We start from the raw sequence: 144,179 nt of genomic DNA, 5'->3' as shown, positions 1-144,179 counted from the left end.
AAGTTAACCGGCGGAAAAAGATTTTTTTGAAAAATCCCTAAGCCCCGGGGTCACAATTTCAGAAAAAATCTGACTTACGGGAATTCAGTCAAAAATGGTGCTGAACAGTTGCAAATGCTCCCCTGAAATGTTTGGTGGTCGAAACAGAAGGCTTTTTTATCACAGGACAAGAAATCAGCCATCAACAACTTAACCGGCGGAAAAAGATTTTTTTGAAAAATCCCTTAGCCCCGGGGTCACAATTTCAGCAAAAATCTGACTTTTGGCAATTCACTCAAAAATGGTGCCAAACGCTTGCAAATGATCCCCTGAAAGGTTTGGCTGTCGAAACAGAAGGCTTTTTATCACAGGAGAAGAAAACACCCCTCAACAAGTTAACCGGCGGAAAAAGATTTTTTTGAAAAATCCCTAAGCGCCGGGGTCACAATTTCAGAAAAAATCTGACTTTTGGCAACTCACTCAAAAATGGTGCCAAACGCTTGCAAATGATCCCCTGAAAGCTTTGTCGATGGAAACAGAAGGCTTTTTATGACATTACAAGAAAACACCCCTCAACAAGTAAACAGGCGGAAAAAGATTTTTTTGAAAAATCACTAAGCCCTGGTGTTACAATTTCAGAAAAAAATCTGACTTTTGGAAATTCACTCAAAAATGGTGCCAAACGCTTGCAATTGCTGCCCTGAAATGTTTGGCGGTCGAAACAGAAGGCTTTTTTATCACAGGACAAGAAATCAGCCCTCAGCAACTTAACCGGTGGAAAAAGATTTTTTTCGAAAAATCCCTAAGCCCCGGGGTCACAATTTCAGAAAAAAATTGACTTTTGGCAATTCACTCAAAAATGGTGCCAAACGCTTGCAAATGATCCCCTGAAAGGTTTGGCTGTCGAAACAGAAGGCTTTTTATCACATTGCAAGAAAACACCCATCAGAAAGTTTACCGGCGGAAAAAAGATTTTTTTTGAAAAATCCCTAAGCGCCGGAGTCACAATTTCGGCAAAAATCTGACTTTTGGCAATTCACTCAAAAATGGTGCCAAACGCTTGCAAATACTCCCCTGAAAGCTTTGGTGATGGAAACAGAAGGCTTTTTATCACAGGACAAGAAATCAGCCCTCAGAAAGTTAACTGGCGGAAAAAGATTTTTTTGAAAAAATCCCTAAGCCCCGGGGTCACAATTTCAGCAAAAATTTGACTTTTGGCAATTCACTCAAAAATGGTGCCACACGCTTGCAAATGATCCCCTGAAAGGTTTCGATGTCGAAACAGAAGGCTTTTTATCACAGGACAAGAAATCAGCCCTCAGCAACTTAACCGGCAGAAAAAGATTTTTTTGAAAAATCGCTTAGCCCCGGGGTCACAATGTCAGAAAAGATCTGACTTTTGGCAATTCACTCAAAAATGGTGCCAACCGGTTGCAAATGATCCCCTGAAAGCATTGGTGATGGAAACAGAAGGCTTTTTATCACAGGACAAGAAATCAGCCCTCAGCAACTTAACCGGCGGAAAAAGATTTTTTTCGAAAAATCCCTAAGCCCCGGGGTCACAATTTCAGCAAAAATCTGACTTTTGGCAATTCACTCAAAAATGGTGCCAAACGTTTGGTGATGGAAACAGAAGGCTTTTTATCACAGGACAAGAAATCAGCCCTCAGCAACTTAACCTGCGGAAAAAGATTTTTTGAAAAAATCCCTAAGCCCCGGGGTCACAATTTCAGCAAAAATCTGACTTTTGGCAATTCACTCAAAAATGGTGCCAAACGATTGCAAATGATCCCCTTAAAGGTTTGGCTGTCGAAATAGAAGGCTTTTTATCACAGGACGGGAAATCAGCCCTCAGAAAGTTAACCGGCGGAAAAAGATTTTTTTGAAAAATCCCTAAGCCCCGGGGTCACAATTTCAGAAAAAATCTGACTTACGGGAATTCAGTCAAAAATGGTGCTGAACAGTTGCAAATGCTCCCCTGAAATGTTTGGTGGTCGAAACAGAAGGCTTTTTTATCACAGGACAAGAAATCAGCCATCAACAACTTAACCGGCGGAAAAAGATTTTTTTGAAAAATCCCTTAGCCCCGGGGTCACAATTTCAGCAAAAATCTGACTTTTGGCAATTCACTCAAAAATGGTGCCAAACGCTTGCAAATGATCCCCTGAAAGGTTTGGCTGTCGAAACAGAAGGCTTTTTATCACAGGAGAAGAAAACACCCCTCAACAAGTTAACCGGCGGAAAAAGATTTTTTTGAAAAATCCCTAAGCGCCGGGGTCACAATTTCAGAAAAGATCTGACTTTTGGCAATTCACTCAAAAGTGGTGCCAAACGCTTGCAAATGATCCCCTGAAAGCTTTGTCGATGGAAACAGAAGGCTTTTTATGACATTACAAGAAAACACCCCTCAACAAGTAAACAGGCGGAAAAAGATTTTTTTGAAAAATCACTAAGCCCTGGTGTTACAATTTCAGAAAAAAATCTGACTTTTGGAAATTCACTCAAAAATGGTGCCAAACGCTTGCAATTGCTGCCCTGAAATGTTTGGCGGTCGAAACAGAAGGCTTTTTTATCACAGGACAAGAAATCAGCCCTCAGCAACTTAACCGGAGGAAAAAGATTTTTTTCGAAAAATCCCTAAGCCCCGGGGTCACAATTTCAGAAAAAAATTGACTTTTGGCAATTCACTCAAAAATGGTGCCAAACGCTTGCAAATGATCCCCTGAAAGGTTTGGCTGTCGAAACAGAAGGCTTTTTATCACATTGCAAGAAAACACCCATCAGAAAGTTTACCGGCGGAAAAAAGATTTTTTTGAAAAATCCCTAAGCGCCGGAGTCACAATTTCGGCAAAAATCTGACTTTTGGCAAATCACTCAAAAATGGTGCCAAATGCTTGCAAATGCTCCCCAGAAAGGTTTGGCTGTCGAAACAGAAGGCTTTTTATCACAGGAGAAGAAATAAGCCCTCAGAAAGTTAACCGGCGGAAAAAGATTTTTTTGAAAAATCCCGAAGCCCCGGGGTCACAATTTCAGCAAAAATCTGACTTTTGGCAATTCACTCAAAAGTGGTGCCAAACGCTTGCAAATGCTCCCCTGAAATGTTTGGCGGTCGAAACAGAAGGCTTTTTTATCACAGGACAAGAAATCAGCCCTAAGCAACTTAACCGGCGGAAAAAGATTTTTTTAAAAAAATCCCTAAGCCCCGGGGTCACAATTTCAGCAAAAATTTGACTTTTGGCAATTCACTCAAAAATGGTGCCAAATGCTTGCAAATGATCCCCTGAAAGGTTTGGCTGTCGAAACAGAAGGCTTTTTATCACAGGAGAAGAAATCAGCCCTCAGAAAGTTAACCGGCGGAAAAAGATTTTTTTGAAAAATCCCTAAGCCCCGGGGTCACAATTTCAGCAAAAATCTGACTTTTGGCAATTCACTCAAAAATGGTGCCAAACGCTTGCAAATGATCCCCTGAAAGGTTTGGCTGTCGAAACAGAAGGCTTTTTATCACAGGAGAAGAAATCAGCCCTCCGAAAGTTAACCGGCGGAAAAAGATTTTTTTGAAAAATCCCTAAGCCCCGGGGTCACAATTTCAGAAAAAATCTGACTTTTGGCAATTCACTCAAAAATGGTGCCAAACGCTTGCAAATGATCCCCTGAAAGGTTTGGCTGTCGAAACAGAAGGCTTTTTATCACAGGAGAAGAAATCAGCCCTCCGAAAGTTAACTGGCGGAAAAAGATTTTTTTGAAAAATCCCTAATCCCCGGGGTCACAATTTCAGCAAAAATTTGACTTTTGGCAATTCATTCGAAAATTGTGCCAAACGTTTGCAAATGTTCCCCTGAAAGCTTTGGTGATGGAAACAGAAGGCTTTTTATCACAGGACAAGAAATCAGCCCTCAGAAAGTTAACAAGCAGAAAAATATTTTTTTGAAAAAATCCCTAAGCCCCGGGGTCACAATTTCAGCAAAAATCTGACTTTTGGCAATTCACTCAAAAATGGTGCCAAACGATTGCAAATGATCCCCTTAAAGGTTTGGCTGTTGAAACAGAAGGCTTTTTATCACAGGAGAAGAAATCAGCCCTCCGAAAGTTAACTGGCGGAAAAAGATTTTTTTGAAAAATCCCTAATCCCCGGGGTCACAATTTCAGCAAAAATTTGACTTTTGGCAATTCATTCGAAAATTGTGCCAAACGTTTGCAAATGTTCCCCTGAAAGCTTTGGTGATGGAAACAGAAGGCTTTTTATCACAGGACAAGAAATCAGCCCTCAGAAAGTTAACAAGCAGAAAAATATTTTTTTGAAAAAATCCCTAAGCCCCGGGGTCACAATTTCAGCAAAAATCTGACTTTTGGCAATTCACTCAAAAATGGTGCCAAACGATTGCAAATGATCCCCTTAAAGGTTTGGCTGTTGAAACAGAAGGCTTTTTATCACAGGACAGGAAATCAGCCCTCAGAAAGTTAACAGGCGGAAAAAGATTTTTATGAAAAATCGCTAAGCCCCGGGGTCACAATTTCAGCAAAAATCTGACTTTTGGCAATTCACTCAAAAATGGTGCAAAACGCTTGCAAATGCTCCCGTGAAACCTTTGGTGATGGAAACAGAAGGCTTTTTATCACAGGACAAGAAATCAGCCCTCAGCAACTTAACCAGCAGAGAAAGATTTTTTTGAAAAAATCCCTAAGCCCCGGGGTCACAATTTCAGCAAAAATCTGACTTTTGGCAATTCACTCAAAAATGGTGCCAAACGTTTGGTGATGGAAACAGAAGGCTTTTTATCACAGGACAAGAAATCAGCCCTCAGCAACTTAACCTGCGGAAAAAGATTTTTTGAAAAAATCCCTAAGCCCCGGGGTCACAATTTCAGCAAAAATCTGACTTTTGGCAATTCACTCAAAAATGGTGCCAAACGATTGCAAATGATCCCCTTAAAGGTTTGGCTGTCGAAATAGAAGGCTTTTTATCACAGGACGGGAAATCAGCCCTCAGAAAGTTAACCGGCGGAAAAAGATTTTTTTGAAAAATCCCTAAGCCCCGGGGTCACAATTTCAGAAAAAATCTGACTTACGGGAATTCAGTCAAAAATGGTGCTGAACAGTTGCAAATGCTCCCCTGAAATGTTTGGTGGTCGAAACAGAAGGCTTTTTTATCACAGGACAAGAAATCAGCCATCAACAACTTAACCGGCGGAAAAAGATTTTTTTGAAAAATCCCTTAGCCCCGGGGTCACAATTTCAGCAAAAATCTGACTTTTGGCAATTCACTCAAAAATGGTGCCAAACGCTTGCAAATGATCCCCTGAAAGGTTTGGCTGTCGAAACAGAAGGCTTTTTATCACAGGAGAAGAAAACACCCCTCAACAAGTTAACCGGCGGAAAAAGATTTTTTTGAAAAATCCCTAAGCGCCGGGGTCACAATTTCAGAAAAAATCTGACTTTTGGCAACTCACTCAAAAATGGTGCCAAACGCTTGCAAATGATCCCCTGAAAGCTTTGTCGATGGAAACAGAAGGCTTTTTATGACATTACAAGAAAACACCCCTCAACAAGTAAACAGGCGGAAAAAGATTTTTTTGAAAAATCACTAAGCCCTGGTGTTACAATTTCAGAAAAAAATCTGACTTTTGGAAATTCACTCAAAAATGGTGCCAAACGCTTGCAATTGCTGCCCTGAAATGTTTGGCGGTCGAAACAGAAGGATTTTTTATCACAGGACAAGAAATCAGCCCTCAGCAACTTAACCGGTGGAAAAAGATTTTTTTCGAAAAATCCCTAAGCCCCGGGGTCACAATTTCAGAAAAAAATTGACTTTTGGCAATTCACTCAAAAATGGTGCCAAACGCTTGCAAATGATCCCCTGAAAGGTTTGGCTGTCGAAACAGAAGGCTTTTTATCACATTGCAAGAAAACACCCATCAGAAAGTTTACCGGCGGAAAAAAGATTTTTTTTGAAAAATCCCTAAGCGCCGGAGTCACAATTTCGGCAAAAATCTGACTTTTGGCAATTCACTCAAAAATGGTGCCAAACGCTTGCAAATACTCCCCTGAAAGCTTTGGTGATGGAAACAGAAGGCTTTTTATCACAGGACAAGAAATCAGCCCTCAGAAAGTTAACTGGCGGAAAAAGATTTTTTTGAAAAAATCCCTAAGCCCCGGGGTCACAATTTCAGCAAAAATTTGACTTTTGGCAATTCACTCAAAAATGGTGCCACACGCTTGCAAATGATCCCCTGAAAGGTTTCGATGTCGAAACAGAAGGCTTTTTATCACAGGACAAGAAATCAGCCCTCAGCAACTTAACCGGCAGAAAAAGATTTTTTTGAAAAATCGCTTAGCCCCGGGGTCACAATGTCAGAAAAGATCTGACTTTTGGCAATTCACTCAAAAATGGTGCCAACCGGTTGCAAATGATCCCCTGAAAGCATTGGTGATGGAAACAGAAGGCTTTTTATCACAGGACAAGAAATCAGCCCTCAGCAACTTAACCGGCGGAAAAAGATTTTTTTCGAAAAATCCCTAAGCCCCGGGGTCACAATTTCAGCAAAAATCTGACTTTTGGCAATTCACTCAAAAATGGTGCCAAACGTTTGGTGATGGAAACAGAAGGCTTTTTATCACAGGACAAGAAATCAGCCCTCAGCAACTTAACCTGCGGAAAAAGATTTTTTGAAAAAATCCCTAAGCCCCGGGGTCACAATTTCAGCAAAAATCTGACTTTTGGCAATTCACTCAAAAATGGTGCCAAACGATTGCAAATGATCCCCTTAAAGGTTTGGCTGTCGAAATAGAAGGCTTTTTATCACAGGACGGGAAATCAGCCCTCAGAAAGTTAACCGGCGGAAAAAGATTTTTTTGGTGCTGAACAGTTGCAAATGCTCCCCTGAAATGTTTGGTGGTCGAAACAGAAGGCTTTTTTATCACAGGACAAGAAATCAGCCATCAACAACTTAACCGGCGGAAAAAGATTTTTTTGAAAAATCCCTTAGCCCCGGGGTCACAATTTCAGCAAAAATCTGACTTTTGGCAATTCACTCAAAAATGGTGCCAAACGCTTGCAAATGATCCCCTGAAAGGTTTGGCTGTCGAAACAGAAGGCTTTTTATCACAGGAGAAGAAAACACCCCTCAACAAGTTAACCGGCGGAAAAAGATTTTTTTGAAAAATCCCTAAGCGCCGGGGTCACAATTTCAGAAAAAATCTGACTTTTGGCAACTCACTCAAAAATGGTGCCAAACGCTTGCAAATGATCCCCTGAAAGCTTTGTCGATGGAAACAGAAGGCTTTTTATGACATTACAAGAAAACACCCCTCAACAAGTAAACAGGCGGAAAAAGATTTTTTTGAAAAATCACTAAGCCCTGGTGTTACAATTTCAGAAAAAAATCTGACTTTTGGAAATTCACTCAAAAATGGTGCCAAACGCTTGCAATTGCTGCCCTGAAATGTTTGGCGGTCGAAACAGAAGGCTTTTTTATCACAGGACAAGAAATCAGCCCTCAGCAACTTAACCGGTGGAAAAAGATTTTTTTCGAAAAATCCCTAAGCCCCGGGGTCACAATTTCAGAAAAAAATTGACTTTTGGCAATTCACTCAAAAATGGTGCCAAACGCTTGCAAATGATCCCCTGAAAGGTTTGGCTGTCGAAACAGAAGGCTTTTTATCACATTGCAAGAAAACACCCATCAGAAAGTTTACCGGCGGAAAAAAGATTTTTTTTGAAAAATCCCTAAGCGCCGGAGTCACAATTTCGGCAAAAATCTGACTTTTGGCAATTCACTCAAAAATGGTGCCAAACGCTTGCAAATACTCCCCTGAAAGCTTTGGTGATGGAAACAGAAGGCTTTTTATCACAGGACAAGAAATCAGCCCTCAGAAAGTTAACTGGCGGAAAAAGATTTTTTTGAAAAAATCCCTAAGCCCCGGGGTCACAATTTCAGCAAAAATTTGACTTTTGGCAATTCACTCAAAAATGGTGCCACACGCTTGCAAATGATCCCCTGAAAGGTTTCGATGTCGAAACAGAAGGCTTTTTATCACAGGACAAGAAATCAGCCCTCAGCAACTTAACCGGCAGAAAAAGATTTTTTTGAAAAATCGCTTAGCCCCGGGGTCACAATGTCAGAAAAGATCTGACTTTTGGCAATTCACTCAAAAATGGTGCCAACCGGTTGCAAATGATCCCCTGAAAGCATTGGTGATGGAAACAGAAGGCTTTTTATCACAGGACAAGAAATCAGCCCTCAGCAACTTAACCGGCGGAAAAAGATTTTTTTCGAAAAATCCCTAAGCCCCGGGGTCACAATTTCAGCAAAAATCTGACTTTTGGCAATTCACTCAAAAATGGTGCCAAACGTTTGGTGATGGAAACAGAAGGCTTTTTATCACAGGACAAGAAATCAGCCCTCAGCAACTTAACCTGCGGAAAAAGATTTTTTGAAAAAATCCCTAAGCCCCGGGGTCACAATTTCAGCAAAAATCTGACTTTTGGCAATTCACTCAAAAATGGTGCCAAACGATTGCAAATGATCCCCTTAAAGGTTTGGCTGTCGAAATAGAAGGCTTTTTATCACAGGACGGGAAATCAGCCCTCAGAAAGTTAACCGGCGGAAAAAGATTTTTTTGAAAAATCCCTAAGCCCCGGGGTCACAATTTCAGAAAAAATCTGACTTACGGGAATTCAGTCAAAAATGGTGCTGAACAGTTGCAAATGCTCCCCTGAAATGTTTGGTGGTCGAAACAGAAGGCTTTTTTATCACAGGACAAGAAATCAGCCATCAACAACTTAACCGGCGGAAAAAGATTTTTTTGAAAAATCCCTTAGCCCCGGGGTCACAATTTCAGCAAAAATCTGACTTTTGGCAATTCACTCAAAAATGGTGCCAAACGCTTGCAAATGATCCCCTGAAAGGTTTGGCTGTCGAAACAGAAGGCTTTTTATCACAGGAGAAGAAAACACCCCTCAACAAGTTAACCGGCGGAAAAAGATTTTTTTGAAAAATCCCTAAGCGCCGGGGTCACAATTTCAGAAAAGATCTGACTTTTGGCAATTCACTCAAAAGTGGTGCCAAACGCTTGCAAATGATCCCCTGAAAGCTTTGTCGATGGAAACAGAAGGCTTTTTATGACATTACAAGAAAACACCCCTCAACAAGTAAACAGGCGGAAAAAGATTTTTTTGAAAAATCACTAAGCCCTGGTGTTACAATTTCAGAAAAAAATCTGACTTTTGGAAATTCACTCAAAAATGGTGCCAAACGCTTGCAATTGCTGCCCTGAAATGTTTGGCGGTCGAAACAGAAGGCTTTTTTATCACAGGACAAGAAATCAGCCCTCAGCAACTTAACCGGAGGAAAAAGATTTTTTTCGAAAAATCCCTAAGCCCCGGGGTCACAATTTCAGAAAAAAATTGACTTTTGGCAATTCACTCAAAAATGGTGCCAAACGCTTGCAAATGATCCCCTGAAAGGTTTGGCTGTCGAAACAGAAGGCTTTTTATCACATTGCAAGAAAACACCCATCAGAAAGTTTACCGGCGGAAAAAAGATTTTTTTGAAAAATCCCTAAGCGCCGGAGTCACAATTTCGGCAAAAATCTGACTTTTGGCAAATCACTCAAAAATGGTGCCAAATGCTTGCAAATGCTCCCCAGAAAGGTTTGGCTGTCGAAACAGAAGGCTTTTTATCACAGGAGAAGAAATAAGCCCTCAGAAAGTTAACCGGCGGAAAAAGATTTTTTTGAAAAATCCCGAAGCCCCGGGGTCACAATTTCAGCAAAAATCTGACTTTTGGCAATTCACTCAAAAGTGGTGCCAAACGCTTGCAAATGCTCCCCTGAAATGTTTGGCGGTCGAAACAGAAGGCTTTTTTATCACAGGACAAGAAATCAGCCCTAAGCAACTTAACCGGCGGAAAAAGATTTTTTTAAAAAAATCCCTAAGCCCCGGGGTCACAATTTCAGCAAAAATTTGACTTTTGGCAATTCACTCAAAAATGGTGCCAAATGCTTGCAAATGATCCCCTGAAAGGTTTGGCTGTCGAAACAGAAGGCTTTTTATCACAGGAGAAGAAATCAGCCCTCAGAAAGTTAACCGGCGGAAAAAGATTTTTTTGAAAAATCCCTAAGCCCCGGGGTCACAATTTCAGCAAAAATCTGACTTTTGGCAATTCACTCAAAAATGGTGCCAAACGCTTGCAAATGATCCCCTGAAAGGTTTGGCTGTCGAAACAGAAGGCTTTTTATCACAGGAGAAGAAATCAGCCATCAGAAAGTTAACCGGCGGAAAAATATTTTTTTGAAAAATCCCTAAGCCCCGGGGTCACAATTTCAGCAAAAATCTGACTTTTGGCAATTCACTCAAAAATGGTGCCAAACGCTTGCAAATGATCCCCTGAAAGCTTTGGTGATGGAAACAGAAGGCTTTTTATCACAGGACAAGAAATCAGCCCTCAGAAAGTTAACTAGCGGAAAAAGATTTTTTTGAAAAAATCCCTAATCCCCGGGGTCACAATTTCAGCAAAAATCTGACTTTTGGCAATTCACTCAAAAATGGTGCCAAATGCTTGCAAATGCTCCCCAGAAAGGTTTTGATGTCGAAACAGACGGCTTTTTATCACCGGACAAGAAATCAGCCCTCAGCAACTTAATCGGCGGAAAAAGATTTTTTTGAAAAATCCCTAAGCCCTGGGGTCACAATTTCAGAAAAAATCTGACTTTTGGCAATTCACTCAAAAATGGTGCCAAACGCTTGCAAATGATCCCCTGAAAGCTTTGGCGATGGAAACAGAAGGCTTTTTATGACATTACAAGAAAACACCCCTCAGCAACTTATCCGGCGGAAAAAGTTTTTTTGAAAAAATCCCTAATCCCCGGGGTCACAATTTCAGCAAAAATCTGACTTTTGGCAATTCACTCAAAAATGGTGCCAAACGTTTGCAAATGCTCCCCTGAAAGCTTTGGTGATGGAAACAGAAGGCTTTTTATCACAGGACAAGAAATCAGCCCTCAGAAAGTTAACTAGCAGAAAAATATTTTTTTGAAAAAATCCCTAAGCCCCGGGGTCACAATTTCAGCAAAAATCTGACTTTTGGCAATTCACTCAAAAATGGTGCCAAACGTTTGCAAATGCTCCCCTGAAAGCTTTGGTGATGGAAACAGAAGGCTTTTTATCACAGGACAAGAAATCAGCCCTCAGAAAGTTAACTAGCGGAAAAAGATTTTTTTGAAAAAATCCCTAATCCCCGGGGTCACAATTTCAGCAAAAATCTGACTTTTGGAAATTCACTCAAAAATGGTGCCAAACGCTTGCAAATGCTGCCCTGAAATGTTTGGCCGTCGAAACAGAAGGCTTTTTTATCACAGGACAAGAAATCAGCCCTCAGCAACTTAACCGGCGGAAAAAGATTTTTTTGAAAAATCGCTTAGCCCCGGGTTCACAATGTCAGAAAAGATCTGACTTTTGGCAATTCACTCAAAAATGGTGCCAACCGGTTGCAAATGATCCCCTGAAAGCTTTGGTAATGGAAACAGAAGGCTTTTTATCACAGGACAAGAAATCAGCCCTCAGCAACTTAACCGGCGGAAAAAGATTTTTTTGAAAAATCCCTAAGCCCCGGGGTCACAATTTCAGCAAAAATCTGACTTTTGGCAATTCACTCAAAAATGGTGCCAAATGCTTGCAAATGCTCCCCAGAAAGGTTTTGATGTCGAAACAGAAGGCTTTTTATCACCGGACAAGAAATCAGCCCTCAGCAACTTAACCGGCGGAAAAAGATTTTTTTGAAAAATCCCTAAGCCCTGGGGTCACAATTTCAGAAAAAATCTGACTTTTGGCAATTCACTCAAAAATGGTGCCAAACGCTTGCAAATGATCCCCTGAAAGCTTTGGCGATGGAAACAGAAAACTTTTTATGACATTACAAGAAAACACCCCTCAACAAGTTAACCGGCGGAAAAAGATTTTTTTGAAAAATCCCTAAGCGCCAGAGTCACAATTTCAGCAAAAATCTGACTTTTGGCAATTCACTCAAATATGGTGCCAAACGCTTGCAAATGCTCCCCAGAAAGGTTTCGATGTCGAAACAGAAGGCTTTTTATCACCGGACAAGAAATCAGCCCTCAGCAACTTAACCGGCGGAAAAAGATTTTTTTGAAAAATCCCTAAGCGCCGGAGTCACAATTTCAGCAAAAATCTGACTTTGGGCAATTCACTCAAATATGGTGCCAAACGCTTGCAAATGCTCCCCAGAAAGGTTTTGATGTCGAAACAGAAGGCTTTTTATCACAGGACAAGAAATCAGCCCTCAGAAAGTTAACCGGTGGAAAAAGATTTTTTTGAAAATTCCCTAAGCCCTGGGGTCACAATTTCAGCAAAATCTGACTTACGGGAATTCAGTCAAAAATGGTGCTGAACAGTTGCAAATGCTTCCCTGAAATGTTTGGCGGTCGAAACAGAAGGCTTTATATCACAGGACAAGAAATCAGCCATAAACAACTTAACCGGCGGAAAAAGATTTTTTTGAAAAATCGCTTAGCCCCGGGTTCACAATGTCAGAAAAGATCTGACTTTTGGCAATTCACTCAAAAATGGTGTCAACCGGTTGCAAATGCTCCCCAGAAAGGTTTGGCTGTCGAAACAGAAGGCTTTTTATCACCGGACAAGAAATCAGCCCTCAGCAACTTAACCGGCGGAAAAAGATTTTTTTGAAAAATCCCTAAGCCTGGGGTCACAATTTCAGAAAAAATCTGACTTTTGGCAATTCACTCAAAAATGGTGCCAAACGCTTGCGAATGATCCCCTGAAAGCTTTGGCGATGGAAACAGAAGGCTTTTTATGACATTACAAGAAAACACCCCTCAACAAGTTAACCGGCGGAAAAAGATTTTTTTGAAAAATCCCTAAGCGCCGGAGTCACAATTTCAGCAAAAATCTGACTTTTGGCAATTCACTCAAATATGGTGCCAAACGCTTGCAAATGCTCCCCAGAAAGGTTTCGATGTCGAAACAGAAGGCTTTTTATCACCGGACAAGAAATCAGCCCTCAGCAACTTAACCGGCGGAAAAAGATTTTTTTGAAAAATCCCTAAGCCCCGGGGTCACAATTTCAGAAAAAATCTGACTTTTAGCAATTCACTCAAAAATGGTGCCAAACGCTTGCAAATGATCCCCTGAAAGGTTTGGCTGTCGATACAGAAGGCTTTTTATCACAGGACAAGAAATCAGCCCTCAGAAAGTTAACCGGCGGAAAAAGATTTTTTTGAAAATTCCCTAAGCCCTGGGGTCACAATTTCAGCAAAATCTGACTTTCGGGAATTCAGTGAAATATGGTGCCGAACAGTTGCAAATGATCCCCTGAAATGTTTGGCGGTCGAAACAGAAGGCTTTATATCACAGGAGAAGAAATCAGCCATCAACAACTTAACCGGCGGAAAAAGATTTTTTTGAAAATTCCCTAAGCCCCGGGGTCACAATTTCAGCAAAAATCTGACTTTTGGCAATTCACTCAAAAATGGTGCCAAACGGAATGAACTGTCAACTAACTGGGACATCCCGTTTTTTGGGGGGGCGGCGTGCTCTCACACGGGGATGTGACAGGATAACAGGTGGGCGCCGTGTCCCCACTAATATAAATCCTCGCTACTCCCTTGGGATGATCTACTTGAGATTCCTGCATTGCAGGGGTTTTCGACTGGTTTCCAAAACTTGGGTGTCTGGCTGTTGTTGCACTACAACTCCCATTGTACTTAGCAGGACCAGTGGGATGATGGGAGTTGTAGTCCAAAAAACCACTTTTAGGAAACCCTGGACTAGATGAGGGTCCCTTCTGACTCTACACATTCAGGATGCAATCAGGGCTGGATTTAGGTCTCAGTGGCATAGCGTGGGGGGTGCAGGGGGGACGGCAGCACCGGGCGCAACATCTGGGGGTTAAGTTTAGGGGGCGCAAATCCACGGGTTAGGGGTGCAAATTACTTGCCTTGCCCCGGGTGCTGACAACCCACGCTATGCCACTGTTAGGTTTTATGGGGCCCTGAGCTCCTGAAGGCAATGGGGGCCTTTATATGTCCGGCTGTCCTTTGTCAACAACAAAGGTTGCTGTTTTTTGTGTTGAATATATGCTATACAGTGGTACCTCTAGATGCAAACGGGATCCGTTCTGGAGCCCTGTTTGCATCTAGAAGCATGCACGTGTTGCTTTTCGCCGCTTCTGCGCATGCGTGTGACGTCATTTTGAGCGTCTGCGCATGCGGCGAAACAAGGAAGCAACGCGCTCCATTACTTCCGGGTTGCCGTGGAGCGCAACTCGAACACACTCATCCCGAAGAACATTCAACCCGAGATATGACTGTATGGTAATTTATGGACCTAATAGGTATCTAAAGCCATTTGCACATAACAAAATATGTATTTTAGCAAAGTAATTGTTGAACTGAAATACAATTCAGAAGAAGTATATTAATAGTGAAATAATTATTAAGCTCTAACCTAAAATGATTTTTTATTCATAACAAACTTAATGCAAACACAAAAGCTCCTTTGGAAACACAGTTTACAAAAACTAATAATCTAGTCTCTAGAAACTTGCTATAACCTGAAATTATAATTGCAGGTTTAATTTTATTTGTTTTTTATATTACATTTTGAAAATGTACATCCAGTTTTTTTCTCCTTTAAATTTTTTGGCCCTAAGCTATAGCTTGTTTAGCTTCTACGTAAATCCGCCACTGCATGCAATTGGGAAGCAACTTCCGAGGGTTGCGCGCGGGCCGTTTGGGGCGCTCCAACCACGGGGCTTGGAGGAGGAGCGCGGGGAGGAGCGCCACCGCGCGCCCTGGGCGCACGCGCTGCGCGGTGACCAAGATGGTGCCCTGCGCCTTCCCTGCGCTCCTGCTTGCCGCTTCGGCCGCGCGCAGCTTGCGCGCCCCTCTCCGCCCGGGCCCGCGGCGGCTGCTGCTGCTTTTCCGCGGCTGCGGCGGCGCCTCGCGCGCCCTCTGCGCGCCCGGAGGTAGCGGCGGCGGCGGCCCCGGAGAGCCCTCCGCGTCCTGGGCCTGGTACGAAGCTTTGTCGACCTCGGCGCCCGTGGCGTGGATGGAGTCGAGCCTGGTGGCGCTGCAGGCCGCGTCCGGGCTGCCCTGGTGGGCCGCCGTGGTCGCCGCCAGCGCCCTCCTGCGCACCGGCGTCACCCTCCCGCTCGCCGCCCTGCAGAGCCGCGTCCTCGCCAAGGTGGGCTCTGCGCAGGGGCGCACGGAGAGGGGGGTTCCTGAGCATCTGCAGAGGGCTGCCGCGCGCGCGCGCGCGTGGAGCAAGGGGGCGCACGGAGAGGGTGGAACGTATGTAAACTGGGAGGGAAAAAATATATAATGTACGGCATGACTTTCCATGGCGGGTGTCGGTGTGGTCCGCGCGAAATTTAAATATCAGATGACACAAATCCGACAAAATAATTCGAGTCCGGTAAAGGTTTTAAAAAGTTTAAGCCTGTCCATATACACATGATACTTCAAAAGTTATTTTAATGCGTATTTGTGTAAGGACCAGATTAATATTTTTTTTTGTCCAATTTGGAAATGTTAGGTTAGGTTATAATTAGTTTAAGGGTTTTCTTAAAAGTGCATATATATAAAAAGCTGCCGCCTTGCAAATGAGCCCGTATAATTTAATATGTTTTTGAGGAGGGAACAGTTTTATCTAGATGCAGAATGAAGTGTGGGAGATGCTTTTCTTTGTCAAATGAATCACTGCTCTTGGCTGCAGAGCTCCTTGCGCTGATTGTCTCATGGCCTGGAATTGGGGTTATTTTTTGGTCCCTTCCAAGTCTACAATTCTGTGATTTTATGTCTCATCGTCCAGACCATTTAGCATAGCCCTTCAGCTATTGCTCATACAGATATTTCACTACCTATAGAGCCTTTAAGCACTTATGTGGCAACTTTATAACTTGTACTTCTGCATGAGGATACTACTGTTTCTAGCAAAATACTGAGCTGTACTCAGTGGTAGGGTGCATGATTAATTTTTTTCCACGCACAAGGCCCCAGATTTAATCCCTGGTATGGCTGGGAAAGAGGGACGCTGGTGGTGCTGTGGTCTAAACCACAGAGCCTAGGACTTGCCGATCAGAAGGTCGGCGGTTCGAATCCCTACAACGGGGTGAGCTCCTGTTGCTTGGTCCCTGCTCCTGCCAACCTAGCAGTTCGAAAGCACGTCAAAGTGCAAGTAGATAAATAGGTACCGCTCTGGCGGGAAGGTAAACAGCGTTTCCGTGCGCTGCTCTGGTTCACCAGAAGCGGCTTAGTCATGCTGGCTACATGACCCGGAAGCTGTACGTCGGCTCCCTCGGCCAGTAAAGCGAGATGAGCACCGCAACCCCAGAGTCGGCCACGACTAGACCTAATGGTCAGGGTTCCCTTTACCTTTACCTATGGCTGGGAAAGAGCCCCACCTGAAACCCCAGAGAGCTATTCCCGGGCAGCATAGACAATCGTGTCCGACTCTTTGTGACCCCATGGACCAGAGCACGCCAGGCCCTCCTGTCTTCCACTGCCTCCCGCAGTTTGGTCAGAGTCATGTTTGTAGCTTCGAGAACACTATCCAACCATCTTGTCCTCTGTCATCCCCTTCTCCTTGTGCCCTCCATCTTTCCCAACATCAGGGTCTTTTCCAGGGAGTCTTCTCTTCTCATGAAGTGGCCAAAGTCTTGGAGCCTCAGCTTCAGGATCTGTCCTTCCAGTGAGCACTCAGGGCCGATTTCCTTAAGAATGGAGAGGTTTGATCTTCTTGCAGTCCATGGGATAGACAATACTCAGATAGATAGAGCCATGGTATGACTTGTGTTTATATTACCCACGTTTCTATAGTGATGCTAGTGAGCCTGGGTCTACATTTTGGCAGGTAAGCAAGAGTAAACCACTAATGCTAAGGCAGAGCACTTCAAGGGACAGCGGTGGGTGGGGGGGAGAGAAGCACTTAACTGATTTATAACTAAGTCGTCTGTGTCTTTCCAGCTAGCTTGAAAACCTGAAGCCTGAAATCCACAGCCTAGCCAAACACCTTCGCTATGAAGTTTCCGTTTGTGCAAAACAACGGAGTTGGTCTGAAAAGGAAGCCAGGTAAGAGCATTTTGAGCAGTATCTCAGCTCATCCAGCTAGAATAATATTCTGTGGCATTAAACATTTCTCTTGCTCGTGGCCACTGCAAGCCACCTAGCAGTATACAGTAGCACCTTGGTTCTCAAACTTAATCTGTTCCTGAAGTCCGTTCCAAAACCAAAGCGTTCCAAAACCAAGGCAGGCTTGCCCATAGAAAGTAATGCAAAACGGATTAATCCGTTCCAGACTTTTAAAAACAACCCCTAAAACAGCAATTTAACATGGATTTTACTATCTAATGAGACCATTGCTCCATAAAATGAAAGCAATAATCAACGTGCTGTACTATAAAATAAATAAGACAGTATTGTAGATGATAAAAATTAAAATGTATTTTTTTTTTCTTACCTGCACTGATGATATTGTTTGGATGGGGGGATTTTAGCCATTTCCGCAGTCATACAATCAATCAATCAATCAGTAGCGGAACTGTCACAAAAAGAAATTAACCAAAAAAAGCCTCCAAAACTAAAACGCCAAATAAATAGCGAAAACAAAAGCGCCAAACTTAATCCTTTCCAGAAGTCCGTTTGACTTCCTGAAATGTTCGAAAACCAACGCGCAGCTTCTGACTGGTGCAGGTGCCCCGGAAACAATAGCCAACAGACGCATTGGACGTTTGGCTTCTGAGAAATGTTCGAAAACCGGAACAATTACTTACTTTTCGGCGTTTGGAAACCAAGGCGTTTGAGAACCAAGGCACCACTGTACTTGTAAGATTCCCATGTAAATAGTGCTTCTGTGGGGAACATCTACCAAGCTTGCCTGTTGAGTGCACGCCGCTTTATTTAAGCGAGTCGTGGGCAACGTACGCCTCCCAGGAATGACGCCTCAATGCCCCCCACATACGTTGTGCCAGGAGGGTTTTGGGTATCGAATGGCAGGACAGTCTGAAGCCCACATACCCAGCATGTTCGCACTCCTGTCTCAGCAACGTTTACACTGGCTAGGTCATGTCCACAGAACGGAAGATAGCAGGACCCCCAAGGACGTGCTCTGTGGGGAGCTGGCTTCAGGCACCAGGCCCCCTCGCAGACTCTGTAACTCTGCATTACAAAAATGTTCGCAAACGTGATATGAAGATTGCCGTGTGGGTGTTGGGATACTGCCGGGAAGATGGACACATCAGGCAGGTCCCCAGCTGGTTCCAGCCACTGGCCGGCGGCCGGACGATCACCGGTCTCGTTTGGAACAGCATCAAACAGTGACAAGAGCCTCAGATACGTTTAGAGACCTGTGCACGCTCTATCAGCAGAGTGTGTAAATCATCTCACAGCAGAAGTGGCGGACAGAGAGATGTGCAAGCATAATGTACAGCATTTTATTCAGGACAGTTCAGGAACAAAGGAAAACATGTCTGCTTCCCTTCGTCTCCAGCAAAACAGCAGCAGCACAAAAGCTATATACAAATGGAAGTTCCCAGCGAGTGCTGGAAGTAAACAGGCATGTGACACACAAACATCATGCCTGTACCCTTTTAAGGTGGAACGGAACTACAGTGGTACCTCGGGTTAAGTACTTAATTCGTTCCAGAGGTCCATACTTAACCTGAAAGTGTTCTTAACCTGAAGCACCACTTTAGCTAATGGGGCCTCCTGCTGCCGCCGCGCCGCCGGAGCACGATTTCTATTCTCATCCTGAAGCAAAGTTCTTAACCTGAAGCACTCGGTTAGCGGAGTCTGTAACCTGAAGCATATATAACCCGAGGTACCACTGTATATCCTAACAATGGGAACCCCTTGCACATGAACGCAGGCAGTCAGGTCATGTATCCGTAGCAGTGACCAGAGGAGGAATGACTGCTGGGAGGAGTGCAGAGAGAAGAAATGCCCTGGTTCACCTTCAGCAGCACGACCGGATGCCTTCCTCTGCCCCAGCTTCAAGAAAACATGTCTCTCCCTTATCGTTCTCTACAGCCACAGCAGGCGCTGTAACTTTCCAACGGTTTGACTTCATCCCCGAAGGTGCACTCCTCCATTGTCTCCCGAGACGGATGCCAACCAGGGTGCGGCACATAATGCAATGGAGAGTCTCTTCCTTTAAATTCCTAGGAGTTTATCTAAGTGAAGACCTTACTTGGAAAATAAATACAACCCAGGTGGTTAAGAAAGCCCAACAGAGACTCCATCTCCTCAGAGTATTGCGGAAGAACGATGTCAGTCAACATCTGATGATCTTCTACCGGTCAACAATAGAAAGTGTCCTTTCATAGTGCATCATATTGCTGGTTTGACATCAACTGATAGGAAGTGCCTATAGAGGGTGGTGAATACAGCACAAGATATGATGAGCTGTCTCGTGAATCCGCTGGATGAAATAGCGGAAGAACGTTGCCTCAGGAGAGTGAGGAAAATTCCCAGGGATAATTCACACCCTGGCCGGCACTTTCTTGATTTCCTGCCCTCGGACAGAAGATATAGAAGCACGATTAGTCGCACTAACAGGGTAAAGAACAGCTTCTATTTGTGGGCTGTTAGGCTGCTGAATGAAAAGATAACAACAGGGCAACTGACTTTCGGGTTTGGTGGGGAATTAAGACTAAGAGAGCTGAGTGGGGTTGCTCATGTAATCTCACTGTATACAAGTTGTACAAGTTACAATAAGGTAAAGATAAAGGGACCCCTCACCATGAGGTCCAGTCGTGGCCGACTCTGGAGTTGTGGCGCTCATCTCGCTTTATTGGCCTAGGGAGCCGGCGTACAGCTTCCGGGTCATGTGGCCAGCATGACTAAGCCGCTTCTGGCGAACCAGAGCAGCGCATGGAAACGCCGTTTACCTTCCCGCCGGAGGGGTACCTATTTATCTACTTGCACTTTGACGTGCTTTCGAACTGCTAGGTTGGCAGGAGCAGGGACCGAGCAACGGGAGCTCACCCCATCGCGGGGATTCGAACCGCCGACCTTCTGATCAGCAAGCCCCAGGCTCCGTGGTTTAACCCACAGCGCCACCCGCGTCCCCTCCACAATAAAGTATCTCAATTCAATTTCAATTGTTCTGCGATTGGCCTTTCAGCACTTCCCACAGACCTGTCTACGGGTTCTTCCACTCCTTCTCTGTTCCTCTATATTGCCCACTTACTGCTAGTAAGCCCTTTTATAAAGATCACTATAACCTCCTTGTTCTTCACTTCTGTTTCCTCACTTCTGTTTCCCTCTGCCCAACCAGGTTCCATTTCAAGAAGAATCTGAAAAGGATTGTTTCCGAGTTGTACGTGCGAGACAACTGCCACCCTCTGAAGGCCACCTTGCTCGTATGGATTCAGATTCCAATGTGGGTCTTCGTTTCCATGGCTTTGCGCAACTTCAGCATCGGCAGAGCAGCTGCTGATGGTAGGGCTTTTAAACTGGTGTCGTGAAATGTTAGGAAGTCATTCTTCAAACAAACAGAAAAAGGTGCTTGTAGCTTTAAAGAAGTTTTCTTTAAAGGTTAGGAGTGACACACTTGGCTGATTGGTTACAGCTGGGAATGGAAATAAAAAGAAGGAAATTGCAGGTTGCACTTCCCTGCACGAGGAAAGCGTACCCACACGGTGTGAGTTAATAATAATAATAATAATAATAATAATAATAATAATAATAATAATAATACAGTAATAATTAATAATTTTTTATTTATACCCCGCCCTTCTCAGTTTAAAAACCAGGCTCAGGGCGGCTAACAGCAAATATGAAACATTGATTAAAATGCGACTTTAAAACAGCATAGAATACAACATAAAATGTAGCATCAAAATAATAATAATAATAATAATATTTATTTATTTATTTATTTATTTATTTATTTATTTATTTATTTATTTTTTATACCCCGCCCATCTGGCTGGGCCTCCCCAGCCACTCTGGGTGGCTTCCATAGAAACCAAAAATACAGTAAAATATCACACGTTAAAAACTTCCCTGAACAGGGCTGCCTTAAGATGTCTTCTGAATGTCAGGTAGTTGTTTATCGCTTTGACATCTGCTGGAAGGGCGTTCAACAGGGCGGGCGCCACTACCGAGAAGGCCCTCTGCCTGATTCCCTGTAGCTTTGCTTCTCGCAAGGAGGGAACCGCCAGAAGGCCCTCGACGCTGCACCTCAGCGTCCGGGCAGAACGATGGGGGTGGAGATGCTCCTTCAGAATACTGGACCGAGGCCGTTTAGGGCTTTAAAGGTCAGCACCAACACTTTGAATTGTGCTCGGAAATGTACTGGGAGCCAATGTAGGTCTTTCAAGACCGGTGTTATATGGTCTTGGCAGCCGCCCCCAGTCACCAGTCTAGCTGCCGCGTTCTGGATTAGTTGTAGTTTCCGAGTCACCTTCAAAGGTAGCCCCACGTAGAGCGCATTGCAGTAGTCCAAGCGGGAGATAACCAGAGCATGCACCACTCTGGCGAGACATTCTGCAGGGAGGTGGGGTCTCAGCCTACGTACCAGATGGAGCTGGTAAACAGCTGCCCTGGACACAGATTTGACCTGTGCCTCCATGGACAGCTGTGAGTCCAAAATGACTCCCAATCAATTTTGAATCAATAAAATTCAAAAATTCAGGGGTCTTTTTGTGTGTGTGTGTGGGGGGGGGGTGAATCCAGTCAGCAGACATCAAATGATCACCAGGGCTAAGTGGCCAAGTTGGTCCTACTAGGGCCAGCAAGGAGGTGTGTGAATAAGAATTTAAATGTGCAGTCCCAGAAAGGGTTTCTTCATAGAAGAGGAAAGGGAAAAGGGAATAGAGGATCGAGCTAATTCAGATTGAAGGCCAGGTGGAATAGCTCTGTCTTACAGGCCCTGCGGAAGGAGATCAAGTCCTGTATATACCAGGCATAGGGAAACTCCAACCCTCCAGATGTTTGGGACTACAATTCCCATCGCCCCTGACCACTGGTCCTGTTAGCTAGGGATGATGGGAATTGTAGTCCCAAACATCTGGAGGGCTGGAGTTTCCCTATGCCTGGTTTATCCCGCAGTGGAAAGATGTATGTAAATAGTTTTGTATATAGTCGCAACTAAAATGCTCGTGAACCAGCCAAGAAATAAACTCTTGCCTGAGTATTTTGTACAAGTCTTGTAGTCTCTTGTCGTCTGCCACCAGGAAGGAGCTCTGCTATGGGCTGTTTAAAGAGGTTTTACAGAGGAGACACCACACCTGCAACAAGCGTAGTTGAAGTTATATTGGCAACCTCCAATATAAAATGTACAGTAGAAACTCTACTTACATCCCGCTCTACTTAGGCCCGTTCCAAGTCGTGACCATGGCAAACCCGGAAGTAAACACCGGGTTTGCCGCGATTTACGCATGTGCAGAAGCAGGCTGCCACCAAGTGTGCCTGTGCACAACGGCACTTCTACCAGCGACCCGTTTCGCCATAAGGACGGGCTCCTGGAACGGACTGTGGTCGTGAGTAGAGGTCCCACTGTCCGCTGTTTCCCCAAACACTAATTCTCATCCCTTGGCTTAACTGAATGCCTCTCCTTTTCTGTACAGTGGTACCTCGGGTTACATACGCTTCAGTTTACATATGCTTCAGGTTACAGACTCTGCTAACCCAGAAATAGTACCTCTGGTTAAGAACTTTGCTTCAGGATGAGAACAGAAATCGTGCTCCGGCGGCGCTGCAGCAGCAGGAGGCCCCATTAGCTAAAGTGGTGCTTCAGGTTAAGAACGGAGCTCCGGAACGAAATAAGTACTTAACCCAAGGTACCACTGTACTTGGTTAGCTGTTCAACAGCATGAACTGTTGAAAGGACTCCTTGGCTACTGCTGCCAGCTTGACTTTCCAGCTGCAGGGATAGAATGTTTAAGGTAACAAAATGTGCCAACTATGTGTGTGGTTTTTCAACAGGGTTCTTAATTCAGGAGCAACTTTCCACAGGAGGGGTCCTCTGGTTTCCGGACCTCACTGTACCTGACTCAACTTGGATTCTGCCAATTGCTCTCGGACTCCTCAATCTGCTGATAGTGGAGGTATGGAAGGCTGACTCTGGGACCACCATCAAATCACATCTACAGCTATTTGGCCGACTTGCAATTTACTGTGCAGTGGTACCTTGGTTCTCAAATGTAATCCGTTCCAGAAGTCCGTTCCAAAACCAAAGCGTTCCAAAATCAAGGCACACGTTCCCATAGAAAGCAATGCAAAACGGATTAATCCGTTCCAGACTTTTAAACCATCATCAAGTTTTATGTGGCAAAAGCCAGTGACATTAAACACCACAAGATCAAACAAAAAGAAATCAACAACAACATCAGAAAAAAAAGATTACACAAGGGAACTTCGCAGTGTGCCATTCAACAGAAGAGATTTACGCTTCCTGATTACTAAAGTGCAAAATTTGGCCACCTCATATGATATTGAGCTTGAGGAGTCTTCCAGAAGGTATTTTCGTAGAATTTCGGAGGAGGATTCCAAATAATGTTGTAGGGGTATAAATTTTGATAAAAGCGGCAAAATAAGTTGAACTCGTTCTTCACTATAAAATTTGCAAAATAGAAGGATGTGTGTGACAGATTCTACCTTATTAGACATACAGGGGCAGAGACGCGCATGCATTGGTACCCGCGTGAATTTGCCGTACAGCACAGCTGAGGGCATTGTCTCAAAGCGGGCTCTAGAGAAAGCCCATCTATAAGCTTTGTTAGTGATGTTAGTTAAGTAAGGGGCAGCTGCAAAATTAAAAGGTAAAGGTAAAGGTACCCCTGCCCGTACGGGCCAGTCTTGACAGACTCTGGGGTTGTGCGCCCATCTCACTTAAGAGGCCAGGGGCCAGCGCTGTCCGGAGACACTTCCGGGTCACGTGGCCAGCGTGACATCGCTGCTCTGGCGAGCCAGAGCCGCACACGGAAACGCCGTTTACCTTCCCGCTGGTAAGCGGTCCCTATTTATCTACTTGCACCCGGAGGTGCTTTCGAACTGCTAGGTTGGCAGGCGCTGGGACCGAGCAGCGGGAGCGCACCCCGCCACAGGGATTCGAACCGCCGACCTTTCGATCGGCAAGTCCTAGGTGCTGAGGCTTTAACCCACAGCGCCACCTGCGTCCTGCTGCAAAATTAGGCCAAGCTTTTAAACATCTATACGTCTCCGGGAGTAGGGCGTCTTCTTGTTGTAATTCAACATCGTAAAGTCTCTGAGTGATAATTGCTTTTGCCTTATTCAGAGTTCCAATAAGAAGATTTTCAGGGTTTAGGCCAATTTGTTTGATCTTGTTAGTTATTTGCATAAGCCAAGGAGGATAGGGAACTGCGGCCAGGAAGCAAGGTAACAGTCCCTTAGGATTGTAATGGATTTTCAGCCAGAGGGATATTGCTTGCTCCCAGACTTTTAATTCCACTCTGGGCAGTCCTGCCTCTTGCCTTAGGACTGCATTAGGTGTACACTTTGGGGTAGCAAATAATGATCTTAAGAATTTTGATTGTACTGTTTCAAGGGTCTTAAGGTTGGCAGAGGGGCTAATTTGAGAGCCATACAGGAGTTGGGCTAAAGATTTTGCCTGAAAAACTTTTAGGGCCATCGGGAGGAAGCCAGCTGGTAACAACACTTGCAGTTCATGGCCCAGACTTTTAAAAACAACCCCTAAAACAGAAATTTAATACGAATTTTACTATCCATTGATCCATAAAACGAAAGCAATAAACAGTGTACTTCAGTCACAAAATCAATCAATCAATCAATAGCTGAATTGGGTTCCACACAGTCACAGAAACAAAACATAAAAGCCACAAAAACACAAAATAAATAGCAAAAACAGACAGGCCTCAGTGTAACACTCAAAATGGAAGCGTGGCACTTAAAACAGAGCACGTTTGGCTTCGGAAAAAAGTTCACAAACTGGAACACTTAATTTCCGGGTTTGCAGTGTTTGGGGTCCAAGATGTTTGAGTACCAAGGCGTTTGAGAACAAAGGGACCACTGTATTGTAAATAAAATAGCACAGCAGTTTGTCAGCAGAGACAGATAAGCAAACACTGTAATGGCATTTAATTGCTGCTTTGGAATAGCAGAGCTATACTTCTTAAAAACAAAAACTGTTCCAGTTAACATTGTCTTTCGACCGCTAGATACAGTTTTTAAAGGAGGTGAGAAGCTTGATATATAAAGCAGATTGCTGGCTGCATTGGGAGTTCTCACGCTTTAAACCTGGGAAGGACTTTAAAGCGTAGATAATAACTTGCGTTGACCTGTACGCACCAGTTCCTGAGTTGCATATTTGCCTCCTCGACGCTCTGGCTGACATTTTGTTCCCCAAATCTCTTACAAGTGAAATTTGTCTCTCCAGATTTTTGCTTTGCGGAAAACTGAACTGTCTCGGCTCCAGAGGTATGGCACTAACTTCTTCCGAGGTGTCTCGGTGCTTATGATTCCAATCGCTGCAACTGTACCATCAGTAAGTAATCTAGAACAACATTGTGTATGCCATCAAATGCCAACAGTGCCCTTCAGCTCTCTGGACAGTGGGGCCCCGCAAGACGAATGCCTCGCAAAACAAAAAGGGTTTTTCGGTTTTTGCGTCGCTTCGCTAGACGAATTTCCCTATGGGCTTGCTTCGCAAGACGAAACGTCTTGCGAGTTTTTTTCCTTTTTCTTAAAGCCGCTAAGCCGTTAATAGCTACTAAGCCGCTAATAGCCGTGCTTCGCAAGACGAAAAAACCGCAAGACGAAGAGACTCGTGGAACGGATTAATTTTGTCTTGCGAGGCACCGCTGTATTGGACAAACAGGACAAACCCTACACCCAAGGATAAATGGACATAAATCTGATATCAGGAATCACAAGACAGAGAAACCAGTAGGAGAACGCTTCAGTCTCCCAGGACATTCTATACAAGAGCTCAAAGTAGTTGTCTTATTGCAAAAGAATTTCATAGACTGGAAAGAGAAGTTGCTGAATTGCAACTTATTACCAAACTTAAAACCATGGAGAGACCTGGCCTGAATAGAGACATTGGATTCTTAGCTCATTATACATGATAAAACTATTTTGAGCCATCTCACCCCTTGCTTTTTCCTGTAAGACCAATTGCAGTCGTCTGTCGTCCCCTTCTCCTTGTGCCCTCAATCTCTCCCAACATCAGGGTCTTTTCCAGGGAGTCTTCTCTTCTCATGAGGTGGCCAAAGTCTTGGAGCCTCAGCTTCACGATCTGTCCTTCCAGTGAGCACTCAGGGCTGATTTCCTTCAGAATGGAGAGGTTTGATCTTCTTGCAGTCCATGGGACTCTCAAGAGTCTCCTCCAGCACCAGAATTCAAAAGCATCAATTCTTCGGTGATCAGTCATTAACAGTTTTTAGGACGGCTTCGTAAATTTGGAAGAGCCAAATTTTGTGGCTGGAGTGAGGCCTCAAATTCCCCTCAGCCTTGGTGATTGGACCATCTTTCACCCTAATGTACCTCAGGAGGTGGTTAGGAGGAGGATAAAATAGGGGACTGAGAGCACTTTGTCACCCTGAGCTTTTTGGAGGAAGGTGGGCTGAAATGTATCTCATCAAGCTTTCCACATATAGCGGTACCTTGGTTCTCAAACTTAATCCATTCCAGAAGTCCGTTCCAAAACCAAAGCGTTCCAAAACCAAGGCACGCTTTCCCATAGAAAGTAATGCAAAACAGATTAATCCATTCCAGACTTTTAAAAACAACCCCTAAAACAGCAATTTAACATGGATTTTACTATCTAACGAGACCATTGATCCATAAAATGAAAGCAATAATCAATGTACTGTAATATAGAATAAATAAGACGGTATTGTAGATGATGAAAATTAATATATTTTTTTTCTTAGCTGCACTGATGATAGTCATTATTTGAATGGGGGTCTTTTATGCATTTCCTCAGTCACACATTCAATCAGTAGCTGAACTGGGTTCCACACCATCACAAAAACAACCAAAAAAGCCTCAAAAACAAAAACGCAAAATAAATAGCAAAAGCTCCAAACTTAATCCGTTCCAGAGGTTTGTTTGACTTCTGAAATGTTCGAAAACCAAGGCGCAGCTTCTGATTGGTGCAGGCGCCCTGGAAACAATAGTCCACAGACGCATCGGATGTTCAGCTTCTGAAAAACGTTCGAAAACTGGAACACACACTTACTTTTCAGCATTTGATATTCCTAAAAGCGGAAGATAGTGTACGTCCTCTTGGGTGGTTGCGATACTTTTTCAGCATCCTGGCTTTGTTGAAAGTAATGCTTCTTTCCTCTCTGGTTTCAGGCAATGGCTTTGTACTGGGTCTCCTCGAGTTTCATGGGCCTTTCGCACAACCTCCTGCTTCGTTCTCCTGCTTTCCGTAGACTCTGCCGCATACCCCGGACCAAGTCTGATTCAGACACTCCTTACAGAGATATTGCTGCTGGAATCTATGCAAAGTATTTTCCAAAGTGAAATACTCTTTCAGAAGACCTGTGCTATGTTTAGATTTGGAATTGAGCTGTGCTCTGCTATAAAAGACTTATTTAATGTGACTCCATTGAACTGATGAGAATTGTGACACCGTATTTATTTATTTTCCTAATAAAAGAATACATGTGGTTACATTGAGAGGCCTTGTGGCTAATACGTTGGCAAAGTGGGGAAATGTGTCGATCCTTCATCAGTACCAGTAATAATTTCATCTCTACATTTTGTTCAGCTTCTAAAACAGGCATCCCCAACCTGCGACCCTCCAGCTGTTTTTGGACTACAACTCCCATCATCCCTAGCTAACAGGACCAGTGGTCAGGGATGATGGGAATTGTAGTCCCAAACTTCTGGAGGGCTGAAGGTTGGGGATGCCCATTCTAAAACATTGTGCATGCTTTCAGATTGTCTTGGATTTCTGAAAGTCCCCATCTTTAATAATAATAATAATAATAATAATAATAATAATAATAATAATAATAATTTATTATTTGTACCCCACCCATCTGGCTGGGCTTCCCCAGCCACTCTGGGCGGCTTCCACAGAGACCAAAAATACACTAAAATGTCACAGATTAAAAACTTCCCTGAACAGGGCTGCCTTAAAATGTCTTCTGAATGTCAGGTAGTTGTTTATCGCTTTGACATCTGGTGAGAGGGGGTTCCACAGGGCAGGTGCCACAACCGAGAAGGCCCTCTGCCTGGTTCCCTGTAGCTTTGCTTCTTGCAATGAGGGAACCGCCAGAAGGCTCTTGGTGCTGGACCTCAGTGTCCAGGCAGAATGATAGGCGTGAAGACGTTCCTTCAGGTATACTGGGCCGAGGCCGTTTAGGGATTTAAAGGTCAACACCAACACTTTGAATTGTGCTTGGAAACATACTAGGAGCCAATGTAGGTCTTTCAAGACCAGTGTTATGTGGTCTCGGCGGCCGCCCCCAGTCACCAGTCTAGCTGCCGCATTCTGGATTAGTTGTAGTTTCCGGGTCTCCTTCAAAGGTAGCCCCACATAGAGCACATTGCAGTAGTCCAAGCGGGAGATAACTAGAGCATGCACCACTCTGGTGAGACAGTCCGTGGGCAGGTAGGGTCTCAGCCTTTGTATTAATCTGCATTTTAACAAACGCTATACTGAAATTCGTGATTAGATGCATACTTAAGTTTGTAGCTTATTTCCATACATATTTACCGTATTTTTTGCTCTATAAGACTCACTTTTCCCCTCCTAAAAAGCAAGGGGAAATGTGTGTGCGTCTTATGGAGCGAATCCAGGCTGCGCAGCTATCCCAGAAGCCAGAACAGCAAGAGGGATCACTACTTTCGCTGCGCAGCGATCCCTCTTGTTGTTCTGGCTTCCGAGATTCAGAATTTTTTTTTTTCTTGTTTTCCTCCTCCAAAAACTAGGTGCGTCTTATGGTCTGGTGCGTCTTATAGAGCGAAAAATATGGTAAATACCTATCTTATCACAGTGTATGCATCTCTATGTATCCCCAAAACACACATATTTAATCTTTTTCGAATCACTTTTTGAGATGAGAGGTGTATTGCAGAATTTTGGGATGCACAAAATCTGAAGAACAATTATGTTGCAATCCATATATTAGATGGAGAGATGTGAATTAAGTCAGTTTGTTGAGAAAACCCAGACAGAACGACATTCACATCCATCCTTAGAACCATGCTGAGAATGTCTCTCCACTAGCAATCACAGAGCCCCCTAGCCATAATTCCTTTAGGGTGGTCTCTAAATAAGCAAGACCACCTAATATTATCTCATGATGCAATTATGATGAATTGGAATAAACAAAAATATTTCCTCTTGTACTCTTATTATTAAAAAATGGCTGATACACAAGATATCAAGGGTAGGATCAAATGCATTCCCCCCCCCCCAAAGAAATATATATAAAACAGGATCTAAGATATGTTGGAGATGTAAAGAGAAAGATGGTACTTTCTTTCATGTATGGTGGGAATGCAAGAAGGTTAAAGAATATTGGGAAATGATATATAATGAGTTGAAAAAAGCCTTTGTTAAAATACCAGAATCTTTCCTGCTCGGAATTTTAGATCATGATATAAGAGGGAAATTGGAGATTGTTTATATATGCGACAACAGCAGTGAGAATTTTATTAGCACAAGTATGGAAAACAGAAAATGCAAACAGGAAGAATGGCGAGCCAAACTTATGGACTACGCGGAACTGACTAAGCTGACAGGATACATGAGAGAGAAAAATATTGATTTCAAAAAGGAATGGGAACCAGTTATAAACTATATAAAAAGACAGTATAAAGATTTGGACCCATTGGCAGGTTTTGACTAAACTTTCACAACTATGTAAGAGGTAAAATCAGCAGGGTATAGAATTCGTTTAATAAATCAGTACGGAAATACGGGGGAAGCCAAAGAGGGGGGAGGGGGGAAATAATGGATGTAAAAATTGTTCAGTTAAGATTTGTGGAAAATTTGTTATAATTTGAAAATTCAATAAAAAATATTTTTTTAAAAAAAAGGATCAAATGCAGTTGGCCATGGGAATTCAAACCCAGGTCTCATCCTGTTTCCCACACTGACTTGTTTTCCACCTCGTCCCATCCTTGCCACTTTCAGCTTCTGGTCAAGTATCTGTCTTCCTTCTCTAACTTGGCCACTCCATATTTCTACAAGCCAAGGTTGGATTTAGGGCAGTATGATCAGTTCCCCAGCACAGGGCGCTGAGCCGAGGGGGCACCTTCCCACAGCCTAGTTTACGCTTTCCCATCTTTGAGAAAGGCGGGAGAAGATGGTGTGTGACACAGATGAAATTGCAACTCTTGGGGACGCAGGAAAAGAAGGCGAAAATACGGAAGTAGAGATGCTGTCCGGGACGTGATCAGAACAGGAAGTATGAAGAACAATTGAGCGGGGGAGGGGCGCAAACATCTCTCACAGGAAATTTATAGGATACAGAACTTTTGCAGAAATAAAATTTATCAAATGTGGTAAATTTATTTTAAAAAATTTGAAACGCTTTTTGAGATGAGAGTTGTATTGCAAAATTTTCGGGAGTATATAAAAAAAAAGTACAAATGGAAGCTGAGTACTCTGTAGCTGTTGTTAAGGGATTAAGATCAGGACTGAATGTAATTGGATTAATTAAGATTAATTAATGAAGCAGGAAGAAATAAAAAAACTGCACCCTGAAATCCAGTACACAGGAAGTCATACAAAATGTACAATTGGCTTTATAATTGATAAGTATTTGAATGTGAATTGTAATTTGACATTGATAAAAATGTGGATTATAGTAATTGAAAATTGGTAAAAATTACTTATATAAAAAAAAGAGGAAGAGGCAGAAGAGCTCCAGGATCCTACCAGAGCCCTTGTGACTCCTTCCCAAAGCCCAACGCCTTCCTTGGGTGGGTGGGGCATCACATTTCAGCCTCGGGCGCCATATTGCCAAGATCTGTCCCTGCTGCAGGATGCTCTGGATATGAATGTCTTCAGGGCAGGCTGTATGGCATGGGTGAGGAAGCTATGTGGCCTGTAGGCCATGTTAGGTTTCTGTTTGTGCCACTGTGCAGTGCTTGGAATCACAAGACTCTGTTTACATTCCAGAAATTCCAGACTGTTGGAAGTCTGACAGGAGACGGATGTTGGTATTACTGGTTTCCTGTTTCTTTGTACCAGTTGCCTCTGCTTTCACAGAGAGAGGATGTATATTCTTTTCTGTCTGCGTAGTTAGAAATAAAACTCTTAGCAATGTAGCTCATGTTTCTCGTCTTTCTGCTGCTGCTAATATACTCTGCGTAATGAGGGAGCGTGCCTGGAGCTTCGTCAAAGGCTCAGGTCGTTAATCACCCTTGGAGGACTCGACCAGAGGAGTAGCTCAGTCAAACGCAAGTTCCAACAGGCCAGTCCTAGGCCGCAGCTGAATTTCACCCAGGTTGCAGCATGCTGGCAAAAAAGTGGGCAAGCTGTTGCCCCACTGTGGCTGGCGCTGGGCTATTGACAGTCACAGACAAATAAAGTGGCCAGAACCAAGGGCACAGCAGTCTTGGCAGTTGGTTTGCAAAATTCGAGAAATGGCAGGGGGGGGGGATAAACAGAATGGAAGGAGAGCCCTTTGGATCAGGCCAAAGCCCCCTTGAGCCTAGCATCTTTTTTTAAAAAAAATAATAATAATTTTTATTAACTGGCCAATCACATCAAATTAAATCACATCACATAAATTCTGAATTACAAAGCCAATTTTTTAAATTTTATTGGGGGGACCCATACTTCAAGATCCAAAGGGGGATTCAAATCATCTTCTTGTTACAGTGTTAATGTCCAAATCAGTCCCAATCAGTCCAAACAGATTTCGTAGTTCTATCCAGTCTTATCTTGGTGTTTCCACATCATATCTTGTTCATATAATTTCTCTTTTTCCTTTACGATCTCTTCTGTTAGTCTCTTTAAGCCGATAAACACAAATATAATAATCCTGTGTGAATTTCCCGTTCTTCCAATCTAAGTCCAGATGGTTTCCATATATCATCTCCTTCGTAGATAACATCGCTCTTTCCATCATAAATTAGGCAGTTGTCTCTCTTAAGTCCCACTGAGGAGTTAATCCACGATATGTAAACAGCTTTGTTTCTCTCTTTCTCCTCCCAGACTCAAAAGCTCCAACAATGCCTCCCAAAATGGTGACGGCATTTTTAACTGCGTCATTCCAAAACTCTTAACTTTCCAGCTTCGTCTTGAAACATTGCTTTGGTTCGAAAGTTTATCTCCACACAGCCTTAAATCCACAGCTTAAGTCCTTAAAATGACATTTCTGATTCATTAGGGGAGGGGATTCTTGTTTAATCACATAGAGAAAGAAAGGAAGGTTTTTTCCCCCTCCCCCCTCAGTCATTTGCCGTACCGTATCTTGACGTATCTTCTCATATTTTATTCTTGTCTTGTTTTATCAGAGATCTCTTCTGTCAGCAGTCTTTCCTTGAAGCATGTGCAATTTATCTCGTCCAAACTGTTTCTTTTGAAGATGCTTGCAACTAGCGGCGTGGATCAGGGACGGCGTCCAGGAGTGCCGGAATCCCACAGGAGGGCTTTGTGCCTAGTGCCCCCATCCCCACAAATTCGGGGGTGGTATAGGGCACAGCAAGCAAGGGCCGTTCCCCCCACAATCCTGGGGGGGTTAGGGAGGCTAATTACCCCCATCATAGCCTCCAGATTACCTCGTGTGGGTCGGAGAGATGTGATTGTCAGCCATCTTCCGATGCGCCACCTAGTGGCCCTTGAGCCTAGCATCTTGTTGTCACAGCAGCCAACCAAATGTCTAGGGGAAGCCTGCAAATCTGCCACTTGTGATTTCCAACAATTGGTATTCAGAGGCAGGCAGAGGAGAGGATGGCCGTAGAAAGGATTGGGGGGGGGGCAGGACACCCACCTGTCATTATCCTCTGGCTCTGCCCAGCAGATTCAGAATGAAATGTCTCAGCCGGTGCCGGATTTACATATAAGCTAAACAAGCTGTAGCTTAAGGCTCCGCTCTCTTGGGGGCCCCCCTGAAATTTAAAGGGCAAAAAACTGGATGTACGTTTCCAAAATATGAGATAAAAAACAAATAAAATAAAACCTACCCACAGCAACAGGGTTTTGTGTTGTGTAGGCTCCTATGATGTAAGTCATGGGCCCCGCCTGCTAGTCTGCTCCCTAAAATATCACTGGTTTTCTCCTTTCTATATATTGGGTGCCTACCTTCTGCATGAGCAAATGCTTTTAGATACCTATTAGGTCCATAAATGACCATATAGCATACGTTGTTGTTCTTTAGTTGTTTAGTTGTGTCCGACTCTTCGTGACCCCATGGATGCTAGGCACTTCTGTCTTCCATTGCCTCCCGCAGTTTGGTCAAACTCATGCTGGTAGCTTTGAGAACACTGTCCAACCATCTTGTCCTCTGTCGTCCCCTTCTCCTTGTGCCCTCCATCTTTCCCAACATCAGGGTCTTTTCCAGGGAGTCTTCTCTTCTCATGAGGTGGCCAAAGTATTGGAGCCTCAGCTTCTGGATCTGTCCTTCCAGTGAGCACTCAGGGCTGATTTCCTTCAGAATGGATCGGTTTGATCTTCTTGCAGTCCATGGGACTCTCCAGAGTCTCCTCCAGCACCAGAATTCAAAAGCATCATTAATATAGCATATATTCAGCACAAAAAACAGCGGCAATTTGTTGTTGACAAAGGACAGCTGGACATATAAAGGGCCCCGTTACCTTCAGGAGCTTAGGGTCTTATCAAACCTAAATCCAGCCCTGGTCTCAGCAACAGTTGATTTACTTCCTATGGACCCAAGCACTCAGCAAAATATTCAGTCACTTGAAAACTAGTAAGTGAAATACAAAATCAAGTACAGTCGTACCTCGGAGGTCAAATGTTTTGGCTCCCGAGCACCGCAAACCCGGAAGTGAGTGTTCCAGTTTGCAAACGTTCTTTATTTATTTGTTAACATTCTTATATTACATCGGTAAACGTTGTCATATTACATTACAGGACTTACTATAATATAATTTCCAACATGTATACAAAAATTACATACAAATTTTATATACCTAGAAAGAAAATGAAACAAAAGAAAAAGAAAGAACAAAGAAAAATGATAAAAAAACCCAAAATCATATACATACCAACACACTAGACTTCCGTTGTATATTCCTTTTTTACAAATGAATGTACTCTTATTATTGTATATATCTTTACATATTATCTAATACATCCCAATATCAATATGTGCTCTTAGTCTTATTTCTCAACTCAGTCTCACTCCGACGTCAATCAAATGCTAGCATAGTAGATAGTGAACCTTTACTGTATTTTTGAACGTATGTTTCATATCTATCCCATGTTTTCCATAATTTTTTGTTTTGAATTGCTTGAAATTCCCCATGCATTTCTAGTTGTGGACACGCAGTGGCAGTGTTGCCTACCGTAACGTATAGGCCTAGCAGTTTAGAGGAAGCTTCCTAACTTTAGGCTAATTGGACCAAGCAGATATATTTCAATTTTGCAAGCTTTCAGGGCTTCTAATTGTTTCCTCACCATGTTAAGTTTAGGCAGCATTTAGTAGTGTCTGTGCATGTGCAGGTTTCTTGTGAGGTAGTCAGTCTTCCTCAGGGGCAGCAATACAGAGCCTTTTGAACTCGGAGCTCCTCAGTCCAAGGCAGCCTTCCTCACCAACTTGGTGCCCTCCAGATGTTTTGGACTGCAGTTCCCATCAGCCCAAGCTGGAAAGGCCCAGGAGTGATGGGCTTTGTAGTCTGCATCATCTGAAATGCACCAGATTGAGGAAGGCTGGACTTTGCAAACTGTATCTGTTGTGATATCCCTCATTCCCTGCACCTGCTCCTTAATTTCTGCTTATTTGAGGCCACACATCTGCTTCTGAGCCACAGCCCTTCCCTGTGCCCCCAAATTGAGACCAAACCCTGAAAGTTTTGGAGGTGTCTTTTAAATGTTTTTTGGGGGGCTATTATTATGGGTTTTTTCTGTGATTGTTTTAATTTTTTTTATTATTATGCTATGCAAATTACATTTTTTATTTTTTATTATTATTTTATTTATGATTTTCAGTTTCATGCATTTCAATAATTTTACAGCCATTTTAACATTTCAACAATCGACTTGCTTCCCCTCCTTTCTGCGGTTCCTTAGATTTGTTTTTAATATTTTGTGCATGTTCCAAATTAACTTAATTGACTCATTATTTGTCTACTTTAAATATATACTCTTATAAAATTGCAGGTTATTGCAATAATCCTGCCCACGTTCTTAATCTGTTTACAATTTATTTGTAAATATTCAATAAACCATTTCCATTCTTTTGTAAAAAGTTTGTTATCTTGATTTCTTATTCTTCCGGAAAGTCTCGCCATTTCTGCATATTCCTTAAGTTTTTGTATCCGTTCTTCTTTTGCTGGGAGTTATTCTTTTCCATTTTTTGGGAAAATGGAAGAAGAGGAAAATGTATAAATACATACATCATAAAAAGAAAAAAAAATACACAAAGAATAAACAAAGACTACACAATAAAACAGTACAAAAAAGATAATGAAAAAACATAAACAAGAAAAAACAACAACAATTTTTAACTCTATATTTGTTTAACCCTGGTTCTTGACTTCCTCACACCTCCCTTTTTTGTGTTCCCATTTATCCAATCAAATTCAGCAAATCCCTGCCCTCTTTCAATTCTCGTTATTAATTATATAGCTTAACATAATATGTCTCCAATCTTTCATCCCTTTTTAGTTCATTGTTACATATTCCATAACTTAATCACTAATGCCATATTATTTTTAAATCCAACATCATCTTAGCATTCATAAATTTTGCAATATTTTTGAAGGTAATCTTTAAATTTCTTCCAATCCTCTTCCACCGACTCTTCTCCCTGGTCTCAGATTCTGCCAGTCATTTCTGCCATCTCCATGTAGTCGATTACTTGCATCTGCCATTCTTCCAAGGTGGGTAGATCTTGTGTCTTCCAATGCTTTGCGATGAGTATTCTTGCTGCTGCTGTGGCGTACATAAAGAAAGTTCTATCCTTCTTTAACACCAATTGGCTGACTATGCCAACTCCCCAACTCTGAGTCCTCAAAGTCCATGATTGGTCAGAGAAGAATGGATGGAAGATCTACCACAAGAGTGATAATCTATGTTGGAAATGTAAAGAAAAAGAAGGAACCTTTTACCATATGTGGTGGACTTGTCCCAAGGTGAAAGACTTCTGGGAAAAGATTTATAATGAATTGAAAAAAATGTTGAAATATACATTTATTAAGAAACCAGAAGCCTTCCTACTTGGAATAACAGGTTTGGAATTGCCCAAGAAAGATGTTAAATTGTTTTTGTATGCCACAACAGCAGCTAGAATTTTGTTGGCCAATTACAGGAAGAAAATTGAAAATTTCAAGAAGTACCAACAGTGGAGGAATGGCAGATGAAGATGATGGACTTTTTGGAGCTAGCCGACCTGATCGGAAGAGTCCACGACCAGAAGGAGGAGGGGTACCAAGAAGAATGGAAGAAATTTAAAGACTATTTAGCTAAATATGTTAAGATAACTTAAACAGAATTACTTGTGAGTATCAGATTGGCCTAGGATTTAAATAAGTGATGTTGTAGAATATTATGGTAAAAAAAAAAAAATTGAAAAGAAAGATGTTAATTGACCAAGTAAATTTTATGTGAAAATAGTTTTGGAAAACTGCGACAATGATTTATATGGAAACTCAGCCAGGGGGACTCGAGGAAATCACCCAACAATGTTAACAAAAGTGGAATTATTACAGCTAGGATAAATGTTTGTTTGTTTGTTTTTTGATGTTTTTTTCTATTTGTTTGTCATAAAGTTGGAAAACTAATAAAAAAAATTGAAAAAGAAAAAAAGAGAAGAATGGATGGAGGCAGGATCCAGTGGAAAGCAAGGCTGATCTTTATTTTCCTCCTTCCAAGGAGTGAAAGACCCTGAACCAAAGTGTGCAGGAACCTAGTGAGACTTGACATTGCCCAGCCCCTTAGCCAAAGGCCACCCCAAAATCATCATAGGAGGTAGTCTACAGCAGAAATCCTGTCTGCCAGGATACCTGATAATGGTCACTGGTTGCATTACTTGGGCAGCCTGGCCATTCTTTGGTGATGGTTAATTCTTTAGTTCATGGGTAGGCAAACTAAGGCTCAGGTGCCGGATCCGGCCCAATCGCCTTCTAAATCCGGCCCACGGACGGTCTGGGAATCACACATTTCCCCTTAATTTTTGAGGGGGAAAAGTGTGTCCTATAGAGCGAAAAATACGGTAAGTTCCATTATCTTGATATACTACATACAAATGTACAACTGATGAAGGTAAATGGCATTTCCGTGCTCTGCTCCGGTTTGCCAGAAGCGGCTTAGTCATGCTGGCCACATGACTAGGAAGCTGTACGCCGGCTCCCTCAGCCAATAAAGAGAGATGAGCGCCGCAACCCCAGAGTCGTCCACAACTGGACCTAATGGTCAGGGGTCCCCTTTCCCCCTGGGTTATCTCAGCCTGGCTCCTGACCCTTTGATAATCTCAAAGACCACAAGAGGGAGCTCCAAGCTAACCCAGTCCAAAATCCTGCAACAACTTAGTGACTGGGCAGATCATTTCTTTCTCCACATTCTCGTTTTTAAGGAAAAGGAGGATGCTCTTCCAGAGTGATGCCGTTTGAAATGAAAACTCGCAGCTGGTCCTGCTCCTCCCAAAACTTGCCAATCTGAATTCCCACAAATGCAGAGTAATAATGCTTTTGAAAAACAACACAGTTTTTCATTTGATTTTATGTTGAAAGGTAATTGTGTGTATGTGGTTGTAACCAAGATGACTGGTTACTTCAAAGAACCCTATGTTCTGCAGACTTGTGAAATACGTTCTCTGAGCAAAGAGTGGAGTTTCGCTTTATCTTTTCAACGTCTGACAAGGCTACTGCCGCTAGCAAACTCTCTTTACCTTGCAGGGTGATAAAACAATTTTTAATTCTGTTGTTTGTGGGTGGTTAATTCTGTTGTTTGTGCTCTTTGTTCTGTGAGCTGGCTAAGCGTTGGTTACCACAGTGCTTGAATACAATGGACCTCCTGCACACAAACTCCTCACTTCCTCAGTACACGATGTGTGGCTTCATTTCCAGTTTTGAACATGTTGTACCTTCTTTATAGAAAAACAATGCTTCAAGAAAGATGTTTTAACATAATTGAAGAGTACAAGAACCATAAAGTTAACTTTCTGTGTGAAAGTGCGCTTTTTGAAAAAATGAATGAAATAAGCCGAAGATAAAAGAGCATAAAGGAATACTGCCATATAGCAAGTTGGAAGATGCACCTTTTATCATTACTTTCCTAAAAGCTGAACCTTATCAACAACAACAACAACAACAACAACAACAACAACAACAACAATAATACCCTGCCCATCTGGCTGCCATTCGGTGGCTTACAACACACATAAAAACATAATAAAACATCAAATATCGGAAGCTTCCTTAAACACAGCTACCTTCAGATGTCTGCAAAAAGTCATATAGCTGTTTATCTGTTTGACATCTGATGGGAGGGCATTCCACAGGGTGGGCGCCACTACCAAGAAGGCCCTCCACCTGGTTCCCTGCAGCTTCACATCTCGCAGTGAGGGAACCTCCAGAAGGCCCTCAGTGCTGAACGATGGGGGTGGATATGCTCCTTCAGGTACACAGGGTGAGGCCATTTAGGGCAGGGGTAGGCAACCAAAGGCCCGGGGGCCAGCTGTGGTCCAATCGCCTTCTCAATCTGGCCTGCAGACAGCCTGGGAATCAGCGTGTTTTTACATGAGTAGAATGTAAATTAATTAAAATGCATCTCTGGGTTATTTGTGGGGCCTGCCTAGTGTTTTTACATGAATAGAATCAGTGCTTTTATTTTAAATGCATCTCTGGGTTATTTGTGGGGCATAGGAATTTGTTCATTATTTTTTTCAGAATATAGTCTGGCCCACCACATAGTCTGAGGGATGATGGACTGGTTCACGGCTGAAAAAGGTTGCTGACCCCTGGTTTAGGGGGTCAGCACCAACACTTTGAATTGTGCTCAGAAATCGTACTCTTGTAGTGCTGAGCCAAACCCACAGTGAAGGCAGCTGAATGGATAGACTCCTGATATTCCAGTGTGCTTCATATATAGTGGTACCTCAGGTTACATACGCTACAGGTTACATACGCTTCAGGTTACAGACTCTGCTAACCCAGAAATAGTACCTCTGGTTAAGAACTTTGCTTCAGGATGAGAACAGAAATCGCGGCGGCACAGCAGCAGCGGGAGGCCCCATTAGCTAAAGTGCTGCTTCAGGTTAAGAACAGTTTCAGGTTAAGAACAGACCTCCGGAACGAATTAAGTACATAACCAGAGGTGGTGGTTGTTGTTTAGTCATTTAGTCGTGTATGGCTCTTCGTAACCCCATGGACCAGAGCACACCTGGCACTCCTGTTTTCCACTGCCTCCCGCAGCTTGGTCAAACTCATGCTGGTAGCTTCGAGAAAGCTGTCCAACCATCTCATCCTCTGTCGTCCCCTTCTCCTTGTGCCCTCCATCTTTCCCAACATCAGGTCTTTTCCAGGGAGTTTTCTCTTCTCATGAGGTGGCCAAAGTATTGGAGCCTCAGCTTCAGGATCTGTCCTTCCCGTGAGCACTCAGGACTGATTTCCTTAAGAATAGGTAGGTTTGGTCTTCTTGCAGTCCATGGGACTCTCAAGAGTCTCCTCCAGCACCAGAATTCAAAAGCATCAATTCTTCAGCGCTCTTTATGGTCCAGCTCTCACTTCCATACATCACTACTGGGAAAACCATGGCTTTAACTCTACGGACCTTTGTCGGCAAGGTGATGTCTCTGCTTTTTAGGATGCTGTCTAGGTTTGTCATTGCTTTTCTCCCAAGAAATAGGTACCACTGTACCAATAAGACCGCAATTGCCCTCTCTTACAGGGTAGTAAACATTGTGTCTGCCAGATCTTGCTAGGCTGCAGCAGGTATGGTGAACCGTTGGCCCTCCAGATGTTGTTAAACTACACCTCCCATCATCCCTAGTCCCTAGCTGTGCTTCTGGGAATCGTAGTCCATCAGCATTGAGGGCCACAGAGACCCCATGCCTGGCTTAAACTATGGTACTTGCATTCACAGTAACTTAGCGCCATTGGCCTCAGTGGGACAAAGTGTCTGTTCATGCCATCCATGAATTGCATATCAATGAGGAATAACAATGTGTAGTAATGAGCAGCTTTGCAAGATTATGGTACAGATCAGTTAAAGAAGAACTGCAAAGTATGTTGTACACGAAAAGTGCTAAACACATGATGAACAAACAAGGCCAGCCACCATCCTTTTACAGATTGTTTTACAAGACAGAACCCCAAGGAGCAAAAGGCAAACTTTTGATAGCAATGCAAAGTTCTTTTTTAAAAAAAAGAAAAAGAAAATGTGCAGGGGGCAACATCAGTCATTTTCTGCATTTGATATACAATGGTACCTCGGTTTACAGACACTTCAGGTTACAGACACTTCAGGTTACAGACTCTGCTAACCTAGAAATAGTACCTCAGGTTAAGAACAGTTCAGGTTAAGAACAGACCTCAGGAACGAATTAAGTTCGTAACCAGAGGTACCACTGTATATAAAAACATAAGTAAACATTATACAGTGGTATCTCGGGTTAAGTACTTAATTCGTTCCGGAGGTCCGTTCTTAACCTGAAACTGTTCTTAACCTGAAGGACCACTTTAGCTAATGGGGCCTCCTGCTGCTGCTGCGCCGCCAGAGCACGATTTCTGTTTTTATCCCGAAGCAAAGTTCTTAACCTGAAGCACTATTTCTGGGTTAGCGGAGTCTGTAACCTGAAGCGTATGTAACCTAAAGTGTATGTAACCCAAGGTACCACTGTACAATAAAAAACTTCCCTATACAGGGCTGCCTTCAGATGCCTTCTAAAGGTTGTATAGTTACAGTGGTTCCTCGGGTTACAGACGCTTCAGGTTACAGACTCCGCTAACCCAGAAATAGTACCTCAGGTTAAGAACTTTGCTTCAGGATGAGAACAGAAATTGCACGGCGGTGGCAGCGGGAGGCCCCATTAGCTAAAGTGGTACCTCAGGTTAAGAACAGTTTCAGGTTAAGAATGGACCTCTGGAACGAATTAAGTTCTTAACCCGAGGTACCACAGTACACTGAAACTGACAGTGCCAGCACTCTCTGTGGTGCTTCAGAAATACATTGTGTTTCCTGATAAATGCTGAAACGCGATTATGGTAGTGGAATAGCAATAATGGAAAATGTTGCACATCCATACCTTTCCCACATATAGAGCTCTTGCAGTTGTTGCAGACAAGGTGAACCTTTTACTTTTTGGGGGAGAAAGCATTTTTGGACACTGGAGTAAGGCAACTGCAATAGGCAAGTTAATTTTCATGACCCAGAAAGCTCTCTGTGGACAAACGCTGGCTCCGTCGGTTTGAAAAGCGATATGAGCGCCACACCCCATAGTCGCCTTAACCGACCAGGGGTCCTTTACCTTTTTACCTTTTATTTTCCTGAACTGAAGGCAGTTGCTTCAAAGTGAACAAAAGTCACTGCAAAGCAAACCAGAAATATAGTGTACCCAGCAAAGATGTCCTTCTGTCTTGTTTTCCAGTATAATTGTATGGCCACCTGATTTGCATCAACAGAGAAATCCGGGATTGATTGCCACCAAAGACCACAAGGCACAAAACAGATTTGGAAACTGGTGGGCTTTCAAAGAGGGTGCAAAAGAGGTTCATATTCTCCTAACACATCAGCACGAACATCTGCAGGGAGGGGGCTTTCATGTTAAGGGTGGAGGAGAAAATTGAGTCTCTTCACATTGAAAGTTAAATCTACATACTGTAAATAGCACTGTCTGAAACAAGATGTGAACTGAAGCACAACCATCCTTCAAGATTTGTACTTCTCAAAATTTTGCAGTGCAAATCTCAAGCCAAGTAATGTGTTCGGAAATACATATACAGTAGTAGAGGGTTAGGGTTAGGGTTAGAAATGCAATATATTAATGAAAATTGCTTGCAGGAATGCATGTATTTGTCAAAAAGTGCATACAAAAATGTGTTTCTTAGGAGAAATTTCCACTAAAATGCTGGTGAATTTTCATAAGGGGTCTTTTAACTAAAATTCACAAATTGCTATATAAATGTGGAACACTTAAATTAAAATTTGAAAAATGAGAACCAAAATTGACTTCTTTGTCCATCCCCAGTGTACACAAGACTAAATCAAAGTATTATATGTTTCATTCTCCCCCTCTCTTGACAAACATAAACCTTCCTCTTCAAAAGCATTTCTTCTGAAATACTTTCAGGTCACAAATCTGAGAACTGCTGCAAAAGAACAGATTGATAAGTCTTGCCATACTGAATCCTTCTGGGGTTTTTTAATGAAAGTGTTTCTCTTCAGGAAAGAGCATGGCACAACTTAATGCAATCATTTCTTGCACACACACAGACACAATTCCCCAAACAGACATAAATGAAATTTACAAGGGGCTTACTGATGTAGATATGAATAAGTTTATTTTCTAAATATCACTGATCTAAGCAGTCGTCTAAATATTTTAAGAGCACAGTCCTCTTCATGTTTACAAAGCAGAAAGCCCCTTGAAATTAATGGGGCTTACTCCCAGGTAAGCGAGTTCAGAATTTCAGCCAATACCTTTCCCATTTAAATCTCTGAGACTTGAAGTGTTTTGCTTTGGCTGGGCCAATGAAACCTTACACTTGAGACTCATCTGTACTGCTATTGAATGTGGATAGTAGAGCCGGCCCTACCATGAAGTAGTCTGAGGCAGTTGCCTCAGGCAGCAAATTATGAGGGGTGGAAAGTGGCTGGAATGGTGTTCCATATAGCCTGCCCTGCAGCCTCTAAGCTAGCTTGCTGCCTTAGCATGGCAGGCCACCAATGTTCTTCAAACATGCCCATCGGGTTGTGGCTGGATCTGGGAAAGGGGAGTTTGACGGCATGCCTTGCCTCAGGATGAAACGGTGAAATCTGCTATGATTAAATGGGCACAAGATGTTGGACATAACATTATGTTTGCTGACTGGGAACAGTTATGGACCACAGGTATGAAGTTTACGGCATGTAATGCCTTAAGAGAGAATATTATGAAAATGATTTACAGGTGGTACATGACCCCAGTCAAGCTTGCAAAAATCTATCATTTGCCCGATAATAAATGTTGGAAATGTAAAGAAACTGAAGGAACATTCTTTCACCTTGTTGTATGCTACAACAGCAGCAAGAATACTTATTGCAAAGTATTGGAAGACACAGGATCTACCCACTCTGGAAGAATGGCAGATGAAAGTTATGGACTATATGGGACTGGCAGAAATGACCAGCAGAATCCGAGACCAGGGAGACCAGGGAGAAGAGTCAGCGGAAAATGATTGGAAGAAATTTAAAGACTATCTACAGAAATATTATAAAATTAATGAATGTTAGAATGATGTCGGATAGAAATTAAGTGGTTTTCAGCTGTAATGTTATAAGAGAATATGGAAAAAAGGTTCAGAAGTAGGTTAAAAAATATATAGATAAGGATTTGCTGAACTAACAATTGAATTGGAATACAAAAAAGGGAGGTACGAGGAGGTCTGGGAAATAAGTTAATGAAAAATAAGTTATTGAAATTTTGTGTGTTTTTAAGTTTTTTCTGTTTTGTATTTTTGTTATATTTTTCTTTTGTCTTTTTGATTTTCTTTTTATTGTATTAATATTGAAAACTTTAATAAATATCTTATAAAAAGAAAGGCAACCCGCCTCATGTGGCTGGATCTGGGAAAGGGGAGTGTTGACGGCATGCCTTGCCTCAGGTGCCAAAAGGTCTTGGGCTGGTCCTGGTGGATAGAAACCTTTCTTTTCCTCCATTAATTCTCTAGTGTCCATATGATGGCCTCCAAATCACTGCCTTCCCACACATTCCCATCCAAGTTTCCTCATACACAGGAATACTTTGGAAAAGGAGAGGGCCTGAGAAAATGTGGAGGGGGGAGTGTAAGGAGGCAGTGATTTTGAGGAGAACGTTGAGTGGACTGGCTCTTGTTGGGATACTGCCAGGAAGACGAACGCATCAGACAGGCCCCCAGTCGTCTCCGGACGATCACCGGTCTCCCGTGGAACAGCATCAGTCAATTAGCGACACGAGCCTAAGAGTCATTCCAAGACCCGTGCACACCCTTTCAGCAGAGTCTCCACAACGAAAGGATGCAGACAGGAGAGCATATTTACAGCTTTACTCAATGTAGTTCAGAAGAAAGGGAAAACATGACTGCATGCCTCCGTGTCCAGGAAAACAGCCGGAACAAAAGCTATATACAAAAACGGAAGTACCCAGCGAGAAGCTGGAAGTAAACAGGCGTGTGACACACAACAGCCTGTTCCCTTTAAGGTGGAACGGAACTACAGTGGTGCCCCGCAAGACGAACGCCTCGCAAGACGGAAAACCCGCTAGACAAAAGGGTTTTCCGTTTTGGAGGCGCTTGGCAAAACGAATTTCCCTATGGGCTTGCTTCGCAAGACGAAAATGTCTTGCGAGTTCCTGCGGGTTTTTTTCCCTTCCCCCCTTTTCCTAAGCCGCTAATCAGCTGATCCGCTGATAAGCCGCTTAACAGCTGATCGATAAAAGCCGCTAAACTGCTAATAGCGCTAATCCGCTAAGCTGTCAATGGGCTTGCTTCGCAAGACGAAAAAACTGCTATACGAAGAGCCTCACGGAACGAATTAATTTCGTCTTGCGAGGCACCACTGTATATCCTAATAGCAATGTCCCTTGAGCCAGGTGGACCACTGACCTGCAGTGGCGGAGCAAGCCGATCGGGCGCCTAGGGCGGCGCATGTGCCCTGCGCCCAGGGGCAGGGCCAGCTGCCGCAGGACGCTCCGTGGGGCCTCTGAGGAGTCTGCCTGCCTCCTCCCACTCAGCCGCCCTATAGCTGAGGGGAAGGCGGCGGGCAGACCATTTGGGGCAGCGCAGAGCCTGCGTGCAACCAAGCCACCATGTCACTCCCAGGAGAGACGCGTGGCTCGGGCACGCTGCAGGCCCCGTGGTGAGGGCTGCCCAGCATTTTGTCACCCCCCTCGGTGGTGACACCCGGGGCGCACTGCCCCCACCGCCTCCTTCCTCCGCGCCTGCTGACCTGACAGCTTCCTGTCTTCCTACAATTGCTCCTGTGTGCATCATACTTTCCGTGAACGTGCATAATGGAGAGGGAGATTACAGCACCAAACTCTGGCCCCAGAATAGGCGTGTTTATTGCACCATGTGCATAGTCCTTACACTGAACGGGCATTGTAGGTAAACAAAACAAGTTTTGATGTTGTGACTCCATTTCCCTAACTACCTCAACATGCTCATTATCTTTTCTATAGAATGGTGTTTTGTAAGGACCATGAGTATTCTTTTATAATTACATAATTTATAATTATAATATTTAATAATTATACTGCATAGCTGTCAACTTTTCCCTTTTCTTGTGAAGAATCCTATTTGGAATAAGGGAATTTCCCTTTAAAAAAGGGAAACGTTGACAGCTATTTTATACTCTCTCTCTCTCTCTCTCTCTATATATATAATTTCTGTTTGGATATATTGCTTTTTATTATCATTTTATGAATGTCTTTGGGATCGTAGTGCTCAATATGTTACAAACCTTCAATAAAATTGTTTTGAAAACAAAAAAATATGCATTTACTGTACAGTGGTACCTCGGGTTACATACGTTTCAGGTTACATACACTTCAGGTTACAGACTCCGCTGACCCAGAAATAATACCTTGGGTTAAGAACTTTGCTTCAGGATGAGAACAGAAATCGTGCAGCAGCAGCGCAGCAGCAGCAGCGGGAGGCCCCATTAGCTAAAGTGGTACCTCAGGTTAAGAACAGTTTCAGGTTAAGAACGGACCTCTGGAACGAATTAAGTACGTAACCAGAGGTACCACTGTATACCTGATAGTCACCTGGGCAGGTTTTTTTCTTTTTTCTACCTGTCATGATGCTGCCAGATTAGCAACTGACAAACCCATTAGGAATTTTAGGCAGGAAAAGTACCACTTCCGGTCTTCCGGGGCTGCAAAGAATTGTTACACTCACATTGCCGTAATTCAGGCTTCAGTCCCCTCTCTGTCCACTGGACTCGAGGGGACTTACTTCTGAGTAGACATGGAAAGGCTCGCCCTATTAGCTTCATCTTTCTATGAATAAAGACACTTGGGAGATCATGTTTGTGACATGCTCTAAACACCTGAGACACTAATGCTACTGTTTCTTCTTCTGGTTCAACATTTGTTGTCAAGCAGTCAGCATCAGCTCCTCTTCCAAGATGGAAAACACCCGTTGGGTGCTTCTTGCGATGCCTCCAGGTGCATTGCGGCTTGGGGTTTCGGTTCCTCAAAATGGGGCCCTGGCTGATACTGTTGCCTTGGAGATCGCTAAAACTGGCCGATGGGCCCACTCCCTCGACATCTGTTTATACTTCCGAAACACATCAGGGCGAAACCGTAACCTGCAGAAAATGTTGGTGCACTCTTAAGAAAGATGGCTTATTCTCAGTAGAGGACAGATGTCACTGGACTTTTATGGTCCCAGTCCTGGGTGGGTAGATGAGAGAGGGTGGTCGTCACACATTTTCGATTCAGATAAATGTCCACTATAACCCTGAACATTAAAGTTATAGTGTTTCTGGACTGTGACATTCTGGTGTGTAAGGCTATCCAATTTTTCCCCCAACGAAGCAAAGCAAAGCAAAGCAAAACACATCTCCTTTCACTGTAGGCCAGGGAACCATTTTGTTGTGGTTCTAGTCAGAGATGATACTGAGAGGAGCAGAGAACCATCAACTCCCACTCTGTACTTCCATTTGCTGGGATGCTGGGAATTGTAATGCTGTGAGGGCTAAACTTCAGTGCCCACAATTCTCTGAGGAAAACAATGTGCTTGGAATGTGCTTTAAAAGGTATATAGTATGTGCACTGCCAACATACGATGATTCCCCAGAAGCTGCTATATTACTGGGTACTGTGAAGTATTTAAAAAGGTGGGAAAGACTTTGGCATAAAGACATTAGGTTCGCCGCTTGTTATGTGATAAAAGAGAATTTTAAGAAGGTGTTTTTCAGGTGGTACCAAACACCATCTAAGCTTGCCAAAATTTACAAACAGAAATCCAACCTTTGCTAGACAAACTGGAACGTGTCCAGAGGAGGGCAACCAAAATGGTCAAAGGCCTGGAAACGATGCCTTATGAGGAACGGCTAAGGGAGCTGGGCATGTTTAGCCTGGAGAAGAGGAGGTTAAGGGGTGATATGATAGCCATGTTCAAATATATAAAAGGATGTCACATAGAGGAGGGAGAAAGGTTGTTTTCTGCTGCTCCAGAGAAGCGGACACGGAGCAATGGATCCAAACTACAAGAAAGAAGATTCCACCTAAATATTAGGAAGAACTTCCTGACAGTAAGAGCTGTTTGACAGTGGAATTTGCTGCCAAGGAGTGTGGTGGAGTCTCCTTCTTTGGAGGTCTTTAAGCAGAGGCTTGACAACCATATGTCAGGAGTGCTCTGATGGTGTTTCCTGCTTGGCAGGGGGTTGGACTCGATGGCCCTTGTGGTCTCTTCCAACTCTATGATTCTATGATTCTAGAAATGCAGGAAAGTAGAATGAACATTTTCCCATGCCTGGTGGACTTGCAAAAAATCTAAGATATATTGGGGTACGATTCACAAAGAACTTTTTAAAAATGCTAAAAGTGTCTATACAAAAGAAACCAGAGGCATTTCTATCAGGGCCACTGGGGAAAGATATAACCCAGAAAAAGAAAGGAATTTTCCTATACGCTACAGCAGCTGCCAGGATTGTGTTTGCCAGCAAATGAATGAGACAATACCTACAAAAGATGGCTGGTTACATAAATTAAGTGAATTTATGGAAATGGCAAAACTAACAGCATACATAAGAATGCATTCAAATCAAAAACATAGACAATGCTTTGAATAATATATGGATAAACACTGTTCAAAAAAGAATATGCTGATATGTTTAGATTAAAGGAGTAAAGCAGAAAAGAAACCATTAATAAGTCATGTTATAAAGAGATTAAAATACAAAACCCAAAAGATTGCGATGTTTTGTTCCAAATTGAAAATATATGGAAGTCAAGGTGGAGGGGAGCAGTGGGGAGTGGTGATAGGTTGTGACGGGGGTGGGGGGAATAAATGGTGTTTGTGTAAATATTTCTGTTTATTTATGTATTTTTCTTTTTTCTGTATCATCAAAATTCAATGAAGAAAATTTATATCTAAAAAAAGGTAACCATTATGTGTTCTTTGAATGCACTTGTCTTTCCCCCTTTTTTTGCAGCAAACTGCAATCCTAAACATCAATCAATCAACCTTTATTGGCGTACAGAGAAGAAAGAGCTCTACAAATCGACAGATAAAACTTGGCATCTGCTCATGGGAGGAGATGCTCTGGGACAAAACCATACAGGCTTAGCAGAGTTGTTAGCGACATCGTTTCATAGCTTTTCTTTTCTCAGATAGTGTGCTATACATATTTACCAGGGAGTAAGCGCGTTTCCGTGCGCTGCTCTGGTTCGCCAGAAGCGGCTTAGTCATGCTGGCCACATGACCTGGAAGCTGTGTGCCGGCTCCCTCCACCAGTAAAGCGAGATGAGCGCCGCAACCCCAGAGTCAGTCATGACTGGACCTAACGGTCAGGGGTACCTTTACCTTTACCTTTAAGCCCCATTGAAGTCAATGAGCTTCACTTCTGAACTGGCATGCATAGGATCATGCTCTTAAAGTTGGAGAGTAGGCCTTTCGTGAGCTACACTCTAGAACAGGCACCCCCAACCTGCGGCCCTCCAGATGTTCTCCTAGTCTTGGGTAGGGGGCCTGGGTGTCCTACCTCAAAGGACAGGGCAGGGCTGATTACCCAACCATAATGTGTGTGATGGGGCTCCAGTAAATGGGCCAGTATGAGCCCTCAGGAAAGAGCTTCTGTATCTTCCACCCTCTCCTGAATAGGTAAACATCCATGCTCCTATGTCTCTCTTTTCCTAGGTTCCTTGGTTTATTGACTTTCTCTCATGTTTCTTGTGCATGATCTAAGTCATTTAGATTTTGAGTTTGGCTCTTGCAAACAGTGCACTCAGAGCTAGACCACTGGACCAAAAAGGACTCCATAGCCCAGGGTTCCCAGTAACCCCTGCCCAGAGAGTGGCAGGTGATGAGAGCAGGCGTGCCATAAGCATGCCAAGCCCTGTCAGAGCTGACACTGGTCACTGCAAAATCATTTCTAATCCTATTGTTTCTAAAGGACATTTTACAGTCAGGAAAAGGCTGGCCTGTTACAGGTGATCGTTGAAATGTAGCCTTATGAGGCTTTGCCCTCGGGTGGGGAAAATATTGCACCCGGGAAAGGGAGATGGGAGTCAACAGATACTCAAGGAATAGTTTCGGAGAAAAAGCTTTCTTTCTACCATCCATGAACTGGTAGAAGGAGCAAGTGTGATAAGTCACAAAAAGCATGCACGAGTTCACAGTCATATGCACAGAGTATATATTCCCCTTCTAGTTCCCTCCCCTTTCTCTTCCCTCAGGAGTCCTGCCTTGAGTTCCCCTGAGCATGAACAGAAAGCTGCCTCAGGACTCTTGGACTCTTGGCGCCCTTCCCAGGAAAGGGGGGGTGAGAGCCAAGGGGGAGAGGACCTCTGGTGGTTCAGCATGTCCAAGACGTTGCAACTGAATGAGATAAGATTCAGTTCTCAGGCCTGCTCTGACAGAGTCTATTCATTAGCTTTTTGAAGCCTTCTTGTGCTGATAAAAGTAACGGTTTTGCCTTGTAACAGCAGAGCAAATGAGCAGATGCTTAGCTGCTGAGAAAATGATTTTGAGAAGCTTTGAGAAGCTTTGAGCCTGCTTTTGGGGGGGGGGGTGACTTCGGGCCTAGGTGGGGTCACCTGTCCTCACCTACTTCACCATCATTTTTGCATTAAAATATATTATTCTTCTCTACAAAAAAATGGTGCTTCCTCCTAAGGAAATGTGTTCAGCTTCAGGCCAGCAGAAGCAATCCTTATTTTATTCCCATCGGCGTGTTTTGTGCTGTGATTTCAGTGAGTTTAAAGGGTGAACTGTAATGTTCAGCATCCTCCCTTCCCACCTCCCCAAATAAAAGAAGGACTGGTGGTGGTTGTTGTTGTTTTACTCTAAGATATTGGACATGTAAAAGTATGGAATGGAGATGGTGTTCATTGTCCGCTTTGCAACTGAAATAAAAACGCACAGAGCCAGCAGTGGCAAGGCTTGGTTGTGGTGCCTATACAAAATACATTTTGGGTGGGACTCCCAATTTAGTTTGATTATATACCCAGTTACATACCTCATGTTCAAAGATGGAAACAGTCATCTGAGAAAAGGAAATTTAATTACCGGTAACTATGAAGTACCTACCGGTATCTTCAGCTTGTACAATGGTGCCTCGGGTTACAGACACTTCAGGTTACATACGCTTCAGGTTACAGACTCTGCTAACCCAGAAATAGTACCTCGGGTTAAGAACTTTGCTTCAGGATGAGAACAGAAATTGTGCGGCGCAGTGGCAGTGGGAGGCCCCATTAGCTAAAGTGGTGCTTCAGGTTAAGAACAGTTTCAGGTTAAGAACGGACCTCCGGAACGAATTAAGTTCTTAACCCGAGGTACCACTGTATATACATTACAGATGCATATCTATATGTAATTTTAATTGACACAATGAAGTCATATTAGAATACGTTTGCAGGAAGTTGCATGACATAAGACGATGCAGTTAACAAACTGCAATTCTGAAGATTCTTTGGGGAAAGCTATGACTGAAGTAGCATGACACTAAATGAGGGTTGCCATCAGTCTGAGATTCAGCCCTGCGAAGCATGTTCTCCTTCATGGAGAGCACGTTTTGCGGTGAGGGCCGCCAGGACACTCCAAAGTTGGGGGCGGGCTAACTGATCGTTGGCCACTGATGTGATTGGGGCTTCCCTTGTTGTTGGGAGGAAATTAATGTTGCCATTTATTGATTGTCAGCCAGAAATGCTAAAACTCCTTGCACGAGGCTAAGGCTTCCTCTTTTCATCCGTGCAGCGGATTGCCCGTCCCTCCCTCCCTAGAATAGGGTTGTTCGCTTTGACCTTGCTATGCCTGTCATGGGGTCGTCTGCTTTGGAGTGGGGGCCTGGTAGGAATTTTGTCCATCTGGCTGATTGGCTGGGGCCATTTGGTTTTTGCCTACTGCATAGGAAATCGTCACAACTTGTAAGGTTGCGCTTAGGCATTGGTTTATGGTTTGGTTGGTTGAGGGGCATGGATTGGCTGTGCCTGCCCCTCTAATGCTGCTGCTGCAAGGGATTCCGTTAAAGGAATTGTGGGCTAACTATTGCTTGTCCACTCCGTCAAGGGGGCTCGGGCCATAGCAATGAGCTCCTGGTTGCATTTGGGGTGAGGGCAGGTTCCCTGCTCCGCGTAACCCCCAAGTGTATTCCCCCATTCTGACTTTCGCATCGTGCGGAATGTCAGTCTGTCCCCCATGGTGGGGCAGATAGTCGCAACCAATGCCTAAGCAACCACTCACAAATTTGTATTTTAATAAAGTTGTGGCCAAAATTATGCCAAAAACCTTAAACAAAAATTCTGTGTGATGTGTGAGTTATTGGGGTGGACCTGGGGACCTCGACACGCAAGTAGCGTCCTGGAGCAAATCTGGACATACGGCAACCAATGTTGTAAGTCTAGATTTTGGCAAATTTAAAAATAGTTTTTTGAGAGTTTGCAAGAAAAGCTCAACAACTTCAGGCAAAACTAAAAAAAAAAAAAGGCCAAACAACTTTGCCAAAAAAAGTTCTTAACTCTCAACTCTTGCGTCCCATATTTAAATGCTCTGTCATCACATCTAAGCAGCCTTCAGGGTAAAGACTCACAAATCTGATCTTAGTACCAATTTTGCTGAACTGAGCTAGCAATTGAAGCAGTGGGGGAAATAGCGTCATAAAAATGGTTGCCTGGCCTGCAATGGAAGGATATTTGTGTTGCTTTGCAAGAACAGTCTTAAACACCAGAATGTTGCATCTCGGAAAAACCTATAACAGTATAATGTTATATCTGAACTGAAATGTGTGGGGAGCTCTCTCTCATCCAGCCGGTGTTGTTGTTGTTGTTTAGTCGTTTAGTCGTGTCCGACTCTTCGTGACCCCATGGACCAGAGAACGCCAGGCACCTCTGTCCTCCACTGCCTCCTGCAGTTTGGTCAAACTCATGCTGGTAACCTCGAAAACACTATCCAACCATCTCGTCCTCTGCCGTCCCCTTCTCCTTGTGCCCTCCATCTTTCCCAACATCAGGGTCTTCTCCAGGGAGTCTTCTCTTCTCATGAGGTGGCCAAAGTACTGAAGCCTCAGCTTCACAATCTGTCCTTCCAGTGAGCACTCAGGGTTGATTTCCTTCAGTATGGAGAGGTTTGATCTTCTTGCAGTCCATGGGACTCTCAAGAGTCTCCTCCAGCACCATAAATTGGGGTTGTTCCCCTTCATGGATCACTGCCTTGCCGTGGCGAAGGGGCTTGAATAACTCAGAGAAGCTATGAGCTATGCCGTGCAGGGCCACCCAAGATGGACAGGTCATAGTGGAGAGTTTTGACCAAACGTGATCCACCTGGAGGAGGAACCGGCAAGCCACTCCAGTATCCCTGCCATGAAAACTCCATGGACAAAGACAACATCCAGCCGGTAGCGAGAGCCAAAAAGTCCAGTGACATCTGTCCTATACTGAGAATAAGACTTGTTTCGAAAGTCTAAACAGGCCTCAAGGGAGTAGCCGCATCGGCCAATTTAGAGATCACCAAGGCAACAGTATCAGTTGGGGCCCCATTATGAGGAACCGAAACCCCAAAACCGCAACGCACCTGGAGGCATCGCAAACAGCACACCAGTCTCTGAAGCTGATGGTTGCTCAACCAGAAGAAGAAGAAGAAGAAGAAGAAGAAGAAGAAGAAGAAGAAGAAGGATTTTAGGTGTTCCAAGCATGTCACAAACATTATTTCATATTTACCCACAGAAAAGCAAAGCTAACACTACAATGCTATCAGAAGTTAGTCCCCTTGAGTACAATGTAACATACTCCCAAGTAAGTGGGCATAGGATCATTGCCTGAAGCATTATAATGTGTATGCTCAGAGACATTGCAGCTGTCCATTGGGAGAGATAGGAAGTCCAGAACACTTGGCTGTCCCTTTTATGAAGAGGCGCGTAGTAAGAGCATTGATCCCCTACTGGTGAGGCTTGCCGACCTCCCGCAAAAACAAAAATTTGACCTTTTGCTGTTAGGCAAAGATCAGAAGATGACCTGGATGGTCGCCAGATTCTGTCTACAAATCTGTAGGCGCAGACCATCGCCCAACTCAAAATAGTCCGGCATGAAAATCCCCAAACTCGGTTCCATGGGTGACTCGTGAGTCAACTCCCTGGGATAGCTTATTGTTGTACATTGTTCCTAAATTTATTGTTGCACATTGTTTTAATTGTCTGTTTTAACCATATTTGCACATCAGTTTCTAATGTTGTGAGTGTCCTCTATTTCAGAGGCTTCTACTCCGCAGCTTGTTATAGTTGTTTTAACTGCGAATCTTTTGGTTCTTATGCTCTTACAGTTGCTTTAACTGTGAGTTTTTATTTGTTTTTAGTTCTTATCTGTTTTAATTATCAGTTTTTACCCATCCATTATCCTTGTTTAATCTTGTATTTTATTCAGATATTCAGAGGTTTATCCTATGCTTGTTTCTTTGTCCTTATTTGCTCTAACAATTATCGGTTGTTTATTGGTTTGTTTTTTATCCTGGTCTGTGACCGTAATAAAGTTCATTCATTATAATGTGTTAGAAGCAATTAATTTTTTTGCCCAGGCAAAAGGAAGATCTGGAAGAAAATGGTTCTCCCATGCCTGCGATCTTCAATGAATTGCCTCTTCCTTTGCTAGGCACTATGACTCAGAAATATTATTATTATTATTGTTATTATTATTACATTTTTATTTATACCCCACCCTCCCTGGCCAGAGCCAGGATCAAGGCAGCTAACACCAGTAAAATTACAATAAAAACATAATAGGGGGGAGAAGGAAAAAAACAACCCCAATTTAAAATACGGGTTAAAATACAATTTAAAATGCAGCCTCATTTTAATAGTAGCCCATAGATCAAAACCATAAGGGGAGGGAAACATAAGGGTCAGACTGAATCCAAACCAAAGGCCAGGCAGAACAGCTCTGTCTTGCGGAAAGATGTCAAGTCCCGCAGGGCCCTAGTCTCTTGTGACAGAGCGTTCCACCAAGTCAGGGCCAATACTGAAAAGGCCCTGGCCCTAGTTGAGACCAATCTAACCACCTTGCGACCTGGGACCTCCAAAGTGTTGTCATTTGTGGACCTTAAGGACTGTTATGTTTGTTTTTAAAATCTACGAATCCCCTTTCAGACATGCTTGTTTTTATCAAAATGGAAGCACAATAGAAACAAAATATTATGAAGATCACTAGAAAAGTTTAAAAACAATAAGAACTTTTATGGCCGGTGAGAATTTTTAAAAAAGGAATTTGGCTGGAGCAAAACATGCGAGCAGGTGCCAGGTGAGTCTGCTGGGGGTTGCCACCAACAACAAAGCTTTGGTCAACCCCCTGCCCCCTGACTTCGTTTGGTAGAAGCACTCAGAAAAGATCTTCTGAAACATACCATAACATGCTAATAGGGTGAGCCTAGGGCCTGCCGATCGGAAGGTCGGCAGTTCAAATCCCCGTGGTGGGGTAAGCTCCCGTTGCTCAGTCCCAGCTCCTGCCAACCTAGCAGTTTGAAAGCACGTCAAGTGCAAGTAGATAAATACCGTATTTTCCGCTTTATAAGACACATCAGACCACAAGATGCACCTAGTTTTCGGAGGAGGAAAACAAGGAAAAAAAATATTCTGAATCTCAGAAGCCAGAACAGCTGCACAGTGAAAGCAGCAAAAAAGAGGGGGAAAGTGAGGAAAAGCAAAAAGAGGGAAGGAAAAGGAAAAAGAGGGAAGCAAAAAAGAGGGGAAAAGTGAGCCTTATAGAGCAAAAAATATGGTAGGTACCACTCCGGTGGGAAGGTAAACAGCGTTTCCGTGCACTGCTCTGGTTCGCCAGAAGCGGCTTAGTCATGCTAGCCACAAGACCCGGAAAAACTGTCTGCAGACAAACGTTGGCTCCCTCAGCCAGTAAAGCGAGATGAGCGCCGCAACCCCAGAGTCGTTTGCGACTGGACTTAACTATCATCACTGGCGTAGTGTGGGGGGTGCAGGGGGGTGCCGGCCGCACCGGGCGCAACATCTGGGGGGGCTCTCGCACTCGCAGCTCTCTGCCCCCTGCTAAAATCCACGGGTTAGGGGGCGCAAATTACTTGCCTTGCCCCGGGTGCTGACAACTCACACTACGCCACTAACTATCATGGGTCCTTTACCCCCCTTTTTTTTAATAGGGTGAAGTATTCCTTCAGGTTCCCAGGTACCAAACAGCATAGGGCTTTTAAGGTAAGCACCAGCCCATTGAACTCAGAAACAGACCTTCAAGTACCTGGAAGGTATCTTCCCAGTGACTGGTCTCAGTTAGCAGCCAAGTGCCTTGTTGCGAATCAGATGCAGTGCCCAAGCAGTCTTCAAAGGAAGCCCCACATACAACACTGTGCAGTAGTCAATTCTGATAGCTCCCAGAGCATGGATGACTTTGGCTATCCTTGCCTAAAATAGGTTAGTGCACCAGTCTAACCTGATGAAAGGCACTCCTCGCCATAGAGGCTACCTGGATCTCAGGTGTGCTCCAGATGTGTTGCTGAACTTCCAAAGATCCAGTCAGCTTGGCCAGTAAAGGTAAAGGGACCCCTGACCATTAGGTCCAGTTGCGGATGACTCTGGGGTTGAGGCACTCATCTCGCTTTATTGGCCGAGGGAGCCAGCGTACAATTTCCAGGTCATGTGGCCAGCATGATTAAGCCACTTCTGGCGAACCAGAGCAGCGCATTGAAACGCCATTTAACTTCCCACTGGAGCGGTACCTATTTATCTACTTGCACTCTGATGTGCTTTTGAACTGCTAGGTTGGCAGGAGCAGGGACCGAGCAACAGGAGTTCACCCCGTCGCGGGGATTCAAACCGCCGACCTTCCGATCAGCAAGCCCTAGGCTCTGTGGTTTAACCCACAGCGCCACCCACGCCCCTAGCTTGTCCAGTAGTCAGAGAATAATACTAATAATACTGGTGCCAATACTGCTACAGTACTCATAGGCTTAATTCCAAAGTAGGCTCAATGGCAAAATGGGGATAATGGCTGTTAATAGTTCAACATCATGGTACCAGCTTGAGGGTGGGTATTCTGAAAGGAGCCCTAGACAGTGGTTCTGATCCTACAGTTGGAGTGCAGTCCTTTCAAGAACAGGTTGAATACAATCTCCCTGAGCAGGAGCAGAAGAATTGCCTTCACACATAACCTCCATCTTGCTGGGATTAAGGCCACTGGCGTATGAAGGGGGGCAGGGGAGTGTGTTGCACCGGGTATCATTTTGGGAAAGGGTGCCATCGCGACTGCCCCTGAGATGCACACCGCTCGCCGCACCCTCCTGTGACACACCCCACGCCCCCACGCCACGTGCCACGCCTGCAGGATGCGCGCCAGCCACGCCCCCACCTGTTCTTCACTCCGAGGGGGGGTGCACCATGTTGCTCCACCACTGATTAAGGCCCCATGTACATTTTACATTTAACACTGTAGCATGTCACTTTAAAAAAGTCACAGCTTCTCCCCTCACAGAGCTACAATTCCCAGAGCTCCCTGTGAAGAGGCATTGATTTTTGGACTGCTCTGAGAATCGTAGCCCTGTGAGAGGACTATGGTCTCCTAACAACACTCAACGCCCTTAACCCCCTTAAGCCTACAGTTCCCATGATGTTTAAAGTGGTATGAAACTGCTTTAAACACATAGTGCAGACAGAGCCTAAGTTTCCCTTTATTGATCCTCTTCCAGTCTATAACAGATTCCAGGCACCAGTTCTACACTTATGCTGCTTCGCCGGAATCAGAATAGGAGAAATAGAAAGATGAGAAATGGGAACTACGGCCGTCACCACCGTAATGAGGACACCACACACACAACATTGCAAAAGGAGATGAAAATTTGCTGTCCCGAAAAAAAATATTAAACTCGTGGACCTATAGAAAATATTTTTTCCCCCCCCAATCATTGGGAATCAGGAAAAATACTCTTAGGCAAAGTAAAGACTAGGCTCAGGCGTCCAGTTTAGCCTCTTTCATTTATCAAATGTTCAGCTTCTTTGAAAGATCGTATATCGACATTATAAAATGTTTAATTTTAAAGGTGTGGTGATACCATCAGTTTTATGTGCCACTGTTTGTGGGAATTAATTAACCACAACTAATTAAGATGATTGGGACGCGGGTGGCACTGTGGGTAAAACCTCAGGGCCTAGGACTTGCCGATCGTATGGTCGGTGGTTCGAATCCCCGCGGCGGGGTGAGCTCCTGTCTTTCGGTCCCAGCTCCTGCCCACCTAGCAGTTCGAAAGCACCCCTAAGTGCAAGTAGATAAATAGGTACCGCTTTATAGCGGGGAGGTAAACGGCGTTTCCGTGTGCTGCGCTGGTGCTGGCTTGCCAGAGCAACTTCGTCACGCTGGCCACGTGACCCGGAAGTGTCTGCGGACAGCGCTGGCCCCCGGCCTCTTAAGTGAGATGGGGCACAACCCTAGAGTCAGACACGACTGGCCCGTACGGGCAGGGGTACCTTTAATTAAGACGATTATTGCATCCTTAGTCCTGTTGGTGGATTCCTGATACTCAGTGTCGTAAAGGAGATGAACCAGCAAGAATTTCAACTCACCAAATGAAGCTTTTGCATTTGGTCCTAATTAAATTCCGCATATATTCTGCCTATTATGAAAGCTACAGACTCTGAGCACTATTCAGCTGGTACTCTGGAGAAGCAGCATACTTCACAATTTTGTCTCTTCATTTGGCAAAAGCAGTAAAATTAAAAATAGGTTAGCTAAAATTGTGCCACTGTCCTCCTCAGTAACTAGCACCCTTTTAAAATGCACTTATATAACTAGACAAATGTAAACAAAGCAGCAATAATAATAATAATATTAAACCCAATTCATCACTATCCCTACTTTATCTTCTCCCATCAAAAGACTTTTCATATTTCATCTATTATAACCTCTATCCAACAACCAGACATTATATCTAATATATATATTTTAATTGGAGTAGAACCAGGTTGCCGGTGCTTAAAATGGAAAAGGGGGAATATCAGCTACGAAACTGATTCCTGGGTGAAAGCTGACAGATACTGAGGAGTGTTGTCGAATTCAGGATGCATTCCTCCTAAGGGTGAAAATGTTAGTGTCTGTCTGAACACTGCAAGTGCAAGGCGACATTCAGGGAGGCCAACGAGAAAACGCCTGTGCCAGAGATATTTAGGGCTTGTCCACATTGACCTTGTGGATTTGAAACTGCCTGGGCCTCTGTGTTTTGTGTAGCAGCCACATGATGTCATCCTCATCCAAGCGGCAGCCCACACATTTTAGTCACCAAATTAGGATTTTCCTGATCCACAGGTAGACACACAGGAATGCATTGTGTGGGAGATTTAAGTTTTAGTTTTAGTGTGCAGTGACATTTCACGGAAATTTCATGCACACCCTTCCATCATGTTTCCGGCAATAGCCGAAACAATTCAGGGTGCCTTTCTTCACCAGTTGTAGCTGAAGGCAGGTTTGAAGTTCATTTATTTTATTTCTAAAACAGCTCTTTCATGCGGAACTGCTGTTGAGCAAAGCACCTTTTTTGAAAAGAAAGTTTGCCTTTGCAGATGCAGGAGGTGGGGAGGAAAAGCTGTTTCACACAAGTGACTCCAAATCTTTATTTATTACCATAGATGATGGTGGTGCTGGTGATGGTTTTTCTGTTCTTTTGTGTAAATGTTTTATTTCATATATATTTTAAATGTGCACACACACACACACAAATACCTGCATACATACCCACAACAGACCTCAGGTTTCCAGAAGTTATGATGAGCACAAAGTACTAACTGAGGAAAAAGGACAGCAATATGCTGCATGAATACAGTGGTACCTCAGGTTACAGACACTTCAGGTTACACATGCTTCAGGTTACAGACTCCGCTAACCCAGAAATAGTACCTCGGGTTAAGAACTTTGCTTCAGGATGAGAACACAAATTGTGTGGCGGCAGCGGGAGGCCCCATTAGCTAAAGTGGTACCTCAGGTTAAGAACAGTTTCAGGTTAAGAACGGACCTCTGGAACGAATTAAGTACTTAAGCCGAGGTACCACTGTACAACACATTAAGCCCCTCCCCACTAGTGTGGATGGAAAGCATCAATATAGATTTTGAGGGCATAAAATGGAAAGTGCTCGTGTGTGGATGACGGCGCACAAACACACACAAGCAGCTACCCAAATAAAGTATTAACGCCCTAGTGTTAGAGACAAGGAATTGTCCTTTGTTAAGGGTTCTGAAATTTGTTAAGAGAGCCCACTTCCCCTCACAGAGCTACTGTTCCCAGAGTTCACTAGGAAGAAGGGCTGGTCTTCAAACCACTCTGAGAACTATAGTTTTGTGAAATAGGGGTCTCCTGACAACTCTCTCTCTCTTTTTTTTAAAGATATTTATTGAAATTTTCAAAAAACAAAAAGGAAAACAAAAAGGACAACTCTCAGCACCCTTAACTAACCACATTTCCCAGAGTTCTATGTGGGAAGCAGAGCTATGAAACTACAGTCATACTTCGGGTTAAATACGCTTCGAGTTGAGCACGTTCGAGGTGCGCTCCACGGCAACCTGGAAGTTACTTCCGGGTTTCGCCGCTTGTGCATGCGCAGACGCTCAAAATGACGTCACGCGCATGCGCAGAATCAGCGAAAAGCGATGTGTGCATGTGCAGACGTGCCGTCGCTAGATACGTTTACCTCTAGATGCGAACGGGGCTCCGGAACGGATCCCTTTCGTATCTAGAGGTACCACTGTACTTGAAATATACAGTGCCGAAGAGACCTCAGAGTCATCCCCGCTCCTCCAGGGAACCCCGGACATTTTAGGGTGTGGGTGTGGGTGTGTGTGTGTGAGAGAGAGAGAGAGAGCAAGCTCCAGGATTATGTGGATTAAACTGAAATAAATGGATATAAGTTGGCACTGTAAATGTAATTATTATTATTATTATTATTATTATTATTATTAGTATTAGTATTATTATTATTAATTTATACCCCACCCATCTGGCTGAGCTTCCCCAGCCACCCTGGGAGGCTCCCAGTTGAGTGTTAAAAACAATACAGCATTAAATATTAAAAACCTCCCTGAACAGGGCTGCCTTCAGATGTCTTTTAAAGATAGGATAGCTGCTTATTTCCTTCACATCTGAAGGGAGGGTATTCCACAGGGCGGGTGCCACCACCAAGAAGGCCCTCTGCCTGGTTCCCTGTAACCTCACTTTTCGCAATGAGGGAACCGCCAGAAGGCCCTCGGCGCTGGACCTCAGTGTCTGGGTAGAACGATGGGGGTGGAGACGCTCCTTCAGATATACAGGACCGAGGCCATTTAGGGATGTTTAGGCCATTTACCCTCTAACTGTGCACCATGGCAACCAAAGGCACCAACCAACAAATTCTCACCCGTTCAGTGGATAAAGGAATGTAGTGACCATAGGACGCCATATTTTTGCTGGGCCTTGAAAAGTCCTTTCAGAGCAGGTGGATGTTTTAAGACCTTTTACCAACCATGCCTACGGTTTCCGTCATATTGATTCCTTACGGTTGATTCATTATGCCTTAGGATCGATAGCAAGCAGCGACCTGCCCTCTCCCCTCAACCCACCACCCCATCAAGTATTATAATTCATCTGATTTTGCTTGATTTCCATTGATTGCGACCTTGAAAACAAGAAGCGGAGGGAGACACCACGCTTTTCAAGATAATGCGTTTATTTCTGCATTTATATTATTTCCCAAGGTTAATGTGATATCAGTAAGAGAGAAAAGGATGTGGAAGAAGTAACAGACTGCAGAGAAAGGACATGCAATATGAGATATTTCCTACAGTCATAATACTAGGGGGATTTCTGATAGGGGTGGTAAACAGGGGAATGACTATAAATGACCAGTAAAAGAAGAGCCGGCTTTATAAAGGGGCCTATCCGGAACACTCAGACCTCTTAAAACTCTTCACAAGAGGACTGGACAATGTTTTGTGCGTCACTTCACAACTGTATAATTCGTTGGTGAAGAAATCTGATGTAGGGAGCGTCAGAGTGCTGCTCAGCTTATAGGTGTTGTCTGTATCCGACGCTGGGGGGCTGGTTTGGACGCCCTCAGTGACTGGAGTGCCGTCCACTTTCCAGACCACAGTCAGGCTGCTTGGGTAGAACGTGCTGACCAGGCACACGGCAGTGGCTGAATCCGTTTTAAGTTGCTCCGGCGAAGGTGGGAAAATGATTGCCGATGGGGTGGAATCTTCTCTTCCTGCGTAAACAAACAAGAACACGGAATATTGCATCATTCAGGTGTACCAGAGGGCCAGTGAAAGACCACAGTGCTAGTTCAAAACATTTTGCTGCAAATGGCGCCGCTGCCCAAAAAAACTGTGAAGGTACCAAGTGCCTGAGGCAACGAAAATCCACAAGTTTCCCCTCTACTTCTTCACCTTCCAAATAAATAAGTGAAGTATTTGCTGCTGTTTCATGACACCCCCTAGTGGCTACCTTGATCAGACCAGAAATGCAAATAGCATTCAGGCTCAGATTTGCCATCATCATCATCATCATCATCATCAATATTATTATTGCTTCCCCCACACCTTTAGCGTCTCCACCCCCCATCATTCTACCCAAACCTGAGGTCCAGCTCCGAGGGCCTTCTGGCGGTTCCCTCACTGTGAGAAGCCAAGTTACAGGGAACCAGGCAGAGGGCCTTCTTGGTAGTGGCACCCGCCCTGTGGAACGCCCTTCCATCAGATGTCAAAGCGATAAACAACTACCGGACATTCAGAAGACATCTTAAGGCAGCCCTGTTCAGGGAAGCTTTTAATGTTTGATGTATTACTGTATTTTAATATTTGGTTGGAGGCCACCCAGAGGTCTGGGGATGCCCAGCCAGATGGGTGGGGTATAAATAAATTATTATTATTATTATTATTATTATTATTATTATTATTATTATTATTATTTAGGAGCAGCCCAACATTCTGAAACTGATTGGAGATATAATGCTTTTATTCTTGCTGATGACGTCTGCAGATTAAACAGCTGTTAAAGGTACAGAAAAGACTTCAAGCCGCAACCCTACGTCCCCTTATCTGGAAGTGAACCCTGCTGAATTGAGAATGTCTCATTGCCGCGCAAACATGGACACAGTTGTTCTGAAAACCATAGAAATTCAAAATCCTACAGTGTTCGTGACAGTGTTTGTACTGCAGGAAAGTAAAATTTGGGCTCAGCAGACCCTCAGACAAGACGCAGTGCAGAGAACTGATCTAAAGTTTGGCAGGTGTCGTTGTAAAAGAAATAGTTCAACACATTTTTAAAGTGAACGTTTTCCTAGTCGTATCTTTCAGTCTTTACTGAGTAAAGTAAAAACTGGAGAAAAGACTCCACGGGGCCAATATTTACATCTGGGTGCTGCAAAGGGCATTCGAGCCCTGTCCTCTGGCTGGGATAGAGAATTTGAGCTCGTGGAAAGCTGCAAAATTAGAAATATTCTGCATTACTTTGGCTTGGATAATTGGTGTGTGGTGCATTGTTATAAATTTGGCTAGAGTGTAAGTGCAGATATTTCTTTACATCTTCATACATGGTTCTTACATTTTATATCCTATAAATGAAACGTGATGTTTAAACCATTCGCTAAGCACCAATACTTGAATCACATAGGAGAGTTAAATTCTATATTCCATCTTAAAACTTACGTTTTTACCATATTTTACATTGTTTCTCCTTTCTTGATTACTTCAGAAATGCCCAAGTAACTAACAATGGCCCAAACCAGTAAAATATGAAGTCCCCCTATTAATTTCAATGGCAAATAATTAAGCATGTGCTAAGCATTCAGTGGGCTTAACAATTATCAGTTTGTGCTTTAAGTTTCATAAAGGACATACATTTCATTTTACTTACTGTAACTGATCTGTGCAAAGTATTGCACCATCAGATTGGTAGGGACAAAATAAATACTATATTCACTTTGAAAATAGCCTTGAAATTTCACTCTTCTTTCCCCCCTAACTTTCCTTGTTGCAGAATTCTGTCTCTGCTATAAATTAATAGCATCTTCAATCCCAGTTGCCTTTGACAGAGCACATTGACAAAACGCCTGCTTATTATTATTTTTTTAGGTTCCACTTGACTTATCTATGATAGAACAGATTTTGATTTATCAATGTATTTGTTGATCAATCCATATATTTGCACAGCACCATCAATATGCATGGTACGCCACAGCCAAAAGAGGGGGGGGAAGGGCTTTACTGTGCCATTTGGGCAAAGGTCCTCCAATTACGGTAGTCTATAGAGCTATATCTATATCTGTTTTTAACATAGGTTTTTGCAGAACAGTCAGACTAAAATCCCTGTGAAAATCAATGATAGAGTATTTCTAGCATCTTAGTTACAATGCTAGACTTAACTACAGACAAATAGGATCCCACCTAGAAATACCTGCATTTTCAAATTAATGTATTCTCAAATTAACGAGTCCAGAAATCATCTGTTGTGTTCTTGCTACTTTATCAAGTGCAAAATCAAGGTTCACTGCTCCCATGGGATTTCTTTCCATTCATTCAGATGAATATGTGCTAAATGGATACCCAGTGGTGCCATACAACCCAATCCTATGCAGGTTTAACTGAATTCCCCCCCCCCCCAAAAAAAAGTTTACATATGCTGGCAGGTTTGGTTCTATGCAGTCAAGCCAGGAGTTACCTAATTTTTACCACCACTGGGACTTAAGGGTACCAAAATATTCCAAATTGTGCCAATTTACATTGAAATAAATTCCCCTGAAATGAACTGGACTGGTTTCCAAGCGCTTGATAGTGCAAAAAAACCACCTTCCCTCCCCACTGTAATTTATTTCAAATAAAGCACTTTCTATGAAGGATACATGTTTTTATTAGCAACTGCTGAACACCCAGTGTAAAAACCTGGTAAAGTGCAGAAAGGGGAAATTTGTTTCAACTGAATATTCAGTTCTTTTTTCTGCCCTTCTCTGTCTGTGATCTGCTTTCTTCACCAAGTTTTCAACAATTAGCAGTTTTTTTAAAACAGTGAGTCTGAACTGTTATTGGTTTGTCTAGAGGCAACCCAATTTAGCTTCTGGGACAAACCCCTACATTCTGAAAACCTTTAAACTGTTTCTTTAAATTGGCTCTCCATTGGATATCACTTAGTTTATACCAAATTACACCAGTTAGAGGTGTTATTCCCATCTTTACTGCAGCTTTGGCTAGAAATTCTGCTAGCATCAATTTCATGCAGAGCTCCGGACGGGGAAAGAGGCAGAGGTGACACAAGGGAACAATAAAATGAACCCTCTTTTATCTCCCGTTTGGTCCCATTGCTGAGAGTGAATCGCAGCATTTCCCGCACATTTTTTACTGACCACCCAACAAAGCTCTTAGCAGCTTCAGTTAGGGAAAAAAATACAATCCCAAACCCTACCTCAGTTTTCTGTCATAATCGTCTGTTCCCCAGCTTGTGTAGTTTTTCTCCCAATGCCCAGAAACTCGCCAACACTCAACAAAAATGAAAATATAGATTTCCGACACACTGTACCCCAAAGCAACAGAGAGAGAAAACAAACTTACGCTTGATTTCTAACTTGGTCCCGCCACCAAAAGTGAACCACAGTGGTTTGCCATTGCTCATGCCCTCAGCAAAAACCCAAGTCCCTCCCAACTGTGGCCACTGAAGGGAAGATTTCAAAGTTTTTACGAGTAAGGAAAATGGTTTCGCTCCTAGAAATCTGGAAGCAAGGTACCAGTCTCACAACAAACTGAGTGCCTTCAAAGTGTAGTCGTTGAACAGAGAAAAAACGGCGTCTAATTTCTTCACTTAGGTGGCAGTCTTAAGCTCACCTACCTGGAAGCAAATGCCATTGAACTGAAAAGTAAACCCACAAAGGGTTCCAAACATATCCCAGCAAAATCTGCACAATTAAAGCTGATTTGAAGCTGTTGCGAAACAATCCCCGTCCCACAAAAGACAGGGCCTTTTCCTGCAAGGTAAACGCACACATGACGCAACACTGTCTAAACTTACAATGGGTTTAACTCTGACCACTTTTGTCCTCAGCTCCTTGAAGGACTTACACGTTTTACCTGTTGCAACGTGCATTTTCAAATTACTGTGATGTCAGGTTGATATATCTGACTCCACAGGGATAAGAGGTCCACTTTGTACCCTTTGAAAAGAACTTCACCGGTTTACAATTTTTATCTGAGGTCCAGCACCGAGGGCCTTCTGGCCGTTCCCTCGCTGCGAGATGCCAAGTTACAGGGAACCAGGCAGAGGGCCTTCTCGGTAGTGGCACCTGCCCTGGGGAACTCCCTCCCACCAGATGTCAAGGAAATAAACAACTATCCAACTTTTAGAACACATCTGAAGGCTGCCCTGTTTAGGGAAGTTTTTAATAGGTTATTGTATTTTGGTGTTCTGTTGGAAGCCGCCCAGAGTGGCTGGGGAAACCCAGCCAGATGGGCGGGGTATAAATAAATAAATTATTATTATTATTATTATTATTATTATTATTATTATTATTATTAATTTTACTTCTTTTCCTTAGTGCACCAGTGATCAGAGTTAACTCTGGGCAAACATGACATTCCCTGGAAATACCTGATTCGCAAATTAATGTATCGCTGTAGAGTCTGTGGTCTTCTCCTACTCCTACTCCTACTCGTAGAATCATAGACTTAGAAGAGTTGGTAGAGTTGGAAGAGACCACGAGGGTCATCTAGACCAACCCCATGCAAAGCAGGGATCTTTTGCCCAATGTGGGGCTCAGACCCACCAACCTGAGATCAAGAGGCTCAAGCTCCTCCAACTGAGTCAGGTGGAGTATGAGCTTTCTCAAGTTCATACCAACTCAGTCCTATTACAGAAGTCATTCTAATCTTCTCCTCAACTTTGGCTAGAAATTCCGCTGACATCATTTTCATGCAGAGCACCAAGATGTTGGCGGATGGGGGAGAAAACAACCTAAAGCACACTCTTTTTTTCCCCTTGGTCCCATCGCTGAGAGTGAAACACAGCTTTTGCCCCATGGATTTGCCCCACATGCTGACATTTTTCACTGCCCGAGCAACTCTAAATTCCACTGCAATACACTGTTATCCGTTCCCCATAATGCATAGAGGGTTCGCCTCACTGCTTTCCAACACTGATCAAAAATGACAGTAAAAACATAGACTTCCCACACTCAGGACCCCAAAGCAGCAGCGGAAAAATCAGACTTACGTTTCACTTCTAGCTTGGTCCCGGCACCGAAAGTGTAACACAGTGCTTTAGCAAGACCTGCTCCCTTGACAAAAAAGACCAAGTTTCTTTCAGCTGTGACCGCTGGAGGAAAGCTTTCAAAAAATGCTATGCAAACCAGAACTTAGAGTATTTGCTCCTTAGAGCATTGCAGAGCACCAAAAAATGAGGCACTAGGCACAGGACCAGCTGAACTGACTACAAGATGGTCTTGCCTTGTCTTTTGCGTGTCGAGGTTCCCTCAAGCCACTCCTAAATAATTCACAATTCACACATAATTTTTGTTTAAGGTTTTGGCCATAATTTTGGCCATAACTTTATTAAAATACATAAATGTGAGTGGTTGCTTAGGCATTGGTTCTGACTTTCTGTCCACATCCAGGGACAGAACTGACTTCCAGATTCCAGTGAAAGCCAGTAAGGGAAAACAATATTGGGGGGAGCATGGAGCCCGGCACCAGACCCTCACCTCTCCCCGGATGCTCCCAGGGGTTTGCGCAGCCCAAGCCCCATTCAGGGGTACGGACGAAAGAATGGCAAGCCCCTGGATTCCTTTAACGGAATTCCCTTTCTGCAGCAGCATTTGGAGGGGCAGGCACCGCCAACCCTTACCCCTCCACCAACCAATTTTTAACCAATGCCTAACCGCAACCTTGGGATGTGGGTGGCTCTGTGGGTTAAACCACAGAGCCTAGGACTTGCCGATCAGAAGGTCGGCGGTTCGAATCCCCGCGATGGGGTGAGCTCCCGTTGCTCGGTCCCTGCTCCTGCCAACCTAGCAGTTCGAAAGCACGTCAAAGTGCAAGTAGATAAATAGGTACCGCTCCGGCGGGAAGGTAAATGGTGTTTCCGTGTGCTGCTCTGGTTCGCCAGAAGCGGCTTAGTCATGCTGGCCACATGACCTGGAAGCTGTACGCCGGCTCCCTCGGCCAGTAAAGTAAGATGAGTGCCGCAACCCCAGAGTCGGTCACGACTGGACCTAATGGTCAGGTCTCCCTTTACCTTTACTAACTGCAACCTTACAAGCTGTGACGATTTACTACGCAGTAGGCAAAAACCAAATGGCACCAGCCAATCAGCCAAATGGACAAAATTCCTACCAGGCGCCCCTGCCCCAAAAGCAGACGACCCCATCACACCCATAGCAAAGTCAACGCAATAGCCCCAGATTAGGGAGGGTGGGAGGGTGATCTGATGCACGCAGCAAAAGAGCCCAGTCAGTGCTGCGTGACTTGATTTTATAACCTTTGGTCCATCCCCCTAAATGGCAAGACCAAAATTTGCCCAGTAACCCAACTGCCCAATCACTGTGGATGGTCATCCATACTAACCCGCCCAGCAACAGAGGGGTGGCCTGTCAGACCCCACCGCAACACGTGCTCTCCATGAAGGAGAACGCGCTTTAACAAAAAAAACCCCATCTATTTTCTCCAGTTAGGCTGCAAAACTAAACATGGCTACCTGGGAGAAATCTCACTGCAATTCATGGGATTTACTTCTGAATACACATGAATAGGACTGCACCTTGTTCTTTATTATGATGGCCAAAATTCTCATTAGGACTTTCCTACGTACATCCATGATAAAAGATTTTAAGAAATATGACGAGAATGGACTTTATTTTTTTTTTGCCAAAGGTCAGAGAGGCTGTAAACTGCTGTCGCTAAATACACTCTAAGCCTACCTTGGGTCCCCAGATTTGGTTGGACTACAACTCCCATCATTCCCATTCACTGGTCCAACTAGCTAGGGATGATGGGAGTTGTAGTCTAAGCACATTTGGGAGCAGACACCAAGTAGGCCCTAGATCTACCTAGGATTAAACCAAGCTTTAAACCTGAGGCACATGCAATTCTCCTCTTGCACACCTGCGAGGAAGAGATTGTAAGATTTCACTTCCATTTTTAATGAACTGCAGTATATTGTTATGTCTGAATCCTAAACTGTGGCTTGCCTAAACTGTAGGAAAACAAGCCAACTTTATAAACCATGGTTTGCTGCTTTAATTTTGGTTTGCAGCAGCTAGACTGGTGACTGGGGGCGGCTGCCGGGACCACATAACACTGGTCTTGAAAGACCTACATTGGCTCCCAGTACGTTTCCGAGCAGAATTCAAAGTGTTGGTGCTGACCTTTAAAGCCCTAAACGGCCTCAGCCCAGTATATCTGAAGGAGCGTCTTCACCTCCATCGTTCTGCCCGGACACTGAGGTCCAGCGCTGAGGGCCTTCTGGCGGTTCCCTCATTGCAAGAAGCAAAGCTACAGGGAACCAGGCAGTGGGTCTTCTTGGTGGTGGCACCCACCCTGTGGAACGTCCTCCCATCAGATGTCAAAGAGATAAACAACTACTTGACATTTAGAAGACATCTGAAGGCAGCCCTGTTTTTAATGTGTGACATTTTAATATATTTTCCATCTTTGTTGGAAGCCACCCAGAGTGGCTGGGGAAACCCAGACAGATGGGCGGTGTACAAATAATAAATTATTATTATTATGAACCATAATTAAGACTCGCCACAGTTTGTCTCGGTTTGAATATAAAAGTGCAAATGCGATTAGTTAAAACGGAAGTCAAATTTTCCAATCCCTCCTCACAGCTATGCTGAAGGAGAGAGAATGGGGTGAGCTTATGAACTCATGGCTTGTTCTTGGAATACCAAACCAAATTTTAACTTGCTACCCAAACTAGGCCTTTGTGAGTATCTGACGTGTGTCTGTATGAGAGAGATGAGCGTGAGTGTCCCTGCATGGATTCATTTCATCAACAGCACATGACATAGTTGACTTCCTTTCATGATCTTCTTCAGCTTAGTCTTCAATTGTCTGTTATGGTTCTCTTGTTAATAATAATAATAATTTATTATTTATACCCCGCCCATCTGGCTGAGTTTCCCCAGCCACTCTGGGCGGCTCCCAATCAAGTGTTAAAAACAGTACAGCGTTAAATATTAAAAACTTCCCTGAACAGTGCTGCCTTCAGATGTCTATTAAAGATAGGACAGCTGCTTATTTCCTTCACATCTGAAGGGAGGGTGTTCCACAGGGCGGGCGCCACTACCGAGAAGGCCCTCTGTCTGGTTCCCTGTAACCTCACTTCTCGCAATGAGGGAACCACCAGAAGGCCCTCGGCGCTGGAACTCAGTGTCTGGGCTGAATGATGGGGGTGGAGACGCTCCTTCAGGTATACAGGACTAAGGCCGTTTAAGGCTTTAAAGGTCAGCACCAACACTTTGAATTGTGCTCAGAAACGTACTGGGAGCCAATGCAGATCTCTCAGAACCGGTGTTATGTGGTCCCGGCGGCCACTCCCAGTTGTGGCATCTGAATATAGACTGCATTTTTAATCAAGACTTATATTGGCTTATATCTTGATCAGGTTCCTAAATTAAATGGGCTTAGATTTTCAAATGTTTCATGCCAGGCAGAAAGAACCTTGGCAAGAGGTTTTTCTCCTAAGACAAGGGGGCCCCATTGATTTATAGTAGAAAAACAATTCTCAAAGTCATAAAAAGGGAGAATTACATATGCTGCCCCAAGGCTGAAAAAACACAATTAAGAATGGGTAAATAGTAAAATAATACCAATGTGCCTCCCAGTAAAATGAGCCAGATCTTCTTTCTAAGGTTGAAAGGCCAAGAGCAGTGAAAAAAAGGCAACTGGCTTGGCTGGAGAAGAAGCTTCTTTCTATTTTATTTTGAGGCTGGAAAGGAGGGGTGAAAGGAGGGGTGTAAACTGAAGAGGCTTCTTTTTAAAAGCTGTTTTTTACTGAGTTCCTTTTTACTTTACAAAGGCTTTATTCTTTTAAAAGGCTACCTATGATAAGTGAATGAAATATATTAGCTTAAATATATTGGCTTAAATGTAATTATGCAAAGGATTTAAGGAATGCTAGATTCTTATTTCATATGGTTGTAAGAGTTGTATTTATCCTGAAATTAAGTCAGCCACCAGTCTAGCCCCCCTGCTAGACAGAAGACGCCATCCAAGCACTCTTGATATATAGTTGTCAGGCATTTGTTTAGAAACCTTAAATGAAGGAAATCTTTCAATGTTGATGTGAACTCAAGATCCTTGACATCTGTTGAACATAAAAATGTAAGATTAAACATTTGTTTTAGAAGGCAATAGGGCAAGGAGGGCAAGAGGTGAGCTGGTAATTAAGATTCCATGTAAGATATATTATTACTTATTTGTCACATATATAGCTCTTTGTCTCCCTTATAAGGGCAAGGAAGTGGGTGTATCTTTTGTGGGTGTATCTTTTGTGATTGGTTCTACCAAACAGCCAATAGGAATTTCAACCAGGCTGATTGGACAGAGGCAGCCACAGGAGGAGCAAAGGGGGCTGGATTAAGGGAATATAAGTGCTGGCCAGGATGGCAAGAGGCCAGGCCAGAGCTTGGTAACCATATACCACTGAGCCTCTCATTTATTTGTCTGACAAATAAATTATTATTTTAATTTCTCTATTGCTGCGTTGAATATTTCATTCCAGCTAAGCGTTAACCACAAGCAGGGTGCTACACAGTCACCAGTCTAGCTGCCGCATTCTGGATTAATTGCAGTTTCTGGGTCACCTTCAAAGGTAGCCCCACATAGAGCGCATTGCAGTAGTCCAAGCGGGAGATAACTAGAGCATGCACCACTCTGGCAAGACATTCCGCGGGCGGGTAGGGTCTTAGCTCTTAGGGTCTTGTTCTGAGGCTTAGCTCACAGTTTTACGTTATCAACTTTGCATGGGTTTTGAGTACTCTGCAACTGATTGTATCGCGAAGGAACACGGAGAGTATTAGGCTGATTTATGTTGGCCTGATACCATCTAGGTATACTTCGATGGAAGGAAACTTGCAAACATGCACAATAACTGTACACTTTGGAGTCATAATCTTTACCACTGGGCTTGGCCAACAGATGTAAAATTTCCAGAAATACTCGTGGCATGGAAGAAAATAGTCTTCCCTGAAAAATGCACACCAATGGCAGTGGGGGAAATAAAATATACACACTTTTAAAAAATAATAATCTAAACTTACTTGCCTACTTGGAGAATATGATATGCATCTTGTATGATTTAGCTGTCTGGTATATTTGTATGGACATACAGAGAACTGTACTCTCAGGTAAGTCTGTATAAGGACACAGCCTTAGAATAAAAATGCATTAGTTCTATAAAAACAATATCTTTTTAAAATTCCCAGTATTAAAGATGGTCTTGCAAGCTGCTACACCGTAAGGTGCGAAATTAAGTATATATACCAAGTACATTTTCCCCTATTTTTCTTTCAGCTGGGATGATAAGCAGGGAAAGAAATCCTTAGAAATATATGCATCCTGTAAGCTGCACTCGTTTTAATTTGAAATTATCCAGGAGGGAGCCTGATTAGTTTGCAAATGACTGTTTTCTATTGGTATCCCATCAAATTGTGAGACTGAGGTCTGAGTAAATGTGCATAAGATTGAGTTGGCTCTTTTAATTTTATTTATTTTTTGAAGCACGTGAATGCGTGCGCCATCTAAGGTGGCGATCCTTGGCGTGCAAACAGTGCCCTTATCAAAAGTTCACAAGCGTCCCTATTTTCACCAGTGAAATATTTAAAAGCCATTGCAGTGCTCAAGTAATCTGTGCTTGCCATGACATCCTGAGAAGTTATTGTTCAGAGAGTTTTGTGGTTCACTCATATGTGACAGAGCTAAGAAGAGTCTGCTGTTCTCTACCTGCCCCCTCTTTAACAAGCAAAAATAAATAATTTTTTTTAAAGTTTAATTTTAACTGCATTTGCTGATTCCCCACCCCCACCCCCACAGCTGTTCTCTTGAAAGATTTCTGGGCTATGCAAATAAGATACTGCTCTCTGCTCTCTATCTCTATACATTACAAGGACAAAGTACTGTATTTTCCCGTGTATAATACTATATTTCCCCCCCCCCCAATTTTTTAAGTTTAAAATTGGGGATGGTCTTATACACAGAATGTTTAAAATATTTATTTCTTAATTTTGGGCTCAAAAAAATAGGGGTCGTCTTATACATGGGGGTATCTTATACACGGAAAAATACGGTAGGTTACTTATTCCAAGTTCCTTACTTCCTTTAAGGTTTGAAAATGAGCTCGGCCAGTAAACTTAATAAGGAACTACTGTCACTATGTCCCTGTAGTCCACAATAAGAGGATCTCATATATCTTCTTTTGGGGAGAGATTGTCCCTTTTGAGATTCACAATTTTTCTTCTCAAAGAGAATATTGTATTTTCCGTCATTGTATTGTGCAAAAGTGTTGGTTTTGCACAACGCTTTTTAAATCTCTGGGAGCCCTAGATGGGAAGTCAAGAACTAGGGGTGTTTTGTTTTGGGACACCCCAAATCAGATAGCCCCACTTGTAGGAGAATGCTTGGGAACATGCTAGCCCAATGTGTGAAAAAATAAATAAGAGGATGAGATAGGGTTGTGGACCCCACAGAGTTTTGGCTCAGAATCACACCCAACCCCATGTTTGGGCACAAGACATCACCCAGGTCATGTGACCATGCCAATAATATGCAGCACCATGCTTAGAGAAATAGGCAATGGGAGGAATGAGCCATCTATGCCTCCCTTTTTAAAAATAATATTTTTATTCATTTTCCATTTTATAACATTTAATCACATCATCATTATTCACCGCTCTTAAGAGCCTATTGATTCCCCTCCCTCCTGCCTCATGGTTTTCAAAGTTAACCTCTATATCATAGCATTTGTGCATTTTCCAATTTACATTCTCTCATTTGATACATCAAAATTTTAAATAAAGATAGAAAGCTAAGTATAGTTAACATTACAAATCTTCTTACAACCTGCCAGTGTTTTTAAATGTTTACAATGATCCTTCAAGTATTGTATAAATTTACTCCCGTCTTTTTGGAATGCTTGATCTCATTGGTTTCGGATTTCTCACTCAGCTTTGCCAATCTCGCAAAGTCCATCATCTTCATCTGCCACTCTTCTTTCGTTGGAATTTCTTGTTCCTTCCATTTTGGGGCTAAAAGAGTTCTTGTTGCAGTTGTTGCATACATAAACAGTTTCTTAGCTCTAACTGATATCTCTTCACCCACAATACCCAGTAAGAATGTTCCTGGTTTTTTGACAAAAGTATTTTCAAATATTTTCTTTAACTCATTATATTTGTTGTTGTTTAGTCGTTTAGTCGTGTCCAACTCTTCGTGACCCCCTGGACCAGAGCACGCCAGGCACTCCTGTCTTCCACTGCATCCCGCAGTTTGGTCAAACTCATGCTGGTAGCTTTGAGAACACTGTCCAACCATCTCGTCCTCTGTCATCCCCTTCTCCTTGGCCCTCCATCTTTCCCATCATCAGGGTCTTTTCCAGGGAGTCTTCTTTTCTCATGAGGTGGCCAAAGTATTGGAGCCTCAGCTTCAGGATCTGTCCTTCCAGTGAGCACTCAGGGCTGATTTCCTTCAGAATGGAGAGGTTTGATCTTCTGGCAGTCCATGGGACTCTCAAGAGTCTCCTCCAGCACCAGAATTCAGAAGCATCAATTCTTCAGCGACCAGCCTTCTTTATGGTCCAGCTCTCACTTCCATACATCACTACTGGGAAAACCATAGCTTTAACTATACGGAGCTTTGTTGGCAAGGTGATGTCTCTGCTTTTTAAGATTCTGTCTAGGTTTGTCATTGCTTTTCTCCCAAGAAGCAGGTGTCTTTTCATTTCGTGACTGCTGTCACCATCTGCAGTGATCATGGAGCCCAAGCTTTTCCTTAAGATGTCCCTATTTTCATCGGTGAATTGTTGGAGGGTTTGGACCTGAAGATGCCAGGCATCTAATCTGCAACCTTCTGACTGCAAAGCAGATGTTCTGCTACTAAGTGCTGCTGCTGCTGCAAAACACCGACTGCTGTCTCTTTTTGGTATCTGAGACTACTGAGCTGGTTTTTGTACTGAAGTGTATCACTGTGTAAAGGTAAGCTTTGGCGTTGTCCACAGTAATAGTCTGCTTCATCCTCGATGTGGACGCCGTTGATAGTGAACGAGAAGTCAGTGGTGCCGTAGCTGCCACTAAAGCGATCTGGGGTCCCTTCAAAACGGTTTGTAGCATCATAAATCAGTAGCTTGGGTTTCTGTCCTGATTTAAACTGATACAAGGCTGTATATTTAGTGACAGAAGAGGAAGCTTTGCAGTGCATGGTGACTGTGTCCCCAGGACTTGCCTGTATAGAAGCTGGTGTCTGAGTGATGAGAATCTGCCCCCTGGATTCTGGAAGGAAAGGAATAAAGCACACGGGTGAGTCCACAACATTTGCCTGAGAAACTCGGACAGAACAAGGAATGTAAGCTCTTTTTATATGCAGTAACAGCAGCGAGAATATTACTGGCCCAAAAATGGAAGCAAGTAGAATTACCGATGATTGAAGAATGGAGAATGAAGTTAATGGACTATGCAGAACTAGATAAACTAACAGGAAGGATTCGAAACCGGCGGGACCAGAAATTCATGGGAGACTGGAGTAAATTTACGGACTACTTGAAAAGTATTTGTGAAGATCAGACGACGTTTGTAGGTTTGCAAGACGTTTTGTGAGGTGTATTATTGGAAGTATAGCAAAAATGGAGAAGGGGGAGGGTGATCTGTTAAGAGATGTAAAGGCAATATAAAGTTAAGAAATGCATAAGAAGTGGTTAAAACGGTGGATCATCAGAGGTGCTGATGGAAGTCTAAAAAGATTGTATAAGAGATAAGTTTTGTGGTACATTTTATGATTTATATGTCAAAATCTATCTATCTATCTATCTATCTATCTAGAGAGAGAGAGAGAGAGAGAGAGAAAGAAACTCGGACAGAACAACACCTCCCTTACCATCCAAGAAACACAAGATGAGCCAAATCAAAGGAATCTGTAACATGATGCTGCTGTTTATGAAACTCTTTCTCCAGTGTCCCAGATGGTTTCACCACCAGGCAGTCCAGCTTCGTAATGAAGGGGGCAACTGTGGAGGAGTTATTAAGTGTTCAGCATGGAAATCTATGCAAATGAAGAGAAGGGGTGCAAGGGATAAGTGTTGCTTCATGGTTGTGCTTCAAGGCAGAAGAAACGCTTGTGGATGGAGTTCCAGGTCACGAAGCAGAAGGACGTTCAGGAAGATGTGCAGTAATCTGAAGGAGAACAATTCACAAGAAGTTCTCCCATCCTGAATTGTAAGATACAGTGGTACCTCAGGTTAAGTACTTAATTAGTTCCGGAGGTCCGTACTTAACCTGAAACTGTTCTTAACCTGAAGCACCACTTTAGCTAATGGGGCCTCCCGCAGCTGCTGCGCCGCTGGCACACGATTTCTGTTCTTATCCTGAGGTAAAATTCTTAACCCGAGGTACTACTTCCAGGTTAGCGAAGTCTGTAACACGATTTGTGTTCTCATCCTGAAGCAAAGTTCTTAACCTGAGGTACTATTTCTGGGTTAGCGGAGTCTGTAACTTGAAGCGTATGTAACCTGAGGTACCACAGTAGTTTGATCTTTCCAAAAATAAAGATAATAATAGGAAGAGATTTTGTGCTCCAGTTTTCCGGGTGAAAAATATCCCATCTTCTGGCTCTCTGAATTAGAAATCAAGAGATAATCCTGAGTTCACTGAAGCAAACGTAAAAGAACAGCAGAACAGAGAAAAATTGCACTCTGCAACATAAAAGATAAAGATATTATCTTTTATATCTTTATACTGAAACACTTTTGGAGAAAATATTGGTTAGGATAGTAAACAGAAACCAAACTCAGATCTCAGGAAAGCCAACCAGCCCCATACCCCCAGGTACATGAACCCCTTAGTGGCTTTCTGTGGGATGGGTTTTAATGGGAAGAAGAGGATACAAAAATTGCAATTTGCCCCTCCAGGTGCCCCTGTGTGTGGATTGAACACAGTTTCAAAATCCCACCCACGGCAGCAAAATTAAAAGTACAGGAATTAGGCTGCAAAACCTTGTTTTGAAGTAAGTTGGCTCTACCTTTCTTCTCCCACTTCACAAAGGATTGGGCAAGAACTTGTAAAGTAAGTTTAAAAATGGTATTTACTTACTTTAGAATCATGCATTGGTTCACAGCAACAGTAGCATGTCCCTAAAGCTAGAGCAGAGGTGCCTGGCGTTCTCTGGTCCATGGGGTCACGAAGAGTCGGACACGACTAAACGACTAAACAACAAACAACAACAACAAAGCTAGAGCAAGCAGAGGGGGCGCCACTTTGTGGTTCGCCTCACGTGCCAAAATGTCTTGGGCTGATATAACATTAAACTATGGGAGTTTTGTCAAGAGCTGGTGATATCATGCCATGCGGACCTGTGGCAATGGCTGAGTGTCAGTTCAGAAACTGGCAACTGCTTTGCCACCCGCCAAAATGGCAACGGAAACGATGCCATCTTCAGGTCATGGTTCCAGCTCACAAATCAGGAGAAACACCTGGGAGCCAATTAATGTAAAGAGTCGTTCTCTTAGAAGGTTTTACTATGCTTGAGATTTTTAATCGATTTTGCCAAAGCATTAAAAAGTTATAGGCATTTGTTGGTTTCCTCACTGCGCGCCCAGGCGCCCCCCATCCGATGGACTGTCTTAAACCACAAATAACAAAGCATGACAAGTTCGATTTTGGGTCAAATCAGGCCACAACTTTATTGACTACAGATGTAAGAGGTTTAGTGCCTAATATGGGGTCAACTGGAAGAGAAGGAGTTCTTTACCTACATCAAAGAGTCGTAAGACTTCTGGGTTGTACTTGGAGAGTGTGGTGGACCTAGTGCCCACCTGGGCGTCCAGACAGAAGCATCTCACCTGGATCCCTTTAATAGGATATCCCACTTTCCAGAGGGGCAGGCAGAGGCTACGACCTCCTCTCTGTCCAAAACTATGCCTTTTGTTGTTGTTTAGTCATTTAGTTGTGTCCGACTCTTCGTGACCCCATGGACCAGAGCACGCCAGGCACTTCTGTCTTCCACTGCCTCCCGCAGTCTGCTCAAACTCATGCTGGTAGCCTCAAGGACACTATCCAACCATCTCATCCTCTGTCATCCCCTTCTCCTTGTGCCCTCAATCTTTCCCAACATCAGGGTCTTTTCCAGGGAGTCTTCTCTTCTCATGAGGTGGCCAAAGTATTGGAGCCCCAGCTTCACGATCAGTCCTTCCAGTGAGCACTCAGGGCTGATTTCCTTAAGAATTGATAGGTTTGATCTTTTTGCAGTCCATGGGACTCTCAAGAGTCTCCTCCAGCACCATAATTCAAAAGCATCAATTCTTCGGCGATCAGCCTTCTTTATGGTCCAGCTTTCACTTCCATACATCACTACTGGGAAAACCATAGCTTTGACTATACGGACCTTTGTTGGCAAGGTGATGTCTCTGCTTTTTAATATGTTGTCTAGGTTGTCTAGGTTTGCCATTGCTTTCTCCCAAGGAGCAGGCGTCTTTTAATTTCATGGCTGCTGTCACCATCTGCATGATCATGGAGCCCAAGTAAGTAAAATCTCTCACTGCCTCCATTTCTTCCCCTTCTATTTGCCAGGAGATGATGGGACCAGTTGCCATGGTCTTTGTTTTTTTGATGTTGAGCTTCAGACCATATTTTGCGCTCTCCTCTTTCACACTCATTAAAAGGTTCTTTAATTCCTCCTCACTTTCTGCCATCAAGGTTGTGTCATCTGCATATCTGAGGTTGTTGATATTTGTGCGGTAGTTGGAGCATTCTTTGGCACTGCCCTTCTTTGGGATTAACTTATTTGGGATTGGGATTAAACTATGCCTACCCAATGCCTAAACTACCCCAAGTTGTTCCAGATGCACCAATCTCCCTGAGAAACTCAGCTTGTGAGGAGGTTTGAGTTGGTTTCTCCAGCTCAGCCACATGGCTCTCACAAGAGAGAGGGGTTTGGTCAGGTATGGAAGAAGTGCAGAGGAATAGGCATGGTTGGAGAATGGAGAGAGCAGTGTGTGTGTGTGTGTGTGTGTGTGTGAGAGAGAGAGAGAGAGAGAGAGAGAGAGAGAGATGAAGAAACCATCTTTGATAGCCCTACAAAATGGCACTTAATTTATGAGCTTATGGGACTGTAGGAATTTTGTGCAAATGTGGCAATATGAAGCCATGGTGATGATGGTTCTATTGATTTTGCTTTTCGCTGTTTCCCTATTTTTCCTTCTTGAATTCAGTTTGCCAAACTTCTCCAATTGGTGAAGCTTCTTTTTTCCCCTTTTAATCCTCATGAAAATTCACCAGACTTTTGTGCTAATTTCTCATTATAAATACAGTGGTACCTCTGGTTACATACTTAATTTGTTCCGGAGGTCCGTTCTTAACCTGAAACCATTCTTAACCTGGGGTACCAATTTAGCTAATGGGGTCTCCTGCTGCTGCCGCACTGCTGGCACACTATTTCTGTTCTCATCCTGAGGTAAAATTCTTAACCCAAGGTACTACTTCCAGGTTAGCGGAGTCTGTAACCTGAAGTGCTTGTAACCCGAGGTATTTATAACCCGAGGCACCACTGTATAGCTTTGAATAATGTAATGCAATGTACGAAGACAGGAGTGCGTGGCATGCTCTGGTTCATGGGGTCACGAAGAGTCGGACACGACTAAACAACAATGCAATGTACGTCATCCTCACATTTAATTCACATTTTCTCATAATACATGCACCTTTGTATACATCATGGGTAGGCAAACTAAGGCCAGAGGCCAGGCGCCTTCTAAATCCGGCCCACAAACGGTCCAGGAATCAGCGTGTTCTTACATGAGTAGAATGTGTCCTTTTATTTAAAACACATCTCTGGGTTATTTGTGGGGCATAGGAATTTGTTCATTTCCCCCCAAAAAATGTAATCCGGCCCCCCACAAGGTCTGAGGGATAGTGGACCAGCCCCCTGCTGAAAAAGTTTGCTGACCCCTGGTATACATTTTTGGGCTGGAGAACTGCAATGCAGAATCATCTTTCGGCATGAACTGAACCTAAACTCTTCCCCAACCCAATCTGTGACAATGGCTGGGCAACAGTTCAAAACCTGACAGCTGCTTTGCCACCCGCAAAGGTGGTGCAAAAATGCAGCAGTCTGAACCGTTTGTCACGGGGGATTCCTGTGACATGTGCTTGAAGAGTCAGCTGCAAATCTCAAAAGTACCAGCAATCTGGGTTTCTAGCCAGTTAGTAGGAAGTGTGTGTCTGTGTGTGTGTGTGTAATGGTTTTATTTTTTGAAAGTGAAGTGATACTTGCAACAATATACAAAGAACCTAAATAAACATCCTGCTGTTTCACACAGACAGGACTAAAGCATCATCGCACGTCAGCGATGGGAGAGGATGGGGACTTCATCCCATGCCAATGAGGAGAATCTCATCAGTGGACTTCAATCTGTCCATGCTCAGAAAAGGGATAATGATGATTTGGAAGCATTTCTGAAGTCTGAAGAGAACTTGAAGCCATGACCTCTTTCAACTCAGTCGTATGGGATTGGTCTATTTCTGTACACGATGTGGCCCAGAATGCCAGGAGGAAACAGCGACCTAAAAACTTTGGGGAAGGAGAGTCTTCAGGTCAGGAGCCATCTCGGATTGAGCTGCTCCACAGACGTTGGTGTCCAGTTTTCTTTCTCCTGTTCCCTCACAGTGGTGGCTCTGGCTTGCCTCAGAGAAGGTCATGTCCAAGCTGCCCTTCTGTTGGTTGACCTACAGATGCCCATGACCCTCAGCCCAGTTCCCATCTCCATCCCACCTGCTCCCATTCTGCAAGCTGAAAGGTGGGTGCTGATGCAAGACACAAACTTCCATTTCTTCCTTCTGTCTTAGGCTGCCGAGCTGGTTTTTGTACTGAAGTGTATCACTGTGGAGAGGAGTGCTGTAGTCTTGGCCACAGAAATAGTCTGCTTCATCCTCGGCATGGACACCGTTGATAGTGAAGGAGAAGTCAGTGTTACTGTAGGTACCACTGAAGCGATCTGGGGTCCCATCAAAACGGCTCGTAGCATCATGAATAAGTAGCTTGGGTTTCTGTCCTGGTTTAAACTGATATAAGGCCATATCATCACTCATGGAAGAGGAAGCTTGGCACTCGATGGTGACTCTGTCTCCAGGACTTGCCTGTATGGAAGCTGGTGTTTGAGTGATGACAATCTGTCCCCTGGATCCTGAAAGGAGAGGAACAAAAAGCGCGCTGTAAAATCCACAACATTGGTCTGAGAAACTCAGACAGAACCACACACCGCTTATGACTTACCCTCAAAGAAACTCAAGATGAGTCACATGAAACAAATCTGTAACATGATGATGCCTTTTATAAAACTTTTTCTCTGGTCTCTCAGATAATATTGCCACCAGGCAGCCCGGCTTCAGAATGACAGGGGTAAAACTGGGAGAGTTATCAAGTGCCAGGGATGGAAATATATGCAAATGAATAGTGGGGTTGCAAGGGGTGACTGTCACTTCTTGTGAGGATTGTGTTTCAAGGCAGAAATGCCATCTGTGGTGGAAGTTCCAGCTCATGGAGCAGGAGGAACCCAAGCAGCCAATTAATGCAAAGATTTGCTCTCTCAAATTAACAAATAGTTCAGTCATTCCAGAAAGTAAATATTACATAGAGATTGTTTTCAGCTCCTGTTTCTGCATAAATAATTTCCTGTTTTCTGACCTTTTAAATTATATATAAAGAGGCAATCCAAGTTTATTTATGATCCAAATCTGAATCATTTATGAATCAATTTTAGGTTCCTTGTTTCTTGCTGGTTTCTTTTGAAAGAACAAAATGGTGGTTTGTCCCACACAGATGATGAGGAAGAGTCTTCAATCTCCATGTTCATGTTCCCACAATTATTTTAAATTATCCACAGGGTGTGTTTCAGAATATAACAGCATCTTATATATCTTATCACTGCCCTAAAAGGAAAGGAAAAACTAGACGCTTTCTTTGCCATAAGGTGTTGTTTATTTCATATGCCAGGGACGCAGGTGGCGCTGTGGGTTAAAGCCTCAGCGCCTAGGACTTGCCGATCGAAAGGTCGGCGGTTCGAATCCCTGCGGCGGGGTGCGCTCCCGCTGCTCGGTCCCAGCGCCTGCCAACCTAGCAGTTCGAAAGCACCTCCGGGTGCAAGTAGATAAATAGGGACCGCTTACCAGCGGGAAGGTAAACGGCGTTTCCGTGTGCGGCTCTGGCTCTGGCTCTGGCCAGAGCAGCGATGTCACGCTGGCCACGTGACCCGGAAGTGTCTCCGGACAGCGCTGGCCCCTGGCCTCTTGAGTGAGATGGGCGCACAACCCCAGAGTCTGGCAAGACTGGCCCGTACGGGCAGGGGTACCTTTACCTTTATTTCATATGCCAATAACAATGATAAAACAATTCAGAAATCACTGGCAAACTTCATTAATCTGGCAATCATAAAATTGATCACTACTCCTTCCTCCATGACGATATACATTTTTCCTCCCTTGAAATGTCATTTTCAGCCTTGATCACCTGCATTTCATCCTGATCTCATAAACATGTATGTAAAAATAGAGGGGGCAGAGTGAAAAAGTAGAATGTTAAATGTTAAAAGTAAATGAGAATGTTAGCCGCTTTGAGACTCCTGAAGGGAAGTGAAAGGCGGGATATCAAATCCAAACTCTTCTTCTTCTTCTAGAAGAAAAAGAGACATTCATCACAAGTTTTTCTTTTTTTAAAAAAAATATTATTAACTGGCCAATCACATCAAATTAAATCACATCGCATAAACTCCAAATTACAAAGCCAAATTTTTAAATTTTGTTGGGGGAACCCGTACTTCAAGATCCAAAGGGGGATTCAGATCATCTACTTATTACTGCGTTAGTGTCCAAATCAGTCCCAATCAGTCCAGACAAAGTTCATAATTCTATCCAGTCTTATCTTGGTGTTTCCACATCATATCTTGTTCTTATAATTTCTATTTTTCCTTTACGATCTCTTCTGTTAGTCTCCTTAAGCCAATAAGCAAAATAATAATCCTGTGTGGATTTCCCCTTCCTCCACTAAGTCCAGATGGTTTCCATATATCTCCTTCATAGATAACATAGCTCTTTCCATCATAAATTTGGCATTTGTCGCTCTTAAGTCCCACCGAGGAGTTGATCCATGATATGTAAACAACTCTATTTCTCTCTTTCTCCTCCCAGACCCAAGAGCTCCAACAATGCCTCCCAAAATGGCGACGGCATTTTTAACTGCGTCATTCCAAAACTCTTAGCTTTCCAGCTTCATCTTGAAACATTGCTTTGGTTCGAAAGTTTATCTCCACACAGCCTTAAATCCACAGCTTAAGTCCTTAAAACGACATTTCTGACTCATTAGGGGAGGGGATTCTTGTTAAATCACATTAAAAAAGGGAAGGCAAGTTTTCCCCCCTCCCCTCTCAGTCATTTGTCGTACAGTATCTTGACGTATCTTCTCATATTTTATTCTTGTCTTGTTATCAGAGATCTCTTCTGTCAGCAGTCTTTACTCCCCCTTTTTCCTTGAAGCATGTGCAATTTATCTCGTCCAAATTGTTTCTTTTGAAGATGCTTGCAACTAGCAGCATGGATCAGGGACAGCGTCCAGGAGTGCCGGAATCCCACAGGAGGGCTTTGTGCCTAGTGCCCCCACCCCCACAAATTCGGGGGTGGTATAGGGCACAGCAGGCAAGGGCTGTCCCCCCCACAATGCGGGGGGGGGTTAAGGAGGCTAATTACCCCCATCATAGCCTCCAAATTACCTCGTGTGGGTTGGAGAGATGTTATTGTCAGCCATCTTCCGATGCGCCACCTAGTGGCCCCCACAAGTTTTTCATATTATGGTACCTTTGTGTGTGTGGGGGGGGGTTATTTTCTACTGTTCTCGTGTGCTACGGGTACAACAAAATCCAATAAACATTATTCAAAAATATATTATATATCCAAGCCCTTAGTGTGGTCTCTACTTGAAACAGCCAAAGCCTCCAAACTTGATAATTTTCTGGAATTTTCTGGAATTTTCTGGAATTTCCTGGACATACCCAGGATTCAGCTATCAGAAATAGCATCCAGGCAGAAATTGCTGAAACGTCTGGGGAAATCCGGTTGTACGGCAACCCATATTGGAATCGATGGTTTTGGCAATTTATGGGGGCGTGGGGGAAATAGCTGTAAAATGTATTTTATTTTGCTCAACAACTTTGAGGTGATGATGTACAAGATTGGTGAAAATTGAAACCCTTTGTTTGAAATTTTATACAGTAAATACCACTGCCAGAACCATCAGGCGAGGTTGCAGTTTTGCGAAACAATTCAACTGTAACCTATTGCGTTGCAATAAACGTTGGACTCCTAACTCCTCAAGTTCTGGGTTTTTATTGGCATAAACTCAGGAGATAAGCCATTTTTGGCTTACAACACTCCGAGCTTATACAGTTTCTTTGTTATGTCAATGGGCAGTCTGTTAGACACCTTATTTACATATCTAAAGAGTCGGTTGAGTGCGAATGTGTTGCCATAGAGAGAATCGCCAATGGTGCTTCCATAAGGAGGAAATAGGCTTGACCTCCCCATCACCTGCCTGGAGGCCACTTCATCCTAGAAATGAGGTTTGTTAAGTTGTGGGTGAACATATCAGATGACACAGCGATTCTCCAAACAGCTCTTGTTTATTCACAGGTCAGAACTGAACTGAAGGGTTTAGCCAGCCTGCTTATATAGAGCTCCAGTAGAACGTAACTGTAACAACTTTCTGTAACTATCCAATCACTGAACATCACTTTCGATCCCTTATTTGCATATGTGGACCTGAACTATCTACAGTATCCCCCTGCTGGTCCAGGGTGAGAACTTCAGTACATAACAAGGTTCTCTGTAAAACCATGTACTGTGATAGGTTTGGGTGCGAGTTTGTGGGCGCAAGTCACCTATGATTCTTGGATTTAGCCAAAGTTAGAATGAATTAAGGTTTGACTAAACTGTGCCACGCATAGAAACCCCTGGATCCATCTTATGCTAATGAGTCAGGCCAGCTTGTCAGAGCTAGCTGAGTGTGGGTCATTGGAGGAACAAAGGCTATTGAAGGAACATTAATCAAAAAAGCTATCAAGAGGGTGAAGACTGACAGGCAAGGAGGGGTGAGGCCTCCTCCTCCAGCTGTGTGTTAGTGGGCAGGGCCAAGAAGGGTTTGGGATTTCAGTTTTGGACAACGTAGGCTGGGAAGAGTTAATTTTTACAGTGTTAGCAAGGAGAAGGTGGAGGAAGAAAACACTATTTGGGCTGGCTGGGACAAAGACACAGAGACCATGGCTCATTGCGTGGACAGGCGGAGTCCCCCAAACCCTGGGCGCTCCCCCATGTGAAATAACGACTCAAGACAATGTGCTATGGGATTAAATTGGCCACAACTTTATTATATTTCAGATGTGGGTAGACCTTGGCTCAGGCACTGGGGGGTTATCCCTCCCCGGGGATCTAGGGAACATCAGGGTTATCCAGTGTGTGTGGGGGGGGGGGGATAGGCCAGCTCTGGAGAACATATGTTCAAGCAGAGATAACTGCCCCCGTTACACCGCCGTCGCAGTGGAGAGCAATGACGACCTCTCGGCGTACGGTCAAAGCCTCCCTTCAGAAACCCCTTTAACGGGGAACCCTGGTATCACCGCTGCAAAGAGGAAGGGGGCGTGGGTCACCGCTGCACGCCCCCTCCCCCCATTCAGGAAGATAGGCTAAAGGATTCCACCCAAGGCCTGATACCACAAAGTTGTGACGTTTTGCTACGGGAAAGGCAAAACCTGCCAATGCAGGGGAATTCCTTTCCGGCCCTTCAACAGCGACCTTGATGTAGCAACACCCGCATACCTGTGAAGAAAAGGTTAACCTGCAAAATAAGACTTAACTGAGGGTGGGTAGGGTGGGAGAAGCTCTGGAGCCAACTGAGGATTCCCAGGTAAGATCCTCCCTCTATTGTGTGGGCAGGTAATTCCTCCCCTACTTGGCCTGGTCTCCTTGGCAACGCTTCCCCCAGGCAGGATTGGACAACTGACTGAGGTAGGCGGAGACCTCCAGGTATCCCACCTGGGGGAAGGCGAAGCCAAGCCTCTGCTGATGGAGCCGCACCGGGTCCAGGGGCTGCGCGCGTCCATGCAAAGGGCGCCCCCCGTTTAATGAGGGGAGCGGTCATTTCTCTGCTTGCAGACCCAAGCCTGCTGTGCTTATGAGAGAGCAAATGACCTTCTTGGCATCTAATGCTGGGATTCTCTTCCTTGAAGGCTCGGGTGTAAATAAACCATATATGATAAAGACACCACAGTCTCTGCTGTGCCTCATGTGTTCAAAAGATAACACACACCCTGGGTAATGCGCGCCTGAGATCCCTGGCATCTCGCACCTCTCATGGATATTGAGATGGTATGTATCAATGTCATAACAGCACAGCATTCCTGTTTGACCTTCATTCCAAGGAAACCAAACCTGGAAGTTAGCGCTGACACTCCTGGAGTCTCTCCCTGCTCAGAGATTGGGGTGAGTGCAACACATGCTTGAAACTGAGCTGGACAATTAACTTTTTAAAAATGAAAATAAAAATGCATTGGCTCATGTGTGCATGCTCTCTCTCTCTCTTTCTTTCATAACATTTTATTAATTTCCCAACAATAATAAGAATAAAACAAACAGCAATAAAAAACAAGAACAAGACTAAACAGATTGACTTCTTTGGTTCCACTGTGTATCAATGTACTACATGTCCATTGTAAAGTTTTAACCATTGGAATCATAATAAAATTACCAGTAATCTTAAAACCCTGCCAATGTATTAACCTGGGTACATTGTTTCATGTGTGCATGCTCTCAGGCAGCGATCCTTGGTGTGAGAACAGTGCTCTTCTCAAAAGTTCACAAATGCCCTGTGAAATGTTTTAAGGTAGAACGCGGGGCGGGCAAGGCTGTTCAAGGGATTTATGCCTCGTTGGCTGCCAGGACATCCGGAGAAGTTACTGTTCAGAGAGTTTTGTGGTTCATTCGCACCCGACAGAGCTAAGAAGAGCCTACCTGCCCCCTGCCTAACAAGTGGCCGATACATCAGATGCAAGCTTCTGAGGAAGGGTTTATGTATTGCTTTGAATCACTGTGGAGAGGAAAGCGGTCGCTTTGCTGGCAGTAATAATCTCCAGCATCATCAGCTTCAAAGTTACTAATGGTGAAGGTGAAATCTGTATCGTAGCCACTGCTACTAAACCGATCCGGAACCCCACTTTGGCGTTTATGCTCTTCGGCGATGAGGAGTTTCGGAGGTTGTTCTGGTTTCTGCTGGTACCAGTTGATATCATCATCGATGTTGAGAACGGTCTGACATTTAATTGTAACCGTATCTCCAATGGATAAGGAGAGTGATTCTGGAGACTGAGTCAGCACCACAACGTCCCCTCTGGCATCTAGATATAGGGAGAAAAATCTATATGACTCCTCACATGATAACAGTTAGCACTGGAATAGTCTTTCAGAGAAATCAAGACCAACAAGAAATCTTTGACAAATATCAAATACCAGATTCATTAAAAATAATCAAATCCGTTTCAACTGTTCCTCTTACCTTGGATCCAGAAAAAGAGACTTATGGGGAAAAGCATTAAAACCCGCATGGTGTTCACTGCCTAGCCTTCAAGGTCCTTGCCAATGAAGCCCCAGAATGGCACCCAAGGATTTATTATCACTGCCCATAGCTGATAGGAATGGAATATGGGTGGAGCAAAGCAAATGAGCTCGTCTCCAGCATATTATTTGCATTGCGAAACACTTTATTACTTCTGCTTCTTCAGACCTCACACTTCTAGGAAAGGGTGCCTGGTGGTCTCCGCTTGTGTTATTGTCCTGTCCTGGTATTTCAGAAGGGCTGGGTCTTTTCACAGTCCTGAGGCCTTGATCCATGCAAACAACAACAACCCAGCCCAACCAAACACCCTTCCCTTCCTTGAGTCAAGACCCATTTACAAGGAAGAACCATTTACAAGCAAGATAAGTGCAGATGTTTGTGTGTGGTGTAGTGGTTAAGAGCGGTAGACTCGTAATCTGGTGAACCGGGTTCGCGTCTCCGCTCCTCCACATGCAGCTGCTGGGTGACCTTGGGCTAGTCACACTTCTCTGAAGTCTCTCAGCCCCACTCACCTCACAGAGTATTTGTTGTGGGGGGAAAAGGGAAAGGAGAAGGTTAGCTGCTTTTTTTTTTTTAGAATAATTTTTATTAACCGACCAATCACATCAAATCAAACCAAATTACATAAATTCCAAATTACAAAGCCGAATTGTTTGTTTTTGTTGGGGGTACCCATATTTCAAGTTCCGAAAGGGATCCAATCATCTTCTTGCTACTGCTTTAATGTCCACAAATCTGACCATATGATGTTCACAGTACTATCCAGTCCTTTCTTATTGTTTTTCCACATCTCTTCTTCTTATTTTCATATATTTTTCCTTTCTCTTTGTGACCTCTGATAGTCTCCACAAGCGGGTTAAAACAGTTTGTAATCCTGTGTGGATATATATATATATATTTAATCCAACAGCCATATCCATACGTTTTCCGTATAACATCACTTCCATAAATCAAAACAGCCTTAGCGTCGTTAATCTTCACAAATCTGTCGCCTTTCTCAAACCTCTGAGGAGATTCACCAGGAATGCAGTCTGAAAACAAATCCATTCATCCTCGCGGTTATAAATCCTTCGGCAAAACCTACCAACACGGCGACTCTGTATTTATTGCTGCGCCATTCCAAAAGCTCTTGTTCTTTACTTGATCTCCATAAAGCATACTTTTGGTTAAAATTCATTTACACACAGTCCTTAATCATCCTGCTTGGGTCAGTTAACCGACGGTTCTAACGAGGGGGGGGTTCTTGGTTAATCACATAGAAGAAAAGAAAAGAAAGGTCCCCCCCCCCATCCAGTCCTGTTGCCTACATACCCAGCTTTGATGTATCTTCTTCTGAAATATTCCTGTTGCTCCAACCCATCGTCTTCTTTCACAGTGGTCCCTTCTATTAGCAGTCTTCACTCCCCTTCTTAACTTGAAATATGTGCATTTGTTTCTTTTGTAATTAATTATTCCAAATTGCTGCAGCTAGTGTGCAATCAGAGACAGCGTCTAGGAGAGCCGGAGTCCGCACGGGGGCATTCTGCCTAGTGCCCTCACCCCCTTCTTTTGAATTAGGGGGTGATTTATGGGCACAGCAGGCAAGGGCAGTGTTCCCCATTCCCTGGGGCAACAAGGGAGGCTGCCTACTCCCATAAAAGCCTCTTAATTACCCTGTGTGGTCCGGAGAGATGGTATTGTCGGCCATCTTCCAATGCACCCCTAGTGGCCCCCCAAGGTTAGCCGCTTTGAGACTCCTTCAGGTAGTGATAACATGGGATATCAAATCCAAACTCTTCTATGTAGACTCAGGGCTTATCTACACTTACATTTTGCCCAGCTCTTCCCAGGCACAGGTGTGCACTTTAAAACTCTGTGTCCTAACATGCTATCAGCTCTGTGTCCTATCATGCTATCAGCTCCGAGGGCCTTCTGGCGGTTCCCTCACTTCAAGAGGCCAAGTTACAGGGAACCAGGCAGAGGGCTTTCTCAGTAGTGGCGCCCGCCCTGTGGAATGCCCTCCCATCAGATGTCAAAGAGATAAACAACTACCTGACATTCAGAAGACATCTGAAGGCAGCCCTGTTCAGGGAAGTTTTTAATATGTGACATTTTAGTGTATCTTTCATCTTTGTTGGAAGCCACCCAGAGTGGCTGGGGAAACCCAGCCAGATGGGCGGGGTACAAATAATATATTATTATTATTATTATTATTGTTGTTGTTGTTGTTGTTGTTGTTGTTGTTGTTGTTGTTGTTTGTTTTTGCCCCAGAGCTTTCTCCACCAAAACCTGCTCTTTAAAGCTGAATGGGAGGAAACCCAATGACCCCACAGTCCGCTTTGGCTTAGAATCGAGCCCAACCCCATGTTTTGTTCGGGCGCAAGACACTGCCAAGGCTATGCAGCATCACTCTAAGGTAAGCTGGGGAACTACCAAAAGAAGAGGGTTCAAATGAAGAAGGCTTAGAGCCTGGGGAGTGGTGAGGAGACAATGACGAATGGTCAGAGGGAGAAGACAGGGAGGACTGGAAAGAGGAGGTGTCGGATGTGGAGGTGGTAACAGGGCTGAGTGAGCTGGGAGATTCTGTGGCAGAAAGAAGTCCAGAATCAGACTCAGAGGCAGAAAATGAAGCAGGATGAGAGGAGAGAGGCCAAGAGTGAGGCTGGTGAAGAAGACAAGGTGTCTCCTGCTGCTGCAAGCTCCCCTCTTTGAAGTCTCCCAGAACCAGGAGAGGCATGAAAAGGGTGGAACAGAGATATTGGCTGTGTGCAGAAGCAGTCTCCAGTGGCTTGGGGAAAACCCTGGAGAGGAGGAGACTTAGACAGCTGGGGGAGTTGGGGACCTTCAGTCTCAGCAGCCGCTTCATGGGAGCAAGACTTTCCAGGGATAGGTGGCTGTGGTCTTTCAGGCTGACACTCCGCCAGGTCTGTGCAGATTGGGGTTTTGCTAATAAGGAGTTAAAAAGTAGAGACATCACCTTGCCAACAAAGGTCCGTATAATAAAAGCTATGGTTTTCCCAGTAGTGATGTATGGAAGTGAGAGCTGGACCATAAAGAAGGCTGATCGCCGAAGAATTTATGCTTTTGAATTATGGTGCTGGAGGAGACTCTTGAGAGTCCCATGGACTGCAAGAAGATCAAACCTCTCCATACTGAAGGAAATCAGCCCTGGGTGCTCACTGGAAGGACAGATCGTGAAGCTGAGGCTCCAATACTTTGGCCACCTCATGAGAAGAGAAGACTCCCTGGAAAAGACCCTGATGTTGGGAAAGATGGAGGGCACAAGGAGAAGGGGACGACAGAGGACGAGATGGTTGGATAGGGTCTTCGAAGCTACAAACATGAGTCTGACCAAACTGCGGGAGGCAGTGGAAGACAGAAGTGCCTGGCGTGCTCTGGTCCATGGGGTCACGAAGAGTCGGACACGACTAAACGACTAAACAACAACAACAACAATAAAGAGTTAATGCCAACTCACGTGGTGTGATTTACTGCCAGCTTGTTCATGCCTGACAATATACCACCCCAACGTGTGTATGTGTGTGTGTATGCACTAAAACTGAATAAGCCTCTTGGATTAACAAACAAGATGGCACCAACCACTGATCTGTTGGCTTGATCATTAGACTTTTGAAAATATGTGCCACAAAGCCAGGATGACCAGTGATTAGGAATGGAAGGTATTTTCAATTTCTGCTCTCTCTGTTTTCCAACCATGAATTCAGTTCTTCGCGCTTCTGAAGCAATTATATATATATATATATATATATATATATATATATATGCTTTCGTAGATTTTCACGGGTACAGGAATGCAGGTTTTGGTGTCCTCGGGTGTCTTCCCGTGTAAAAGTTGGGGTGTCTAGGCGACGTTTCGACGAGGTCTCACTCGTCATCTTCAGGCTGGTGCTTTCGGCTTCTTGTTACTGGAACAGAGCGGGATCTCAATGTTTGAGTTCCTATAAATACTGTAGAGGGGGTGTGGTGTCTAGCCTCCAATGTTCTGGGCAGAGAGGAAGTTCCCAGGCTAGTGTGCCTTTTCTTCTTTTGTTCCTTAATTACTTGAGAGATACCTTGAGTGATTTCTTGAGTGATATCCTGAGTACCACTTAGGTGGGTCATTAGGTGTGGATTAGTTGCTAAAGTCTTTGTGTCTTGACCTCTTGAACTTTGTGAAGAGTTTTCCTGAGAAGATGGCTGTATTGCACTTAGTTGTGCTTTGGCTTGGCTTCGTGTATAGGGGCGAGCTGTGGTTTTGTGGCTTGTGTCAGCCAGATCTGTGTAGGGATTGCAGGGGGGTGCAGCATCCGGAGGTGCCACCATGGATTGGCTACTGGATGGTGTCAGTAATTCATCTGTGGAGAGGGTCTGGGTTTGGGTCTGGTGTGGTTGATTGGTGTTGGCGTTCTGTGTGCCTCTGGATCTGGTGTCAGTTTTTGTGGGGAGGGCTAATTTCCAGATGTCTGGCAAGCGGGATGTGTCGTCACGCTTGTTCATGTTGTGAGGGTGTTTCTCTATCTCGATGGCTTCCATGATTATTCTCTTGTGGTGATGTTCCGTGTTAAAGAGCAATTTGGAATCTGCAAAATTAATTTCGTGTCCTGTTTCTTTCATGTGTTGGAAAAGAGAGGAAGTTTTTTCTTCTTTTTTGACGGCATTCTTGTGTTCTGCGATACGTGCATTTATTCGTCTGTTTGTTTGTCCAATGTACGTGGCTGGGCAGACTTTGCAGGGTATTTCATAGATCCCTTGGTTTTCCAACTGGATTTTATCCTTGGGGTTTCTGAGGATATTGGCTATTTTTTGGTTGGTGCAAAAGGCTGTTTTGATATTGTGTTTATGGAGGATTTTGCTAATTTTATCTGTAGTGCCCTTGATATAAGGAAGGAGGGCCATGCCTTCCTCACACATCTCAACAACTTACACCCCAAAATACAAATCACTATGGAAATAGAAGCCAACAACCAACTTCCCTTCCTTGACGTCCTAATCTACAAAAAACCTGATGGCTCCCTAGGACACACTATCTACCAGAAAAAAACACACACCAACCGCTACTTACATGCACAATCACACCACCACCCTGCACAAATAAACTCCGTAGCCAAGACTCTCATCTCCAGAACCAAACGCCTGGCTGACAAAGACCACTTGACAACTGAGTTACAGAATCTCTCAAATGTGTTAATTGCCAATGGATACCAGCAAAACAGGATTACGAAGCTAATCCAAAAGGAAACACCCCCCAAAAACCAAGACACAGAAGAAAACAATGGCATGGCCCTCCTTCCTTATATCAAGGGCACTACAGATAAAATTAGCAAAATCCTCCATAAACACAATATCAAAACAGCCTTTTGCACCAACCAAAAAATAGCCAATATCCTCAGAAACCCCAAGGATAAAATCCAGTTGGAAAACCAAGGGATCTATGAAATACCCTGCAAAGTCTGCCCAGCCACGTACATTGGACAAACAAACAGACGAATAAATGCACGTATCGCAGAACACAAGAATGCCGTCAAAAAAGAAGAAAAAACTTCCTCTCTTTTCCAACACATGAAAGAAACAGGACACGAAATTAATTTTGCAGATTCCAAATTGCTCTTTAACACGGAACATCACCACAAGAGAATAATCATGGAAGCCATCGAGATAGAGAAACACCCTCACAACATGAACAAGCGTGACGACACATCCCGCTTGCCAGACATCTGGAAATTAGCCCTCCCCACAAAAACTGACACCAGATCCAGAGGCACACAGAACGCCAACACCAATCAACCACACCAGACCCAAACCCAGACCCTCTCCACAGATGAATTACTGACACCATCCAGTAGCCAATCCATGGTGGCACCTCCGGATGCTGCACCCCCCTGCAATCCCTACACAGATCTGGCTGACACAAGCCACAAAACCACAGCTCGCCCCTATACACGAAGCCAAGCCAAAGCACAACTAAGTGCAATACAGCCATCTTCTCAGGAAAACTCTTCACAAAGTTCAAGAGGTCAAGACACAAAGACTTTAGCAACTAATCCACACCTAATGACCCACCTAAGTGGTACTCAGGATATCACTCAAGAAATCACTCAAGGTATCTCTCAAGTAATTAAGGAACAAAAGAAGAAAAGGCACACTAGCCTGGGAACTTCCTCTCTGCCCAGAACATTGGAGGCTAGACACCACACCCCCTCTACAGTATTTATAGGAACTCAAACATTGAGATCCCGCTCTGTTCCAGTAACAAGAAGCCGAAAGCACCAGCCTGAAGATGACGAGTGAGACCTCGTCGAAACGTCGCCTAGACACCCCAACTTTTACACGGGAAGACACCCGAGGACACCAAAACCTTCATATATATATATATATATATATATATGATTTTCTCAGTTTCCAAAAGTACATGCCTTGTCTCTATTTTCAGGTTGTACATTTGTTCTCACAAATCAGTTACATTTGTTGTGAGACATTAGCGTTAAGTACAGTATAAGGTTGGGAAAGAAGAATGGGGAGAGGATGAATTCTGAAGCAATTTGAGAACCTTCCTTTTTTTTTAGAAAAAGGAAATGGAAATTCCTCAGCTTTTTGTTGTAAATTTCTCCCCATAAATATATTTTTGCGTACAGTTTTGACTAATGTACACACTTTTGCTAGCAATTTTCCCTCAACAAGATGCATTTTTGCATGTTGTTTTCACTTTTATGTTATTTTTATTCTCGCTTTCCCCTAATATATGCTTTGTTTTGGTGGGAGAAATTCTTGGGAAAAATTCAGCGTGAATTTCTGGTTGTGTCGCTGTTTTCACATAGTTCAGGAAAGTGCAAATCTGGTAAATTCGCCTTTAAATATGAACGGAATCTAATTTATCGCCCATCCCAGCCTGTGACAAAAACTGAGTCTCAGTTCAGAAACTGATGCCCAATATGAATCGGGGCAAATATGCAACCCCAAATATCAACACATAACATGCAACACATAACATGGAAGCTTTTGAGTGCTCCAGAAGTCTTCTTTGGACAAGGTTAGGAGAGAGGTACTGGATTCAATGAGTGAGATCCATATCATTCTGTCCATGTAATCCAAGTCTGACAGGGCTCAACAGGGTATTTGCCAGGGGTTCCTTGCTTTTGCTGTTGCTGATAGTGCCAGGTATGTAACCTGGAACAATCTGACCTGGAAAAAGATGCTCTATCGCAGAATGCTGCTGCTGTTGCTGCAGAACACCCACTGCCATTCCTTCCTGCTGTCTTAGGCCACTGAGTTGGTTTTTGTACTGAAGTGTATCACTGTGGAGAGGATAGCTGTTGTATTGGCCACAGTAATATACCCCATCGTCCTCGGCATGGACACCGTTGATAGTGAAGGAGAAGTCGTAGCCGCTGTAGCTGCCACTGAAGCGATCAGGGGTCCCTTCAGAACGGGTTGAACCCCCATAAATCAGTAGCTTGGGGTTCTGACCTGATTTAAACTGATATAAGGCCATATAGTAACTGACAGAAGAGGCAGCTTTGCATTGGATTGTCACTCTGTCCCCAGGACTTGCCTGTAAAGAAGCCGGTGTCTGAGTGATGACAATCTGCCCACTGGATTCTGGAAGGAGAGGCATAAAACAAGTTAGTGGATCTGCAACATTTGCCTTAAAAATTCAGAGAGAAGAACACAACTCTTCAAAGTTACCCTCAAAGAAACTGGAGACCAGCCAAATCAAACAAAGCCGTAACATGTTGCTGCTGCTGTGGATGACACTCTTTCTTGGCTCCCAGATATTTTCACCACCAGGCAGCCCAGCTTCAGAATGACGGGGATAAAATTGGGGGCGTTATTAAGTGTCAGGGATGGAAATCTATGCAAATGGCTTGAAGGGGTGCAAGGGATGAGAGTCCCTTCCTGTGGGGAACAAGAAATGTCTGTGGTCGAGGTTCCAGCTCATAAAGCAGGGGGCAACATGAGGCATTGCAAACTTCCAACAGTTTGACTTCACCCCCAAAGGCACACTGCCCCACTGCCGACCCACAGATGGCAGTATATGAGAAGACCTCACTTTCTGATATACAAGACAAGTGCAATCTGACCTGCTGAATTACAAAATGATTCATCTTTCCAGAAATAATATATTGCCTTGATATGTTTTCAGGCCAGCTCCAGTTTTGTGCCTGAAGCAGTGACAGTATCAGCCTAGGGTGTTGGGGGACCAGGATTCAAATTCCACTCAGCTAAGGAGTTTGGGTTAATCACACTCTCTCACCCTGGCCAACCTCGCAAGGTTGTTGTGAAGATATAACGGGGAGATGGAGAATTAAGCATGCTAGCCTCATCTCTTTGGAGGAAATGTGGTGTGTGGGCGTTAGAATGGAAGAAATCCATCTTGGATAGTTCTTCAAGATGGAATTGAGCCTATGGTAGGTCGGAGCGACTGTTGGAACTACGCCAGTGTTGTCAAGACATGGCAACAGGTAGCTATGGTAACCTGTGACAAGGACTGGATATCACCTCAGAAACTGACAGCTGCTTTGACACCTGCCCAAGTATCAATGAAAACCTGCAGTCTGAGTAGCCGGCCACAGGGGATTTCTATGGGACGTGGTTGAGGTGTCAACTGACAATACAGTCTTCTAGTACAGTCTTCTAGTACAGTTGTACCTTGGAAGTTGAACGGAATCCGTTCCAGGAGTCCATTCGACTTCCAAAATGTTTGGAAACCCAAGCACGGTGTCTGGTTGGCTGCAGTGGACTCCTGCAGCCGATCGGAAGCCACACCAGACGTTCGGCTTCCATAAATCGTTGGAAAACTGTAACAGTCACTTCAGGTTTTCGATTGGGAGCAAAACTGTATGAGTTCCAAGGCGTTTGGCAACCAGGGTACGACTGCATACCCCAAGTGTAACTGGATACTATCCAGTTTGTGGCATTGAGGTGAGATTGGCAAAACAGATGTCAGTTGCTGAACTAATATTCTGAGAGCCAGTGTGGTAAAGCCGTTAGAGAGTTTCAGCTAATGTACATCATTTTTCTGGCAATTTCCCCTAAGCAGAATGTGCTTTTTTATGTTATTCTCACTAGTATATTGATTTTTTTTGTATATGTGGTTTGGTGGGGGAAATTTATGGAAAATTCAGGTAAGTGCAGATTCTTAAGCATACTTGTGTTTCGGTTCTCATGTAGTTTGGGAACGTGCTAATCTGGTAGGTTCACCTTTAAATGCGAACCAAATCTAATGTATGCCCCCTCCTGGCCCGTGGCAATGACTGGGCATCAGTTCAGAAACTGACGCCTGCTTTGCCACCTGTCAAAGTGGCAGCGAACATGCTGAAATCTGAACAACTGGCCACAGGGGATTTCTGTGGGACATGCTTGAAATGTCAACTGGAAAGCTCAGCAGTAACATCAGTACAGTTTTTTTTTTAAAAAAAATAATAATAATGTTAGCAGGCAGCATAACAATATAGACAGTAGATGAAAAATAGCTTTCTTAATATGAATTGGGGCAATTAGGCAGTCCCAAATGTCAACACATAACATGCAAGCTTTTGAGTGCTCCAGAAATGTTCTTCAAACTAGGTTAGGAGTGAGAAACTGGATCCGGCAGGTGAGGTTTTTAACACACACACACACACCGTCCATGTACTCCAAGCCTGAAAGGACTCTCCAGGATTTTAGATCAGGGATCACATGCTTGTGCTGTAGCTGGAAATATCAGGGATTTAAGCTGGAACCTTCTGTGGTGTTTGCCCTCTGTGTGTAGCAACATACTGGGTTCATAGGGAAAGGGTTAACTAATTGTAAAATTACTAAGCAACGGGAACCCGGGGGGGGGGGCAGAGTTAACTGTGTAAAAGTTTTAAGCACAGAGGTTTTTAGGGAGTTAGAGTTGTTGAGAAGACAGTCTGGAGTTAGAAGAGACAGAGAAGATAAGTCTGAGGGTTGGGCTAGTCTGGTGTGAGAGAGTAAGAGAATTTGTTAAGAAGAGTCAGTCAAACCACTGAGATAATCAGTCAGAAGGTATTGGGAAGGTATAGGCCGGTAAAGAAACTAAAGTTAAGATACTAACAGGAATATTATCTGAGAAACCATAAACTTGTTAATGTTTGTAAAATAAACTTGGTTTTTTGGTTCACTTTTAACAACTGACTGGACTCAGTGTTTTACCAGAGAGTAACTGGGACACGGGTGGCGCTGTGGGTTAAACCACAGAGCCTAGGATTTGAGGATTGGAAGGTTGGCAGTTCGAATCCCTGCGACGGGGTAAGCTCCCGTTGCTCGGTCCCTGCTCCTGCCAACCTAGCAGTTCGAAAGCACGTCAAAGTGCAAGTAGATAAATAGGTACCGCTCCGGCGGGAAGGTAAACGGTGTTTCCGTGTGCTGCTCTGATTCGCCAGAAGCGGCTTAGTCATGTTAGCCACGTGACCCGGAAGCTGTACGCCGGCTCCCTCGGCCAATAAAGTGAGATGAGCACCGCAACCCAGAGTTGGCCACAACTGGACCTAATGGTCAGGGGCCCCTTTACCTTACCTTTTACTGGTTGGTGGCAGCGGGGAAGCAAGCACAGTGGTGGCACAGGGATCAATAGACCGTTAAATGTCCGGGGACCCTGTGTGATCACCACACCTTCTGACTTCAAAAAAGATGCTCTGCCAATGAATGCCGCTGATGCAGAACACCCACTGCCATTCCTTCCTGCCTTCTTAGGCCACCAAGCTGGTTTTTGTAGTGAATTGTATCACTGTGGAGAGGGAACTTTTGGCGTTGAAAACAGTAGTATTCTGCCTCGTCCTCAGCATGGACACCGTTGATCGTGAAGGAGAAGCCAGTGTTGCTGTGGCTGCCACTGAAACGATCCGGAGTCTCTCCAAAACGGCTTGAACCTGAATAAATCAGCACCTTGGGTTTCTGCCCTGGTTTAAACTGATAGAAGTCCATATTGCTGCTGACAGAAGAGGAAGCCCTGCACAAGATGGTGACTCTGTCCCCAGGACTTGCCTGTAGGGAAGCTGGTGTCTGAGTAATGACAATCTGCCCCCTGGATTCTAGGAGGAGAGAAAAGAAGATGGTGAAGGATTTCCCCGAGAAAATCAGGAAGAACAACACTTCCCTTAAAACCTACCCTCAAAGAAACTCGAGACCAGCCAAATCAAACAAATCTGAAACATGATGCTGCTGTTCGTGAAACCTTTCCCTTTCCCTCCGGGATATTCTCACCGCCAGACAACCCCTCCAGAATGACGGGGATAAAACTGGGGGAGTTATGAAGTGTCAAGGATGGAAATGTATGCAAAGGAGTAGAAGAATGTCCCGCCCTGTGAGATTGTGCTTCAGGGCAGAAGAATTGTCTGTGGTGGATGTTGCAATGCATGAAGCAGAAGGAAATCAAGGGAGATTTCAAGCAAACTTAATGAAATGAAGAGAAGTTCTCACCTCCTCATAGACAATCATCTTCATTAATGGATAATTTTTGGTCCAAGAATTGTCTAGCACTGTCTATAGCATACTTACACTCATATGTAGGATCGATCATGCCAAAACCACGCTTAGTCTCTGTTGCCTCTCTTCATTCTTTCATGTTGCCGTCCATTAAGCTCATGCATTGTAAATATACACAACTAGGTATGAAACCTTTGTTCTATGTGCATGCCAAGAGATTAGCTTTCTCATATGTGCTCTGCAAATATGAACCATTGTGAAGTCTAGAACAGGCCTAGGGAACCAGAAAGGTGAGGGAACACAGACCCTCCAAGGGTCCCTTCCTTTCCAGGGACAGTCCTGGATTTCCAGAAACCATCTCAATTTCTGATTTGATGCTGGCATGTCCCACTTTTCCATCAGAGGAATTTTGGCAGTTATGTGATTCCCCAGAGTCAAGGACATAAGTAACTATACAAGCTTTAGAAGACACCTGAAGGCAGCCCTGTACAGTGGTACCTCGGGTTACATACGCTTCAGGTTACAGACTCCACTAACCCAGAAATAGTGCTTCAGGTTAAGAACTTTGCTTCAGGATGAGAACAGAAATCGTGCTCTGGCGGTGCGGCGGCGGCAGGAAGCCCCATTTGCTAAAGTGGTGCTTCAGGTTAAGAACAGTTTCAGGTTAAGTACGGACCTCCGGAACTAATTAAGTACTTAACCTGAGGTACCACTGTATAGGAAAGGTTTTAAATTTTTGATGTCTTATTATGTTTTTGTATACAGTGGAACCTCGGTTGTCGAACATAATCCGTTCCAGAAGACAGTTCGACTTCCAAACGTTCAACAACCAACGTTCAATGGCCAGTCAGAGAATTCAATTGAAAAAATAGAGAAATGTGCATTGGAAGCTGTTTGACTTCTGAGGGGTGTTCTAAAACAGAAACATCACTTCTGGGTTTTCAGTATTCGACTTCCAAGATGTTCGGCAGCTGAGACATTTGAAAACCAAGGTTCCACTGTTGGAAGTCACCCAGGGTGGCTGTGGCAACACAGTCCGATGGCGGGGATATAAATATTCCAACAACGACAACGACTACTCCTATGGAATAGGATGTCCCTATTTTGATCAGAGAAATGTTGGAAGGTATGGCAGGCATTGTCATGGCCAAAAGGCCCGTAGGAACCCTCAGCCAAGGCAATGCGGAAGCACGCTGAGAATACAAATTGTGAAATAAGGTTCTGTCAAACACCTTTCGGTGACATAATAGGTGAGAGAACATCACTGCTCTTTTCTGCAAAATAACTGTCCTAGGTTGAATTGCTCAGACACCTTCCCAGTGTTGGTGTTGGCTGTACTGAGAATGCACAACATATTCAGAGTCCAGTGTTTTAGTTGACACTTTGGCTGATTGGCAGAGCAGCTGTCAGTTCCTGAACTGATGTCCGGAGAGACAGTGCAGTGTAGCAGTTACAATATCAGCCTAGGAGCTGGGGGAGTGGGCTTCAAATCCCACTCAACTAAAGTGGCCGACCTCACAAGGTTGTTGTGAAGATACAATGGGGAGAGTGAGAATTATGTGTGCTAGCCTGAACTCTTTGGAGGAAAGGTGGTGAGTGTTGAAATGGAAGAAAGCCATCTTGTCAAGACATGGCAACACGCAGCTGTGATGATGTGCGACGAGGACTGGATATCAGTTCAGAAACTGACAGCTGCTTTGTCACCTGCCAAACATCCCCCAAACCTAAATAATATACCAATCCCAGTCCTTTTGTACGCAGATGATGCGGCACTTATTTCCTTCTCTTGTGTGGGTCTAAGAAAACTTTTACGAGCTCTTACAGAGTATTGCGAAGCTGAACACCTAATAATAAATTACACTAAATCAAAAATTATGGTGTTCTCCAAGAGAAAACTCCGACATAAATGGAAAATTAATAACCAACCTATTGAGCAAGTAACATCCTTTAGATATCTTGGAATAATCTTTGATGAGAAGGGATCCTGGTGCCATCAGATTAAGAATTCCATTGCAAATGCGCAAAGATCTTCCAGAGCTATCATAAGATTCTTCTATAGAAAAGGAGGTCAATATGTTCCTGCTGCCTCCCAGGTCTTTGTCGCAAAAATACTTCCACAACTGATGTATGGCACCCAGATATTTAATTGTCAAAAACTCAAGTCTCTGGAATCTGTACAAACTAAATTTTACCGCTCCCTACTAGGGTTACCTACCTGTGTTTCCAACACAGCCATTAGGCTGGAGGTAGGTCAACTCCCTATCAATGCCAGGATATGGATCCTGAAAATTCACTTCTGGCTAAAACTCATATTTTTCCCAGTGGGAGTGGCTCCACTGACTCTATTAGACCCGTTCCAGTCTAAATGGAGATTGTTGCTCTATGAAAAATTGAAGGGCCTGGGGCTTTCCCCACAAGAACTTATAGCCTCAGGTTTTGAAAAGGCTAAAAGGATGGTGAGCCAGCGAATAGGAGATGTAGAGCTTCAGGACCATATGAGCAAGATAGATAAATATCCAGCCATCCAAGATTATGGAAAAGGGTTCAATCTAACACCATATTTGCTGGATTTACAAATCGCAAAATACAGGCGGGCGTTTACCCTTACCAGATTTGATGTACTGCCATCTGCCTTACTAAAGGGCAGATACGTGGGCAAACCCTATGCTGAACGAGTCTGCCCATGTGGTCTGAAAGAGGTGGAAACGGTTTCACATGTGTTGCTACACTGCGACCTCTATGGGGATATCAGGTCACTGTTTATTTCCCCTATCGTTCAGAAATTTCCAGATCGATCTGAATCTCAGCGGCTGAAAATCCTACTAGGAGATAAAAACCCAGAAGTAACACTGAAAGTGGCCAAATTTTCTGCGGCTGCGATCAAGCGGAGGGCATTAGCTGTAAAAAAGTAAAAGACTTGACCCCTGGACAAGCCCCCTCATTTTTTAAGTCTATACATACATTGTAGTGCGTGTGTGTGTATGTGTGTGTGTGTGTGTGTGTGTGCATATGTGTATTGCTTTTATGTATAATTTTACAATTTTTAATTGACACCATTACTCCCCTTGTAAACTATCGTTGTTGTTTTTTCTGGTCTATGACCGTAATAAATTCATTCATTCATTCATTCATTCACCTGCCAAAGTGGCAACGAAAACGCTGCGATCTGAGCAGGTGGTCACAGGGGATTTCTATGAGACACGGTTGAGGCGTCAGCTGGCAATCTCTAAAGTCCTGCTAATTCAGGTTTCTAGCACATTGGTAGGCAGCATGAGAGAAAAAAAATAGGAAAAATCATTTTTTGAATAGGGAGTAATAATACTTGCAGCTATAGGCCTAGAACCTACCGTACTTTTCGCCCTATAGGACGCACTTTTTCCCCTCCAAAAATGAAGGAGAAATGTGTGTGCGTCCTATGGGGCGAATGCAGGCTTTCGCTGAAGCCTGGAGAACGAGAGGGGTCGGTGTGCACCAACCCCTCTCGCTCTCCAGGCTTCGCGGACCTCTCCGTAAGCAGCAGGAGCCAGCGCTGGGCTCCCACGGCTTGCAGAGAGCTGCCTGTTTGGGGGCTGGGGTCGGGGGAAGCTCGGGCCTCCCCTGCCCCAGCCCCACGCCTGGGGGGGAAATAATTTTTTCCCCTTTATTTCCTCCCCCAAAAAACTAGGTGCGCCTTATGGGACGGTGTGTCCTATAGGGCGAAAAATACTAAATATCCTGGTTATGTGACATGGACAGAATTAAAGCCAAGTGTCATCCCATGTTGCCAAGCAAGAGGGTGGGAATTATTCTTCATGCCAATGACATGAATATAAGATAGTCACCCCTGGACTCTCCTTTGCAAAGTCCATGAACAGAAAAGCGACAAGGATGAGATGTAAATATTTGAAATATTGGGGGAGTTCAGGAATAATCTGATGTGAGAGTGCCTGTTGGCTTGCTTTGACTCAAGGATACCCTGAATGTATATTTACAATTTAGAATCATGGCATCATGCATACTGTGATCTAAAAGCTCGACATGAAGGAAAAGGTCTGAGGTAAGACTGAACAGAAATTACAGGAAGCTCCAATACCGAGTACAAAACAACAATGCATGCTGGGAATATGATAGGCCAATATCAACTCAGGTACACTTGTTTATGGGCTTTGTTTCCTCAGTTTTCATAAATTAGCTGGAAAACAATATAATCTGTCCTGGGACAATCTTGTCACGCAGTGCTTTTCTCTGGGGACACACACGGAGACGCATACCCCTAAACATTTTGTGAATGAAGATTGAAGGGCAGTATTTCAATATGAGTAGGAAAATGAGAGTACCCCTAAACATTATTTTAGAAAAAAACACTGGTCTTGTGGTGATTTACCAAGTTCTTTCCCCTCCCCCTTCCTCTTTGCTTGCTTCTTTTCCCCTTCCGAAATAATTTCATGACAAAATCAGAATAAAAAAACATGGACCACCTTCTTGTGCTTCAGACATATAAAAATTATATGTCATATATATGTCATATGGAGATACATAAATTCAGTCAATAATAATAATAATAATAACAATAATAATAGGAGGAGGAGTCTGAGGAAAAGGTGTGATCACCTGGAACAGTCAGGCCCAGGCTGTCTTCTTATTGGTTGATCTGCAGAGCCATTGGTCCTCACCCCCTTTCTCATACTCCATTCCAGCCCCCTCTTATTCAGCAAGCTGCAAGGGCGGTGCTGCTGCAACACACCCACTGCCATTCCTTCCTGCTGTCTTAGCCTACTGAGCTGGTTTTTGTACTGAGCTGTATCACTGTGGAGAGGTGTGGTGTTGTGCTGGCCACAGCAATATACCCCTTCGTCCTCTGCATGGACACCGTTGATAGTGAAGGAGAAGTCGTTGCCGCTGTAGCTGCCACTGAAGCGATCAGGGGTCCCTTCAAAGCGGGTTGAACCCGAATGAATCAGTAGCTTGGGGTTCTGACCTGATTTAAACTGATATAAGGCCATATAACGGCCGACTGAAGAGGCAGCTTTGCACTGGATTGTCACTCTGTCCCCAGGACTTGCCTGTAAAGAAGCCGGTGTCTGAGTGATGATCTGCCCACTGGATTCTGGAAGGAGAGGCATAAAACAAGTTAGTGGATCTGCAACATTTGCCTTAAAAATTCAGAGAGAAGAACGCAACTCTTCAAAGTTACCCTCAAAGAAACTGGAGACCAGCCAAATCAAACAAAGCCGTAACATGTTGCTGCTGCTGTGGATGACACTCTTTCTTGGCTCCCAGATATTTTCACCACCAGGCAGCCCAGCTTCAGAATGACGGGGATAAAATTGGGGGAGTTATTAAGTGTCAGGGATGGAAATCTATGCAAATGACTTGAAGGGGTGCAAGGGATGAGAGTCCCTTCCTGTGGGGATTGTGATTTAAGACAGAAGCAACCCAAGGAAGATACAGACATGAGAAACATGAATGTGAAGATCTGAGCTCCTGAATTACAAAATAGTTTTGCCTATCTGGAAAGAAAACGTTCCGCAGAGATCATTTTCTGCTCCGATTTCCTGCATAATAGATATTCCACCTTATAGCTCACTCCATTAGAAGTAAAGGACACAATCCCAAATTCACTTACATGAATGCAAAGGAACACCAGAATAGAAAAATTTTGCACCTAGTATATAAAAGGCAGCATATTTACCCGTATTTTTCGCTCTATAACACGCACCAGACCATAACACGCACGTAGTTTTTAGAGGAGGAAAACAAGAAAAAAAATATTCTAAACGAAATAGTGGATACAGTGGTGCCCCGCAAGACGAACGCCTCGCAAGACGAAAAACCCGCTAGACGAAAGGGTTTTCCGTTTTGGAGGCGCTTCGCAAAACAAATTTCCCTATGGGGTTGCTTCACAAGACGAAAAAAATCTTGCATCCCCCCGCGGGGTTTTTTCCGCTTTTTCCGCCCTTTTCTTAAGCCGCTAAGCCGCTTATCAGCTGTTCCGCTGATAAGCCGCTTAACAGCTAATCGCTGGAAGCCGCTTGACAGCAGTAGCGCTAATCCGCTAAGCTGTCAATGGGCTTGCTTCGCAAGACGAAAAAAACGCTAGACGAAGAGAACCGCGGAACGGATTATTTTCGTCTTGCGAGGCACCACTGTATATGATTTTTGTGGTTCATGCTGTGGCCACAGACATGTGATCTGACAGTGAGTATGGAGTAGCCCAATGCAAAAATCCTGACGATCCATGTGGATCCATGCTTTGTAACCACAGAGGAGGGAAGGGGAACCATGGATCCTCTGCTCACGACTGCAGCTGACCCCCCCCCCCGCCACCCGCAGGCATTCGCTCCATAACACACACTGACATTTCCCCTTACCTTCTAGGAGGAAAAAAGTGAGTGTTATGGTGCAAAAAATACGGTATATGGAAATACTACAGGAGGAAAATATGGGTTGGTAGTATTACTTGAGGCAGAGCATGGTTTTTGTCTCACCAGAAGGAAGACAGGCGTAGTTTAAGGTTTGAATTGGGTATTTTGCTTAACAATACAGTGGTGCCTCGGGTTAAGTACTTAATTCGTTCCAGAGGTTGGTTCTTAACCTGAAACTGTTCTTAACCTGAAGCACCACTTTAGCTAATGGGGCCTTCTGCTGCCGCTGCGCAGTCGGAGCACGATTTCTGTTCTCATCCTGAAGCAATGTTCTTAACCCGAGGTAATATTTCTGGGTTAGCGGTGTCTGTAACCTGAAGCGTATGTACCCCAAGGTACCACTGTATCAGCCATCAGTTGTTATAGCAAAAGCAAGGAGATAAAGGGGAGGAGAAACCAACTTCACAGTTCAGGAACGCTGTCCTGTAGTGGAGAGTACATTAACCCCTGAATGGCTTTCTCCTCTCGGTTCAGTGGATCTTGATTAAAGGTTGTTGCTTGTTCAAACATGATGAACTATAAAGGTAAAGGGTAAAGAGACCCCTGACCATTAGGTCCAGTCGTGACCGACTCTGGGGTTGCAGCGCTCATCTCACTTTATTGGCTGAGGTAGCCGGCGTACAGCTTCCGGGTCATGTGGCCGGCATGACTAAGCCGCTTCTGGGGAATCAGAGAAGCACACGGAAACCCTGTTTACCTATTTATTTAGCAGTACCTATTTATCTACTTGCACTTTGATGTGCTATCGAAATTCTAGGTTGGCAGGAGCTGGGACTGAGCAGCAGGAGCTCACCCCGTCACGGGGATTCGAACCGCCGACCTACTGATCGGGAAGTCCTAGGCTCTGTGGTTTAACCCACAGCGCCACCCACATCCCTATTTCCTGGTGATCTTCAGACAGGGTAGATTCTAGCTCTGGCATTGAAGCAAAGGAATCATCAACTTCCATATTTTGATTGGACATAAGGTCTATAATCCACTGTAATCCCCTCTGATGCCCTTGAGAGAAGCAGTGAGCTGTCTTGGCAACCCAAGCATCTCACAAAGTTACCCCTCTTCTGTCTTTTCAGGTCCTTAGTTCTCAGCTTAGGTCTTTCATTAATTGATATCTTTTTTGTCCAGTTCTTGTTGAAATCTCAAATAATGTGTGGATTTCTCCATTAGAGAAATCCCTTGAATCCCTTGAATCTCTTGAATTGATACTCAGAGAGCCAGGGCACTGTAGCAGTTGGAACGGCACAACCCAACCAGGGTCCAAATACCACTCAGTCAAGAAGTTCTCAGGATGAGCTTGAACTAAGCACACCCTCTCATACCCTAACATACCTCACAGGCTTGCTGTAACAATACAGTGGGAAAGGGAGAATTATGTAAGCCAGCCTGAGCTCCTTGGAGCAAAGGTGGCATTGATAGATGGATCTATTGATCCATCAGTTGATCTAATTCCCACACACACTGCAGAGCTCAGCCAGCTTCTGAATATACTCTTGGTGGTGGAGCAAGGTTTGGATCCCACTCAGCAAGGGGGTCCAGTGGGTCAACTTGGGCTTTGGGAGAGTGGGGTGTGTGTGTGTGTGTGTGTGTGTGTGTGTGTTTGAGAGAGAGAGAGAGAGAGAGAGAGAGAGAGAGAGAGAGAGAGAGAGAATGGTAGAAGCACAACTTGAATTGCCCTCCAAGATGGCGCTGAAGCTGTGACATGTTGGTGAGACTGTTGGAACGATGGGAGTTGTGTCAAGACATAGCAATTTGGGGCCACGGGAACCTGTGAGAAGGACTGAATATCAGTTCAGAAACTTGACAGCTGCACCAGCACCTGCCCAAGTGGCAACGATAATTCTGCCATCTGAGCAGGTGGCCACAGGGGATTTCAGTGGGGCATGGTCGAGGTGCCAGCTGGCAATTGCTAAAGTGCAGTCAATAGAGTTTTCTAGCACGTTGGTAGGCAGCATGAGGAAAAATATATATGAAAAGCAGCAGTTTGAATATGAAGTGATACTTGCAGCTACATACCTAGAACCTAAATATTATGCTGTTTGACATGGACAGAATTAAAGTGTCGTCACATGTAGTCTTGGAGGAGGACGGGAGTTGTTCTTCATGCCAATAACATGGATATAGAATCACCATCCCAGAACTCCACTCTTCATATTCCATGTACAGAACAGGAACAAGGATGAGCTGGAATCATTCCTGAAGTCAAGAGGTAACTTGAAGTAGCATGACCTTCTGAAACTCTTTTTAAGATGAGCTATTGTTGAATAGAGGGATGTGGGTGGCGCTGTGGTTTAAACCACTGCACTGCTTTGACTTGCAGATTGGAAGGTTGGCGGTTCGAATCCCCACGACAAGGTGAGCTTCCATTGTTCGGTCCCAGCTTCTGCCAACCTCGCAGTTCAAAAGCACGCCAAAAGTGCTCAGCATGTCATGGGACTCATGAGCTGTACCAGTTGGCTCAACTAACTTTGTCAGTGTTATGAACTCAAATAAGCACTGAATGGGCATTTCAAATTTAAAATGCACATTGACTTCAAAAAGCCCAATATGAAGAAGGTAACATTGGAGGATATGTTGTTAGTAAGGATGAGTGGGAATTATGGAAAGCTCTAACGTGGAATATAAAATAACTGTGTATGTTGGAATATGATAGGCCAATGTCAACTCAGGGCCCTTTGTTTACGGTTAATACTTCTTTGCTTCCAGTTTTCTTAACTCTGTTGGAAAATGATACAATTTAGGATTTAACCAATTAGAGTGACAGTTCTGTGGTGATTTACCATGTCATGTCTTTCCTTCCCTCCTATAAAATTGATTTGGTTGCTTCTTTCTTCCCAAATGATTTTATTGTGAAATCAGAGTGCAAAACACAGCCCAAATCCATGGGTACTCCATTGTACTTGTTTCATTCATCCTACACAGCACTTGCAGACACTTAGTCGCAACAGTTATCGATGTATTGACTTCCTCCACCCCACTCCGGAAATGTGATCCTTACAAATCATATTCCTTATTTGGAAATGATTTCATGCAAACCAGAAATGAACTGGTCAGTTACGTGTACTGACATGGTTACAGAGCCTTTATTGGCCGCAAGCACAACGAAACGGAATAATGTCAGTTGCAGCTGAACCCAGTGCTCTTTTCTGCCGAAAAAAATGTTTAGGGGTACTCTCATTTTCCTAAAATAAAGGTAAAGGGACCCCTGACCATTAGGTCCAGCCGTGACCGACTCTGGGGTTGTGCGCTCATCTCGCTCTATAGGCCGAGGAAGCCGGCGTACAGCTTCCGGGTCATGTGGTCAGAATGACTAAGCCGCTTCTGGTGAACCAGAGCAGCGCACGGAAATGCCGTTTACCTTCCCGCCAGAGTGGTACCTATTTATCTACTTGCACTTTGACGTGCTTTCGAAATTCTAGGTTGGCAGGAGCTGGGACTGAGCAGCAGGAGCTCACCCCGTCACGGGGATTCAAACCGCCGACCTTCTGATCGGCAAGTCCTAGGCTCTGTGGTTTAACCCACAGTGCCACTCGTGACCCTTCTCATTTCCTACTCAGGTTGATATATTGCCCCTCAATGAGGCCAAACCTAGATTCACAAAATGTTTAGGGGTATGCATACCCCTGCGTCCCCCCAGAAAAAAAGCACTGGTTATGCATCGACTTCTTATTCCAAAAGTAGAGGTCCCTCAATAGCGCGGGCTGGTTGGCTTCATCACAGTGCTCCATTCCCAAGATCTGTCTCAGTGAGCTTTCAGACCCTTTTTTCCGAATGCTCTTGTTTGATGCCCACGCTTGTAGCACCTTCACTAGGCAGAGAGGGCCACCTCTTGGCCTAACGTCATTCCAGTGGACTCTGTAGTAGAAAGATAGGGAAGATGCTTTTGACCAAGTTTGAACCATTGGTGTATCTAGCTAAGGACTGTCAACACTGATCATCAACAGGTCTCCAGGTTTCAGACAGGGGTCTCTTCCCCAGGAATACCTAAAAATGCCAAGGATTGAACTTGGAACCTTATGCATGCAAAGCAGAGGTTCTACCCTTGAGCTTTGACCCTTCGTAGTCTCCACCGTGCAGAGACCAAGACCATCACTGCCAACTCCAATCATTTCACCAGATGCTCAGGTAGGCAAGGAAAGTTGTTGTCACGGAATGGTCCATGAGGTCCAGGCCCCAGGACTTTTGCACTGGGCCACAGAGCTCGTCCTGTCCTCCCCCCACTCTTTTTGTGGTTGTTGTTTAGTTGTTTAGTCGTGTCCAACTCTTCGTGACCACCTGGACCAGAGCACGCCAGGCACTTCTGTCTTCCACTGCCTCCCGCAGTTTGGTCAAACTCATGTTTGTAGCTTCGAGAACACTATCCAACCATCTTGTCCTCTGTCATCCCCTTCTCCTTGTGCCCTCCATCTTTCCCAACATCAGGGTCTTTTCCAGGGAGTCTTCTCTTCTCATGAGGTGGCCAAAGTATTGGAGCCTCAGCTTCACTCTTTTTAACCATTTTTTTTAAAAAAACTTTTTCTTACAAGGTCACTGGATATGCTGGACTGCAATGGGCCAGCCACATGAAATCTTAGTTCTCGGAACAGCACCTTTGTGCCATGGGTCTCTGTCCCAAGTCCTGGAAGAAGTGAGAGATGGCCTTCTGACCTGGTACACATCAAGCCCTCATGCAGTTCCACTCCTTGCCAATTTGCCTTCTGTCCTTTGAAAGGGCCCACATGATCTGCATTGCATACAAAAGGTCCTGGGTTCCTGACCTCTCCAAGTATGGTGGGAAAAACTCAAGACTGAGATCATGGACAACCACTGCCAGTCAGTGTAGAAAATACAGAGTTCTGGACGCCATGTCTGACTCAGTAAAAGGCAGTTCCTGTGCGGTCTTCTTCAACAGCCATGTCCAAGCAACCTTCCTCCTGGTTGAACTTCAGAGGCCATTGGTCCTCACCCCCTTTCCTATTCTTTCTTCCAGTCTTCCCCCATTCTGCAAGCTGAAATGAGGGTGCTGATGCAAGACACCCGCTGCTATTTCATCCTTTTGCCTTAGGCTACTGAGCTGGTTTTTGTACTGAAGTGTATCACTGTGGAGAGGAGTAGTACTGCTCCGGCGGGAAGGTAAACGGCATTTCCGTGCGCTGCTCTGGTTCGCCAGAAGCGGCTTAGTCATGCTGGCCACATGACCCGGAAGCTGTACACCGGCTCCCTCGGCCAATAAAGCGAGATGAGCGCCGCAACCCCAGAGTTTACCTTCCCGCCGGAGTGGTACCTATTTATCTACTTTCAAACTGCTAGGTTGGCAGGAGCTGGGACCGAGCAAAGGGAGCTCACCCCGTCACAGGGATTCGAACCGCCGACCTTCCAGTCAGCAAGCCCTAGGCTCAGTGGTTTAGACCACTGTACCGCCTGCGTCCTTATCTTGCTTAGTGGTTAATCTAGCCCTGGGCTGGGTGGACCAATAGTTTGACTCAGTGCAACGCAGCTTCTGATGCACCTGTGCCTTGGACTGAGGTTGAGGTGAAGCTGCCGCCTCTTTAACATTGTGCACAGCTTCCCTGGAAGCAAAGTTCTTAGAGAATCCAAAAACCTGGCTTTCTTTTGGTTGATCTGCATGGGCTTTCAGTTGTTCTCTCACCCTCCATTCCAGCAAGCTAGAAGGGTGGTGCTGCTGCTGCTGCTGCTGCTGCTGCTGCTGCTGCTGCTGCTGCTGCAAAACACCAGTTCCATTTCTCTCCCCTGCCTTCATGCACTGAGGTGGTTTTTGTACTGAAGTGTATCACTGTGGAGAGGAAAGCTGTAGTTTTGGGCACAGAAATATATCCCTTCATCCTCTTCACGGACGTCGCTGATGGTGAAGGAGAAGTCAGTGTTACTGTAGGTACCACTGAAGCGATCTGGGGTCCCTTCAAAACGGCTCGTAGCATCGTGAATAAGTAGCTTGGGTCTCTGTCCTGGTTTAAACTGATATAAGGTCATATCATCACTCATGGAAGAGGAAGCTTGGCACCCGATGGTGACTCTGTCCCCAGGATTTGCCTGTAAAGAAGCTGGGGTCTGGTGACGACAATCTGCCCTCTGGCTTCTGGGAGGAGAGGAGAAAACAACAACAATAGGTTACTGAATCCGTAACGCCTGCCGGAGAAATTTGCAAGGAATGACATCTCTGCGAAAAGTTACCCTCAAAGAAACTCAGGATGAGCCAAATCAAACAAATCTGTAGTATGATGCTGCCGTTGGCTGAACACTTGTCTCCCAGATATTATCACCACCAAGCAGCCCAGCTTCCGAATGATGGGGATAAAATTGGGGGAGTTATTAAGTGCCAGGGATGGAAATCTATGCAAATGATCTAGATGGCAGACTTACTCAGAAGATCTCATGTCATGAATTACAAGATACGTTTGCGTTTTTTTCCAACAAATAATTATTACCTAGGGATCTTTTCAGTCCCGGCTTTCCACATTACAGATTTCTTTTTGTTGTTGTTGTTAGAGCATTTATTAATTTTCCAATAAAAAGCATCATAAAAATCATAATTCAATAAAAATAAAAAACTAAAATAAAAATAAAAAGCAATGACAAACCTAGACAGCATCTTAAAACGTATAGACATCACCTTGCCAAAAAGGTCCGTATAGTAAAAGCCATGGTTTTCCCAGTAGTGATGTATGGAAGTGAGAGCTGGACCATAAAGAAGGCTGATTGCCAAAGAATTAATGCTTTTGAATTATGGTGCTGGAGGAGACTCTTGAGAGTCCCATGGACTGCCAGAAGATCAAACCTCTCCATTCTGAAGGAAATCAGCCCTGAGTGCTCACTGGAAGGACAGATCCTAAAGCTGAGGCTCCAATACTTTGGCCACCTCATGAGAAGACTTGACTCCCTGGAAAAGACCCTGATGCTGGGAAAGATGGAGGGCACAAGGAGAAGGGGACAACAGAGGACGAGATGGCTGGATAGTGTTCTCGAAGCTACCAGCATGAGTTTGACCAAACTGCGAGAGGCAGTGGAAGACAGGAGTGCCTGGTGTGCTCTGGTCCATGGGGTCACGAAGAGTCGGACACGACTAAACAACAACAACAACAAAATAAAAAAGATCAAATTGTCTTCCGAATTGTAATTTTGGTTTTACGACTTCCCACAGTCTGAACCTCAAAACGTATCAATATCTCAGTCCTGCCTCTCACGATATTTCCATATTTCCATATCTGATTTTATCTCTCCAGACCTTTTTGCCTCTGGCTCTGCAATCCTCAATCATGTCCAAAAAACAGATAACTGCGCCATCACAGATTTCTTAACTGTCTCAATTAGAAACGAAGGCACAATGCCAAATTCAATGGCACAAATGTAAAATATTTGCCAGGCATCAGAACATAGAAAATCTGCACATAAGAAAATAAGGGACATGTCTCTCCTTTTTTGGAGAAAATACAGCTTACAGGTAAAACTCATTAGGTGAACCACTCATTGTGATCTCCTGCAACCTATTCCTTTGGAACTTCTTCTGTGTCACTCAAAAGGTTTTATAACACCAAAAAGGTATTAAGAAACAAACAGAATATGGTTTTCCCCAATGTAAAGTGAAAGGCACACTTTGTTTAAGAGCAGTTAATTCGTTAACAACACAACCATGAGCAACATGTCCAAGCCCCACTGATTGGTTGTGGACTTCACCAGGCCCCACCACAGAAGCCTGAAGTTATGGGGTGCTGAAGGGACCTAGCAAACCAAATGGGTGACCCAAATGATTCCTCACGTGTTTCTTGACTGGTTTTTCAAGGAAACAAACAGAAAGCGGGGTAGTTTTTGTTGAACTTCTTCATCAACACAGAGTATGCGCAGCGAATGGTGCATAGGAATAAACAGTTGTCCACACTACTTTTTCTTAGTTTTATTTTTGAAAACATAACAACCAAACGTTGCAAGCCATCACTCCTCCTCACCAGCAGCTAAGCAGGTCAAACTGCAAACATACCTTATTTTTTGCTTTATAAGACTCACTTTTTCCCTCCTAAAAAGTAAGGGGAAATGTGTGTGCGTCTTATGGAGTGAGTGCAGGCTGCGCAGCTATCCCAGAAGCCAGAACAGCAAGAGGGATTGCTGCCTTCACTGCGCAGCGATCCCTCTTGCTGTTCTGGCTTCTGAGATTCAGAATATTTTTTTCCCTTGTTTTCCTCCTCCAAAAACTAGGTGCGTCTTGTGGTCTGGTGCGTCTTATAGAGCGAAAAATACGGTACATCTCTGAAACCAACCTGGGTCCTGAGTAGCATTATTGACCACTTTAAGATAAAGAAAAAACCAACAGTTTTGGTCTGTGTGTCTGTCTGAGTGGCAAAGAGAGAAAATGTGTCCACATTTCAGGTCCACAAAGCATGAAACCAAAATTGGCCATTCTTTGTTTTGTGAAACATTGGCTATTTGATTGGGCACTATAATAACCAGCTGGTCTGAAATTTGCATACACACACACGGTGATGAAACCATTTTTTTCTAGTGCAAATATTGGTGATTTCTTTTCAGAACACAGCAGAAGACACTGTTCTCGGGATATAAAGAGAAAGGGGAGTGCATACCTTGATAAATAAGCGTATGGGGTTCAGAAAGGGGAGTGTTTATTATTATTATAATAATTATTATCATCATCATCATCATCATCATTATCATTATGATACTTCCTCTTAAGCATGACTGGATAGGTTCTTTTTTAAAGTTTCTATTAACAATTTCAACATAACAAATTATAAAAACTTATCGTATTCATTATTTTCCCCCTTTTTCCACCACCTTCAAACCCTCCCTCCCCCCTCAGAGACTTCCCTCAGCTCCTCTCTGATTTCTCAGCACATATTATTCTCAACATGTTATAAAATTATACATATCCTTACGTTATCTATCTACCATGTTATCAACCAATAAATTTGTGTATGTTTATTCAAAACCTGCCAAGGAGTCCAATTCATTTGGTTGTCCTTTTAAATAAATTGTAAAAAGCTCCCATTCTTCTTTAAAGTCACAATTGTCCTTGTCCCGCAATATGTATGTCAATTTAGCCAACTCTGCGTAGCTCATCAATTTTTCTTGCCACTGTTCTTCCATTAGGATTTCCTCATTCTTCCATCAAGACACTTGCTGGTGTTGTAGCATACATAAATAAGTTCTTTGTGACTTGATACAGATGGCTGGCATTATGAAGCCTGCCAGATAGGTTTTTGTGCTGAACTGTATCACTGTGCCATACTCATCGCCTCAGCCGAATTCCTTGCACCATGAACTAAAGAGGAACGTGGAGCCATTGCCACTAAAGTTTGCAGGACCAGCGCTGTTCTAAGGTCTCAAATATAGAATAAATATTCATCAATGCTCACATATCTAAATATATAAACGATGTGTCTGAAAGGAGAGCAATCCTGAAGCCATTTGGACTCACCCAATGACCTCAAATATTCCTCTGCGGTAAGGGAGGCAAATGGGGTATGTCTTTTCGCTTACAAATCCTGTTTTAAGAGCCTATTTGCGTGTGAATAGGGTGAGCCTGTGAGCTGGATTCAGGAACTAAACTTGCAGGGGCCAGCAAACTTTTTCAGCAGGGGGCCGGTCCACTGTCCCTCAGACCTTGTGGGGGGGCTGAACTACCATATTTTTCACCCTATAGGACGCACTTTTCCCCCTCCAAAAATGAAGGGGAAATGTGTGTGCGTCCTATGGGGCGAATGCAGGCTTTCGTTGAAGCCTGGAGAGCGAAAGGGGTCGGTGCGCACCGACCCCTCTCGCTCTCCAGGCTTCAGGAAGCTATCCGCAAGCTGTGGGAGAGCTGCGTGACTTCGGGCAGATATCCGCAAGCCTGGGGAGACCGGCACAACTTCCAGCCGGGCTCCCTAGGCTTGCGGATAGCAGCCTGTTCTGGGGGCTGGGGTCGGGGGAAGCTCGGGCTTCCCCCGCCCCAGCCCCGCGCCTGGGAGGGGGGGCATAAATTTTTTTTCTTTATTTCCCCCCCAAAAAACTAGGTGCGCCCTATGGGCCGGTGTGCCCTATGGGGCGGAAAATACGGTATATTTTGAAAAAAAGAAGAACGAATTCCTATGCCCCACAAATAACCCAGAGATGTATTTTAAATAAAATCACACCTTCTACTCATCTAAAAACACCAAGCAGGCCCTACAAATAACCCAGAGATGCATTTTAAATAAAAGCACACATTCTACTCATGTAAAAAGACGCTGATTCCCAGACCGTCCGTGGGCCGGATTTAGAAGGTGATTGGGCCAGATCCGGCACCTGAGCCTTAGTTTGCCTACCCATGAACTAAAGTATTAACCATCACCAAAGAATGGCCAGGCTGCCCAAGTAATGCAACCAGTGACCATTATCAGGTATCCTGGCAGACAGGATTTCTGCTGTAGACTACCTCCTATGATGATTTTGGGGTGGCCTTTGGCTAAGGGGCTGGGCAATGTCAAGTCTTACAAGGTTCCTGCACACTTTGGTTCAGGGTCTTTCACTCCTTGGAAGGAGGAAAATAAAGATCAGCCTTGCTTTCCACTGGATCCTGCCTCCATCCATTCTTCTTCTTTTTTTCTTTTTCAATTTTTTTTATTAGTTTTCCAACTTTATAACAAACAAATAGGAAAAAACATCAAAAAACAAACAAACAAACATTTATCCTAGCTGTAATAATTCCACTTTTGTTAACATTGTTGGGTGATTTCCTCGAGTCCCCCTGGCTGAGTTTCCATATAAATCATTGTAGCAGTTTTCCAAAACTATTTTCACATAAAATTTTCTTGGTCAATTAACATCTTTCTTTTCAATTTTTTTTTTACCATAATATTCTACAACATCACTTATTTAAATCCTAGGCCAATCTGATACTCACAAGTAATTCTGTTTAAGTTATCTTAACATATTTAGCTAAATAGCCTTTAAATTTCTTCCATTCTTCTTGGTACCCCTCCTCCTTCTGGTCGTGGACTCCAAAAAGTCCATCATCTTCATCTGCCATTCCTCCACTGTTGGTACTTCTTGAAATTTCCAATTTTCTTCCTGTAATTGGCCAACAAAATTCTACCTGCAGTTGTGGCATACAAAAAGAATCTAACATCTTTATTGGGCAATTCCAAACCTGTTATTCCAAGTTGAAAGGCTTCTGGTTTCTTAATAAATGTATATTTCAACATTTTTTTCAATTCATTATAAATCTTTTCCCAGAAGTCTTTCACCTTGGGACAAGTCCACCACATATGGTAAAAGGTTCCTTCTTTTTCTTTACATTTCCAACATAGATTATCACTCTTGTGGTAGATCTTCCATCCATTCTTCTCTGACCAATCATGGACTTTGGGGACTCAGAGTTGGGGAGTTGGGCAGCAAAAACCAAACCCCAATTTTAAATCAGCGCCAAAGCAGTTGCTCACACCTGCCCCCTTGACATCACACCAAAAGTGACCCACATGGCCAAATGACCTACACAGAGCATTTCATGTGCTCACATCTCCCTCACACTTCTCTCAATGTAAAGCAAATTGGCAACCTGTGACCTCTGTCTTCCTCTAAACACAAACATCTTCTCCCCAGCAGTGCAGGATTAGCCGGTCACCCATTTTTTGGGGGGGGGGAGTATGAGGTGGTGTCTCTCTGCCCCCCAATCAGCTTGTACCACAAGGGATTTGGGGTGCTAGCATATTGTCTTTTATAACAAATTTTCATAACTTGTTTGGACTTCCTCACGTCTCCTGCTCCCACTTACATCGTTAAAAAGTTTTTTTCAAGCAAATTATCATCTTGTTTACAATCTTATATCCACTCATTTAAGTATAGTCTAGCAATTCTCCGAAAGATTTATGTTTTCCTTAATCTCACTTATCATCAAATTCCAGTCTAGTTTAGTGGTGGCCAATTATTTATGATCAAGCATCCTTCTTAACATTCAACCAAATTACAATATTTTTGTAAATAAATCTTAAATTTCTTCCAATCTTCTTCAATCCTTTCTTTTCCCAGGTCTCGGATTCTGCCAGTCATCTCCGCCAATTGCATATAGTCCATCAGCTGCATCTGCCACTCTTCCAGTGTGGGTAGATCTTGTGTTTTCCAATTCTTAGCGATGAGTATCCTTGCTGCCGTTGTTGCATACATAAAAAATGTTCGGTCCTTCTTTAACACCTTCTGGCCGACAATACCCAGGAGGAAAGCCTCTGGTTTCTTAGTGAAGGTATACTTAAATACCTTTTTCAACTCATTATATATCATTTCCCAGAAGGCCTTCACTTTAGGGCAAGTCCACCAGAGGTGAAAGAATGTTCCTTCATTTCCTTTACATTTCCAACATTTATTATCAGACAAATGGTATATTTTGGCAAGTTTAACTGGGGTCATGTACCATCTGTATATCATTTTCATTACATTTTCCTTCAACGCATTACATGCAGTGAAGTTCAGCCCAGTGGTCCACAACCTTTCCCAGTCCTCAAACATAATGTTATGCCCAATATCCTGTGCCCACTTTATCATAGCAGATTTAACCATTTCGTCTTGTGTGTTCCATTTTAACAGCAAGTTATACATTCTTGATAGTACCTTAGTCTTTGGTTCTAACAATTCTGTTTCCAACTTTGATTTCTCCACCTGTAACCCTAACTTTTTGTCATTTTAAAAAACTTCTTTAATCTGAGCGTAATGTAACCAGTCTCGCACTTTATCCTTCATTTTCTCCAAACTCTGCAATTTCCAATTGTCGGGGTGCTAGCATATTGTCGTCTCGTTTCGCATTTTTAGCCACAAGCAAGTTCAGGGGGCAGAAATGCACTAGTTGTTGTTGTTAAATTTATATTCTGCCCTTCATTGGAAGATCCTTGGGCGCTGTACATTAAAAACGCAATTTACACCCCCAGCCCCATTTTCCTCTTCTTCCATTTTCCAAAAAAATGGAAAAGAAGAACTCCCAGCAAAAGAAGAACGGATACAAAAACTTATGGAATATGCAGAAATGGCGAGACTTTCCGGAAGAATATGAAATCAAGATAACAAACTTTTTACAAAAGAATGGAAATGGTTTATTGAATATTTACAAATAAATTGTAAACAGATAAGAACGTGGGCAGGATTATTGCAATAACCTGCAGTTTTATAAGAGTATATATTTAAAGTAGATGAATAAATGAGTCAATTAAAACAAAAAAAATTCCTTCCAGTAGCACCTTAAAGACCAACTAAGTCAGTTCTTGGTATGAGCTTTCGTGTGTATGCACACTTCTTCAGATACACTGAAACAGAAGTGTGCATGCACACGAAAGCTCATACCAAGAACTGACTTAGTTGGTCTTTAAGGTGCTACTGGAAGGAATTATTTTTGTTTTGACTATGGCAGACCAACACGGCTACCTATCTGTAACTGAGTCAATTAAGTTAATTTGGAATATGCGGGGGGGGGGGGGACAAATTTAAGGAACCGCAGAAAGGAGGGGGAGGAAGTCGATTGCTGAAATGTTAAAATGGTTGTAAAATTATTGAAATGTATGAAACTGAAAATCATAAATAAAATAATAATTAAAAAACATGATTTGCATACCATAATAATAAAAAAATTTAAAACAATCACAGAACCCCCCCCCCAATAATAATAGCCGTGCAAAAAACATTTAAATGGCACCTCCAAAACTTTCAGGGTTTGGTCTTGATTTGGGGGCACAGGGGAGCCAAGTGGCTCAGAAGCAGATGTGTGGCCTCAAATAAGCAGAAATTAAGGAGCAGGTGCAGGGAATGAGGGGATATCACGACAGATACAGTTTGCAAAGTCCAGCCTTCCTCAATCTGGTGCATTTCAGATGATGCAGACTACAAAACCCATCACTCCTGGGCCTTTCCAGCTTGGGCTGATGGGAACTGCAGTCCAAAACATCTGGAGGGCACCAAGTTGGTGAGGAAGGCTGCCTTGGACTGAGGAGCTCCGAGTTCAAAAGGCTCTGTATTGCTGCCCCTGAGGGAGACTAACTACCTCACAAGAAACCTGCACATGCACAGACACTACTAAATGCTGCCTAAACTTAACATGGTGAGGAAACAATTAGAAGCGCTGAAAGCTTGCAAAATTGAAATATATCTGCTTGGTCCAATTAGCTTACAGTTAGGAAGCTTCCTCTAAACTGCTAGGCCTACACGTTACAGTAGGCAACACTGCCACTGCGTGTCCACAACTAGAAATGCATGGGGAATTTCAAGCAATTCAAAACAAAAAATTATGGAAAACATGGGATAGATATGAAACATATGTTCAAAAATATAGTAAAGGTTCGCAATCTATGCTAGCATTTGATTGACGTTGGAGTGAGACTGAGTTGAGAAATAAGACTAAGTCCCATGATTGGAATGTAATAATGGAGGGATACAATCTATTTCAGAGAAACAGACCAGACAAGAAAGGAGGAGGAGGAGTGTTATATGTCAGGGATGTGTATACCTGTGAAGAGATCCAAGATTTAGAACCTCAAAGCCAAAGTGAGAGCATTTGGGTCAAAATTAAGGGAGAGAAGAATAACAGGGACCTCATTGTGGGAGTTTACTATAGGTCCCCAAGCCAAACGGAGGACATAGATGATGCCTTCCTGGAACAGATGGCCAAGCATGCAAAAGGAAGGGAGATAGTAGTAATGGGGGACTTCAATTACCCGGATATTTGTTGGATGCCAAACTCAGCCAAGAGCATAAGGTCAAACAGATTCCCCACTGGCCTTGCAGACAACTTCATTGTCCAGAAAGTGGGAGAAGCAACAAGAGGAACAGCCATTTTAGATCTGGGCCTAACCAATGTTGATGACCTGGTTAGTGGGGTAGAAGTGGAAGGATAATTAGGCGCGAGTGATCATGCTCTTCTGAAGTTTACTATACAGCGGAAAGGAGCAGCCAAGCATACTAGGACTCAATTTCTTGACTTTAAGAAAGCCAACTTCATAAAACTTAGGGAAGTGCTGGGTGAGATCCCATGGACAGTAATACTAAAAGGAAAGGGAGTTCATGATGGCTGGGAGTTTGTTAAGAGGAAGATAGTAAAAGCACAACTTCAGGCAATACCAATGAGACGGAGTTTGGCCAAACTCATGCTGGTAGCTTCAAGAACACTGTCCAACCATCTCGTCCCCTGTCGTCCCCTTCTCCTTGTGCCCTCAATCTTTCCCAACATCAGGGTCTTTTCCAGGGAGTCTTCTCTTCTCACAAGGTGGCCAAAGTATTGGAGCCTCAGCTTCAGGATCTGTCCTTCCAGTGACCACTCAGGGCTGATTTCCTTAAGAATGAAGAGGTTTGATCTTCTTGCAGTCCATGGGACTCTCAAGAGTCTCCTCCAGCACCATAATTCAAAAGCATCAATTCTTCGGTGATCAGCCTTCTTTATGGTCCAGCTCTCACTTCCATACATCACTACTGGGAAAACTATAGCTTTAACTATACGAACCTTGTTGGCAAGGTGATGTCTCTGCTTTTTAAGATGCTGTCTAGGTTTGTCATTGCTTTTCTCCCAAGAAGCAGGCGTCTTTTAATTTCATGACTGCTGTCACCATCTGCAGTGATCATGGAGCCCAAGAAAGTAAAATCTCTCACTGCCTCCATTTCTTCCCCTTCTATTTGCCAGGAGGTGAATACACACAATTACCTTTCAACATAAATTCAAATGAAAAACTGTGTTATGTTTTTCAAAAGCATTATCACTCTGCATTTGTGGTAATTCAGATTAGCAAGCTTTGGGAAGGGGAGGACCAGCTGCGAGTTTTCATTTCAAACAGCATCACTCTGCAGGAGCATCTCTCCAATTCCTTAAAACGAGAATGTGGAGAATGAAATGATCTGCTCCATCACTAAACCGTTGCAGGATTTTGGACTCCGTTAGCTTGGAGCTCCCTCTCGTGGTCTTTTGAGATTATCAAAGCGTCAGGAGCCAGGCTGAGATAACCCAGGGGGGAAAGGTAGAGGGACCCCGACCATTAGGTCCAGTCGTGACCAACTCTGGGGTTGCGGGGCTCATCTCTCTTTATTGGCTGAGGGAGCCGACGTCATGTGGCCAGCATGACTAGGCCGCTTCTGGCGAACCAGAGCAGCGAATGGAAACACCGTTTACCTTCATCAGTTGTACATGTTTGTATGTAGTATATCAAGATAATGGAACTTACCGTATTTTTCGCTCTATAGGATGCACTTCCCCCCCTCAAAAATTAAGGGGAGCGAATTCCTATGGAACGAATGAAGGCTCCTTGGCTTCAGCGATAGCAACGCAAAGCCTCTGAAGCGCAGAGGGAGCACTCCCTCCATGCTCTGGAGGCTTTGCGTTGCTTTCTCTGAAGCCTGGAGAGCGAGAGGGGTTGGTGTGCACAGACCCCTCTCGCTCTCCCGGCTTCAGGGATAGCCGCCTGAAGCTTTCGGAGCGCAGCAGGAGCTCCCGCTGCGCTCCAGAGGCTTCAGGTTCCTTTTGCTGAAGCTGGGAGAGCAAGACTCTCCTGGCTTCAGCAGAGGGAGAGCTGTGCAGCGCCCCTTCAGCGAAGCGGGAGGAGAAATGGAAGGGGCTCCGTTTCTCCTGCCGCTTCGCTGAAGGGGCGCTGAGCAGAGGAGGAGAATTATTTTCCCTTGTTCTCCCCCTCTAAAACAAGGTGCGTCCTATGGTCGGGTGCGTCCTATAGAGCGAAAAATACGGTATGGCATGGTGGTTTCTGCAGAAACAATTGATGAAGCCCAGGAGTGCGAAACAAGGCATTATTCTGGAAATCCTTGTCAAGATTCTGTGAAACTGCAGCAAGCTCCCATTTGGATTTTATGAACATACAAAGACATACGTGGAACAGAAACTAGCAAATATTTGGACTCTCTGAATGAACTGATCTATTGGGATTTCCGTTTACTTTGTTGTACTTTATGTGTTGATTATGTGCAAGAGAAATATTTGATACTGTGATAAATACAGAAGAGCATTGTTTATGTGAATGCACAGCCAGTTACATTTTGTGGGTCTGTTGAATGTATTTTACGTAACGCTAGGTTTGATGTTGTTTCCCTGAAGCAACCGGGCACAGGATTGGATCCTGCTAAGCGTCAGGATCCAATCTTGCATGACAATCTGGGGCGGGGCAGCACGAGGCACTCTGACCCAATCTGGGGACCAAAGGACAGATCAGAAAGGCGTTTAAGAACAAACCCGAACACACAAATGGCTGGCGTTACAGCTCTTTAATTTCAGTGCCTAAAACAAAAACGACGAGTCGTACATTTCTGACACGGTTATCATGCAAAGCACTTAAGAGATGAGAGACAACAGGTTTTTTGTTTTTTAAAAAGTGCCCTGCTCTTGCTACATTAATACAATCCTTCCAGTAAGGCTCATTCTTTGGACTCGTTTCGAAGCAGCATTCTGTGAAAATGTCGTCATGCAAAGGGAGGGCCAGGAACTCTTTGAAACTCCCACTGGGCCCAAAATTGTTAAACTGGGCATTAACCCAGTGCATCTTCACCTGTACGGATGGCTAGGCAGCCTCAAATTTCAGCCATCCATTATTGGGGAAGTTGGGGGGGGGGGGGTCTGAAACATTTCCGAAGTATATTATTTTATTATTTCATATATTATTTTAAAGGTATGAATTCTTTGCGTGGAATGGGCGTCGTGGCTGATCCCATGCCATACAAATTCCACGGAGGCCAACAGCACAAATTATCAGCAAATTATCTATACTGAGACTAAACATTCTCTGTTAAAAACAGTTATGGTAAAAATCATTGAAAGGCATAAATCAGAGAACCAAAAAAGATTCTAATAAGGCATCTGTGAGTACCAACTGGGCACAACCCTCCTGCGTCAATGCATTTTTTTTTGGGGGGGGGGGGTGTTTATGCAAATACCACAAAATGCAACTTCTATTTTCTCCCCCCGCTAGACACACTCCGAGCAACCCGATGGTTCAAGTACTGTATAAAATATCCTTTTTGGTACAATGTTTTGTATAAAAACCAAAGTGAAAAAAAAAGTTTAAAATGCACAAAATGATTGATCACATTTTGCTTTTTTTAAAAAAATGATTTACATGAAAAAATAGTAAAAAATATAATTTAAAACAACATTCATTTCCAGTATTAGTGAGATCTGCTGGACCTTTGGTTACATTCACCAAGATCGGGACAGGATTTAAGGCAAGATGTCAAATTGGCACCAAAGTGATAAAACTGTATGCAATGGGCTGAAGGCAGAGTAGATTTGGGGGCTGGGTGGCGGTCAGTGGACTGGCTTCTCCCGGACGCTGACAGAACCATCTTCCATGCCAAAGTAAACCCGTTCCGCCATGTCGATAAACAGGCCTGTTTCCACCACCCCTAGAACAAAAAAGCAAAATCACGTCTGAATGCAATAGAAGTATTTTTTTAAAAAATAAATTTTATTAGTATTTTCCACACAACAACAACACGAAAGATATCTAAAAATAACAATACACAACACACAGACATCAACATTCGAAAACTAAAGAAAGCAACAACAACAACAACAAAAAATAAAATAAAAATCCATATCTTACAAGTTAATATTATAAACACTAAAACAACAAGATATTGACTTCCACCAATCCCACAGCACCTCCTTTATGTCTCATTGTGTCTTCTTGTTTTCCTTATCATCTCTATCCTAGCATCTAGATATAAATCCCTCTTCCTTATCCTTTCACTTCACAAGGTTATTCCAGACTCAGCCAGATTTCTGTCCTCTAACCTTGACTTTTGAGGTGTTCATTTAGGCACTCCCAATCTTTTTTTACTTTACTTTTTGGTTTTTGTCTTATTATGTCTGTCAATTTGGCTAATTCTAAGTATTTTGAGAGCTTACATAGCCACTCTCCCCTAGTGGGTAACTGATTCCCTTTCCAGTACTTAGCCACCAGGATTCTTGCTGCAGACATTACGTATAAGAAAAATTTAGCTTTGTTTTTTGGAATATCATCATTTAAAATTCCTAAAAGGAATGCCTCTGGCCTTTTACTATATGATATTCTTAATATTTTATTTATTTCTTCGTGGATCATGCTCCAAAATTTCCCAATTTTGGGGCATGTCCACCAAATACAGTAGAAGGTTCCTTTTTGTATCTTGCATCTCTAGCACTTATTATTATATGTTTTATTCATTTTTGCAAGCCTTTCTGGTGCCAGGGACCACCTGTGATGCATTTTCATATACCGTATTTTTCGTCCCATAGGATGCTCCGTCCCATAGGATGCACCTACTTTTTTTGGGGGGGGAAATAAAGGAAAAAAATATTTGCTTTATTTCCCCCCCAAAACCAGGTCGGGGAACAGTGGGATGGTGGCGCTGCGCCTCCCCGCCGTCCCCCGAGCTTGTGGGGCTGGCCGATGTCTGCCCAGCGCTAGGGGCGCTCTGCTTCAAGGCGCCCCGCGTGTCAGGCGGCAGGCTGCTAACCGCAGTGTGGGGAGCCCTGCGGGGAACTCCTGCAGGGCTCCCCACACTGCGGATGTCTATCCGGCAGGCGGCAGGCTGTGGACACCTGCGCAAAGCACGGGGCGTCCTCCGGAGGGCGCCTGTGCTCCGCGCTGCAGGCTACCGCCCGCAATCCTTGCACACCCTGGGGGAGTTCCCCCGGGCGCGCAAGGCTTGCCGACACCTGCGCGAAGCACGGGGCGTCCTCCAAAGGGCGCCCCGTGCTCCCGGCCGCAAGCCGTGCGCACCCGGGGGGTTCCCCAGGCACACAAGGCTTGTGGATAGCTTCCTGGAGCCTGGAGAGCGAGAGGTTTCGGTGCGCACCGACGCCTCTCGCTCTCCAGGCTTCAGCGAAAGCCTGCATTCGCCCCATAGGACGCACACACATTTCCCCTTCATTTTTGGAGGGGAAAAAGTACGTCCTATAGGGCGAAAAATACGGTAGTTCTCTCTTATTATGTAACATGCTGTAAAATTTATATTTTTTGTCCATAGTCTTTCCCATTCATTATATTCAATTGGGTGGCCCAGAAGTATTAATAACCACTGAAAATACTGGACTTGTAAGATACAAGTCATAGGTTTGTAATTTCATCCCACTGGGGGCAAAATGAATATCTGAACTGTGCTATCTTTGGGCCTGTTTATATTTAATTAAAAAAAAAAAAAATTAGAGAGAGACCAGAAATGCACGTTTTGCTAAATGCTGGTTTATCATACTGATCCTTTACATTGGTGGTTCTCAAAGGGTGTGGGAGGAGAGGGTGGCAAGCGTGGCAGGAAGATTCAAGAACAACCAAAGGAACATTTAACCAATTCAACCAATTCAATAAGTTTGATTTACCAATCTATTATTGTGGGTGTTTTGTTGAATTGGCCAAAATGACGGCATCTATCAGAGGTCAAACAAATCAAAATTTGATAAAAGAATGGAGTTGCGTGAATGAATATACGAAAAAACACTGCTCCGGTACAGAAATACTGATTTGTAAAGAATTAAGTTTGTAAGGGGGAAAGGTTACAAATGCTAGTAAAATCAGAATATTTGTTAAATACAATATAACAACACAACTGTAAAGATAAGTTTTAGAATCAAGGTCAAACAACGATGGAAGCAAGTCAGATTTTAACTCACATTTCGAGTTATGTCGAACCAATCGTGGTGGGGTTTGTGTGAGGTGGTGAGATGCTTTGTGTTACTAACATGTACAAATGTGTAAACGTTTGTTTCTGTTATTTTGCAGAGATAAAAACTTCAATAAAAATTAATAATAAAAAACAGGAACATTAAAAACATTTCAGTGCGGTATATTGTAGCACAGCGTCAAAATATTTTTTATTATTTGCAGAATATAGATAGATATCTTTTCAAAATGAGGGAATGAGCATCAGGCGATACTGCGAGCTCACAACTTTTGTTCAGTTTGCATACTCACTTAAGGTGCATATACATACTTAGATATATGTAAGAGGCTCATTCATAATTATATTTTGGGAATGATTTATGTTTTACACTTTCTGGATGACTCGTCTTCATATTATAAAGCAGTCACATTCTATGTTATGAAGCAAGCACTGCTAGGAGCTGCTTCTTTCTGTTTTCCAATGTATTTCCTATCAATAATAATAATAATAATAATAATAATAATAATAAATGGTGTGGCAGGAGCAAACTTTTTTCCTGGAAGTGTGGTCCAGAGAAATAAGTTTGAGAACCACTAATTTATATCATGGTAGAACAATGTTATCAACATGTGCCACTGTCCTACACCTCAAGTTTGTTTTTCCTGTTACTATATTTACAAAATATCCGTTTTGAAACTCTTAATAAAGTCACAAAAAGTAAAATAAAATAAATGATGCTACAATATATCTTAACACAGGAGATCTGAGATAACCACATATAGAGCAATCTACACCAATGGCGCCACCTGCTGTCTAACAGTTGCAAATACAGCATTAATGCCTCCACTAGGTTTTCGGTAAAAGAAATATTTTCTAAGAATTCCTATTTATCACTGTACTAAGACGATGTACAGTCAGGGGCAAAAATAAGTTCCAAAGCACTTAATTCTGTTCTAGTGTTATTCAGGCATTAGGCATATATTTTTCCTCATTTATAAAGAAGAGGACTGGACTCTCTAATTAATAACTTTTTAGAATTTTTAGTTGTACAGCTGTTAATACGCCAGCTACAAGGGATTTTTTTTTTTAAAAAAAACACCTCATGAAATATGCTTCTGTTGCAAGACTACCTACCTGGTATCATCTTGATTGCCACATTCGCTTCACGCCAATTATGGACTTTATCAAATTTCCAGTCCAATAAGAAGTTCCCATTGTCAGTCACGACAGGGCCCTAGCAGAGAAGAGAATAGGTAGAGACTCATTTTTTAAGAAACAAAAATCAAAATGGGTGAAACAGAAAGAAAACAAACCCCAACTTCCAAGTGAAAACTTAAGCACTCTAGAACAGAATCATCATATATGGTATTATGGACTGCTGGACTGAAAGTAGAAAAGTCACCATATTCACATGTGATAACGACTCCCTAATTTAATGCAAATCAAAGCACAAATGGGGGCGAATGTGTGTTATACTGTATACCCCCTGGATGCATACTGCCAAACAGATTCAACAATGTGATGATACCTAGAATTGGACGATGTCATAACATAATGTTTGAAGATTGGGAAAGATTGTGGAAGAGAGAGGTCAAGTTCACTGCATGTACAATGTTAAAGGAAAATACAATGAAAATGATATATACATGGTATTTGACTCCTGTTAAATTAGCAAAGATTTATCATAACTGTGATAATCTATGTTGGAACTGTAAAGAAAAAAAAGGAACTTTTTATCACATGTATGTGGTGGACCTGCCCCAAGGTAAAAGACTTCTGGGAAAAGATTTATAATGAATTGAAAAAAATGTTGAAATATACATTTATAAAGAAACCAGAGACATTTCTTCTTGGAATAACAGGTTTGGAATTGCCCAAGAAAGATTTTTTATTTTTGTATGCCACAACTGCTGCTCGAATTTTACTAGCTAAGAAGTGGAAAATGCAAGAAGTACCAACTGTGGAAGAATGGCAGATGAAGGTGATGGACTTTTCGGAGCTAGCTGACCTGACCAGAAGAGTCTGCGACGAGAACAAGGAGGAGTACCAGGAAGAATGGACGAAATTTAATGACTATTTAGTTAAATACATTACGTTAAATTAATTGGAAAAAGCTAGCAATTACCAGTTAGGCTTGTGATGAATTATTATGTTTAATGCTGAATTGGGAAGAAAGACTGATGTTAAGTGATTAAGTTAAGATTATAAGAACTTTGATTTGGAAAACCATTAAAATGATATGCACTGAAATTCAACTGGGGGATACGAGGAAGTCACTTAACAATGTTAAGAAGATTAGTTTTAATAAGGTTATGATTTATGTTTGTCTGTTTATTTGCTAGTGTGTTTTTAATTTTGTGAAAATCAGTAAAAATTTTGAGGTGGGAAAAAAGAATTGGACGACGAAAGATACTCAGTAAAGCATATGGCAAGCACAGTATTACCTATAGGGCGATACTGTCTCAAGCAACAATCCTACAAGTTGATCAAAGAGAAAAATCATACAGGCCCAAGCTAAAATAAATTCTATACCTTCTAGAAGGCGCATTTTTGCCCAGAAATCAAAACTTACCGCCTTATTCACAGCCATCCTCAGCTCAGCAACACCCCCAAACCTCTTAGCCAGAGCCCTGGAAATTGGAACATAGGCCATTGGGATGACTTCAATAGGAATACCTTTCTTCCACTGCTCTCCAAGGATTTCAGACTTTTTCCTACAGGGACATTGTTTAAAAGCAAAACCGGAATTAACACATTGTACAAATGCACACTTCTTTTGTAGATGGTTGCAACAAGAAAGAGTTTCCTGAGAAGAGGGACTGATTGATGAACCACTCGGGGAATTGTAGCTCTGCGAAGGGAATAGGGCTCTCTCTAAAACTCTCAGTGCCCTTCTATGCAAACCTGGCAAAAATGACAGAAAGACTAAGAGGAAAAGACAACAGAGACTTTGAAAAAGATTGGGAACCATTCATATTACCGTATTTTTCGCTCTATAAGACGCACCAGACCACAAGACGCACCTAGTTTTTGGAGAAGGAAAACAAGTAAAAAAATATTCTGAATCTCAGAAGGCAGAACAGCAAGAGGTGAAAGCAGCGATCCCTCTTGCTGTTCTGGCTTCTGGGATAGCTGCACAGCCTGCATTCGCTCCATAAGACGCGCACACATTTCCCCTTGCTTTTTAGGAGGGAAAAAGAGAGTCTTATAGAGCAAAAAATACGGTATATTTTCAGAAACAAAGAAAGGCAATAGACTTGATGGCAGGATTTAAATGAGCATTCACATTATTAGCATCAGGAAATGTTTAGAAGATAGTGAAATAAGAGGATGCAGTTAATTTTATTTCTACGTTCATAGGTTTGATGTTATGTTATTAATAACCTTTTCTGTTGCGAGATAGCAAAGCGGATGAAAATAGAAACAAACCAGGAATGCAAGTTCAGGGAAGTCTTTGAGGGGAAGAATATAGAGTAAACGTTAAGAATTTGAGATGTATGTAATGAATGAAAACGAAAAATGAATAAAACTTTTAAAAAAACAACTCTTAGTGACCTTAAACTACAGTTCCGGGGTTCCGGGGGGGGGGGGGGGGGAGCCATGACTTCTTAAAGTGGTATGACACTGCTTTAAAAGTACAGTGCAGAATGGACAAGAGACAGTGCCCCTATATTTAATGGGGCGGTATACAAAAGGGTACAAAAGGGACGTGGGTGGTGCTGTGGGTTAAACCACAGAGCCTAGGACTTGCCAATCAGAAGGTTGGCGGTTCGAATCCCCGCGACGGGGTGAGCTCCCGTTGCTCGGTCCCTGCTCCTGCCAACCTAGCAGTTCGAAAGCACGTCAAAGTGCAAGTAGATAAATAGGTACCACTCCGGCAGGAAGGTAAACGGCGTTTCCGTGTGCTGCTCTGGTTCGCCAGAAGCGGCTTAGTCATGCTGGCCACATGACCCAGAGGCTGTACGCCGGCTCCCTCGGCCAATAAAGCAAGATGAGCGCCGCAACCCCAGAGTCGGCCACAACTGGACCTAATGGTCAGGGGTCCCTTTACCTTTACCTATACAAAAAGGTAGGCGTCACAACACTAACATCCCCGATTCCAATATGTTACCAAACGGGCCTTATTGATAAACTTGCGGGAGGTCTTCTCCTGCAATATGTAATGGTCAATTGAGTGAGATAGTCTTTCAGGTATGTTAGGACTGAATACAGCTCTCTCTCTCTTCTGGAAAAAGCACCAAACAGCATATTTTACCTATAATCAGCAATGACAATGAAGCTTTTTGCATAGCCAGCGACTATCTTCTCCTGAGTCAGGCAGCCCCTGGAGGAGGAAAGACAGCAGAATATTAACCCTGTTGCCCAGACTGATCAGAAGTAAACTAAGGATTTAGCAACTGACGGCTTAGGAAGGAAGTCTATCTATAGAATCTTGGAGCCCTGGATATCAATGCAGCTATTTAATCCAGGACAGTGGAGGCTGGTCAGCTTAGGACAGGGGTCAGCAAACTTTTTCAGCCAGGGGCCAGTCCACTGTCGCTCAAGACATTGAGGGGGGCTGGACTATATTTTGGGGGGGGGGGGAATTGAACGAATCCCAATGCCCCACAAATAACCCAGAGATGCATTTCAAATAAAAGCACACATTCTACTCATGTAAAAACACCAGGCAGGCCCCACAAATAACCCAGAGATGCATTTTAAATCAAAGGACACATTCTGCTCATGTAAACACACCAGGCAGGCCCCACAAATGCATTTAAGTCAAAGGACACATTCTACTCATGTAAAAACACGCTGATTCCTGGACCGTCCGCAGGCCGGATTTAGAAAGCTATTGGGCCGTATCCGGCCCCCGGGCCTTTGTTTGCCTACCCATGGCTTAGGACAACAGGGGCACTGTCCCATCGCAGAATTCCCCAAATATAACCCCCACCCCACCAAGAAAACCATACTATTTCCTGCTGTCCCTGAGCACTCCCTAGTCTTCCATTATAACTGCTGTAGCCATTTCTGTCGATCAGCTCTTTCCACTGCTCAGCCAACCCCGAGCCAAAACTATTGCTGTGGCCTGAAGGTGTCTCTCGCTCAACTCCAGGCAGAAAAACACATTCCCATAGCAAGCGCCAGAGCACCGCCCCCCCCCCGGCATTTTTGCTGTTTGTTCATTCATTTTTTAAATCTCCACCTGCATCTGTATAGGCAATCCGGCCAATCTGGGCATAGAAATTAGCAGGCATCCGAAATAAACATTCCCAAAATGTCTGGGACCCCAAGGCTTTGGCAATTTGGCAAGCCGATTAGAATTATTTTTTCTGTTTTGAGAATGCCCAGCCCTGCTTCTGTGCAAATCAGCCTCCTACAGTTTTCTAGCAACTGGTATTCTAGTGTTTCCGTTTTCTGAAAAGCAGGCCTAGAAAAATAAAAGCTGGAGGGGAACGATTGCTTTCCATAGCCTTGCCTGGTCACCAGCCTACCAGCTACAGGGTTCACCAGCTTCCAGTGAGCTTTCCACCCTTGTTCTCAGTACTTTCATCTGCAAGTAAAATAATTAGGCATTATTTCTTACCCTCCTCCTTTGATAAGATTGAGGTCCAAGTCGACTTCATCGGCACCATCAATGGCAACATTCAACTTCAGGGAAGAAAAGAGATTTTTTAAAAATATGATTTTTATTAATTTTTCTGTTTTGCAATTTCAGATAAACCTTTTACAACCTTAAGAAATCAATGACTTCCCTTCTCGTTCCATGGTTCATTTTGCATATCTTATATCTCTGCATGTTTTACAAAAACTATACCAATCGGTTTTCCATCCATCCAAAATTATTTACACTGTTGAATTTATCTTAACGCTGCCAGCATTTTCAGGTGTACACAACTTCCCCCCATATATTCAATAAATGTTTTCCAATCTTCTTTGAACGTACCGTATTTTTCGCTCTATAGGACGCATTTCTTCCCCTCCAAAAATGAAGGGGAAGTTCCTGCCGGGCTACGCAGGCTTGTGGATAGCTGCCTGCAGCCCGAAGCCTGGGGTGCACAGCGCCGCACTCCCCGGGCTTCGGGCTGCAGGCAGCTCTCCGCAAGCCTGCAGAGCCCGGCGGGAGTTCCACCGTTGTATCATCTGCAATTATTAGAACCATTAGAATCATTTATACAGTGGAAACCTTGGTTCTCAAACGGCTTAGCTGAAGAACAAATCGACTCCCGGATGCCGAAAGCGCGGAATTAAGTGTTTCGGTTTTCGATCTTTTTTGGAAGCTAAACGTCCAACGCAGCTTCCGTTTGAGTGCAGGAAGCTCCTGCAGCCAATCGGAAGCTGCGCCTTGGTTTTTGAACAGTTTCGGGAGTCAAACAGAGTTCCGGAATGGAGTAAGTTTGAGAACCAAGGTTCCACTGTACTGAGAAAACTAAGAGCAGTGTTGCATGGGAACTGAATAGTTGCTGAAGAGCACAAGAAAAACCCAAATCTTTTACCTCAGGGTGTCGATCCAAGTCACTTAAGGTTAAGCCATTCTGCAGAATCAACTGACGTGCCTAAATGGAAAGGAAAAGCCAAAATTGTTTCCCAGAGTTTATAGGGGAGAAATCAGAGTCATTTCAACATTTTTATTAGAAGCGGCAATACAAATTAGTGGTTAAGAAACTGCACTATAATGGAGTGAATGTTAATCTTTCAGGAGCATGCTATTTTGATCCAACGAAAGCGGGTTTTCAACCAAGAAAAGACTCGTTTCTCCCACAATGAAGGAGTGTTAAAGCCTTTGCACCCTCAAGTTCTCCTCTTCTTTAACAAGCCAGGCAGATATAAAATCCATCGTCTTCTGTAAGAGGTCGGAATGGCCCTCTCAGAAGCAACATGTAATCTCTGGTGTCAAAACAGCACAAACTTAATAGCAGAGCACATGCGTTGCATGCAAAATGTCCCAAATTTAATCTGTCATAACTTTGCCTGAAACCCTGGAGGGATGCTGCCAAACAAGTGGAGGCTATACTGAGCTAGGTAGACTAATGGTCTGACTTGGAACACCTGTTTAGTATTTCAACAGACTATGAAAGATACTCGCATTAAAAACATTGCACAAGGTTCACATCGATACAACTGAACGGTGCCTGCAATCCGAAGCCTGTGTATTTATTAGGTGTGGCCTGACGCCCTATGCAAGCAAGATCATATTCCACGAGGATTAGAAAAGGCTGGGATTTCTTAAAATTATTTGCTGGACTCTGATATTAACGCACTGTGGCATGTATACCTCTAACTCTACATACCAGCAGTACATTTTGAGTGATATAAGCAACAGTTGATGCTCCTATGAGCACATCTTTTTTGACAGCTATGCTATATTTAACAAAAGCAACCTGGGCACCACCTAATCCAGGAATGGCCAAACTTGGCCCTCCAGCTGTTTTGGGTCTACAACTCCCATCATCCCTAGCTAACAGGACCAGTGGTCAGGGATGATGGGAAATGTAGTCCCAAAACATCTGGAGGGTGTGTGCTTCTACCTTTTGCTCCTAGTAACTCCAGCCCCAGGAAACACTCTTGAAAAATCAAGGCCTAATGCAGTTGAAAGGTATTTTTACAGGCTACCTTTCCCAGTAAGAAACTGCTTACCGTATTTTTCGCCCTATAGGACACACTTTTTCTCCTCCAGAAATGAAGGGGAAATGTGTGTGCGTCCTATGGAGCGAATGCAGGCTTTCGCTGAAGCCTGGAGAGCAAGAGGGGTCGGTGCGCACCGACCCCTCTCGCTCTCCAGGCTTCAGGCAGCTATCCGCAAGCCTTGGGAGCCCGGCGGGAGTTCCTGCCGGGCTCCCAAGGCTTGTGGACAGCAGCCTGCAGCCCGAAACCCGGGGAGCGCAGCGGAGGGCACCTCGGGCTTCGGGCATCTCTCCGCAACCCTGGGGAGACCGGCGCGACTTCCTGCCGGGCTCCCAAGGCTTGTGGATAGCAGCCTGCATCCCAAAGCCTGGGGCGCGCTGAGCAGCGCACCCCGGGCTTCGGGCAGATATCCCGGATAGCAGCCTGCTTGCGGATAGCAGCCTGTTCTGGGGGCTGGGGTCAGGGGAAGCTCGGGCTTCTCCTGCCCCAGCCCTGCACCTGGAGGGGGGAAAATATGTTTTTTTTCTTTATCCCCCCCCCCAACTAGGTGCGCCCTATGGGCCGGTGCGCCCTATAGGGCAAAAAATACGGTAATATTGTCAAACGAAATATTGTCAGTTGATTCTTACAACTACAGCCATATACACCACAAACCAAAAAAATCTGCTCTGTACTAGAGACACAGCCACATTTCAAAACTGACTTTTCCAGGGTTTAGCCACCTTGCAGGTCTCACCTGTCAGATTACCTGTTTCAACAGGATAACGAAGCATGTAAATGCATGCTAGATCTTCTGAATGAATAGAACTTGGATATTTACTCAAACCCCACCTTCCAGTCCCAAAAGGAACACCTAAGGTGGCCATTCAAACATCCTACGCACACATGAAAATGAACATTATTGTGGGAATGAACATTAAAGAACATTATTATGATGCCCTGCTGAATGTAGCCTTACTGCACCAACGGTCTAATGATCTGGAAATTCAGACTCCAGGCACGAAGGCAATTCGGTGTTAGTTGCTAAGAAACAAACCGTTGCTAGCCTGTGACCTCAGGTGAGTTCAGCACACAGTTCAAAAATGGACAGGGTTGCAAGTAGCACTGCTGTCATGTTCAGAGCTCTAATCTCGGGAGGAGCATTAAGAAAACAATTAATGGAAAAAAGAAACAAGGCAAATTAGCAATGCCTTTTCAGTGTGCTGCCTTGACGACTTACAAGTACAACTCACTGTTGGAAGAGAGTTTCCCCATGGTCGAGACACCACAAGGGGTATTGTTAACACCTCTGTAATGGCATATAGATTTTCGTAAGGAACTTAGAAGTGGAGTCCTCATGGGATAGGGGTCCACACGAGATCAGTTCAGAAAGCTATCCTACAAATAACCTTAATTTAGCTGCTTACGTACTGGAAAACAGCCTCGTAGCTGTTGAGTGGCTGATCAAGATGTAAACAGAAGATCTGGCTCTTTAAAAAATGGAGATGACAAGGGGAAGATTTTACCTGGAAAGACGAAGGTATACAGACTATGTTGAGATTCTCTTGCTTCACTCTCTCAGCTGTGGGGGGAAATTGCTTTGTTAAATACGTACTCAGACCAGAAAGATTCATGCACCCATATTAAAATATTCCTGCTTAAACTAATCCAATCATTTATTTATTTTTCAGTTACAATCATATCTTGGTTTTCAAACAGCTTAGATCTCGAACGTTTTGGCTCCCGAACGCCGCAAACCCAGAAGTGACTGTTCCGGTTTGCGAGCTATTTTTGGAAGTCAAATGTACTTCTGGAACCGATTCCGTTCAACTTCCAAAGTACGACTATATTGTGCTGCATTCCGCTTGCAAAAGGAAACAGGAAGGAAATGCCCATTGTGGGTGGAGTTTACGGTTTCTGCTGCATGGAGAAAAAATTTCCACTTTCAATCTCTGATGAAAAGTCTAATTACCCGTGTCATTTCTGCGCAGCAAATGAAGCAAAAGGTATGTCCAGTTAGCAGCACATTAGCAGTTAGCTAACGCCGCAAAATTTACTGAACATACCAGTTTTTACAGCTCCTACCTTGAACAAATTGCAAGCAGCTACCCTACTCACAAGTTCAGAAAAGACTCTTCAAACTACTTGCTACAGATTGAGGAAACCATCTTGAAGGTGATACAACTGATGGAGGACAGCCAGTAACAAATAAGAAGAAAATTTCTGACCATTCTGGTTAGCAGCTATCATGGAATAGCTAGCATTGCTGTTCTTCTGAATATGGCCCTTTTCTTATCCATGAGCATTGTCATTTGGTGTTAACATTCATCACTACTCAGCTAAAGCAATGGTTGGGACCCTTCAAACCAGGGCTACTGGGGAACAGCACTCCCAAGGACAAAACAAAACAAAAGAGCACCCAAATTTCAAGGCCACATACTCTTCCCTGTCCCACATACATGTTATACAGTGGTACCTCGGGTTAAGTACTTAATTTTGTTCCGGAGGTCTGTTCTTAACCTGAAACTGTTCTTAACCTGAAGCACCACTTTAGCTAATGGGGCCTCCTGCTGCTGCCGCGCCGCAGGAGCACGATTTCTGTTCTCATCCTGAAGCAAAGTTCTTAACCCGAGGTACTATTTCTGGGTTAGCGGAGTCTGTAACCTAAAGCGTATGTAACCCGAGATACCACTGTACTTCCATTTGAACTCGAGAGGAGCTCTGAAGATATTTCTGCCAATCAGCTCTCTGTCCTGCTCAGCCAATCCCAATCTAGAGGTATTGCTTTATTTCAAAGAACTGAGGAAGTGGACCTGCCAGAGGAGGCTTCTCTCATGCATAAAGGTAAAGGGACCCCTGACCATTAGGTCCAGTCGTGGACGACTCTGGGGTTGCGGTGCTCATCTCACTTTATTGGCCGAGGGAGCCGGCGGACAGCTTCCGGGTCATGTGGCCAGCATGACTAAGCCGCTTCTGGCGAACCAGAGCAGCGCACGGAAACGCCGTTTACCTTCCCGCCAGAGTGGTACCTATTTATCTACTTGCACTTTGACGTGCTTTCAAACTGCTAGGTAGGCAGGAGCAGGGACCGAGCAACGGGAGCTCACCCCGTCGCGGGGATTCGAACCGCCGACCTTCTGAGCGGCAAGTCCTAGGCTCTGTGGTTTAACCCACAGCGCCACCCATGTCCCTGTGCACCATGCATGCTTGGGCAGAAAAGCCATGCACCACTTGAATTAAGACTGCGGGCTATTTAGCCCCAATTGTGCAGATTCCTGCTCCCTTCCTGTTGTGATGAGGGCAATACAAGGCATTCATTGGGGACGGGGGGTTACTGCAGAATTTTGAGCACTCCAGCCTCTCAGAATCGTACATCTGTTCCAAGCATGCCTTGAAGGCTACATATCTCTAGCTTTCTGCATGTTCCAGTAACCAGAGAAACATCAGGAAACGTACCATATCACAAGATTCAACTGGCTTCTCTCCAGGAGCACAACCCAGAGGCCTCAACAGACCACACAGAGATTTTATTCAAGTCACAACCGTGCAACTTGCTGCTTGTCAACTGCTTCACATGAAAACGCTACGATAACCGTGCTAAAGAGGGGAGTGGGCTGTTATCACATGATACTGTAGCTTGAGGAAATTAGATTCTGAATAACTTTTCAAGATTGCGAAAACTTTAGAGAGTTCATCCTGGAATCTTATCCGTAGTTGAGACCTTAATCCTTTGCACTTATTGGTCCTTGACCAATTCCCTAGACCGGATCGAGTGTTAAAAACAATACAGAATTAAATATTAAAAACTTCCCTAAACAGGGCTGCCTTCAGATGTCTTTTAAAAATAGGATAGCTGCTTATTTCCTTGACATCTGATGGGAGGGCGTTCCACAGGTTGGGTGCCACTACTGAGAAGGCCCTTTGTCTGGTTCCCTATAACCTCACTTCTCACAATGAGGGAACCGCCAGAAGGCCCTCAGCCCTGGATCTCAGTGTCCGGGCTGAACGATGGGGGTGGAGACGCTCCTTCAGGTATACAGGACTGAGGCCATTTAGGGCTTTAAAGGTCAGCACCAAAACTTCGAATTGTGCTCAGTACTGGGAGCTAATGCAGATCTCTCAGGACCAGTGTTATGTGGTCTTGGTGGCCGCTCCCAGTCACCAGTCTAGCTGCCACATTCTGGATTAGTTGTAGTTTCCGGGTCACCTTCAAAGGTAGCCCCACCTAGAGCGCATTGCAGTAGTCCAAGCGGGAGATAACCAGAGCATGCACCACTCTGGTGAGACAGTGCACAGGCAGGTAGGGTCTCAGTCTGCTTACCAAATGGAGTTGGTAGACAGGTGCACTGAACACAGAATTGACCTGCGCCTCCATGGACAGCTGTGAGTCCAAAATGACTCCCAGGCTGTGCACCTGGTCCTTCAGGGGCACAGTTACCCCATTCAGGACCAGGGAGTCCCCCACACCTGTTTGCCTCTTGTCCCCCAAAAACAGTACTTCTGTCTTGTCAGGATTCAACCTCAATCTGTTAGCCGCCATCCATCCTCTAACCGCCTCCAGGCACTCACACAGGACCTTCACTGGTTCTGATTTAAAAGAGAGGTAGAGCTGGGTGTCCTTTTAATTGTGTTTGTGGGAGTGGAGTTATTGGTTTATCTTATTATGTATTTTGTGCTCTTATTTTGCGTTGTGATCTTCAGATGAAGGGCGGTATGCAAATTTAATAAATAACTCAAGCCTCTGGAGATCACCAGACTGAAGAAAACTGTGCTACACATATACCCACAGGAAAACAACTAAGTAACTGTATGTTTTGGGCCTACATGTGTTGGATTTAATCCATGGAGTCACTGCACAAAGATTACATCCAAGATAGAGATATCCTAGCCCTTGGCCTGACACAGACTCCACACACTGGGCTAGCTGTTTGGCAAGCAGAACTACCGTATTTTTCGCTCTATAAGACGCACCAGACCACAAGACGCACCTAGTTTTTGGAGGAGGAAAACAAGAAAAAAAATACTCTGAATCTCAGAAGCCAGAACAGCAAGAGGGATCGCTGCGCAGTGAAAGCAGCAATCCCTCTTGCTGTTCTGGCCTCTGGGATAGCTGTGCAGCCTGCATTCGCTCCATAAGACGCACACACATTTCCCCTTACTTTTTAGGAGGGAAAAAGTGAGTCTTATAGAGCAAAAAATACGGTAGGTACACTTGTTTAGAACAGACTCTAGAAGTTTAAATAAGTGAAACATAATTTCTGACAAAAAGAATAGCGGAAATGCATACCCAATTTCTGCACAGCGTGAACAATTGTAGACCCACTTCCGATTCCAAGGACTTGATTATTCTAAAGAAAAAGGACAGAAATATTTTGTTCTCATTTAGTCAACTTAGAAACCACATGGCTTGAGTTTACTGGAGAGTATTTAGCATAGGCAAAAAGTGGCAACTTCTAGAAAACTTGATAATCTATGGCACAGGTGTGTACCCTGTACACTTCCAGTTGTGTTGGACTCACAACTCCCATTAAACCAAGTAGCAGAGCCACATACAGAGTTCCAGAGGTTCCCAATCATGGAACCACAGTATTAGTTTTAAGGAGGCAGAAAGACACCCCATGTAAGATAAGGTAAAGGTAAAGGGACCCCTGACCATTAGGTCCAGTCGTGACCGACTCTGGGGTTGCGGCGCTCATCGCAGTTTACTGGCCGAGGGAGCCGGCATACAGCTTCGGGGTCATGTGCCAGCATGACTAAGCCGCTTCTGGCAAACCAGAGCAGCACACAGAAATGCCGTTTACCTTCCCGCCGGAGTGGTACCTATTTATCTACTTGCACTTTGATGTGCTTTTGAACTGCTAGGTTGGCAGGAGCAGAGACTGAGCAACGGGAGCTCACCCTGTCGCGGGGATTCAAACCGCCGACCTTCTGAGCGGCAAGTCCTAGGCTCTGTGGTTTAACCCACAGCACCACCCGCGTCCCACATCCCATGTAAGATAGGGTCCAGTAAAATAAGACATGCTTTGATTTAAAAGCTAAAAAGCACACTTCTATGTTAAAAAGTAAGTAGATGGAAAAAAGTATGATGTCATATTTATTAATTTCCTTACATTAAAAACTAACATGTACAGTTAAATGCTGTACTTCACCAGTGTATTTAATACAGAATTCTGCTACTTCTCTGATGACTGTCTCTATGGTATATATTTTGAATTTCCTGTTTCAAGTGTGTATTTAACAACATTATGAAATACCTGAAAGAGTAACCCATGAAGTTCAGTGGGACTTAGCAAATAAGCATTGCAAAAGTTCCTAGCTGTGAACAAACAAAACTTTTGAGTCCAAGCCAAACATACAATTCCTGGGATATTAACAAGACTGAGATCAAGCAAATGCCCTCAGTCACTGCATTCTTTTAAAAGCACTTTCTAAAACACTCTTATTTTCACAGATACTTAGAAATCCGAGGTGCGTTTTAATCCGTTTCAGCATTTTAACTGTTGAACTCTTTAAAGCGTGGTTGCGGATTTTTCTCAGTTTTCTTGCTGCATCTTTTCATAAACCGCTTTGAGGGTTTTGTTTGTTTGTTTTATTTGTTCCAATAACAGAATCATAGAATTGTAGAGGTGGAAGGGACCCCCCACGGTCATCTAGCCCAACCCGCTGCAATGCAGGAATCTTTTCGCCCAACGTGGGGCTCAGAGTCTTGAGCTCTACAAACTGAACTAAACAGAACCATAATGAAGGGGGAATAAATTTTGTGAAATACAAGGGCATGCATATGACCCTCGGAGTCCCTTCCAACTCTATAGGATATAGGAAAAAAAGTCATTTTTATGTTAAATGTATTGTGAGAACTATTTAATGTATTATTATTGTTGTTTTTCTTTTCTTTTTTTCTTTCCTTTTTAGTTGCTAGGAGGTTATGGATATTTGTTTACTTCTATATTTCTTTTGTGTGTGTGATGTATTAAAATAAAATATATACACACGCACATGTATGTATATATAGTTAAATACACACACATATAGAGATACACACGCTCAAAAGATTCATACAAGAATTTCATCCTATAGAATTGTTTTTATACAGTGGTACCTCGGGTTAAGTGCTTTATTTGTTCCGGAGGTCCGTTCTTAACCTGAAACTGTTTTTAACCTGAGGTACCACTTTAGCTAATGGGGCCTCCCACTGCCGCTGCACCGCTGGAGCACGATTTCTGTTCTCATCCTGAAGCAAAGTTCTTAACCCGAGGTACTATTTCTGGGTTAGCGTCAGAGTCTGTAACCTGAAGCGCGTGTAACCTGAAGCGTCTGTAACCCAAGGTACCACTGCATACAGTATAAAGGTAAAGGTAAAGGTACCCCTGCCCGTACGGGCCAGTCTTGACAGACTCTGGGGTTGTGCGCCCATCTCACTTAAGAGGCCAGGGGCCAGCGCTGTCCGGAGATACTTCCGGGTCACGTGGCCAGCGTGACATCGCTGCTCTGGCGAGCCAGAGCCGTACACGGAAACGCCGTTTACCTTCCCGCTGGTAAAAGGTAAAGGTACCCCTGCCCGTACGGGCCAGTCTTGACAGACTCTGGGGTTGTGCGCCCATCTCACTCAAGAGGCCAGGGGCCAGCGCTGTCCAGAGACACTTCCGGGTCACGTGGCCAGCGTGACAAAGCTGCATCTGGCGAGCCAGAGCCACACACGGAAACGCCGTTTACCTTCCCGCTGGTAAGCGGTCCCTATTTATCTACTTGCACCCGGAGGTGCTTTCGAACTGCTAGGTTGGCAGGCGCTGGGACCGAGCAGCGGGAGCGCACCCCGCCGCAGGGATTCGAACCGCCGACCTTTCGATCGGCAAGTCCTAGGCGCTGAGGCTTTAACCCACAGTGCCACCTGCGTCCCGCATACAGTATAGTATATATATAAAAACAATTCTATAGGATGAATATATATATATATACATACACAGTACAGTATATATATAAAAACAGTTCTATAGGATGAAATTCTATGAATTCTTGGGTGAAACTTTTGAGCATGCGTATCTCTCTCACTACATGTGTGTGTATTTAACTATATATACATACATGTGCGTGTGTGTGTATATATATATTTATACACACACACACACTCTTCGCAGTAGTCCTACAAACCGCTGTCCTCCAAAACCCCAGCCGAGGAAACGTGCACCAGATCCACACCCCCAACATTTGAGACGGGATCCTGCATTTCTGGCGGAAGCAGACGCGCGCGGCTCCCGCAGCCTGCTGTGAACTTTGCAAAAAGCCGAAGCCCAAAGGAGATTCCCCACCTGCACGTGGTTCTTCACCGCAGCCCAGGCGGCCAGCTGAGAACTCTATGAATTCTTGGGTGAAACTTTTGAGCGCGAGTCTCTCTGTCTCTATATATGTGTGTGTATTTAACTATATATACATACATGTGTGTGTGTATATATATTACAGTGGTACCTCAGGTTAAGTACTTAATTCATTCCAGAGGTCCGTTCTTAACCTGAAGCACCACTTTAGAGAATGGGGCCTCCCGCTGCCACTGCACAATCTCTGTTCTCATCCGGAAGCAAAGTTCTTAACCCGAGGTACTATTTCTGGGTTAGCGTCAGAGTCTGTAACCTGAAGCGTGTGTAACCCGAGGTACCACCGTATGTATGTATGTGTGTGTATATATATATATATATACACAGTACAGTATGTATATAAAAACAGTTCTATAGGATGAAATTCTATGAACTCTTGGGTGAAACTTTTGAGCGTGCGTATCTCTCTCTCTCTACATGTGTGTGTATTTAACTATATATACATACATGTGCGTGTGTGTGTATATATATATTTATACACACACACACACTCTTCGCAGTAGTCCTACAAACCGCTGTCCTCCAAAACCCCAGCCGAGGAAAGCAAAGTTCTTAACCCGGGGTACTATTTCTGGGTTAGCATCAGAGTCTGTAACCTGAAACGTGTGTAACCCGGGGTACTGTACCACTGTATGTATGTATGTATGTATGTGTGTGTGTGTGTGTATATATATATATATACAGTATATATATAAAAACAGTTCTATAGGATGAAATTCTATGAATTCTTTGGTGAAACTTTTGAGCGTGCGTATCTCTCTCTCTCTATATATGTGTGTGTATATAACTATATATACATACACGTGCGTGTGTGTGTGTGTGTGTATATATATATATATATATGCTTTCGTAGATTTTCACGGGTACAGGAATGCAGGTTTTGGTGTCCTCGGGTGTCTTCCCGTGTAAAAGTTGGGGTGTCTAGGCGACGTTTATATATATATATATATATATATATGCTTTCGTAGATTTTATAAGGTTGGAAGCTTAATTATTAGTTCGTAATGTATTTGTGTATTTGTTGTTATATCTTTTGTTGTTATTTGTTTTATTTGTTTCTCTTTCTCTTTTTTATTTTTTTTTTAGTTTGTGTTATATTTGTAAGGAACTTAATAAACATTATGGGGAAAAATGAAAGGCGGTACAAGAAGCCGAAAGCACCAGCCTGAAGATGACGAGTGAGACCTCGTCGAAACGTCGCCTAGACACCCCAACTTTTACACGGGAAGACACCCGAGGACACCAAAACCTGCATATATATATATATATATATATACACACACACACACACACACACACACACACTCTCTCTCACTCACTCACTCTTCGCTGCAGTCCTACAAACCGCTGTCCTCCAAAACCCCAGCCGAGGCAATGTGCACCAGATCCACACCCCCAACATTTGAGACGGGATCCTGCATTTCTGGCGGAAGCAGGCGCGCGCGGCTCCCGCAGCCTGCTGTGAACTTTGCAAAAAGCCGAAGCCCAAAGGAGATTCCCCACCTGCACGTGGCTGTTCACCGCAGCCCAGGCGGCCCGCTTCTTCGCCTCCTCGGTCATCGCGCGGCTTTTGCTGCTAAGGCTCCGGCTGCTGCAACGCGGGGCGCGCCGGTGCACGTGCCTCCTCCCCTCCGCCACGAGCCTCCGGCAGAGAAGGGCGGCGCGCTGCCCCCGGCTCCGCATCGCCTGCCCTCCTCCGCCCCCTTTCAGCTCCGCCTGCCTCGGCCAGCCGCCGGCCCCATGGAAGCCACCTCGGGGCTGGCTGCTCCGCGGCTGAGGGAAGCCGGCCTCTCGCTCCTCACCTGAGCCGCCTCGCCGCCCCAAGGCCGCATGGGGCTTGTAGTGCCGCCGCCCCGCGGAGAGCCTGCGCCAGGCGGGCGGGGAACTACAGCACCCACAATGCACCCCGGCGCAAGAGGGCCTCATGTTAAGGACAGGGGAATAGCCTGCTGCCTCAGGTCGAAGGCCCGTCTAGTCCAGTAGCCTGTCCTTGCAGTGGCTGAACATTTATATTATATTATATTATATTATATATTATAAATTATGTCATGTCATGTCATGTCATGTCATGTCATGTCATGTCATGTCTTAATTTAATTTAATTTAATTTAAAGTTCTATACCGCCTTTCATTTTTCCCCATAATGTTTATTAAGTTCCTTACAAATATAACACAAACTAAAAAAAAAATAAAAAAGAGAAAGAGAAACAAATAAAACAAATAACAACAAAAGATATAACAACAAATACACAAATACATTACGAACTAATAATTAAGCTTCCAACCTTATAAACATATTACTTGACTTCCTCCAGTCCCTCCCATCTGAATTTCCTTGTAACTAAATGTAGCAGTTTTCCAATATCATTTTTCAAAAACAATATTCCAATTATATATACCGCCTTTCATTACACTGACAACTTTGCACCTCCTGCCAATAGCAAAATAGCAGCAGGGTGGGGTGGGTGAGGGCTTGCCTAGATGGAAGTTTTGTGCTGGTTATTCAGGGTTTTTTTTTTTAAAAAAAAAGTTGTTTTACTTTATTTGTTATTTATTATTTTACATCT

At 43.9% G+C, this 144,179-nt stretch overlaps 3 protein-coding genes across 8 annotated transcripts; 1 reads left to right on the top strand and 2 right to left on the bottom strand.

The window, feature by feature from the left end:
* Positions 1-14,812: 14,812 nt before the first annotated feature.
* Positions 14,813-27,618, top strand: COX18 (cytochrome c oxidase assembly factor COX18). The gene is made up of 6 exons (XM_083709793.1): positions 14,813-15,196; positions 16,982-17,082; positions 20,288-20,451; positions 22,942-23,063; positions 25,373-25,480; positions 27,298-27,618. Exons 1-6 carry the CDS (start codon positions 14,834-14,836, stop codon positions 27,466-27,468), a joined length of 1,029 nt encoding a protein of 342 aa, XP_083565919.1. The 5' UTR covers positions 14,813-14,833; the 3' UTR covers positions 27,469-27,618.
* A 33,485-nt stretch (positions 27,619-61,103) lies between these two features.
* Positions 61,104-87,339, bottom strand: CD8B (CD8 subunit beta). 6 transcript variants are annotated; one of them, XM_083709907.1, is made up of 4 exons: positions 87,225-87,339; positions 86,766-87,066; positions 66,649-66,683; positions 61,104-61,660 (listed from the first exon to the last, which is right to left on the bottom strand). In XM_083709907.1, the coding sequence occupies exons 1-4, from the start codon at positions 87,271-87,273 to the stop codon at positions 61,332-61,334; spliced, it is 714 nt and encodes a 237-aa protein (XP_083566033.1). In that variant the 5' UTR covers positions 87,274-87,339; the 3' UTR covers positions 61,104-61,331. The 6 variants fall into 6 exon arrangements, with proteins under 6 accessions (XP_083566033.1, XP_083566035.1, XP_083566034.1 ...); XM_083709909.1 differs by lacking the exon at positions 66,649-66,683 and adding an exon at positions 64,998-65,033 and having other exon boundaries at positions 86,767-87,066; XM_083709908.1 differs by having other exon boundaries at positions 66,649-66,686; positions 86,769-87,066.
* A 34,930-nt stretch (positions 87,340-122,269) lies between these two features.
* On the bottom strand, positions 122,270-143,478 carry RPIA (ribose 5-phosphate isomerase A). Its single transcript, XM_083709861.1, has 9 exons — positions 143,116-143,478; positions 138,531-138,591; positions 134,770-134,825; positions 132,136-132,195; positions 131,226-131,290; positions 129,912-129,980; positions 128,229-128,370; positions 126,791-126,890; positions 122,270-123,418 (listed from the first exon to the last, which is right to left on the bottom strand). Exons 1-9 carry the CDS (start codon positions 143,293-143,295, stop codon positions 123,321-123,323), a joined length of 831 nt encoding a protein of 276 aa, XP_083565987.1. The 5' UTR covers positions 143,296-143,478; the 3' UTR covers positions 122,270-123,320.
* Positions 143,479-144,179: the final 701 nt, after the last annotated feature.

Source organism: Podarcis gaigeae, assembly GCF_964106915.1.
Source record: "Podarcis gaigeae genome assembly, chromosome: 13".
NCBI classification, from domain to species: Eukaryota; Metazoa; Chordata; class Lepidosauria; order Squamata; family Lacertidae; genus Podarcis; species Podarcis gaigeae.
This window is presented reverse-complemented; position numbering and strand designations above follow the sequence as displayed.

What these genes read in the sequence shown, in the direction of transcription:
- COX18 (XM_083709793.1), top strand. Translation starts at nt 14,834, where the DNA reads ATGGTGCCCTGCGCCTTCCCTGCGCTCCTGCTTGCCGCTTCGGCCGCG. An exon ending in CGGCAGAGCAGCTGCTGATG is followed by an intron (nt 20,452 to 22,941) that starts GTAGGGCTTTTA and finishes GTTTTTCAACAG; the next exon opens with GGTTCTTAATTCAGGAGCAA. An exon ending in TCAATCTGCTGATAGTGGAG is followed by an intron (nt 23,064 to 25,372) that starts GTATGGAAGGCT and finishes TTGTCTCTCCAG; the next exon opens with ATTTTTGCTTTGCGGAAAAC.
- CD8B (XM_083709907.1), bottom strand. Translation starts at nt 87,273, where the DNA reads ATGCGGGTTTTAATGCTTTTCCCCATAAGTCTCTTTTTCTGGATCCAA. An exon ending in TCTCTTTTTCTGGATCCAAG is followed by an intron (nt 87,067 to 87,224) that starts GTAAGAGGAACA and finishes CCCTATATCTAG; the next exon opens with ATGCCAGAGGGGACGTTGTG. An exon ending in CAAAGCGACCGCTTTCCTCT is followed by an intron (nt 66,684 to 86,765) that starts CCACAGTGATTC and finishes AGCACTGTGTTA; the next exon opens with CACTTTCGGTGCCGGGACCA.
- RPIA (XM_083709861.1), bottom strand. Translation starts at nt 143,295, where the DNA reads ATGCGGAGCCGGGGGCAGCGCGCCGCCCTTCTCTGCCGGAGGCTCGTG. An exon ending in ACTTGGATCGACACCCTGAG is followed by an intron (nt 131,291 to 132,135) that starts GTAAAAGATTTG and finishes TCTTCCCTGAAG; the next exon opens with TTGAATGTTGCCATTGATGG. An exon ending in ATTGTCATTGCTGATTATAG is followed by an intron (nt 128,371 to 129,911) that starts GTAAAATATGCT and finishes ATGTCCCTGTAG; the next exon opens with GAAAAAGTCTGAAATCCTTG.